We start from the raw sequence: 144,179 nt of genomic DNA, 5'->3' as shown, positions 1-144,179 counted from the left end.
TTGACGGTGTAAGTCTACAGCTCTTATCCAGCCATTTCTGCAGTACAGTGTCAGAGTTCAAGTTTTAATTGGTATCAACAATTTGATTGCCTGCATTTGACTATTTATATATATGTTAGCTTGTGTGCCTAAAGAAATGATAGCAACTTTAATTTCAGCTACAATAATAATTATAATAATAAGACATAGCTCTAAAATATTTTTGAACGTATTTAAAACCATATTTATAAAGTCACAACACGATCAAAAATTCATAAGACGGAAAGAGAGTTGACCACCGGCGCGGCGTAGGTAGGGGCATGTAACATGCCCCTCTTTTCCCACCTGACGCGAAAATGTATCCTGCTGTTCCTGTGTTCGTTTTGTTAAACATTTTAAAATCTCAATTTTAGCGTAAACCTGTCGAAACGCGGCGCATGACATAAATCTTGATTATAATAAATAATGATGATTTTATGTTCGGATAATGATTATTTATTAATGACATTATTTAGGCGATGCTGATACGCCCTGGTAATAGGTTTATGAATAAATAACACTGGTGTCCCATGTTTGGTCTATTTTTACTGTGTCTGACCCGCTAAACATTATTTTTCTATAATTTGGAATTTACTCCAGAGCCAGCAAATATAATGTATTGACATTGTAACAAACATAACAAACAACTTTTAAGAATTCTTGATAGCGGATTCAGAATTATTTCGAATATGAATATTTTAAAAAGATAAAACAGACTTAAAAATCGTACGTAATTAAAAAATCAAATTCCCTATCAAAATCAAAATCTAAAATATTTATTTCCAAATAGGTTAACAAAGTTAACTCTTTTAAAACGTCGTGTCTATATATGGCCTACCACCGGTTCGGGAACTACCCCGCCGAGAAGAACCGGCGTAAGAAACTCGCACGATATCTCAAAATCTACTGAACCTATTTTGATGAAACTTGCAGTATTCCCTAAGTTGAACAATATCTTACTTACTTACTTACTGCGGCGCAGCGACCCAAATTGAGTCTTGGCCTCTGACACAAGCAAACGCCATTTCTTTCGATCCTGTGCGAAATCTTGCCATGATTCGGCTCGTAACGCCTTCAGGTCCTTTTCTACCTCATCCCTCCAGCGGTATCTGGGACGGCCTACCGGTCGTTTGCCAGTCATTTGCCCCACATACGTTTTTTTTTTGCCGCTCGGACATCATTCATTCTTTCTACGTGACCAAGCCAGCGGATTCGGTGAGATTTGTATTCCCCGATAATATTGGGCGTTGCCACAAGTTCTTCAATCTCAAGGTTTTTCCGTGGCCTCCAACTGCCATATTCATCCCTCGTCGGTCCGAGAATCTTGCGTAGTATTTTTCTTTCAGCTACTAACAGCTTTGTTTCCTCCTTTTGAGTTAGGGTCCAAGTTTCACTGCCGTATAGGAGTATAGGTCGAATTACAGTTTTATATATTCGTATCTTCGTACCTCTACTTAGAATCTTGGACACTAAAATTCTATGGAGTGCCGCACTACACCGAAGAGCACTTTGGATTCGGATGTCGATCTCATCTACTCTAGAATTTGTGTCGGTTATAGTGCAACCTAGGTACTTAAACTTAGCTGTTCCTGTGTATGAGATGTTATCTACTACAAGATCTTCAGGTGGTCGTCGTTTATCTTTGTACCTCCGCATGTGCAAGTATTCAGTTTTGCCATGATTGATTTTAAGTCCGACTTTATTGGCTTCCTCCTCAAGGGTCCTTACCATACCCATGACGTCAGACTTTTTCTCACTCATGAGAGCCAGATCATCTGCATAGCCTATTACTTCATGTTTCCCATTAAGCTGGATGCCCCTATCAAGGTCTGTTACCTTCCTTATTATGTGTTCTAACGCTAGGGTAAATAACATTGGTGAGAGAGCATCCCCCTGTTTTAGTCCAGTCTCTATGTTAAATAAACTCGTATATGACCTGTCTACCCGTACCACCGCATTACTCTTACTCGTAGCTGTCTTGATTAAGTTAATAAGTTTCTCAGAGATTTGGAAATTCCTTAATATTGTGTATAGGGAAGCACGATCTATACTATCATATGCTTTAGCAAAGTCTACAAATAGCACATGTATGTTCTGTGCATATTCCCATTTTTTCTCCATCAACTGCTTCAGTAGAAAGATCTGATCTACTGTACTACGGTTTCGCCTAAATCCGCATTGATAGTCCCCTAACAGATTCTCAGCATATGGCTCTAATCGCTTTAGGAGCACGTACGAAAGGATCTTGCATGCTGTTGGCAATAGTGAAATTCCTCGGTAATTTGGACATTTCTTCCTCGAACCTTTCTTAAATATGAGACAGATAATGGCGGTGTTCCATTTAATAGGTAGAACTTCATTATTCCAGATTTTACTTAGTAGGTCATATATCCTTACTTGTAACATCTCACCACCACATTTCCAGATCTCAGAGGGGATGTTGTCAATACCTGGTGACTTGTTATTATTATTATTATTATTTATGAAATAAGGGGGCAAACGAGCAAACGGGTCACCTGATGGAAAGCAACTTCCGTCGCCCATGGACACTCGCAGCATTAGAAGAGCTGCAGGTGCGTTGCCAGCCTTTTAAGGGGTAACAGGGGAGGGTAGGGAAGGGAAAAGGGTAGGGGATTGGGCCTCCGGTAAACTCACTCACTCGGCGAAACACAGAGCAAGCGCTGTTTCACGCCGGTTTTCTGTGAGGACGTGGTATTTCTCCGGTCGAGCCGGCCCATTTGTGCCGAAGCATGGCTCTCCCACGTCAAGAATGTTATTTTTTAGTTTAGAGATTGCTTGCTTCACTTCATCAAATTGCAGTGCTGTATATCTGACATATTAGGGGCATCACTCTCCTGTGTATGTTGGTCCGGGACAGCACAATTTAAAAGCCGCTTGAAATAATCTATCCATGTATCTTGAATTTCATTCTCTACAGTTATTGAATTTCCACTATCATCTTCCAGTAAATTGGTTGTTGCTTGATATCCCTTTTTAACTGACTTAACTTCCTTCTAAATTTCCTAGACTCGTTGGCCTTTATTAGGTTTTCCATATTCTGTACCATATTTTCCATGTGTTGTCTTTTAGCGAACCTTATCATTATTTTTGTTTCCTTTCTTTTCTCTAAATAAATTGCTTTAAAATTTTCGTCCTGCTCAGCTAAAATTTTTAGTTTTCTTTTGTCCTCTATTATAGCTTTACATTCTTTCATTAGCCACTTAGTCCTTCCCTTATTTTTCTTTTTTCCTAATACACTTATTCCAATTTCTTTTACTGTATTTTCTATCGCATTCCACGTCTCATCTACGCTCTCTTCGTTATCTAGTTCTTTAAATCTATTATTTAATTGCAGTTGAAACTCGTATCTGATTTTCTCTACTTTGAGTGACTCTCTAAGTTGAACAATATCTAGTACAAAAAAAAAAAGAATCACCTGAATCGAACTTGTTGTTCCGAGATAGTATGTTGTTTGAGATATGCGAACACAAACATAAAACCATATTACTCTATACATTACGTATACACTTTTAAAATTGCTATAGACTGCTATAAACTGCTATAGACACGTCATATACGAAAACTGGGCAGTTCAGGAAATATTACATACGGGTAGAATTGATTACCTCTTTTTTTAAGTTGGTTAAAAAAATGACTGATTTTTATACCCACGGAACAAGGGCACAATATCCTATTTTAACCTATTGAGTCTCTTAACGAAATTTAACAATAAACACCACGACACGAATATTTCACATACTGTGTAGTATCAAAAAAAGCTTATCAGTAATATTCAAATATATAATAAACAAAATATAAAACCAAAAAAATTAAGCCACTTACAAATTCACTTATCATAATCTCTTTACAAAATTCATTTTAAAATAAAATAAAACCTTCATCTTACATTTTTGTTGACACGAATTAAAAATATCAGATGCAATTTTCATTATAACAAATAATAATCTAAAGAATAGCCCCCCAACCTCTAAAGAGTTTATTTTCATAAACAGGTATATGAATAAGATGATAGATATTTTTAAACATAAAACCTATGTGATAGTGCTTCTAGAAGTCTAGATCAAAGTTTGTGAAGGCTTTGACCAGAGGGCGGAAAACTTAGCCGCACTCACTTTGACACTATTCGTCGCTTGCCGAGATTTTGACCTGAAGTTTGACCCGTTAAGTTTTTGTGTTGACAAGGTTCTGTAGTTTACATAATACTAGAGATCGCCCAATGCTCGAAATTCTATTATTATTATTAATGCTCTAAATTTGACCTTAGTTTCAACGACTACTTTGGGATTAGGGATTAGGACTACTACCTATATTTTGTAAAAAAAATGTTAACTTTATCATATTTATCATTTTTTCAACTCTTTTGCCTCTCCCGACCGGGACGAATTAAAAAAAATGTCTCTGGGACTCAGCTGATCTCAGACTGGCCGGTAAGCATTGTAGTATCACAAGCAATAGTAGGTATCTCAGATTCAATAAAAAAAAGCTATAATCCATTTTCAATTTGTCACCTTGTTGTCAACGACTTCAACCATAAATAAAAGAGTATAATTGTTCGCCTATACATAGGCTTGTCACTCAAAAATCTGTCATTTTTCATAATGTGTGTGTTGTAGTGTGTGTAATGTTTTATTTGTTAAAAAAATGTATGATAAAAGCATAATTTCACCATATAGACTGTAACTGTGCAAAATTTAATTCACCTACGTTTCCCCATTTTTCGTCAAAAGGGCAACAAAATGTTTGGCTCACGTATTAATATATAGATATTTCTTAATACCAGATGTGAGAGTTGGAGTACGTCAAAAAAGATTAGACGACATTTTCAAAACGTTATCGAAATCGAATTGTGTTTATTTAGCTTGCTTTTCTACATTTATTTCTACACTATAAACATTGTCACCATCATATTATTATTATCACTTATAACAAGGTTTATAATATACTTTGTATGTGATTGAAAATGTTGTTGATTATCTACTCTTTTTTGACAAGAAGTTTATAACAAATATTATGTATTCAGTAATGGGTCTGCTCAGGACAAATACAGTATTTGTCTTCTAGAGCCAGTAAAAAAAATAACTGAAAATAATAATATTCTCGTTATTTACGATTCGGCTCTCTTGGAGTGAGTGAAAAATGAATCAAAAATTAACTTACAAGCAAAATGTATTTCAAAGTTTATTTTGCTGAAAGTAAATTTTTAGTCTTCTTGTCCGTCTATTACGGAAGGAATTTAAATTAAAAATAACGGCTTCTAGGGAAAATTCAAAGTTTATTTGAGTTAGTAATTATTCTAGGTACCTGGATGGAAATAATTTTTCACATCCATACTAATATTATAAATGCGAAAGTGTGTTTGTCTGTCTGTCTGTCTGTCTGTGTGTCCGTTTGTCTGTCTATCTGTCCGTCTGTCTATCTGTTACATCTTCATGCCCAAACCGCTGCACCGATTTTGGTGAAATTTGGCATGGAGATACTTTGAGTCCCGGCAGAGGACATAGGATACTTTTTGTCCTGGAAAAATGTACGGTTCCCGCGCGATAAACGAGTTTCGGCGCAACGGAGTTGCGGGTGTCATCTAGTTCAATTATATATTATTATATTATGTTAATTCGAAATAAATGTAACAAGTCTGTTACCTTTTCTTGCTCAAACCGTTGAAGCGATTTTAATGAAATTTGAAATGGAGATCACGAGGTAATGTACGTATAACAAAAATTCCGCACGGACAAATTTGTAGTTACCTGGTTTTATTATATCATAAACTAGCTAAAAGCCGATCTTTGTGAGGGCTCACGTCGTCACACCTTGACTGACTGATGATAACACTTAAACTTAAAATAGAGAAAATATACACATATTATGTATCTAGGTTATAATATTATAATGTTTCTAGGTCACTTTTAGGAGATATTTCAGATAGGAACATACTTTTAATCGAATAACTTTGAAACGGTCAACATTTTTTCTATATAAGTCTATTTTTATGAGGGCGAGCGAAGCAAGCCCTAGTATGTCCCACAATCTTTACATTTTGTGGTATACTACGGAAAAACTATTACGCCTATGGATTTGTGATTTATGATAGTAATTTTTATTTATATCAGAGACTAGACAACGGACATACGTAATATGTGTATATTTTCTCTATTTTAAGTGTTTAAGTGTTATCATCAGTCAGTCAAGGTGTGACGACGCGAGCCCTCACAAAGATCGGCTTTTAGCTAGTTTATGATATAATAAAACCAGGTGACTACAAATTTGTCCGTGCGGAATTTTTGTTATACGTACATTAATTCGTGATCTCTATTTCAAATCTATTAAAATCGCTTCAACGGTTTCAGCAAGAAAAGGTAACAGACTTGTTATATTTATTTCGAATTAACATAATATAATAATATATAATTGAACTAGATGACTAGATGATAGTTTATCGCGCGCGAACCGTACATTTTTCCGGGACAAAAAGTATCCTATGTCCTTTCCCGGGACTCAAAGTATCTCCATGCCAAATTTCACCAAAATCAGTACAGTGGTTTGGGCATGAAGATGTAACAGACAGACAGACAGACACACTTTCGCATTTATAATATTAGTATGAATGTCCGTTGTCTAGTCTCTGACATAAATAAAAATTACTATCATAAATCACAAATCAATAGGCGTCATAGATTTTCCGTAGTGTACCACAAAATGTAAAGATTGTGGGATATACTAGGGCTTGCTTCGCTCGCCCTCATAAAAATAGACTTATATAGAAAAAATGTTGACCGTTTCAAACTTATTCGATTAAAAGTATGTTCCTAACTGAAATATCTCCTAAAAGTGACCTAGAAACATTCAGTTTAACAATTTCGTTCGAAATAATAGGTTTTCAATTAAAACATTCCGAAATTGTTTTACACTTTGAACTAAAAGGGAGCATAAATATTTTGAAGAAAGATATTCCTTAATTGAAATCCAGATAAAATTAAATACTTTCTATGACAGTTCAAGATTATGCTGTCTGGTTGTTGGCAATTTTGACTTCTCTAGTTATTTATGTTCCAATCATAAAGTTAATATACCTAGCGGAATAGAGCAACAATCTCGAGCTGTCAAACGAAACCGAAATTGGTTTCATCTGTGTGTAAAAATATGTGTACGTATACACTTACACAAACATGATTGAACATGATTTCTATGAGATTAAATTGTCAACGTGCGGCACGTGCCGACTGGACATCAAAAAAAGAGTGCTGCTGTCTCTTCGTCACACGTCTCTTTTTACCACGCAGTGTTACTGATAGTGACATCTCTCTTGCTCCGGTCTTTGTTCCTCTATTACGCTAGGTATATTAACTTTATGGTTCCAATATAATATTGTTAAGTCTGTTGGTGAGAGCTATTGACTTATCAATAGGTAACTCTTACCATCGCTTATAACGAACGATATAAAATAATAAAAACCGGCCAAGTGCGAGTTGGACTCGCCCATGAAGGGTTCCGCAGCAGCAATAAGGTTTATTTTTATGAAATTAAAAGATTTTTGATTTATTTTTGTATTTCAATTGATTTAATGAAAGTTAATTTAAGGTTTACCGTTTATGACGTATAAAAAAAACTACTTGCTAGATCTCGTTCAAACCAATTTTCGTTGGTAGTTTTTATAGTAATGTACATCATATATTATTTTTAGACATATCATGCCCCTACTTTAGAAGTTAGAGGGGGGGGGGCACAAATTTTTCCACTTTGGAAGAGTCTCTCGCAAACTATTCAGGTTACAAAAACATTATATATTGGTTTAAGGTTTACCATTTATGAAGTATAAAAAAAACTACTTACTTGCTAGATCTCGTTCAAACTAATTTTCATTGGTAGTTTTTATAGTAATGTACATCATATTATATTTTGTTTAGACTTATCATGCCCCTACTTTAGAAGTTAGAGGGGGGGGGGGGGGGGTGGACATATTTTACCACTATGGAAGAGTCTCTCTCGGAAACTATTCAGGTTAGAAAAAAAATGATACTAGAAACCTCAATATGATTTTTGGAGACCTATCCATAGATACCCCACACGCATAGGTTAGATGAAAAAAATTTTTTTTTGTTTCAGTTGTACCTATAGGGACCCCTAAAATTTTTTATAATTTTTCCATGTTTGTATCAAAATCTTAAGGTGGTTCACAGATTACATCTACTTACCAAGTTTCAAAAGTATAGCTCTTATAGTTTCGGAGAAAAGTGGCTGTGACATACGGACGGACAGACAGACAGACAGACAGACAGACATGACGAATCTATAAGGGTTCCGTTTTTTGCCATTTGGCTACGGAACCCTAAAAAATCGAGATCGATCCTGGGCAAATATACCCCTCTACATGGCAATAATCGCTTTTATTTCCCATTCATTTATTATAATACTAGCTGTCCCGGTGAACTTCGTGTCACTTTAAAACCTTCCCTGGACTTTTACAAATATTTTAAGACTAAAATCAGCCCAATCCGTTCAGCCGTTTTCGAGTTTTAGCGCGACTAACACATTAGAAAATCCATTTTTATATATAAGATATATTATATACACTAGCTGTCCCGGTGAACTTCGTGTCATTTTAAAACCTTCCCTGGACTTCTACGAATATTTTAAGACTAAAATCAGCCCAATCCGTCCAGCCATTTTCGAGTTATAGCGCGACTAACACATTTCAAAATCCATTTATATATATAAGGAAGATATTATATAGATTTGTCCACTTCATCCGCGACAAAAGCCGCGTACTCATTGAGCGAGCAGCTTCGCGAGTCGCGAGGCTCGGGCCGCGGCACGCTCGGACGAGGCAACGCATACGTTGGCCCGGGCGAAGAACGTCCTGACTAACCGAGGATTTGCCTCACGAATGACGAGGCAGCCTCACGAGGCTGCTCACTCAATCAGTACGTGGCTATTGGCCAACATGGATAGGCTTTTTTATATAGAGACATTGCAAATCTCCATTTTACCTGCAAAACCAAATATACTTAATTATATTTTATTTCAAAATGTTAAACAAGAATAAATTATCCGCAAATAGGAATAGTACATTCGGAAGTCTATAAATCATTAAAAGCTTCAAAACTCAAAAGTAAAGTGAGTTTCCAACAATTTTCGGCTAAAAGCGAAGGGAATTGTTATGTTTCTATATGAAATAAAAATATTTTCCCTGGCCGCACGGTCAGCCAACATTCGGGCTTAAAAATACATTTGAATTTTTCAGCCGAAAAATGCGGGAAATTATAAGCCAAACTAGAGTTTAATGTATTTTTGTTCACGTGTTTTAGTAAATTAGATTATTAATTCCAATTCACTAAGGCATCCATTACACGATCATGCAAGCGGCAGTCAATTCCGTCAATCATGAATTATGTTTGACTGATGGACTGACGAATGGTATTAGACGGTCAATTCTTTTCAGTTTTATGTTAGTCAAAGCCAAAATTTTCAAAGGTATACGCTACGAATAATAAAAACTAAGGAAAAGTAACTCCGTCAAAAATATGCTCCACAATACTTGTCAAAAAAGTGTACCTTAGGTACACATTTCAATACATTTGCAATATTTGGGTGACCTTGAGCGGTACTAGGCTGATGTTACATGACAGATCAAAAGGAACCAAATTTAAAACGGTAATAGTATGGGAGTTACGATTCCTTAGTTTTTATTATTCGTAGGGTATAGGTTTCTAATTTTTTCCTATTTTGTCATATTATGTGACAAAAATCAAGATATCCAGATTTTCGTCAAACAACTTCATGCAACCGTCTGTCACGCTCTTACACGTTAGGTTTTCAAACAGTTACAGCCATGACTGTGGTAAAACTGACAGCAAAACCTACCGTGTAATCGATGCCTAACGCGTGACTGAATACCTTTTTAGGTTAGATTTATATGCGTCTGCCCGAGCGCGAGGTTTGACGACTACACCGCGAGACCACAAGCAATTGTATGTAATTGACAGCTCTGATAATATAATAAGGCCGCATTTCCACTGGCGCCGACCGGAGCGGAGAGGAGCTTAGCGGTGCCAAATTGACCAATAACCATGCTCGAAATCTTCGCTCCGCTTCGCTGTCATTCCGCTGAAATAGCATGATTGATGAATTCGGGCACCGCTAAGCTCCTCTTCGCTCCGCTCCGCGTCAGTGAAAACGCGGCCTAATTACTCCTACATCGGTTTCGGTGACGGATGCCGGCTTTATTGAAACCAGCCCAGTTACGCAGGAATAATTTTATAGTGCCTAAGTGTGTGCGCAGTACACAAGAGCACTTTCTAATTACTCTCATAACCCAGTGAGACGGAAGACCGACACGACTGGCGAGGGATCAGGCGCAGGATCGACTTTTTACATGCCCATCATCACGCATGTATCATCTTACTTGTCAGACAATCAGGTGATCAGCAACCATTTTTACAACGCGGGAATCGAACCCACGACCTCCGAGTCAAGAGCCATGCTCTAAACCACGGAGACGTTTCTCTGGTAGTACAATATCAGCTTTGTTGCATTGCTGTCGCAAAATCCCTTTAGATCCCCGTTACAACAAGCCTACCATAAAATGGTAGTCAAAAGTTCCATGATGTTTGTCGAACAATTTAATTAACGTGATTAAAGCAGGCGTGTGTAGTCGACGGAACGTGACCTCAGCCGGAAGATGGAGGTTGGCTATAGATTGTATTGCTGGTCAAGCGATGAGATGACGCGATATCTAGATACTCCTTTTAATTTTATTAGATTTGTTAAAAAAAGAAAAGAGCGTCCGTGTCCTAGTACTGTGTAGACCTTTGGCTTGAAATAGACTATAGATAGACCTTTAGTTCGTATTTGAGAGGGTGCAGGTTCGATCCCGAGTGAAAGCGTGTACCAAAAACATTTTTAGATCTCAAGTACTTATTACGGACGCTTGTACGGTGAAGAAAAACATCGTGAAGAAACCCGCTGATTGTTAGTTCCAGACGTATTGACCTGTTAATTCCTTTGGACTAGGCAGACTATGTTGCGAGAATGTCTAGTACTTGAGCAACCATACGGACATTTAAAAATACTTGTCCCAAGCACACTATTATGCCAATCATTCAATTTATTATTAAAAAGGTTCAAATGCGTCCCTGGAGGCCTGGATAATGATAGTGATGGAAGAGAGCGTACTTCCTCAACTACCAGTGACATGTAACGCCATCGTGGTCCAGTGGTTTAGGGCGCGGCTCTTGACTCGAAGTTCGTGGGTTCGATTCCCGCGTTGGGAACAATTATTTCCAACTTTGGTTCGGACGATGCAGGCTGATCACCTGATTGTCTGACAAGTAAGATGATCCATGTAATAAGTCGGTCCTGCGCCTGATCTCTCGCCGGTCGCGTCGGTACTCTCATAACCCAGTAGGACGGACGTAAAGGAATAGAGAGTGCCCTTGTGTACTGCGCACACACTTGAGCACTATAAAAATTACTCCTGCGTAACTGGCCTGGTGTCAATGAAACCGGCCACCGTCACCGAGACCGGTGTGGGAGTTATTATTATTATCTTCTACCAGTCTACTATGCCTCCGTCATTCGACTAGGGTACGTATTGTATTAATTTTTTAACCGCTTCTGAAAACCACAATGCTGCCGAAGAAGTTTTCACTCAAAAAATGTGAGGCATCACTAGATCTCGATATACTAGCTGGAAGCATACTCTTACTTTGGGGGTACCTTTGCCCAGCACTGGGACCAAAATAAACCCACTAGATGTCACCGGAAACCTCTCATGGCTTCGACCACCGCCGCAACCCTAACAATATCAGTATAATTGGTCTGTACGAAATTACGCTCCAATCCTTCCTGAGCGGACCTTGGGGCATTTATTTCAATTAACTCTTTTCGATCCCGTACAGTTTCCGTAAAATCTCCATTACTGTTTTAGTAATGTTTTAAACTCACATTAGAATGACGTAATGGGTTAGTTAGATTCATGCTGAAATTAAGTTGTTTATTACAATATTTACCTCACATTCATTATAGTCCGTGCAATCCACGAAGACGCGCCCCACTATTCCTCCTAATCGTTTATAGTATATTATGTGTGCCAGCTTTCGCCAATGTTTGAGTGTTATGGGTACACACTCATTACCTGTGAGTGCACGAGCACACTACATTAAATAGACCAATTATGAAAAAGCGTCACGGTCAATGGGAAAGATGCTCACCCAAAAAGTGGTACGGCGCGTCGTCGTGGATTGCACGGACTATATAATATTATGACTCTCATCACTATTTTTTCTAGACTATAAGGTAATAATATTCAAATTGTATAATATAGTATAAAGCACTTATGGATCTTGTCACGAAGAGCTTTTCTTATTTTCGGTGTTTAGCTACTTTCCCGGCTGTGGTCACAGTTTGCACATATTGTGTATTGTACACAATCGCACGCACACAAATACTGTGCCAAAGTCTGTCGAACTGAAACGACATTAGACGATGCACGGCAACGCCGCACCGCAACGGCGACGCAGTTACCTTTATTTTAGTTACGCTTGATTAACGCGCGAATAACGCGATAAAAGCTATAGTATAGGTTTAAATATATTTTTTAATTTGTTAGCCTTGCTACAACTCGATATATTTAATACACATCCTTGGCCCAGGAACTTTGAAAACTATTTATTACGTCGGCGGGATTCGAACCCGCGACCCCCGGCTCGAGCTACCATTACAGCCCACCAACTGAGCCACAGAGGTCGTCGTTTAATACTGATTGCTTTTGCCTGCAACTTATACGGTTATACCACGTCAACACTATACAATAAAATATAGTTAATATTAATAATTTTCCTCGCTTTTTGCACATTTGGCATCTCTTCGCTCCTGTTGGTTGGAGTGTACAGTTCTTGCAATCTATGTATATATGTAGCGAGCCATGTACGCGTGTATAGATATGTGACCATATCTATACACGCGTACATGGCTCGCTCGCTACTGACTGCTCCGTTAGGTACGCACACTAACGAAAATGTCTATTCGTATTTCCAACTACAAATAAAGGCTACGCGCGCTCGTAGATTGCAAGAACTATAACGCTGTATTTGCAAGCTTATTTTGAGTTTGCCAGTGCTAATTCAGGCCTGAAACATGTTTACTTTGATTTAGTGCTAATCTAGCGCAAAATTCCACTGGCGCCTGTTACTGTATCAATCTACATCTACTATGAAAGAGTAACTGAGTCAAAAAAATTGTTCCACGATTCAATTGGTGGTCAAACTCGGCCCGGTTTCAGTATATCTACGTATTTATATCACTGTAGGGGCCGCGCCACACCGGAATGGCATTTTAATCTTTTTTATCTTCATTATTGTAATACATAGTATCGCTTGAGAAATCGCGGCCGCCAGCGGTCACGAGCGGCCACGGGCGGCCGCAGACTTCTCAAGCGATACTATGTATTACAATAATGAAGATAAAGTTTAAAATCATAATAATATGATGCTGAAAGTGCTCGCCTCGCCGCCGCTGCCATTCCGGTGTAGCGCGGCCCTAGTCCGAATTGAAAAATTCTTTCAGTGTTAGATAGCCTGGATTTATCGAGGAAGCTATAAGCTATATTTTATTACTCTAAGATTAATAAACAAAAATGTGGAAAAAATGGGGGAAATATTTTGAAATTGCTTATCTTAAGAACTACTGGAGCAATTTTTATGTTAATTGGCAAACATGAAGAATAGAATACGTGAAGGGAAATAAGCTATTTTTTTGGGGAAAAATGTACGGTCTCCGTGAAATTTCTAAATTACGAGGGCGAAGCCGCGCGGAACATCTAGTGTATTAGCTTCACCCGTTCTATACTGTATTATATTTCGATGGCATTAACTTACTACTTACATGTAGAAGCTAAGTACCTTAGCCACGTGCGTAGTGCGTGTGTTTTATGTTTCATATTCCATTAGGCACGTTAATGTTCACTTGTTTAACCTTTACCTAATGGCCTGTAGGAATGTTCATTTTACTATATTTATACAGGGGTATAAATATAGTAAAATGAACAATAAAGTTATCAGGGCGAGCGAAGCGAGCTAGTATATCCTACAACCTGTATATTTGGTGGTACACTTTACGGAAAAACCATTACGCCTATTGATTTGTGCTTTGACATAGTAATTAGGATTCCGTAACCAAATGGCAAAAAACGGAACCCTTATACATTCGTCATGTCTGTCTGTCTGTCCGTCCGTATGTCACAGCCACTTTTCTCCGAAACTACAAGAGCTATACTATTCAAACTATTCAAAAATTAAGATTTTGATACAAAAATGGAAAAAAATTGAAAATTTTAGGGGTACCCATAGGTACAACTGAAACAATTTTTTTTTTCATATAACCTATGCATGTGGGGTATCTATGGATAGGTCTTCAAAAATCATATTGAGGTTTCTAATATAATTTTTTTCTAATCTGAATAGTTTGCGAGAGAGACTCTTCCAAAGTGGTAAAATTTGTGTCGCCCTCCCCCTCTAACTTCTAAAGTAGGGGCATGATAAAACTAAAAGAATATATGATGTACATTACTATAAAAACTACCAACGAAAATTGGTTTGAACGAGATCTAGCAAGTTTTTTTCCTTCCTTCATGGGCGAGTCCAACTCGTACTTGGCCGGTTTTTTAAATAGCGGCGCGGTCGCATTGTCATTTACATACAAATTGCTTGTGATCTCAAAACTAAAAACTAACGGTCTCACAACTAAACATATTCTGTTGAACAGTTATTTTGAGACCATTTTATACTGAATTTTTCTCTGATCAACTGTTTAACAGGACGTGTTTAAATCTTTTGTAGTAAGACTGTAAATAACTTGCAACAAAATATTATCCCCTGCGCCTAGAACAATAAAAAATACGTGTGGCATTCGGAGACCGCCGCGGTAAAGCTATTGCTTGACTTTTTCATATTATTATATCATTGTATTGCATAATATTTTTATCAACTAATGCAATTATTATAACTCGCATACGTCTAGTCGCACGCACACAAACACCATGCTGCAGTCTGCCGAACTGAAACGACGATAGACGATACACGGCTTTCATCGCCGCGCTGTGATGGTCGGATGGGGGGGGGGGGGGGGGGGGTTAGGTTTATTTACGTCGCCATGCTCAAAGTCCGCGATAAAAACTATGCAATGGCTAAAATATGAAACCTTTTATAAAAGCTGATATTAATTTTAGATGCGGCTTCGTTGGTTTCACAGCGGTCGAAATATTTGAATGTGACCAGTTCATTTTATTAACCGACCATTCTATTCCAATACTAGTCGTGTAAACTCTAAAACCGAAATAGGTGCGAATTGGGACACGACCATAGAGGTAGGCAATAACTTTTAGACATGGAAGAAGAAATGATGCACATGCTTAAAACTTTATGACGTGTCCAAATTTTTGTGACAAGACCGTAAATAAAATAATTACGAGTATGACGTGTCGACCTCCAACTAGGTGGGACGACGATTAGTTGCAGGCCCATGTTGGATGCGATTAGCAGGAGATCGGTCATCTTGGCGTTCATTGAGAGAGGCCTATGTCCAGCAGTGAACGACTATAGGCTGATATGATGATGATGACGTGTCAGTTAGTTGTGTACAATTCTAACGGATCTACGTAATTTGGTTGGGTTATGTCGAGTTGGCCGTGATTGGACGCAGGTTTGACATAATCCGACTGTCTTACTTAGGTCCACTATTATATGCCTATATATAAAACATTATACGGTCTTCTACCTTGACCTAATATTGAAAAATATATAGACGAATAAGTAGAAGGTTCGATGAGGGAAAGTTTGATCTATATGAACTATTAAGAGGATACAACAGGGGCTAGAGAAATGAAAAAAAAGTACGTGTAATTTCTATAGCTGTCTCCCTTACCTCAAGCCTATACCGCAGAACGCGATAGAGACAACTGCAGAAAATCAACGATTCGTTGTCCCCTGATTCCATCTCCAAAACTTAACCGATTTAGGTACTTTTTTCATTAAAGATTAAAAAAGGGTTGAGCTGTGTTTCTATGTTTTGCTTTTTTTGTATAATCTAACCAAATCTGTTTTCTGGACGTTTGAACACGGCGGAAAATCTGGCCATTTTTTTGGGTTTTTGAACGTTCATATCTTATTTAATAATTAAATTATGAAAAAAAGAAAACTTAGGGACATTGTATTAGTGGCCGTAGATATTCAGGAAAAAAAATTATAACTTTACTAGCATTATCCAGGGAGGAAACAGGAGACAACGTTTGTATGGAAAAAAGGGCAGTGTGGACTCCTCTTAATATTTCTTTTACTGCAGGGTTGCCTGGAAAATATTTCTTATAAAGCATGATAAAGCCACCCTTGCCTACATTTATGTTTTTCTTAAGTTTACTTGTAGTAACTGGTTGTACTTAATTTAATGTGAGCAATAAAGTATATCTATTTATTCTATCTAATATTTAAAACAGGAGCTATTTTTTTTCTCAGTTTTTACGTGTTTTATTTAAAGGTCACTTCTATAGCTCTTTAGCCTATGGGCGCTACACACAAGTGGCTATTTTGTTGTGCCATTCGACGGAACACTTCCCTGTGTAGTGTGTATATAGCACTGTCCAACACTACGCATTCGGGATGTCTATAACTTGGAATTTGTAAAGGCGTCCTCATCATGATGGATAACCAAGATTGTCGTCACGATTGAGAATCTCTATATGACTTGCATATTCGACGTCGATCATAGGCAATGATGTGTTGAGAGAATTTCATCAAAATAATAATAATAAACGTTTATTTGTCACCTTAATAAAACAGAAAATTCACTTAACAAAAAGAGTTTTTTATTGAGCGTTTAGGTGGTTTGATGCCAGAACTAGGAGACAATATTTCAAAAGAAATACACTTGAGAAAAATATACTTAATATAATATGCAAAATATGTAACAACTAGATGTCCCGCGCGGCTTCGCCCGCGTAAATTAGGAATTTTACAGAAACCGTACATTTTCCCATAAAAAATAGCTTATGTCTCTACTCCCTTCACTTGGTCTACTCTATACCTGTGCTTTATATTGCCATAAAAATTGCTCCAGTAGTTTGTAATTTCTAAATTTTCCCCCGTTTTTCCCACATTTTCCTGCGTTTCTTCGGTCGTATTAGTCTTAGCGTGATAATATATAGCTAATAAAGCCTATAGTCTTACTCGATAAATGAGCTATCTAACACTGAAATAAGTTTTTAAATCGGACATGTAGTTCCTGAGATTAGCTCGTTCAAGCAAACACACTCTTCAAGTTTATAATATTAGGTAGGTATAAATTTTTTTAATTATCGCTTTACAAACTCGAGTCTCGATCTAAAATACTATGAAAAGTATCAATAACAGGGTCATTATAGGCTCATAAGTCATAACCATGGGACGATGCATGGTACTGATGATGATGATGAATGTAATTTTCACAGTAGCATATGCCTTCCGTTCTTAAAACAACGCCCAAACTCCCAAACTTGTATCTATAAAGAATCATGAGTTCTCTCAGCACCTTCCGAACCACGGTATACCAGGTATACCTCGGTGCAAAATCTTACTTGTTGGTAGCGTATGCTTAGAATACTTCTCACGAAACCGAAGTCACCACATGTTTCCCTATAAATTTTGAGGAGTTCCCTCGATTACTTATGGATCATTCATCAGATCACCACTTTTGTGAATATAATACCAAATTGGCATGATACCCTATATATACCAAAAGAAAAATTTTGAAAATCGGTTAACAAACGGCGGAGTAATCGTTGAACATAAGAAAACGAACATAACACCTCCCCCATTTTGAAAGTCGGTTAAAATTGTAGCCTATGTGTTATTCTGATGTATAAGCTATGTTATTGTAAAGTTTCATTCAAATCCGTTCAGTAGTTTTTGCGTGAAAGAGTAACAAACATCCATACATCCACACATCCACACATCCATACATCCAAACAAACTTTCCCCTTTATAATATTAGTAGGATTATACTTAGAATGTAAGATGACTAACAAAATCTAAAAAAAAAATGAAAATCGTCCCAGTCGCTTGGGAACCTATTCGATACAAACAAACTTTTCCTCTTTGTAAAATTAGTATATTTGGATCGAAACGATCAATCACATAATATTATGTGTAGCCAGTAGCCTCAAGTTCGTTTATGAAATAATAATATTATAATAAATGTTTGTTTCAATTATCATTCACAAAGAAACCAAAACCAACAAACAAAGCAAGATTCAAGACTTAAAAGCAGCATCCAATTGCGCCGTCTTGGCATTTCTTTAACATCGAAAATGCAAATTACGTAGTAAATTAAACCCCCGACACTCGGAAGACAGGCAAACACATTAATCAACTTTAAGTTGTTCTTCAACCACACATTTCCATTGTCTTGCACAACTTGTGTATTGTTCAAATTGGATACAATTCAATGAGCAGGGTGTTCGTGTTTTATTTTATGCAAAATCTTAGATTTTAAATGGTTATCTATTTATTTATGATCACAAGGTTAAAGTTGAAAGTTACTTGCCAACTAGCAACAGACTAGTTATAGCCCCGATTAAACTACCTAGGTCTTAACCAAACCAGTAGCTTAGACTCTTTAGCTTTACTTATATATTTTTTTTGTAAAGTCTTTTTGGAAAGGTTAAAAAAATGTTAAAGGAGTATGTTTTTAAATGTATGGAGTCTGGTCCAAATTTCTACCACTAACGAGACCATGTAGTAAAATTGTATACTAAATACTTCATCATTATAACCAGACCGCAATAAAAAAAAACCCTGTCGGTGAAAAGTTATGGCTGAATGAAAAGTCATGTTTTTTACAATTTGTATAAAAATATTGTAGATGAAATAAAAATATATTATTGAGTTTGGTGCAAATGGCCACAACCAATAACATTTACGTAATGCCGTCTGCTAAATACAGAACCATTATAACTTTTTACTTACAGGATATTTTTGGTTACGGTCCAGTTTTTTTTTTTATGAAATAAAACAGTTTTGTTTTTTTTGTAACTTTTACCGGCACCGAAGTGTAAACTGTAAAGTTTTAAAGCTGCTACGTTCAACGCATAGGCTCGAATTATAGTGTCCGCCCGAACGCGCTACATACGCTACGCTTTTTCATGTCGGCTGTACACTCTCGCCGAGAGCTCTCGGGCGAGAGTCTCGTGTCTCGCCCCTTGCCCGAGTGCGGTCATGTACATTCTCGCTTAGTTCAATCGCAGTTATGAACTTAGAGAAGATGGATCATTATTTTTCTCTATGAGATGGACGAAAACACTTCTCTCCCAGCTGCCTCTCTGTGCTATGAGCTATTATAAATAATTAGTAATAACCAAATATTTACACAATAAAAATAAAAAAAATTATAAGCAAAAAACTTTTTGAAAAAAAGCTTTTATTTAAATAATTACTTTAAAAAGAAGAAAATAAATTTCCCCTTAAAAATTCTAACTATTAAGTTGTAACCTCAATATATTACTTATACAATTTGCATTATAATAAAAGCTTGTCGCGTGATTTGTTAATAATAAGCTACCTAGTAAGTGCCAATTTAACTGAGTAAACTGATATTATATTCTTTATTTCATTAAAGTAATTAAATATTGACAGATTGTTAAGTCTCGCGACAAGCTTTTATTATAATAAATATACAAATTGTATAAGTAATATATTGAGGTTACAACTTAATAGTCAGAATTTTTAAGGGGAAATTTATTTTCTTCTTTTTAAAGTAATAATTTAAATAAAAGCTTTTTTTCAAAAAGTTTTTTGCTTATAATTTATTTTTTGTTTTTTAGTTATATCTCTGACTAGATTTCTTAAGTCTCCTTGATTGTATTTTGTTTTGTTTCAAGAATTTGTTAAAATCTGATTGACTTAATGTAAGTCTTTAAGAAATCGTTCTTAATTTAACGACTAAAAAATTAAATATCACTTAATAAAAATGACCGGATTCAACCAGGCATTTTCTAATGCCAGACACGACACGACACGACACCAAGAGGGTCCGAGACAGGCGAGACGAGGCGAGCGCACCCATTTACACTCTCGCACTCGGGCCGCCACGCTGTGTCTCGGCGAGAGTGTACAGCCGACATTACATATAAGTGCTTGTGATCTCGCATCGAATGTAAAAGAGCACGCGATCGCACTGCTTTTTGAATAGTCGTTAAGAGGGAACGCGGGTGCAGTAAAATTTAAACAAAGAAACTATTGCAATCACGTTTCACCCTCCGCCGGCACGTGTATTGTGATAGAGACAGATACAGTAAATCGAGGTAACGTAGAGTAACTTAACTGATTCCTCCTTCAAAATAGAGCTATCTAATTATTATTATTTTTAATATATTCATGAAGAGTGAGTCTATGCCTCTACGTTTTTATTTTATCTTTAAAATCTTTCAAATTTGTTTTATGGTCGGTGGGGGCGGGCGGGCATTCATTTTTTGCAATTTTTTAAGGGTCATATTTTTTATGTATGAGTAAATTTAGAAAAAATCGAACGTAGCGTCATAGCTTTTACATATCCCAATATTGTATAAAAAATCATTTGTCTAGGCGCATTGTCCAGGGAGTAAATTGGGGAATACGTTTTTATGGAAAAACAGTGTTAGCGTTTCCTCTTAAATACAAATTGCTTATGATTTTGCGGTGTAGCGATCAAACCGCTCGTTCGTGCGGTCGCATATAAATCGAGCCTTAGGGCCGCGCTACACCAGAATGGCAGAGGCCACGAGCGGCCACGGGCGGCCGCAGATTTTTCAAGCGATACTATGTATTACAATAATGAAGATAAAGTTTAAAATCATATGACACTGAAAGTGCTCGCCTCGCCTCTGCCATTCCGGTGTAGCACGGCCCTTATGCTACAAAATCTTATATATCATACAAAACAAATTAATTCTCCTAATTGCAAATCGAGAGTCTTCTCGATGTTTCGTTTGGCCCCAATTCAAATTTTGCATAATTTAATATTGAATGATGTTTTATTAAGCGTAGGCTTTGACTCAATGGGTTTTTTTTAGTTATAAATAACTCGCAGTATTTCCGAATTAAAGTCCCATAAGATTATAACTTTGCTTGATGAATAATTATATTTTAACACGTGTAATGAAAAAGTATAAAGATTTGGTAATATAACCTCTACTGTGAACCTAGGCTTAGTACAATGGTAAGTTCATATTATAATAACGTGACTTTGTCTGTAGAAAACAAAAACATCAGTTTTTTTGGGTTGTTTTGAAAATTCATCACAATATGGTCTCATCACGTTGCGTTGCTACACATAATAATTATAATACACTTATAAAAAATCTTCTACTTAAATATTAACGAATAATTATTATTATTATCAGATAATTATCTCAATTGTTAAAAGACATTCAAAGTAACTTCAGGTTAGATACAAAATTATTATATTTTGCATCACTTCCTAAAACCCCTTTCCTTTGTAAAGACAAAAGTATGGATTCCCTGTGCCCCTTAAAAGTTATACAAACATACCTGCTGTCCCTATAGAGTAAAAGGACACATTTTCAGCGGCCTTAAAAGGGATTATTATGAAACTTCTGTACTTACTACCGTTTAATAATTAACATGTACGGACTATGAATACAGTATAAAATACATACAGTAGACAATCACACACATAAACACACCGGCAAAATTAGAGGAACATAACAAAATTTTCAATTCTTTTTTAATTGTTCACTGATTTTATATATTTATTTATTTATTTACTAATTGATTATTAAAAAATAAATTTTATATAAATTTAGGGCATAAAAACGTGAAAATAGAAAAAAATCAGCAAAAATCAAAAAATTAAGAAAATCTTTGAAATTTCAGTAGTAAGTTTTTAAGATAAATTCTCCATTTTTATTAAAGAAATGCCATGTTAATGAAAAGCGTGTAATGCCTTATATGGATCTCAAGAGGGCCTGGATACGCCATTCCATGCTTGCATTTTAATTGTCAATCATTTCCTGTGGGATATTCTCCTACTCCTCCAGTAGCGCCAACTCGAGTTCCTGGACACATTTTGGAGCTGGAGTTTTAAATCGTACCGTTCACCCATTTATGTGCCACACGTCTTCAATCGGATCCACATCCGTAGACCACGCTGGCCTCTCCACCTGGGCTACGCCAGCATCGTTTAGGTAATAATGCCCGATTTTCTTACTCTATGGACGCACATAAAATTGAAATTACTACCTAAAACTGTGTAAAAGGCACTCCATACAGTTCCAGGATGTCGGTGCTATAGCACTGTACTGTCAAAGTACCATCATCTATAATCATCAGCTCCATGCGGGCTCCAAATCATATGCAACTCCAAACCATTACGAAGCCTGCATCATAGGCCACTGTTTCCGGTAAGTTTGATGGCTTGTAGCTTTCCTTATGATTTATCCACATTCTTTATCGCCTGTCAATACAATGTACACAGAATTTGCTCCCATCACTGTACAGCACAAGATTTCACTTACTTGTCTAATTTTGATGTTCACGCGCAAATCTTAGCCTGGCTCTTCGGTGTCCTGTCTCAAGTTTTGGTGCCCTTGCTGGCACTTTTGAGTTTAATTTAACTTCTTTGAGTCTTCTTCTTACTGTACAATCACTTACACGTTCATCTTGGACCTGCCCCGACAGGTTTCGTGTCTGCATAGCAGTTTGAGGTCGATTTCTTAAGTTTTGTTTCCTTACAAAATGGTCATCCTGAACCATTGTCACCCGATATCTGCCTTGTTCTCGTCTCCGAACGTAAGATCCAGTCTCTCTGAAGCGTTGAAAGTTACGATGAACCACGGAAGCCGACACACCTAAGGCCTGACTGACCGAACGGTAGGTGTGACCTTTCTCTATCGTGGTTACAGCTCTAGCTGTCGCAGATGCTGGGAAATCACTAATTTTGTATCTAAGCAATGTGTTCTTCCAAAAACCAAACAATCAAATGAGCTGAGCATACCTTTCACCCCGCTAAAACGCCATTCTTATCAGGAACACTTACAACGTCAATAATCGAAAAACACTTATTAGGGCATAATTGCTATAAAAACCTGTCAACTTGCCAGTTTTGTTCAATATTTTATTTTTTGAATGAGCTTAGAAGCTATAAAAAAGGCTTTCAGACAGCCCGACCCACTTGAGTTCAAGTTTTGGCCCTTTTTACCTTTGTTCCGCTAATTTTGCCAGTGTGTGTATTATACGCTTGGTTTCAGATTACTTTACAGAGTAGTAAAATCTTTGACCCTAAAAGAAAACTATTTTGCAGAAGAGGGATTCACGTATATTTATTTAGTATATATATAGTATATATATAATATATTATATTTAGTATATTGTTATAGAAAAATTTTCAGCTCTGTGCGGTTTTTCCTAACTGCAACTTTTTTGTCTATGTTGCCTGGGTTATAATGTGGGCGTGCGTCCGATTAGGGCACTATAGTGAAGACAATTTACTGTTTAAATCTGCATTGTGGTGTCGACTACGGACTTCCACGTAGGCTCGTGAGAGCTACAGATTATATTTTAGTTTGCATTTCGACTTTACGAGTATGAAACAGCGTATTTTGGTAAGCAAATGAGGTAACCTGGGGGAAAATTATATGAAATGTGTCCATTTGAACTTCTCATTGAACCTATTAATTATATTCAACTAGCTTTTGCCCGCGGCTTCGCTCAAGTTAAGAATTGTTATTACTAATTAGATATCAAAGTCTCAGCCCGATCGGCTTTAAAATTGACAAGGTTTCACACAAACTTTCATCCCCTATTTTATCCTCTTGGGAGTAGAATTGATTAAATCCTCTCTTAGCGGATGCCTACGTCATAACATCTACCTGCATGCCAAATTTCAACCCTACTCGTCCAGTGGTTTGGGCTGTGCGTTGAAAGATCAACGCACAGGGGCGCTATAAACTATAATCGATATAGTGCCCAATTCGCTATAATCAACGCATTGGGCACTATATGAGTCAGTTATCTTTTAGCTATTATATTATTTTACCTGGCAAGTAGACGTTCTTAATCTTATTTGAAGCTCATGTATCTTAAGGGTGGGACTGATTGATCTGAACGTTGAAACAATTTGGGTATGCACAGTTCGGTCATAGTAAAATGAGGGGAAGAAAGTTATCTTCATACAAAGGCACCGCGCGCGGCTTGTATGTGTGCGCGATAGTATCAATACGTCGCCACGTACCGCACACAACAAAATCTCGGTACCCACGAAGCTAAACTGGCCGTGATTTTGTTGTGTGCCGTGTGGCAACGCATTGATACTATGGCGCACACATACAAGCCGCGCGCGGTGCCTTTATATGAAGATAACTTACTTCCCCTCCTTTTACTATGGTTCGGTTACGTCGGCCTGTAATCAGTCCGGATAAGTCAAATCGGATCGATTGGTCTTATTATATGGGGGCCTTAAGATTCTCAAGTTATATTTTCTTTTACGTATCTTCGACGGTCGACCCCTCTAGTTCATACTAACAAACATAATTACTTCGAACATACCCCTCGCCGACTGGGCACGTGACATCAAAGTTTCGTCGAAACTGTCACAGTAACACAAGAATAATAAGTTGGAAAAAACTTCATCTCCCTCTGAATTCATAAACTAATACTAAATCAGAACAAAAGTTTTTATTAAATATATTATCACTGACGCGACACGGACCGGAGTCTCCGAAAAGTAAATACATTTTGTAGAGTTAGAGTACTGGATGAGTCCATTTATGTGAGAATAAAAGAAAATAAAAATATATTTTTGGTAAGGTATTTGTTACATTTCAAAACTCAATTTATGTGTAAGAACGAAAGAATAAGTAAAATATTAGTTTTCATTAAAAAAACTAGCACAGTATATAAAACAAATTTTATCAAGTTTGTGACCATACAGTAAATATGCTCGCAACGCTGATTTGGTCTGTTTATTTCAAAGTGTGGCTCATTTAAAAATGCATGACAATAATTTACAATCATTACTCTCAATCTTGTCAGCTTTAAAACAATAATATCAAATCAAAATCGATCCACCCGCTTGGATGCTACGATTCTAAGGACATACAAGCAGACAGAAAGAAAATATTATCTACGTTAACTTTATAACACCCTCATTTTTATCGGGGGTTCAAAATCCTCTTTTTCCTTGGGGGTAAAAAAATATACCTGTAAATAAACGTAAACAAATCTAGCGACAGCACATCTACAGAAAAGTTCAGAACTTGAAATGAATTCGGAACTTTCTTACTTAATTTACCTTTTTTCCTTTAGTAAGGGAATCCGTGCCTCCATTTAAGGTCAACCTAAACTAATGTTTTAATGATTTTGTAAATTACATTATTTTAAGGGGCCTCTCTACGTTGGCCTATTGCCACAAGCAATGCGGGTTATATGTTCGTGGCATATGAAATTGACATAATAATTGACACGAAATATTGCTATTTATATATCTCCGCATGGTAACAGGAAAGTGTGGAAAAATTCTTAGTGACTGTTTTTGCAGAGTAAACAGAATTAACGAGTAGGTCAAATAAGAAGAGATCTTGAAAAGAGTTCGAATCTTTTTGTATGGAGCGTGGCATACCTAAAGTTATTTTCGTGTACACCTATGAAACATACGTCAATCGACAGAGAAAATAATTACAAACAACAAAATTTCCTTGACAAAATATCGTAAATGATATACTTTTTGAAATATTTCAGATTTCAAAAAGTATATCATTGATTGTATATCTAAAATATAATTTATTTTACATTTTGAAACTGAAATAACTCAGAAAATATATAATTTAATGCATTTTGTCAAGGAATATTTATTTTTTGTTAATAATATCTTCTCTTTCGATTAGCGTATGTTACAAAGGTGTACACCAAAATACGACATTTTATATGTACTTGTAAGTTTAGGCAGAGTAGACAGAATTATAGAGTATGCCGACTTAGAACTGATGTTGAAATTTTTAAATTTGACGTATTATGACGAAAATCGTCGCTAGGGTTGTTAACTTGTTACCTACGAATTTAAAACTATGACATATTCGCTGGACGTGTTCCTCTTTGGTCGTATTGTTGTTTGTGTTTTGGCACATGCGATTAAAATTGTCAGAATCCAATTTTGAAATCTTTATTTCAAATATTTAAAAATAAATTATATCAGCCAGCGCGAGGCACATTCCGTTCATAATCCTACTGAAACCCGACGAATTTGACAGATATTGAAACCCTGTCCGTCTCTTTGCAGTCGAACTACTGGTAGTTATGTCTATTGTGGTTTAGGTGTGCCAATAAGGTTCATTGTTCTTTATACGTTTGACGTAGTATGTCATATCGGCCGGCGCGCGCCGTACTAATTCGTTAGTACATTTTAAATATTATGAAACATGTTGAAAGTGACAATCGCGCCTAACTCGCGTATATTCGCCCTTTTGTTTGAAGTCGAGGACAGAACTAAGGAGTACCTTAAGTTCTGTGTACTTCGGTTTTTAAAAACGCCAGTTTACTAGGCGGCGCTTCGTGTGAGTCGGGTTTACCCCTAACGAAAAATAAAAATATAGAAAGTAATTATTTAAAACGTGTAGACGCAAATTATGTACTACTAGATGACGCCCGCAACTCCGTTGCGCCTAAACTCGTTTATCGCGCGGGAACCGTACATTTTTCCGGGATAAAAAGTATCCTATGTCCTTTCCCGGGACTCAAAGTATCTCCATGCCAAATTTCAGCAAAATCGGTTCAGCGGTTTGGGCGTGAAGAGGTAACAGACAGACAGACAGACGGACAGACAGACACACTTTCGCATTTAATAAATTAGTATGGAAGTAGATAGCGCCCGCATCTCCGCGTTGCGCCATAATTAGCTATATTTTCCCGGGATAAAAATTATCCTTTGTTCCGGGACTCAAAGTATCTCCATACCAAATTTCAGCAAAATCGGTTCAGCGGTCTGGGCGTGATTCGTGAAGAGGTGACAGTACCTAATTAGTATGGACTATGGATTTTAATTTAAAAAAGTACACTATTATAACCAGCCTACAGTACATTGTTATCTTGGCTCGTTCCTATACTGTTGATTTTGAAAAATTACTACCACATACCTCAGCCATCAATATTATAATAAACATTTTTAACTATTAACAGAGAACCAAAATAGCAATTCATATTTGCACACAAACTAAAACTGCGGAACAAAAAACGCGGAAAAAGTTATAAATCAATAAAAAAAGTACAATTTTGCTGGATTTTTTTGGGAGTCTAACAAAGGCGAAATTTGTGTACACTATTCACAATCCACTGGTTTTACATGCGAGTGTTCGGCACAGTGATGTGACTCGACAATCGACATCAACCTTTAATGGTTGGTAAATGAATTTTGAAGGGAAAACTTCTATAGCGGTGTTGCGCACTTTTTGGGAGGGGTAAGAATGTTAAACTTAAGGCACGTGACCTTATGGAAGATTCGTAAGACTGCGGGGCTAAAATGGTAATATACAGCAATTCCTCTCAATCAATTCAGCAAATGAATTGTCAAAACTGTCAAACTGACAAATGTCAAATTAGTACGAATTACTAGACATGAATTGCAAGCAGACTTACATTTTGCGTTTTAAAAAAAATGAATCATATTATGATTCATAATATGATTCTCCAAAGCGACCGTTTTAGCCCCGCTGATATAGATTATAGACAACTTAACCGTCGGCGCAGAGTAGCATAAGATGTATATAACGATATAATGATGAAAATGTACGCACTTAAGAAATATCAGAGAAGTTGATTCCTAGGCAGATGGGGGACCTACGTAGTTTGGTCGCGTTACGTCAAACCCAGCCGACAGATCACAATTAACATTGTATTGACATGATCCGACCATATGACGTTGATCTGTCAATTGCCTGGGAATCAATTTCCTCGATGGTACATACTTACCACCGTAAAGAAATTCATTTACCTATAGCCTGATAGTTGAGTCATGTTATTTGGTTGGATTGTGTCAAGCCAATTTTAATTATTGTGATTTTTAAACTGGGGACATAACGCAACCAAAACCATACAGGTCCACAATGAATCAATTTATCTGATGTCATCGCCTCTTTCAGTGCAGTCTAGTAAAATATAATTTTGACGAGTCCTCACAATTTTACCTGTTTCGAACAGAGCACATCCCTATCGTGAAAGAGCGTTTGCGAACAAAATGAAAACTGATTTGCTGGCTGCACGACCAATTATTGTAACTCGGTTTGCATGAGTTACTCGCTTTTGGCGATTAGCTCCCTTATTGGTGTACTATCGGAGAAGTTCATTCATAGGCAGATGGGGGACCTGCCCAATTTGGTCGCGTTATATCAAATCCAGCTGGCAGACCACTACTAAGGGCCGGGACACAAAAACACGATACGACGTCGTGTCGTACCACGACGCGACGTCGTTTCACGATGCGACGTCGCGTCGTGGGAATCCACGACGAGCATCGTAAAAAACTACGACGCGACATCGTGACGTGCCACAATATACGGCACGACGTCGCGTCGTAGAAATTCATGACAGTTGTTATTCAAAATTCAAAGAATACGCATCGTGAGATTATACGACGCGACGTCGTGCCGTGTACCGTGGCACGTTACGATGATGTGTCGTAGTTTTTTACGATGCTCGTCGTATATTCCCAAGACACGACGTCGCATCGTGAAATGACGCCGCGTCGTGGTACGATACGACATCGTATTGTGTTTTTGTGTCCCGGCCCTAAGGTTTGCATGAGTTACTCGCTTTTTGCGTATTAGCGGCCTTTTTGGTGCCATACTACCAGAGAAGTTGATTCGGCAGATGGTGGAAAATGTAAAACATATTCCTTAGGTCCGCCATTTGAAGACTTTTTTTATCATTACGAAATTGCCACGACTAGTTTATACAGCAACTACGTCCAATTGCCTTCATAATATCAATACAACAAACGGTGACAGGTCGATTTCAAATATAAGGAACACTATGTAAATAGTACAACGTGACGGACAGGTCAATTTGGACCGACATGTCCGGCGGGCGGGCAGTGAGTGACGGAAGTGCTCGTTACTGGTATCTCAAGTCAGCAGTGACAATTGATTGCTTCGGTGTGCGTTTGTGTCTTCAGCATTGAGCCAAGATCATGATGGTCAATCGTGATGGCCATCGTGGCGCAACGTGGATGGTATTGGTTTTTTAAAAAGGATTTGTCATCTAGTAACTATATAAAAACTAGACGCCGCCCGCATTATTCGTTTATCGCGTGGGAGCCGTCCATTTTCCGGAATAAAATGTAGCCTATATAATTTATTATACATTATGTATATAGTGTCTCGGTAAAGGACATATATGTCCTTTCCCGGGACGCAAAGTATCTCCATACCAAATAGCAAAATTGGTTCAGCGGTTCGAACGTGAAGAGGTAACAGACAGACAGACAAACAGACAGATGGACAGACACACAGACACTTTCTCATTTATAATAATATTAATATGGATCAATTACTTAATTTTTAGGCATTTTCTACGGACTCGCACTTCCCCGACTTCAGTGCCTCATTACTTTTTTACTAAGCTCAATTTAGTATCTTTAACAGAGTGCAACATAGCAAGCCTTTGTTCGAAAAATCTAATTATTTGCTGCAGTGGAATAACGAACTATAAGAATTTTAATTTCATTTTCCACAGCTCAAAGGTTTTCTTTCGCTTTGTGAAAAACAATTTTCCTAAATTAATATACACCCAAAGAAGTGCCTGGAACGGATTCGATTGTGGGCTTACTAACATTTTAATTATAAAATAATCATATGTAGGTATACGATTTGGTCAAAATATCTCGATGGAAGCACAATAATAAATCTGAATTAATAATATTTTTAAGCAGTGTTGGCATTATTTTGACTTAGATTTTTTTTACCACTTACTGATAAGTGTTGGATAGGCTATCCACAACTTGAGAGTATATTATCAGTAAGTAGCGAAACAACCCCTTTGCGTTGATTCAGACCGCAATACAGTAGATGCATTTCTAAATTTAAATGGATTTGACAGATTTGCAAGACGTCTCACGTAATTGAAATCTGTCAAATCCATACAAATTTATGCCGCACCGCGCCTCGCCTCGTCTCGTAGCATTGCGGTCTGAATTGACCCTTACTTTCATAAATAACAATGCACTCTTTATTATCATTTTTCGTGTCAGACAATACGGTGATCAGCCAGCATTGTTCTAACTTGGAAACAATATGCTCACAACCACTGGACCACAGCTACCACAGAGTCTTCATACAGCATTTTGCACGTTTTACCTACTATACCTATAATTCTTATCCATATTAAATATCCATACTTCCATATCCATACTAATATTATTATAATTGCGAAAGTGATTCTGTCTGTCTGTCTGTTACCTCTTCACACCTAAACCGATGAAGCGATTTTTCTGAAATTCGGTATGAAGATATTTTATGTCCCGGGAAAGGACATAGGATAATTTTTATCCCGGAAAAATGTACGGCTTCCGCACGATTAAGTGGAGTCCACACCGCCCTTTTTTCCATACAAACGTTGTCCCCTGTTTCCTCCCTGGATAATGCTAGTAGAGTTATAATTTTTTTCCTGAATATCTACGGCCACTAATACAATGTCCCTATGTTTTCTTTTTTTTTCATAATTTAATTATTAAATAAGATATGAACGTTCAAAATCCCAAAAAAATGGCCGGATTTTCCGTTGTACTTTAAACATCCAGAAAACAGATTTTGCTAGATTATACAAAAAAAAATAAAAGATAGGAACACAGCTCAAGCCTTTCTTTAATCTTTAATGAAAAAAGTACTTAAATCGGTTAAGTTTTGGAGAAGGAATCAGGGGACAACGAATCGTTGATTTTCTGCAGTTGTCTCTATCGCGTTCTGCGGTATAGGCTTGAGGTAAGGGAGACAGCTATAGATATTACACGTACTTTTTTTTCATTTCTCTAGCCCCTGGTGTATCCTCTTAACGAGTTTTGGCGCAACAGAGTTGCGGGCATCGTCTAGTATGCAATAACAGTTTATGAAAGTAGAAGAAAGGAGCATGGATGCTTGTTATGGTGCCTCTTCACAATGGTCCATGCTGGCCCACTACAAGCCATCGCCATTGAGTAGACGGGGTAGTGATTGATGTATGATGGCGGACGATGGTCATGTCAGTATATTCTTATGTCTACACAATGGCAGCTTTAGTGGGCCAGCATGGACCATTGTGAAGAGGCACCTTTACATACAAATACCAATTTTTATCACAACCTGTTCAAAGTAATTTTCAGTGCGGTGCAGGCTTAATCAACTCAAGATCTTTTTCACCGAAATTTTCACAATCACAGGAACTGAATATAAGATCATCTGAAGGTTTACGACGGGCCAGGCGCGTCGTTAAATAATACGGAACCCTAAAAAGGGTGTTAAAGGGACCCCGGTAATTCCCTCTCAAACAAATGAAGTGTGTCAGCGTTTGACACCTAAATAAAAAAGCCTTAATATGAACTTGGTAGAATCTACTAGGTACTTTATTATAACTTTACACTTGACAAGCATGTTGTATTACGGGGAGTGCTCTGAGGAATTGTTCGGAATTCCACCTGCAAGTTTTCGCCATCATTCCACGAGAAAAATATAGAGAGCGTATTTTCTATTAAAGATCGGCAACGCACTTGCAACTCTTCTGATGTTTAGAGCGTCCATGGGCAACGACATTCGCTTTCCATCAGGTGGACGTTTGCTCGTTTACCCAATAATTTGATTATACTTGTTACTAAATAAATCATGTTAGCATTTTATTAATGTTTATTTACTACCTGTTTGATCTTGTACATCATTCTGTTAGCTTATATCTTTCCGAATAATATTTATTTGGAGTAATATTATGTGTGGTTCCTGGAAGGGAATTTTTATTTTTTTGAAATACGAAGAAACAGGATAATATTTTTATACGTCTACTCATTCATGAAAAGGTCAAGAGTAGGATGTAATTGAATACCACCATCACCTTTGAAGGCCTTGAACATCGAGCATCCTATCCAGTAGAATAGGATTTATTAGTAAGGGTGAAGCCAAATGAGCGTCATTTTGTGAGTTGTGAGTCGCAAAATTTCGGTTGGCAGGAATTCTGCTGCATTCAGTTTCATAGCAAATTCCTACTTCATTCACACTAGCGTTTGTGAGTCATGATTTGTATGAACAATAATTTACGCGACCGAAATTCTGCGAAACCCTAAAACTATTATATAAAGAGGAAAAGTTTGTTTGTTTGTATTGAATAGGCTCAAAACTTTTACCTACGCAAAGCTACATCCTTTGTGATGAACATAAGCTATGTTTTATTTAAAAAAATTAAGAGCTCCTTCCGAAAATTGCAAAAAAGTGTCAAAAAATAAATGCGAAAGTCCGGTTGGTTTGTTACCTCTTTACACCCAAACTCTAAACCAATTTTGCTGAAATTTAGTATGGCGATACATTGAGTCCCGGGAAAGGACATAGGATGCTAAATGACGCCCGCAACTACGTTGCGCCAAAAAGTTTATCGCGCGGAAAACGTACATTTTTCGGGTATTAAATAGTAACCTAGTATGTCCTTTCCCGGAACTCGAAGTATCTGCATACTAAAATTTCAGCAAAATCGGTTTAGATGTTTGGGCGTGAAGAGGTAACATACAGACATGCTTTTGCATCCATGTTATTAGCATGGATCTATGGATATCATCACATGTATAATGTAACCGTGATAGGTTTTGGTTAACCAGTAACGATTAATCCATATTGATGTCCGCGACCGCCGGCGATCGCTCTAATCGTGCATTGTGAATTACCCTTAATTAGTGTCGGTAAAATAGCATTAGCAATAATAATCTTATATCTTTAAACGAGCAATTCTTGTATATATATAAGTATATAATTGGAATCTCGGAATCGGCTCCAACGATTTTCATGAAATTTAGTATATAGGGGGTTTCGGGGGCGATAAATCGATCTAGCTTCGAATCATTTTTAGAAAATGTCATTTTCATCGAATACCGAGCAAAGCTCGGTCAAATAGCTAGTTAATTATTAAGTGCCCATTAGCAATAATTCACTTAGTACTTGTTAAAAATACTATTGCTAATATTATCGTGCGCAGCAATAGTCTGCGATCTTGAAGAAATCCAAGTCGCTGTTACGCACCGCGGCGCTAATTGCTATTGTGCTGCTTGATATATTTCAGAGCGCTACTGACCCAAAAAATCAAACATCGTCCTTGTCTCTTCACAAGTTCACACTCACGCCCGAAATTTACTGTCTTTTCTTTAATATTTTTTAATATCTAAAAAGGCATTGATAAAACCTACATTTGCTCAAAACACTTTTTTCATAATCATTATAGTTCGTCTTTAAATAGCTAGTTAATTATTAAGTGCCCATTAGCAATAATTCACTTAGTACTTGTTAAAAATACTATTGCTAATATTATCGTGCGCAGCAATAGTCTGCGATCTTGAAGAAATCCAAGTCGCTGTTACGCACCGCGGCGCTAATTGCTATTGTGCTGCTTGATATATTTCAGAGCGCTACTGACCCAAAAAATCAAACATCGTCCTTGTCTCTTCACAAGTTCACACTCACGCTCGAAATTTACTGTCTTTTCTTTAATATTTTTTAATATCTAAAAAGGCATTGATAAAACCTACATTTGCTCAAAACACTTTTTTCATAACCATTATAGTTCGTCTTTTATTCAAGTAAAACTAACTTGGCGATGAATCCGCGTCGTCCTTTTTCACCTGACATCTTCATATGCCAGGTGAAAAAGGACGATATTAAAAAATATTAAAGAAAAGACAGTAAATTTCGAAGACCCAATCAAAAAAAAGAAACTATCGAGCGTTTTTCAGTAATCGTGTTTTTGTCTTGAGCATTTAATCTTCATAAACTGAAGTTACTTGTGTAAAAAAATCAGTTTTCTAGACCTTACAGATTTTGAGATCTAAGTTTTTTTTTACGAAATAAGGGGGCAAGCGAGCAAACGGGTCACCTGATGGAAAGCAACTTCCGTCGCCCATGGACACTCGCAGCATCAGAAGAGCTGCAGTTGCATTGCCGGCCTTTTAAGAGGGAATAGGGTAATAGGGGAGGGTAGGGATGGGAAGGGAATAGGGGAGGATAGGGTAGGGGATTGGGCCTCCGGTAAACTTACTTACTCGGCGAAACACAGCGCAAGCGCTGTTTCACGCCGAAGCATGGCTCTCCCACGTATAAAAAGTTTAAGTATGTAGTCAAGTTAGGGTCAGGTGCATTCTTCACTCGATGCAAAATAATACTCGACGCGAGCGAAACTTCACGATTCCGCGCTTGTAGCAAATAGCAAAAGAAAAGCAGTAGCATGCTATGGCATGAAAATTAGGACGTTAAAGAAATTAATAGAAAATAGCATTAATTTCCATCACTACCCTTAAATAGTGGTCATGATTCTAAATATTTAAAGTATCTACTAATTGTTTATACTACCTACACTCAGTGGCGTAGCTAGGTAGCCGAGGACACTAGAGCAAATAAAATGGGACCCCACCAGTGATGACTCAACACGTAAAACTTGGTAGTTTTCCTGTTAGGGTATCATAATATTATATTCTTTTCAGTTTTATCAATATTTTACTTTAGAAATTAGAATAGACGGTGCGACACAAATTTTGATAATTTGGAAGTCTCTCGAACAAAAAAAAAATGATAATAGAAAAACGTTATTTTTGCCATTCAAACCGGAAAAAATCTAATAAAACCATATCCGAATCAGACTTCGGAAATGTTTATCATAGCCAACACAAAGCCAGATCAATTCCGACAACAAAGGCCTCTGAATCCCAAACATGACGCTAAGTATTTTTACCGTGAAAAAGGGAAAAAATAGTCATTGCTTATTATTTTGCAATACAGATCAGATATCTGTAAGTTTTGTGGGATGAAAGGATACTTCGTTTCGTTTGTCTTTCAGGTTGGGATAATACATACAGTATACTAGTAACAAAACAAAATGATAATTTTTAAAGTATGTTTGATTCTCCTATAAAGAGTTCGCTGTGAAAGAAGCAGCGCTGAAAGAGTTACTTTTTAGGATTCCGTACCCAAAGGGTAAAAACGGGACCCTATTACTGAGACTTCGATGCCTGTCCGTCTGTCTGTCTATCTCCAGGCTGTAACTCAAAAACCGCTATAGCTAGACTTCTGAAATTTTCACAGATTATGTATTTCTGGTGCCGCTATAACAACAAATACTAAAAACAAAATAAAGTTAATATTTATGGGGGGCTCCCATAAAATAAACGTTATTTTTTTGGTCTTTTTGGCTCGTAATCCATAATGGCAACATATAGGCACTTGAAATTTTCACAAAATCCTCAATTATAATTATTATCTCTACTTGAATATTATATAGTAACATTGAAATAAAGTAAATAATTACGGGGGGCTCCCATACAAAAAACACGTTTTTTCCCTATTTGCGCTCTATAACGATACGGAAGCCGCAAACCTTCGTGCGCGAGTTTGACTCGCACTTGAACGATTATTTAACCTTTGTATGGGCGAATTAATGACGCTAGGGCGCTTGCCCTAAACAAATCACGAAAAAATGTTGCTGTTTCAGCGCTGCTACTTTCACAGTGAACTATATAAGGAACTCACTTAGTTTTTTACACCCTGTGTTTAAAACATGAAACAAAAATTTTAAACTTGGTACTACTGATATTTCATCTACTCTCTTAATATACTTGTATTTACTATAATATTTTTGTTAAAACATTATTTAGGAAAGTTTAAATCCGAGCTTAGCTGGAACAATATTTTCTTGTTTCCATAATGTAATAATGTCAGCTATAACTTGCAATACGCTTATAACTTTTAATCCGTTCATAGTCAGCATTAGCCACGATAATATGGATTAGAAATTATAAAAGATAGGTATAATTACAAACTGGAAAATCCTTGAGAACTATCATAATACCATAAAGTTAATATACCTAGCGGAATAGAGAAACAAAGGCCTGAGCAAGAGAGATGTCACAATCATTAATACTGCGTGGTAAAAAGAGACGTGTGATACATGACAGCAGCACTCTGTTTTTGACGTCCAGTCGGCACGTGCTGCACGTTGACAATTTAATCTCATAGAATTTATGTTCAATCGTGCTTGTGTAAGTGGATACGTACACATATTTTTCACACATATGAAAACCAATTTCGGTTTCGTTTGACAGCTCGAGATTGTTGCTCTATTCCGCTAGGTACATTAACTTTATGCATAACACATACTTACTTTTAATATTATAAATATGAAAGTGTGTTTAGCTGTCTGTCTCTACATTTGCTGAAATTTGGTATGATGATGATTTGAGTCCCGGGAAAGGACATAGGATACTTTTTGTCACAGAAAAATGTACGGTTCCTGCGCGATAAACGAGTTTTCTTTTTTTTAATGAAATAAAGGGGCAAACGAGCAAACGGGTCACCTGATGGAAAGCAACTTCCGTCGCCCATGGACACTCGAAGCATCAGAAGAGCTGCAGTTGCGTTGCCGGCCTTTTAAGAGGGAATAGGGTAATAGGGGAGGGTAGGGATGGGAAGGGAATAGGGGAGGGTAGCGTAGGGGATTGGGCCTCCGGTGAACTTACTCACTCGGCGAAACACAGCGCAAGCGCTGTTTCACGCCGGTTTTCTGTGAGAACGTGGTATTTCTCCGGTCGAGCCGGCCCATTCGTGCCGAAGCATGGCTCTCCCACTTAAGAAGTTTTGGTGCAATGGAGTTGAGCGCCTCAACTAGTTAATATACTTACTACTAATAAATACGAAAGTGTCTATTTATCTGTACGTATGTCATCTCGTTACGTTTAAACGTAGGACATAAGATATTTGGGTGCCGGAAAAGGACATTTTCAAAAGCTTTGTTGATTGGACTAGAAACTTTTTACCAATCAAAACCTACTATTACAAATCAGGCATCAGTAAACTAGGTATATCACGCCTAAACAGGTTAAAATAATGTTTGCTCATTTGTGTATGCCAGTTCTGGCATCTGTCCTGACCTGACTGTAAATAATGGCATTTATTGGCCAAATCACCGGCCAAAAGTTTGACAGTGCCAAATGTGCATAGATGATTAGGATAGCGTATTTAAAATGGCGTTTAATATTCTAGATATTGAATTTATAATCATGTAGGTACTTAAGAGGGCGAATAAAGAAGCGCTTACACGGGCAACAATTGCGGCAATAATTGCCCGGCGACACGAATAGACCGATCTGGAGCAATTAGTGGAGATTGCTCCACTAATTGCTCCATATTGATGGAGCAATTTCAATAAATTGCGGCAATTATTGCGGCGATATTGCTCCAGATATTTCATATCGCTCAATGTCGCCGATACGAATTGACGAATATCCAATGGGCTCGTGTATGACAGTATTGCCTAGTAACCAGTTGATGAAGTTGCACAATATCGCTCAATTATATATTGCTGCTTGTTGCTGCTTGATGAAGTCGTGACGTCATAGTCGACGAGAATTGACTGGAGTGGAGCAATTTTAGTTGCCCGTATAAGCGTACCAGCCAAATCACAAAGATCTTCCTTCTCTCTTCACACCGCCCGTGTTTCATTTGCCAAGAACGACGCGGAATAAGCGCCAAGTTAGCTATTTCTTAGTAACTCGATAAATATACTACATTTTAAAAACCCGCTAAAACATTCCCTCGGTAATAGAATTTTATATTATTTGTTAAAAGATTGACTCAGTTGAATGAACCGTTTTAAAAAGAAATGAAATATTCGTGAAATTTAAATGCATTATTCATTTTTTTTCTATCGAGAAATATATTTAATTTTTTTTTATATATAAATTGCTGTTTGGTACGAAGATTATAATACTATTATTATTTTGATCCTGGGGAAAGAACATGGGATACTTTTTATCCCGGAAAAATATATCTCGCGCGATAAACGAATTCTGGCGCAACGGAGTTGCGGGGATCATCTAGTTGTTATTTCAGTAAAATGTACGGCGGGGCTTAAATGGTCGTATAGCAATTCCTCTCAAACAATTCACAAAATGAAGTCAAAACTGTCAGTCACGAATGTCAAATTTAGACCAATTCAATTGGTCTAAATTCGTACTAATTTGACATTCGTGAGTTTGACCGATTCAATTGGTTTATATTCATGCTAATTTGACATTCGTGACTATGACAGTTTTGACAATTCATTTTGTGAATTGATTAAGAGGATTTTTTTTAATGAAATAAGGGGACAAACGAGCAAACGGGTCACCTGATGGAAAGCAACTTCCGTCGCCCATGGACACTCGCAGTCGCAGCATCAGAAGAGCTGCAGGTGCGTTGCCGGCCTTTTAAGAGGAAATAGGGTAATAGGGGAGGGTAGGGAAGGGAATAGGGTAGGGGATTGGGCCTCCGGTAAACTCACTCACTCGGCGAAACACAGCGCAAGCGCTGTGTCGCGCCGGTTTTCTGTGAGAACGTGGTATTTCTCCGGTCGAGCCGGCCCATTCGTGCCGAAGCATGGCTCTCCCACGTATATGACCATTTTAGCCCCGCGGATCTTCTCTGCGATGTCTGCGTAGTAGCAACATCTATTTTATATAAGTACCAGGATTTTATAACCGATCAAGAGGTTCAAGACAATTCACATAATAGGTCAGAGTGCTCATCGCTTCTTATTACACTCTCCGTCAAGCCCCCTTCAGGTTATTACAAAGATTTACCTATAGAATAATCCTTAGTAATTGATTTTTGAAGAGATGCTATTATAATAAAGGAGCAAATTCAGCACAAAATAGTTTAAATTAGTTTAGTTATTAGATAAAATCCATACTTATAATATTTAAAGCGAATTTATGAGCCTTTCATATTCAGACTTAAATTGTTGTTGAACTGATATTAAGTGTCCGAAAATGATATACTTATATAAAAGTTTTTATCCCAAAAAAGGTACTATTATTTAGTAGGCAAAATACAATATGTAATTGTACTATCAGAGAAGTTGATTCCTATGCAAATCGGGGACCTGAGTTTGGTCGCATTACGTCAAACCCAGCTGACAGATCACAATAATTATTAACATTGAATTGACATATTCGACCAAATAACGTTGGTCTGTCAATTGCATAGGAATCAACTTCCTCGATGGTACATTACATTTTTTGGGTTCGTTGTATGCAACAAAAACTTATCAAAGAAATTAAGGGACCAATAGTTAATAAGTAGTCATAATATCATGCCAAGTCAATCATACCAAGTCTGAACTTGAAATTAACCAACCAAATTACATAGGTCCGCCTTCTGCCTGTGACTAAATTTCTCTGATAGTCTGTTAAAGTCGCTTCATACACAAAAACAGCCGGAAAAGCCATGTTAACTAGTAACATATTAAGTTACTTCAAATTATATTTCCGTTGTCTAGTACCCGTAACACAAGTCCTTCAGGTACTTAGCACAGGGTCAGACTGACGTGGTGTGAAGCGTCCATAGAAATTATTATTATTATTAAGAATACCGTAATACGTATACGAAATTTTGCCGATTTCGCTGATTAACAGTTAAAATACAGTATTTCTATAAGTTTTAATGCACAACATGTAAGATCATTTCAATTATAATCTAATATTGGAGCTAGATTTTTGTTTTTTTTTTAGTATTTTTAAATAATCTAACTCAAACCCGCGACAGTTTTGTGATTTTTGCTGTAAAAGGTTTAGAATATCACCCGTTTATAGATTGTATTGACGTCTTAACGGTATGAAAAAAAATACAATGCACTGTTGAGAAAGTCGTCTATACAATGTTGGAATTACTTTTTACCACTTTAATATGAAATAGTTGAGTAAAAAAATATGTAACACGGCGAAATTTTAGAGAAAATGAGCAAAGAATTGCTGTTAATTTCGGCAACTTGGAACTGTAATTCATAAAAAGAAAACGACAGAAATAATCTATAGATAAAATTCTATCCAATTCGAGAAAACAGAAAAAAAAAGAAAAGCAAATTGTGCCAAAAAACACGATTCAAAACATGTGAGATTTAGGTTGTTTTGAATCGTGTTTTTTGGCAGATTTTTTTTTTTCTTTTTTCTCGAATTGGATAGAATTCTATCTATATAGATTATTTCATGTTATTTCTGTCGTTTTCTTCAAAATTTCAACAAAATTTCGTATACGGACTCTTAATATTAAAGTCACATCATAAGCACCTAGAAAAGCCATGCTAACTCGTTACATTATGTCACATTATAGTAGTTTATCAGTCATGTCAACTGTCACAGATGTCACACCGCAGCAAGTTTCATGCATGCACGTGATAAGATCACGGCGGCATTTGAAGGGTTAATACTACATAATCCCATCCATACTAATATTATGAATGCTAAAGTGTTTTTGCCTGTCTGTCTTTGTCTTTCTGTCTGTCTGTTACCTCTTCACGCCCAACCGCTTAACCGATTTTGCTAAAAAAAAATAATTAATTATAAGATATTTTAATCCCTTTGTCCTCTAAATATTTGCATCTACCTCACTATCTCTGCAACACCCTAAGGTTTGGCTGGAAGAAAAAAAAGGCATTAAGCTCGCCTTTGTACTACGACGTGCAAAAAGTTTTTAAATAAAAATAAAAAAAAAAATAATAAAAAAAGTCCTTGGCGTGATGGATTTCAATTATCCTTGGTGCGAAAAATCTAAATAATAAAATAACAAAAAAGGATATGGGCGAACAGTCCATAGACGGCCCCAATTTTATAATTTAAAAAAAAAAACGATTTTGCTGTGGTATGGACAAAGGATACTTGTTTCTCTGAAAAAAGGACGGTTCCCGTGCGATAAACGATTTTTGGCGCAACGGAGTCGCGGGCGCCATCTAGTAACCATATAAAAGGATATCTTGAGAACTATTCGGAACACCTGTCTTTTTCTGAGGTCTTAATTAATTTATTTATTTGTAAGTTAATAATCTTTTTTTTTTATTAGCCTATTGTGTCCCACTGCTGGGCAAAGGCCTCCCCCAGGATCTTCCACTGTTCTCGCTCCTGCGCCACCGATAGCCAGCCTGGCTGGTATGCCTCCAGCTCGTCACGCCACCTTTTTCTAGGCCGGCCTCGGCGGCGGCGTCCATCTTCGGGTGCCCACTCGATTGAGACCCTTGCCCAGCGGTCAGGATGCATGCGGCTAAAGTGACCCGCCCACTCTCATTTCAGCTTGGCCGCCTTGACACCTACGTCTTTGATGTCTTTGGGAACGCAGTATGGTGTTTCTTATTTTATCGAGAAGCTTTACTCCTAACATACTGCGCTCCATTGCTCTTTGGCATACCCCGAGTTAACCCCCCGAGTTACCCCGAGTTTTAAGTTAATAATCTATTTTATCAAAATCGGTCAGCGTTATCCGACCACGAACCCTTTCTGACGCAGTTAAGAAATACTCCTGAAACACGTTACATAACTTGCGATAATCTTCGGCCTCTTGACTTGTAATTTCAGAATAAAAAATAACACGAAAGCTCCCCTCGCACACATTAGCCATTTCCCGTTCATATTATTGCCTCTTATACAATGCCTATCACAATATGAAAACATACGGAGTGAAAATTTGCTTCGAAACGCGACGGTAAACTTAATGAAAATCTTTGTCAGCAAAATATATACATAACAGTGCTTTCAGAAAATATTATAAATACTATTTTATTTATTGTCTAATTTACTTAAAAATTATTTTAACTCTAGGATTCTCGTCATCGATGTATTAGTCTCTTACAATGCAGGTTGCATTGTAAGAGCTGAGACGTTAAACTTGAAAATGGTTTTTATTGAGCAAATTAGTACTTCGATCGCAGATTCCAGGAAATGCTTTTGTATTCTATTGTTGTCGCGATCACCGGTGCTCTTATGGGGTTTGAAGAATTCAAACTTATTCATGACTATTCATTGATTATTATTATTAAGCTGTTCATTTTCGGTGCAATTTCATATTCGTATTTAGTGACATTGAACTTTTTATACTTAGTTAAAACTATGACTAACGTCAAAAAATTTCATACTTATTTTGAGATAATATTATACATACTTAATATTAATAATGTTATATGTAGGACGTAGGTATATTATTAATATTTTTTTTTGTGACTGGACTTTGTTTTCACCTAAATCCGGTAATATTAAAACAGATAAATAAAAATGATACTTTTAAGAACTATTATAAAATGCATATATTATTATGCAGTAAAATGTACAGTTTCGCGTCTGTCCTACTTTCGTATACGAACAAAACGTTAATTAAGTAATACAATAATGCATTTTATTACAATCTGAAAAAACGTGCCGTTGCATTCCAATTTTTCACTCCGTGTGTTTCCATTCAACCCTCTAGAGAGGGAAATTGCTTATAAATAAACACATTAATGTAAAAGCCGGATTTGAGAGTGTTAACGAGATTTATCGTGGCGTTATTGACTCGAAAGAATATGATCGGGCATATTTTTTTTTTCTTATTCTAGTAAGTATATTATACGAATAGGAATGTCTAATGTCTACATTCTTGCAATAAATATATTTCATTTTATTTCAAATTCAGTTTTTAAATAATAAAATAGACACTATAGAAGATTTAATTGTCAACGTACCGATAAGTGCCGACTGGACGCCCAAAAAAGAGCTCTGCTGTCATGTATCACAGGTCTCTTTTTACCACGCAGTGTTACTGATAGTGACATCTCACTTGCTCAGGCCTTTGCTTCTCTATTCCGCTAGGTATATTAACTTTATGGATAGTACGCAATACTATAGCTTGTCAAAAAAGAGGCTGTACAGTGTACATAATCTTGAAATCACATAAAAATATGAAAACCTTATTAAATCGAGATAAAAATGTGCATTGTGATAATATTTCAACCCCCTTACTAATAAACGCTGTATAAGCTTTAAATAGTTATACAGTGTTTTGTCTTCTTCAATCCAATTAAAAATGTCACTTGTGTTGTGTGACAGGAACAAAACACTGTATAACTATTCAAAGCTTATACTTACGTTAACGTTTATTAGTAAGGGGGAAAGTGTATAAGCAAGGGCGTACCGAGGGAGAGGCAGGGGGGGGGGGGGGGCAGCTGCCCCCCCCTGAATCATGTTGACGTCCCTACGTCCCCCCCCCACCCTGGTCCAGAACCTAGGTACGCCCATGTGTATAAGCGTTCTCTGTGGAAATACAAAGAGAAAAAACCACCATTTGAGCGCGATTACTTTTAGACTGCGTCTACTCTTTCTTGACAGACCTATAGCCTAATCCATACTAATATTATAAATGCGAAAGTATCTCTGTCTGTCTGTCTGTCTGTCCGTCTGTCTGTCTGTCTCGCTTTCACGCCAAAACTACTAAACCGATTGCAATGAAATTTTGTACACAGTTATTCTAGAATCTGAGAAAGGACATAGGCTACATTTTGATGTGGGAAAATATCTTATTTCCATGAAAATATCGATGAAAATTAATTCGCATTGCGCGTGGCCAGCGCTCATCCCGGGGGTCCTGGGTTTGAGTCCCGCAGGCGGAACAAAAAGATTTCAATGTTCCTGAGTCTTGGATGTGTATTAAAATAATATTTCAAAAATCTTAAAATATATATTTTATGTATAATATTATAAAAAATCCAGAAATATATCGATGCAATGAACATTTTAGTTCTAATACGATTCAACAGATGGCGTTTTATTTTTTACTTCATTGTAACATAGGACTAATCAAGCTTATTAGTTATTATGTTTTTGTTTATAGTTTTTAATACGTTAGAATATTATGTTTAATAATATTATCACTTGGTATAGTAATAATCAATCTATCTTATCTTATAGAACTCCTACTGCATTTCTAATATATGTGACAAGTTGACAGCAGAAGGCGCTCTAAAATAAAATAAAGGAGTTCGAGTGTAGGTACCGTGTTGGCCTATATTCCATCCAGAAAATAAATATCAATGCAATCAACATTTTAATTTTAATATATGAAAACAGATGGCGTTTTATTTTTTACTTCATTATTGTCACAGAACTAATCATACCTACTTTATTATATATTGTTTTTATTCATAACTAGCTGTTGCCCGCGACTTCGTCCGCGTGGACTTTAGTTTATAGCGCGCGGTGTCAACAAAATTTGTGTCTAATTTAAAAACTTTTTAAAATCCTGGTAAGTGGTACCCCTCTTAGGGCCGCGCTACACCGGAATGGCAGCGCTGAAAGTGCTGCCATTCCGGTGTAGCGCCGCCCTTAATTAATCAAAATACCCAAAAACAGCTGTGCAGTGTGCACATAATCTATACTAATATTATAAATGCGAAAGTGTCTCTGTCTGTCTGTCAGTCTCGCTTTCACGCCAAACGCCAAAACTACCGAACCGATTGTAATGAAATTTTGTATACAGATAGTCTAAAGCCTCAGAAAGGACAGAGGCTACTTTTTTACTGGAAAAAAGGGTTGTAAGGGGGTGAAAATGCGTATTTTTTTTCCAAATTAAGTTAGTTCCAAAAATTCATAATAGATGGCGCCGCGCGTCTTCTACATCGCGCTGACGCTTGCTCAAAAGTCTTTCTATAAGACGTGGTATCATCTTACATTTAGGTTTCGATTTTTTTCGATTGTTATATCTATTCTACGGTATTAAATAACTCAGTACTTTATCTGTGCAGTGACGCAACCTTAAACCTATCAATGATAAATAGTTTATGGGTAAAGTTGTGTAATTGGGGGCTAAATAAGCTTTAAAATTTGGCATAAAATATAAAGTTTAATATTAAAAAAAATACTTATTGTGTGCACACTGCACAGCTGTATTGATTTAAGGGGTACCAGGGTTTTTTTTATAAAAGCTTTTGACACCAATTTTGTTGACATCGCGCGCTATAAACTGAAGTCCACGCGGACGAAGTCGCGGGCAATAGCTAGTTATGTGGAATATAGTGTTGAATTAGTATTGTACATGAAGTTTGTCAGTTTGTGAGTACATCAGCCGTATTAATCGCGTGGCAGGTCTTCAATCACTCGAGTGATGAATGAACGGTGATCGATCATTGAGTGAACGACTGAACGAGTGAGCGGCAAATGTGTTTTTATAATGTCGTTATTGTCACACTTCAAATTGTCTTTTCCTTGTATTAATATCGGGGAATTATATTCTATTATATCCATAGTAACACTAAAAGTTTATCCGAGCTTTGTGAAGACTCGTGTCGTTTTTCTGCGTGGTAATAAACTTATATAATTTAAGGTAGTTTTTTATATTTATCTTCTCAATAAAATTCTCGTGTCACAATGTTAGGCCATGTACTCCACGGAAACGGCTTTACTGATTTTAACCAAATTTTATATGCATATTCAGTGGGTCTGAGAATCGGCTACTGGGTACTTTTTATATTGATAAGTGCATTTGTTGAATAAATAATAGTAAATTATTACAACTCGAGACTGACGGCAACCATTATTTATGCGACGGGATAGCGATGGACGTTGTCACTTGTCATGGTGACATACTTATTTAGTCACTTCAATAAAATAATATGGGTGAAACACTTTATATAGCAAAACAACATTTGCCGGGACAGCTAGTAAGTATATTATATTTTAATAGTAACCAAACCTTGACTAACCGATGATAATACATTTACACATAAATAAAAGTTACTGTGTTAAAGCACAAATCTGTAGGTTTGAATTATTAACTCTGAGATCCGAAAACAAGATAAGTAACACTCGTAATTATTATGGCCTTCGATGTTCTTCTTAATTAAAATTCTCAACCCATATTTTTATTTGTTGAAATTATAGAACGTTAATTAACCGCTTGCCCGCAACAATACTGTATTAACTCAAAAACATAATTTTAAGTTTATAGTGTTTTAAAGCTAAATTTTATGTATTTTATAAAAAAAATACACCTTCTATTTTACAAAATTACAGAAAAGTTTGTACTCACTATAAACTATAAAGTGTAAACTCTGATCGCTTCTTCTAAAAAACTGTTATACAATGTGTCCCGACACCGGTTTCCGATCCTTTAATGTCATGATCTATGGCATATTTTACCGACAAATTGGCTCTAAAAAATTTTCTCTCTCTCACGGTTGTAAAATGGCAGCCATTTTAATTTTTCTCGGGCTTTCACACTAATTTGACCAGTACTTCACATGTAAATATCCTATGAACATAAAAAAAGTCTCATTTGATAGCTGAATTTGTGGACTACGCTTATATAGGCAATATGTTATAAATTTCGTGGTATCAAACATAGAAAAACCCAAGTTTAAGAAAAAAAAATGTGTATTTTTTATTAATGGCTTTTTGTGGAAAATCTAGCAGATTAAACTGGTTATTTTTTATTTTAAATAGGTAGAGGAAGTTTTCATATTCTAAAATTCTTTTACTTCAATGCTTTAAGTCAGATAGTTTAGAAGTTATAACAATTTCCTTATGATGAGGTGGTGAGATTAGTATGAAGCCAGAGAAAAATATTTTTTTTCAAAAGTTGGAGAAAAAAAAATTAACTCATGATGTATGGCTTATATTAGTGACAAATTGGCTTTCAAATCATTTTTTTCTCCAACTTTTGAAAAAAAAATTTTTTCTCTGGCTTCATACTAATCTGACCACCTCATCATAAGAAAATTTAATAGTTTGCGAGAGAGACTCGTACAAACTGGTAAAATGTGTGTCCCCCCTCTAACTTCTAAAGTAGGGGCATGATATATCTAAATCTTATATCTTTAAACGAGCAATTCTTATATATATATATATATATATATGCTGGTAAAAATATTATTTGATGTACATTACTATAAAAACTACCAACGTAGTTTTTTATACGTCATAAATGGTAAGTAATTTTTTATATATTTTATAAAGTTACTTTTTTTAACTGCCTGCTAAACCAGAAAAGTTCCTCCATTCTAATTCACAATCCAAAGTGCTGTCACAAAATTGAAAATGCTTTGTTACTTAGGACTTTAAAATAATCTAACTCAATAGCCTGAAGGAGCCCTTAATGTTTTCTTTTGTTTCATAATGGCCGCCATCGGATGAAATTCGCGGGAAATGAGATGTGTCGATTCAAAATTGCCCATTTTGTGTTGACTTTTTCACTGCTGTAAGGATAGGTCATGATTTGATTTAGAGTGTCTCCAACGTGAATGACCCATTGGGGCAACGCAACTGATGTCTTAGTAATAGGGTATCGTTCTTACCCTTTGGGTACGAAGCCCTAAAAAATTAAATGAAAAAGGTGTTTATTCAGAAAACAAATATCGCCTTTAAATTTTGTATCTGCAAAACTGTATAACAGAGGATTACAGGAAATGAAAAGTGTGTGGCTTTTTCTAGGATTTTATTTCGTATGTTCGGAGTAAAGGAAAACGTGCAACGTAAAAGTTTGTAGCAGTCCTTCCTTACTTCAAAATAAGGATTTTGTGTTTGACAATGTTCAAGACTCTTAGAACCAGATTTCGCGAAGTTAGCAAAATCATTTTTTACATTAATGATAATATTTAATGGGTACTTAAACGCTATTCACGGTTTAAGGGAGTATAAAAGGGACATAAAATGGCTCGTAATGCCCTTATAATGTTTATGTTTTACTCAGTTCTTTATACTTAATGTTTGTACGATCAGAAAAGTTGATTCATAGGCAGTTGGCGGACCTATGTAATTTGGTGACGTTATGTCAAGACAGAACTACCAGTAGTTCGACTGCAACGAGACGGACAGGTTTCAATATCTGTCAAATTTGTCGGGTTTCACTAGGATTATAAACGGAATGTGCCTCGTGCTGGCTGATATAATTTATTTTTAAATATTTAAAATAAAGATTTCAAAATTGGATTCTGACAGTTTTAATCGCATGTGCCAAAACACAAACAACAATACGACCAAAGAGGAACACGTCCAGCGAATATATCATAGTTTTAAATTCGTAAGTAACAATTAAACTTTTTAATCGGGACTTAACGCGACTTATTTAAGTAGTAATGCTACTACGAGTACATACTTTTTCTCGACGTTTCGGCCGTGTTGCAACGGCCGTGGTCACGAGGGGACTGCAGGAGCGCGACGTCTTCGTTTGCACCGGGCGGTCGGTTCTACGACTACCCTCGAATTGTCCAATATTTGTGTTCCAATACACTGAAAGTCAGTAGGTTCACTGCGACACACAACACTAACTGTATCCGGGTTTACACTTATAGACAGAGGTGACACACGCGGTTTGCACTTATTGATCACTGGATTCCAGGCGGGCGACAATTTAAATCCGTCCTCACGATTGAAATTTTTGTACTTTTTAATTTCAATTGCTTCACGTATTACTCTTGTGTGGTAATGACGATCCGTTCTGCTGCTAGCAGAACATCTGCTTGATATGGGGACTAATCACTGGATGGAGCTACACGACCCTAAAATCCTCTCTACGGATCGTCATTACCACACAAGAGTAATACGTGAAGCAATTGAAATTAAAAAGTACAAAAATTTCAATCGTGAGGACGGATTTAAATTGTCGCCCGCCTGGAATCCAGTGATCAATAAGTGCAAACCGCGTGTGTCACCTCTGTCTATAAGTGTAAACCCGGATACAGTTAGTGTTGTGTGTCGCAGTGAACCTACTGACTTTCAGTGTATTGGAACACAAATATTGGACAATTCGAGGGTAGTCGTAGAACCGACCGCCCGGTGCAAACGAAGACGTCGCGCTCCTGCAGTCCCCTCGTGACCACGGCCGTTGCAACACGGCCGAAACGTCGAGAAAAAGTATGTACTCGTAGTAGCATTACTACTTAAATAAGTCGCGTTAAGTCCCGATTAAAAAGTTTAATTATAATGCAACGCGAAAGTTTAAAATGTTATCGTAAGTAACAAGTTAACAACCCTAGCGACGATTTTCGTCATAATACGTCAAATTAAAAAATTTCAACATCAGTTCTAAGTCGGTATACTCTATCATTCTGTCTACTCTGTTACTGCTAACACTGAATTGACATAATCCGACCGAATGACGTAGGTCCGTCAAGTTCCTATGAATCAATTTATTCGATGGTACTTGTAACAAAAGACACCTAAGCGTTAAAATGTTCCAATGTCGGATTCTAGCGGTTGGATACAAGCTTAAGATTCATAACAACTACAAATCAATGCGAATAAAGTAAATGCCATATTTCAATATCGATTATCGATATTAATATTATAGCTGCGAAAATGTGTCGTTACTTCTGTCTGTAACCACAGAGGCTTAATCGTGAAGACGTAAGTCACTTACGTCTCTGAATCATTTAAATTTATATAATAATAATAGCTCGCACACCGGTTTCGGTGACAGTGGCCGGTTTCATTGAAACCAGGCCAGCTACGCAGGAGTAATTTTTATTGTGCCCAAGTGTGTGCGCAGTACACAAGAGCACTCTCTATTCCTTTACTCTCATAACCCAGTGTGACAGACGACCGACACGACCGGCGAAAGATCAGGCGCAGGACCGACCTTTTTATATGCCAATCCGACGCATGAATCATCTTACTTGTCAGACAATCAGGTGATCAGCCTGCATTGTCCTAACCAAACTTGGAAATAACTTGTTTCCCACGCGGGAATCGAACCCACGACCTCCGAGTCAAGAGCCGCGCTCTATACCAGTAGACCACGGAGGCGGTAAAGAAAGGTATGAAAATAGTTCGGGACGCGAGAAAGGACTCAGGACAGCTGTTATTCTTAAAAATGTACGGTTCCCGCACGATAAATATATACAAGGTGTAACAAAATTAAGTGGTAATACTTAAGGGTGTGTATTAGTCCTCTGTATTGAAAATAGCAGCGCTGAAAGAGTGATTTTTTTCCAAACTTTTGTATCTCAGGCGCTTGACACAAATCAATTAAAAAAAATTGCTTTTTCAGTGCTGATACTTTCACAGTGGACACATAAAAATCCCTCAAGTATTATCACTTAGTTTTGTTGCATACTTATCGGAAACATCAAGTAATAAATAAAACCGAGATTATTCAATACAAAATATAAACGTAATAAATCTTAGATTCAGAATTTTCTAGTAAATATTTGAGAGCGAGAGAATTCGTATATCGACGGCGCACCAGCTGTCGACTGATGTCTATACAAAATTGAATTTTATTAAACTACCATATGGGAGATTTTCAAAACTGACAGCCGTGTGCTACAGTATAGTACAGTAGAACAACTCCTACGTTAAAGACGGATTAGGGATCTATTTCAGCGAGATAATTACGGCGGCTCAACCAATCGCTGCTAAGTGCTAACGTACGAAACGACAGGATGCAGAAAACTTTCATGCGGACCAGATCCGTGCGCGGGCGATTACAATAAATTAAATGCATGACAGGAAAAGTGCCCTAAGAGATAGAGCGCAACCAAAGGATATTACCTATGTCCACACTATGCGCTTTCGTCTTCAAACACACAAATAAAAGACAATATTACGTGCACTTTTTCCACTATATTTATTAATTACTACAAATTTATATTTATTTTTTGTAAAATACTTTCGTCTTCAATTTTCGTCATCTTCTTTCATTCAGCTTTCGTTTTGGCGCATTCAATAATTGAATGCGTCAACGAACGCAAAGCCAATATTGTCATGTTTTGTTTTTTGGATACGGTCAGAGGGCATGCCTCACGTTCGCTGTTGACTGCGCTATAACGTATGCCCTTCACGAACAGAAAAAGGCGCAGTGTGGACAAAGCTAATGAGTAACTCACCATAGAGCTATATGGACCATATTCCAGATTTATGTACTTAGCGGTTATTTTGGCCCGGTGAAATAATAGATCTTAAACACAGAGACAGACTAACGCGCGCGTGTCATTTTGCAACTCAAATTTTATCTGAAATCATTCTAATGAATTCGGGTGATCTAGTATTAATATGTTCTACTATTTATCATTTATACTGTGCTTGTGTATAGAAATGTTTGAGTATGTGAGATAATTTTGATTTTTCCGTATCCGAAATGTAGGCTGACAGCCTCTGACAATACTTTCATTATAAGCCAAATGCGCCACAGTCAGTATGCCTACGTAATTTAGTCAGGTTGTATCAAGTTGCCTGAAAGATAGCGATTTACAAGTATCTTTGACTTGACATAACTCGATAGAAGAACATCTTATAGGTATATAAAATTCTTGTGTCACAATGTTAGATAGCTTACGCCTCCGAAACGGCTTTACTGATTTTAACCAAATTTTATATGCATATTCAATCGGCTACTGGTTGGTACTACTAATATATATTCTGTGTTACTGGGTACTTTTAATATTGATAAGTGCATTGGTTGAATAAATAATAGTAAATTATTATAACTCGAGACTGTCGGCGACCATTGTTTGTGCGACGGGATAGCGATGGACGTTGCCATGGTGATATATTTATTTAGTCACTTCAATAAAATAATACGGGCGAAATACTCTATATGGCAAAGAAACGTTTGATGGGACAGCTAGTATTATTATATATTTGGCGTAGATTACAAAAAAAATACGCATGGCACTCGGAGAATGCCGCGATAAAGCTATTGCATAGCATTTATCATTTTATGAAGTCAGTAGGCCTACTAAGAAACCGTTTTGAGACTCAAACGATCGGACGAGAATGCCGCGTCTTACTCTATCAACGTCATTTCACGTTTGTTAGATAGACGTAGCATTCTCGTACGATTGTTCGAGTCTCAAAACGGTTTCGTGGTACGGCCCCTGGTTACGGAATTTCTTGTTTCGGTCGCCAAGCTCAAAGCCCGCAATAAGAGCTATGCAACAGCTTAAGCTTGAAATGTTTATTTGATGGATAAAATAGAATACTTACATATATTTTATTTTTTTATGAAATAAGGGAGCAAACGAACAAACGGGTCACCTGATGGGAAGCAACTTCCATCGCCCATGAACACTTGCAGCATCAGAAGAGGTGCAGGTGCGGCCTTTTAAGAGGGAATAGGGTAATAGGGGAGGGTAGGGATGGGAAGGGAAGGGAATAGGCGAGGGTAGGCAAGGGAATAGAGTGGGGGATTGGGCCTCCGGTAAACTCACTCACTCGGCGAAACACAGCGCAAGCGCTGTTTCACGCCGGTTTTCTGTGAGAACGTGGTATTTCTCCGGTCGAGCAGGTCCATTCGTGCCGAAGCATGGCTCTCCCACGTATAAAGACTCCAATGACAACAATCTGTGAATAAAATATAACTTTACTCATACTAATCTGCCGTTGCGTTTTGTGCTTCATCATACACCGCGCAGGTGATAAATACGTTGACGAAGATAGGTCTGTTGTATGCGGAACCCATGAGGAGGACCACGTAGTCCGAGCGAAGGCCTCCTTTGACGATCTCAGCTGTCGGTCCCGGGCTAACTCCTAAGCGATCGGTCACTTTTATATAGCTTATCTGGAAATTAACATCAAAATGTATAATTATAATATATTTTATTTTAAACGTGGGAGAGCCATGCTTCGGCACGAATGGGCCGGCTCGACCGGATAAATACCACGTTCTCACAGAAAACCGGCGTGAAACAGCACTAGCGCTGTGTTTCGCCGAGTGAGTGAGTTTACCGGAGGCCCAATCCCCTACCCTATTCCCTTCCCTACCCTCCCCTATTCCCTCTTAAAAAGGCAGGCAACGCACCTGCAGCTCTTCTGATGCTGCGAGTGTCCATGGGCGACGGAAGTTGCTTTCCATCAGGTGACCCGTTTGCTCGTTTGCCCCCTTATTACATAAAAAAAAAATGTACTTTGTCTCCTAAGGTGACGCCGCGTTAAATTAAAAAACCGTGTTGGATATGATTTAGATTGCTTGTTTTCTATGAGCGGCCGGCCCGGCCTCTCATAGAAAACAAGCAATGGCACAGCAAAAATGGACAAAATGGTTTTTGTCGCGTAAATTAAAAACATAATTACATTTCGTATAAGCTATGGGCAAATTAAAGTGTATGCTTGAACCAATCTATGTACAATTTTTAGAAGATTAAATCACTCTCCTCTGTTTGGAATCTCTTCTTTTACTGTTAATGTTAGGCGAATTGTGGGTACCACCACAGTGGCAACTAGAATAGCCTCTTTTTTTCCAGTAACACATTGGAGTTTTGTCTTTAAAATGACTTTCTTTAACACTATCAGAGAAGTTGATTCCTAGGCAGATGGGATACCTACGTTGCGGTGGGTTGATCGTGCCCGTAACTATGCCTAAGTGGGGAGTGGAGCACCATGGGGTTTTAGTGGGTAGTTTCTCGGAGAGTCCCACATACTCCGGCCGATGTCGCCAATCCGCCGGGGATGCGTAATGCATTTCCCCATGAAAAAAAGGCAGACGGGAAACCTACGTAGTGGTCGCGTTACGTCAAACCCAGCCGACAGATCAAAATTAACATTAAAATTGTCATGATCCGACCAAATGACGTGGGTCTGTCAACTATGGGAATAGGAATCAATTTCCTCGACGGTATCTAAATTTCAGAGAAGTCCAAATAACTGTCCTTATTTCGATATTGTTGCTGTCCTAATTTTAATAAGCACTTAAAATTAGGTATCTCTGATGGTTTCTTACCGGGCATTCCACCTTCTTGTAATAGTAATCAAAAACTCTTTTGAATGGTATCCTCGGTCTATAAAACCTGTCGTTAGCCACTACCAAGTCTTTCTCTCTGAAGAAACCCGTGAAGACCTCTTTAAAATTCGATCCGTACGATGCGAATATAATACAGAATAACACGATAAGTCTTATCGAATACATTTCTGTGTCTAGCGATAATAATTTTATGTTTTACGATTGTTTTAGTACTGGAATTTATTACTTGTTTTCATTACTAAAAGATTACAATATAAGATTTTTAAGCTCCAATGTAAACAAAAGATTGTTATGAGTTTGACATATTTGTCTGATTATGTGTGTGTGTGTGTATGTGTGTTCGTAGCATCGTAGTAGCAAACATAGCATTGTAGGACATTTTTAACCGACTTCAAAAAAGGTGGACCCATATGTATGCAATATTTCCAGAACTGCCCAGTTTTCGTATATTATGTTAGTATTTATCAGAGTCTGAACAAATGTGCCAAATATTATATAATTATTATAAAAGATGTTATCTTTGTCACAGGGTAAACTATATTTTTGGTGAGATATCTTTTTTAAATACTTACTATTATTTATAACTTCATTTTAAATTATTTTATTAGTATGGAGGTACTATAATAGGAAGTATTTAGGTATGTTTACGTTTCAACAAAGGCTTAATATAGCGTGGGTTATTCGAACAAACGTACAGAACCACGCTACCGTTTAATATTTGATTACAGGCACAAATTAACTCTTTACAATTTGTCGTAATTATAATTCCCATTATTTTCAACACAAAAGCCTTTTGATTTTCAATTTTCAATGTTGTATTTATATAACTCGTCAATCAATAATAAATGATTATTTCCAAAACCCCTTATTATGCCAATGATATTATGTTATGTTAGTAAATGAGTGCCATGTTAGTAAATGAGTGAGTGTGCGTACACTCACTCATTTACTAACATGACGTTGAGGTTTATTTCGCGGAATATTGCTAAAAATAATAACATACAATTTTTTTTGTCCCTTAGGATTTTAATAAACCTTGTTACTTACGTAAATCATCAGTCTTAATATATTTGGATACTGAATATACATAAAATCTACATTTTTCTGTTTCTTTCCATGGGCCGGCTCGACCGGAGAAATACCACGTTCTCACAGAAAACCGGCGTGAAACAGCGCTTGCGCTGTGTTTCGCCGAGTGAGTGAGTTTACCGGAGGCCCAATTCCCTTCCCTATCATCCCCTATTCCCTTCCCTCCCCTATTACCCTATTCCCTCTTAAAAGGTCGGCAACGCACTTGCAGCTCTTCTGATGCTGCGAGTGTCCATGGGCGACGGAAGTTGCTTTCCATCAGGTGACCCGTTTGCTCGTTTGCCCCTTTATTTCATTAAAAAAAAAAATTTAAGCTATGGATTCCCGCAAAGTAACGCCTGATTCTATTAACTATTTAAGGGGAAAATGAGTAATAATAATATGTTATTTATCCACTTCTTTCACTTACGTCTTCAATTATGTATACTTAAAAATATATATAGGTAAAGCGGAAGAGTTTGTTTGTTTGAATGCGCTAATCTCAGGAACTACTGGTCCGATTTGAAAAATTCTTTCAGTGTTAGATAGCTCATTTATGGAGGAAGGCTGTAGGCCTTTCTAGGATTTTATTACGCTAAGGAGCGAAGAAATAGAGGAAAATGGTTTAGATCTGTCGGCGACAATTCTACCTATAGTCAAAATCATGAGACTTCGTAAACTATAAAGGTGCAGTTGGAACCGAGCGCCACGCGACAACTGCAGACGACGTGCCGCCGCGACACCACTGGTTTCTATGAAATACCCTCCGCAGCTAGCGACACGAAGCTAGCGACACTTATTCATAGAAAGTAGAAACCAGTAGTGTCGCGACGACACGTCGTCTGCAGTTGACGCGTGTCGATCGGTTCCAACTTGCACCTTAAAGTGCACCGGAACTGTCAGCGGCTGTTCTATCTATAGTCAAAATAGAAACGCCTCCGTGGTCTAGTGGTATAGAGCGTGGCTCTTGACTCGGAGGTCGTGGGTTCGATTCCCGCGTTGGAACATGTTATTTCCAAGTTTGGTTAGGACAAAGCAGGCTGATCACCTGATTGTCTGACAAGTAAGATGATCCATGCGTCGGATGGGCATGTAAAAAGTCTGTCCTGCGCCTGATCTCTTGCCAGTCGCGTCGGTCGTCCGTCCAACTGGCACAATAGACATAACTTCGACTGATAAGAGACGGGCGTGTATTAATATCTGTCATTTCTTTAGGGTTTCGCCAGGATAAGTTAAGGGCTGGCGCGCTGGCTATATAATTTATTTTTAAAATGAAGATTTTGAAATTGAATTCTGACAGTTTTCTTAGCATGTGCCAAAATATAAACAACAACTAAATTTTTAGGTAACGACCCCAGCGACGACTTTTGTCATAATACGTCAAACTTAAAAATTTTAACCTCAGTTCTAAGTCGGTATACTCTATAGTTCTGTCTACTCTACCACTGGGTTATGAGAGTAAAGGAATAGAGAGTGCTCTTGTGTACTGCGCATACACTTGGGCACTATAAAATTACTCCTGCGTAGCTGGCCAGCTGGTTTCAATGAAACAGGCCACCGTCACCGAAACTGGTGTGGGAGTATAATTATTATTATTATATAGTCAAAATCCTGAAGTTAGGCGTAAACTATGATGTTCCTTGCTCACATGTCAGTCTAGTTATTCAAGATCCAAGCAATAACATTGTCAGTCGGCGAGGCGCAATGCCGCACTTGATTTGACGCCACCTCAAGCAATGCGAATCGCTCGACCGTTTCCCTTTCGAATAACAGAATATGCTAATGATTTACGCTTTCATACCTAACATAAAATTAAATTAAAAGCTGAAAGAGTAACTTATTGACTTTCGTATGGGGAAATCCCTGACCCTGCGCGTGCCAAACGAGTCACCAAAAAAATCTTTTTTAGCGCTGCTACTTCCACAGTGAACTCTATGTAACACATACCCACCCTTAAATGCATTGCAATAATAATAATATTCTAATAATATCTATGGACGCTTCACACCACGTCAGTGAAACAGCGCTTGCGCTGTGTTTCGCCGAGTGAGTGAGTTTACCGGAGGCCCAATCCCCTGCCCTATTCCCTTCCCTACCCTCCCCTATTACCCTATTCCCTCTTAAAAGGTCGGCAACGCACCTGCAGCTCTTCTGATGCTGCGAGTGTCCATGGGCGACGGAAGTTGCTTTCCATCAGGTGACCCGTTTGCTCGTTTGCCCCCTTATTTCATAAAAAAAAAAAAAGTCTGGCCCTGCGGTAAGTACCTGAAGGACTTGTGTTACGGGTACCAGACGACGGAAATATATTTAATACTTTTATAAGTACTATACATAATAATATTATATTTAAGATTTTTATATTATGATACACATCCATGACCCAGGAACTTTGATAACTTTTTGTTCCGTCTCCGGGATTTGAACCCACGACCCCCGGTTTACCAACAGCCCACCAACTGAGTCACAGAGGTCGTCAAATGCAATGCATTTAGCGTAGCATTTAGCTTAATAATTTTAAAGTTTGTTTTCAAGTTTCTCTAAGTCTGTGTGCAGTTTGTGTTCCTAAACTAGCTACCTAACCTAACCTAGTATAAAACAATTGTTTACAAAATTCTGTGTCTGTTTTATTTCGACTGTCTAAAATTCAGTGACCGTGTCCTTATTTATTCAGGCTTCACAGAATCACTAAACAAATAAAATGGCAGACGTAAAACAAGACACAGCTGTATATTCTTACGATTCAATATTTTATAATGATGACGCTCGCGATTCCGTTGCGCCAAAATTCATTTATTGCGCGGTAACCATATTATTATATTTTCCCACGATAAAATGTAAAATAGGTTCGGTGGTTTAGGCGTGAAAAGGTAACAGACAGACAAACTCGCATATATAAGGCCGGCAACGTACTTGCATCTTAATGTACCGAGCATCCATGGGTGACGGTAGTTGCTTTCCATTCAGTTGACCCGTTTGCTCGTTTGCCCCTTATTTTATTTAAAAAGAAAGTAAGTTACTATTGGATACTTATGGATAAATATTAGTTACTACTTAATACATAGAACAGTACTTACCTAAAATAATAAGTAGGTAAGTATGTACCATTATGTGCAATCATAAAATCATTGGCATTCTGAAAAACTTTTTAAAGTAGGTATTAATTTACTAACCTGAACACTTTTTGATTTACTCATCAAAATACGGGACTGGTCCCCACTATATAATATCCCAACAAAGTGTTGGGATATTAAATACCAATTAAGAGTAGATTAGTTCCTAAAGACCTCGCTAGATGGCGCTGATAGTCGCCTACATCGCACTATCGGTAGTCATAGACTCACAGATATAGCCTACCGTAAGTACTTAATAATACATAGCTAGAATTTTGAAATTTTCAATTTTTGCGAGTCTCATTTATAGTACTTGGTACTAATTGGAGACACTATAATTAAAGTAATGCGCCGTATTTTTTCTTTTATTTAATGAAAGAAGGGGGCAAACGAGCAAACGGGTCACCTGATGGAAAGCAACTTCCGTCGCCCATGGACACTCGCAGCATCAGAAGAGCTGCAGGTGCGTTACCGGCCTTTTAAGAGGGAATAGGGTAATAGGGGAGGGTAGGGATGGGAAGGGAAGGGAATAGGGGAGGATAGGGAAGGGAATTGGGCCTCCGGTAAACTCACTCACTCGGCGAAACGTGTGTGAGAACGTGGTATTTCTCCGGTTGAGCCGGTCCATTCGTGCCGAAGCATGGCTCTCCCACGTATGTATGAAGCAAAAGCAACATAATCTATGAGTAAACTTCGTCGAAAACGACGAAATTAATTTTGAAGTTTAGTTAGGGTCGAAGCACACTAGCTACATCATAATAATATTAATACGTGAACGAAAAACTTTGTAACCCATTTTACGAAAAATGGTGAAAAGTAGGTGCATGAAATTTTGCACAGTAATAGTTTATATGGTGAAGGAGTGTATCGAACTAATATTATTTTGAAATTATGATTTTATCATACATTTAAAAAAAAAAACTTTACACACACTACAACACACACACACACATGAGAAATGACAGATTTTTTAGTGACAACCTATACATACGAATTATACTCTTTTATTTATGGTTGAAGTCTGTTAACAACGAGTTGACAAATTGAAAATGGATTAGGTATAGTTTTTTTTATTGAATCTAAGATACTATTAGACAATTCTTACACGGCCAGTCTGAGATCAGCTGAGTCCCAGAGACAAGAGTTGAAAAAAGTGATAAAGTCAATATTTTTTACAAAATATAGGTAGTCGTCCTACTGTCGTTGAAACTAAGACCATTGGGCGATATCTAGTCTTGTTTATTTTGGGCTTATGTTCTACTACTGGGTAAAGACTGTAGACTGTAGGGTAGGGTAAAGACTGTAGGGTACAAGTTGGAACCGAGCGACACACAACAATTACTGAAGACGACATGTCGTCGCAATATTATTTGTTTGTATGTATTTCTATGAAATACCCTCTGCAGCTAGCGACACGAAGCTAGCGACACTCATTCATAGAAATACCAGCGGGGCTAAAATGGTCGCTTTGGAGAATCGCACTAACCGCCGTACTCAGAGACATTAAGTTATGATTAACCTTAAATTAAATTAAGAGTTTGACAGATAATGTATGGGGCTTATGTCAAAATTTTGAATTAATTACATATAATTAAATAATGTTCCACTCTGAGTGCGGCAGTAAGAATCATAATATGATTCATTTTTTTTAATCGCAAAATTCAAGTCTGCTTGCAATTCATGTCTACAACTCGACAAGTCTTTAAGTGAACGCCCACGTTCATATTCAACCTTGTCGCACCGTAGTAATTCGTATTAATTTGACATTTGTCAGTTTGACAGTTTTGACAGTTCATTTGCTGAATTGATTGAGAGGAATTGCTTAATGTGACCATTTTAGCCCCGCAGTAGTGTCGCGACAACGCGTCTTCTGCTGCCGAACCTATAGAAGAAAAAATGATTGCCTTTCTTTAAAAATATATGGGAGAGTTTGTGTCCTTTATGATTATTCTTATCATTTTAGTTACAGTTTTATTTAAGTGTCGATCAATTCAAATATTAAAAATGTTGATTTTCTGACTAAACGTGTGAAGAATATACACAAGAATATACCTACATAATATATAAAATAATTGACGTTACCATAACCTTGTAATAATTGAAAGCGAATACTGTATTAAAATTTGTAAAAAAATACTAAAAAGTATTAAAATATAATTCTTATTATTTAATAATAAGTACCTTTTTTAGGATTGCCCTAAATTTCAACTGAAATAGGTACAGTTGAGTACTAAATCTTCATAATTTTGAAGTCAGTAGTCAGGCGTAAGTTTTATGTCAAGAATCTGAGCAAGTTTAGGAGCTAGTGCCAACTAGTCATTCTTTTTTTACTGTACTTGGTATTATTTAATTTAGGAAATACTGGAAGTTTCATCGAAAACGGTTCAGTAGATGTGGAATTTTATTTATACGCCAACCAACAGTTCTATATACTTAATATTCAATGTAAAACTTATCTTAAGTTTTTCTTATCTTTATGAAATATTCAGCACTCAGAACTTCAACTGACCACAAAGGAACTCCGTAATACTTGTCTTCATAATTTTTCTGTTTCTCATTATCTGTAGACAAAAGACAACAGCATTAAGACTAAATATAGTACGACTAACTTCGGTGAAACTTTTTCATTACTCGGAGAGTAGAGGGAAGATACTAACATTGAAAGTTTGCAACTTTCCTACTCGTATACCCTGTTCAAATACAATTTAATCTAAATGTTATGTTGTTCTGTATGCTCTCTCTATATCTATTGGAATTTATTAAAATTTTTTTTATGAAATAAGGGGGCAAACGAGCAAACGGGTCACCTGATGGAAAGCAACTTCCGTCGCCCATGGACACTCGCAGCATCAGAAGAGCTGCAGGTTCGTTGCCGGCGTTCTAAGGAGTAATAGGGAAGGGAATAGGGGAGGGTACGGAAGGGAATAGGGGTGGGTACGGAAGGGAATAGGGGAGGGTACGGAAGGAAATAGGGGAGGGTAGGGAAAGGAAAAGGGTAGGGGATTGGGTCTCCGGTAAACTCACTTACTCGGCGAAACACAGCGGAAGCGCTGTTTCACGCGGTTTTCTGTGAGGACGTGGTATCTCTCCGGTCGAGCCGGCCCATTCGTACCGAAGCATGGCTCTCCCACGTCAAAAAATTATGCAAAGGTCGGAGCAAAGGGCGCTACTAGCACTACTACTTAAGGCGCAGTGGTTGTTGCAACTACGTAGAATGGGTTTTTTAAATAATGTTTTTTGTAAAGGAAATGTCATTATTTAAGTATAAAAATGTACCATTTTAAAATTGAGAAAATTTCCTATACGCTAAGGTATATCAGTACACAATTTGAAAAATTCTGCTCGATAGAAAAAAATCACAAAGATGACTGTTATAACACTGTTTTTCATAATCAAATCATTTTATGGCTAAATTACACACTTTCTAGAAAAAACAAAAAATGTAGTATATGTGTCGTAACCTAACCTAAACGATTTGATATTTAAAGTATTTGATTTGTGTAATACTAAAAACAAAAGGTTTTTTCTCCTATTTCCTATTATCAAGGCACGCTGATATGAATGTTATTTTAATGTCCTTTACGTCAATATTCGTACTGTACGTACGACAGACATCGACCTGCTAGTTTTAGGGACTACTGGGCCAAAAACTTTGAATCCCTTTTGACGAAAAATGCGGAAACGTAGGTGAATGAAATTTTGCACAGTTATAGTTCATAATATTATGGTGAAGGAGTGCATCGAGCTAATATTATTTTGAAATTTTGCTTTTATCAACACACACACTAGGAGATTTTGATTGACAAGCCTATACACACGAATTGCACTCTTTTATTTATGGGCTTTTATAAAAGGGGTTTATTACTGTAATTTACCCATCAGAGTCGCGGGCTAAAGTCCTGTATAAAATTCATCAATTCATACTCTTTGAGTATCATCAATTCTTGCGAGAGGTATGGAGAGGGTCAAGAATCAAAAATGCTGATTTTTTCTCACTCGCCTGCCTTGTTAAAAGAGCTTGAACTTCAGGGTTGCTTCATAAAAAATATACAAATATAATTTTATTTCAGTTTGCAAAAGATCTCTAAAGAACTTAGCGTTATATCGCTAAAAATGTTTTTCACAAAAAGTTTTATATCACCGTACATTTTTCCGCAAATATAGATACTTAAAAGTACATCTTTTTCAGCGAATGAAAACCTCCATACTTATGAAAATTGTCTTAGCACGACAAGTGGTAACACACAACACTGCTCTCTAAATTCTTACATTTGTATGGATAGCGGTACCCATGTGGGTACGGGTGTGTACCCTTTTCGGGTAAAATTATTTACAAACCGCGAGGGTAGGCGATAAATTTCGGCATCACGAGCCAACGGCCCATAGCTCATCTCTGTAGATACGTAAATCATTTGACAAATGATCCACACCGCCCCACTTATGAAACAGATTGGCGTAAACTGGCGAGGTCATGATGATGATGACCTTACATCATCATCATCATCACGACTAGATGATTTTGACGCCCCCGTGGTTTAGAACGTGGGACCTGACTCGAAGATCGCGGGCTCGATTTCCGCTTTGAAAACGTGTTATTTTCAAGTTTGGTTAGATGCAGGCTGATTATCTAATTGTCAGACTCTGCACAAGTAAGAGAACGGCTGAATCAATTTGACTACTTTTAGTCTTGAAACGTTCATAGAAGTCTATATAAGGTTTATAAAAAGTGCACCGGGTCATTTAGTTTATAATAATAATCATGAGTAGTATTTATACTTCTAAATCAGATGTCGAGGGTCCGAAAATTTCATTTTCCCAAAAAAAAAAACAACAAAACACTGAAAAAATATAAGGTAAAAAACTGTATTAACGGAGCAACTAATTCGAAAATAAGCGACAGTCTGTCTGGATTAACCCAACACGAGGTGACGGGGTAAAAAAAGCCAGCATTAATTTAGCCCCGGTCGCAATATGTCTCCCAAAACTTTCCAATTTACACAAACCGATCGTAAATCTGGCGAGCTTTGTCTGAAATTTTAAAATATTACCGGCGAGGCCACGGCAGCGGTCCAAGATACCCCGGATTACAATTTAAGGGTTGATTTATACAAAGCAAGTTAAGGGTTAACACGTATCCTTGATTAGTAATAAGCTTGATATATTAATCGGTTTTTGGGTTTTAAAGTTTTGATGAATTGTTTGCGTATGGAATAACTAATTTTGCTGTTTCGGGCGCCGTTAAGTAGTAGGAACTAGGAACCCTTTTAAATATTAACTGTGTGTGTAACGTAGGAAGTTTTTCGATGTTCGTGGGATTATTATATTTTAAACGCCTCCGTGGTCTAGTGGTATAGAGCGCGGCTCTTGACTCGGAGTTCGTAGGTTCGATTCCCGCGTTGGAAACATGTTATTTCCAAGTTTGGTTAGGACAATGCAGGCTGATCACCTGATTGTCTGACAAGTAAGATGATCCATGCGTCGGATGGGCATGTAAAATGTCGGTCCTGCGCCTGATGTCTCGCCGGTCGTGTCGGTCTTCCGTCCCACTGGGTTATGAGAGTAAAGGAATAGAGAGTGCTCTCGTGTACTGCGCACACACTTGGGCGCTATAAAATTACTCCTGCGTAACTGGCCTGGTTTTAATGAAATCGGCCACCGTCACCGAAACCGGTGCGGGAGCTATTATATTTTGGTCCCATTTAAAAGTATTCATCTAAAATAGTTTTTTCGATGACGACATAATATTATAGCTACGATGTCACATGCTACGACGTAGAGCTAAGAATTACGATGTCACGTGCTACGGCGTAGAGCTACAACGTATCGTGTTTCGACGTAGAGCTACGACATCACGTGCTACGACGTGGAGCTACGATGTTACGTGCTACGGCGTAGAGCTACAATGTATCGTGTTTCAACGTAAAGTTACAATGTACCGTGTTTCGACGTAAAATTACGATGTCACGTGCTATGGCGGGCGTAGCGTTAATACGACGACGTTATGTTGAGACACTCATGCCTCTAAGAAAAAATAATTATAGTATCCTTGTGTCACAAGATCCTTATAAGATTGAATTGGTTTGTGTTAATAATTGTGGGTTTTAGTGACAATCAGTCTGTTCCAAAGAGATTCCAGGAGCCAATTTACCATTTAACCTTTTTCTGTTCGTTTTCAGTCATCAAAATCTTTTCTTTCAAATCAACTTTACCAATACCTTTTAGTGTAACGAATATTAGGCGATTGGCTCTGACCTGGACCGAACCTGATCGAGTGAACCGAATTGAGCATCTGCTGATTCCTTATCGGGTTACATTACTGGGAAGAATGGGAATTTGGAGCGATAGAAATGGATGTGGCGATTTTATTAGATTGAACGAAAATATGTGAACTGATACTTCTTGAGATACCAGTTATGACTATTCTAGTGCCCAATGAAGGAAATCACCAATCAATAGAACTTTTGCATAAATTACATTATTAGATTTGCCGTTCTGTTTCTGTCAATTAAGGCGCTACCCCTACGGAGATGCCGTAATTTACCGTTTTTTACCAATTTATTAAAATTCAAGCATACTTTCAGTTTACAAAATTACTTTCATTTGAAACACACGCCAATAGATCGACAATTTCATTGACTACATTGAATTTTTAGGTCAATTATTTTGAACTAAGATAAGTGAAAAAAATAGGATTTTGGTGCGATTTCACAACGCGGCTAATATTTATTTCTTTATTTATATTTAGTATACAGACAGGTTACAGTCATTGCATGGTTGTACAAACATAATCTTAAGTTCTAGGCTAGACGGCAACCCAAAAATAGTATACATAACATAATTATTATTAGGTTGTTACTAAAAATAAACTATTAATACAAGAAAACTGATAATATCCACTACGAAACGTTGAGTATACAATGAGTGAATAATATTTAGCTTTACTTATATTACTAAAACAAAACAAAATAAACAATACTTATTGTGTAGAGAAAAGAAATGGATCTGAAAAATGATTACTATGCGAGTTATTAACAATGTTTGTCATAGTCGGAAACAAGAGATGGCAAATACTTGGCTTTCATAATATTATTGATCGTTTTCTTATAATGTGAAAATTGACGAAAAATGTCTACGCTCCAACTACCCACTGCAAGGTCATTATAAGTACGACACATTCTAACTAGCGGATTGTAATAGGACGTATTGTTTTTGAATGCCTGGATAGCGAACATTTTCGGCTTACGCGATCTATACCGAGCATCAATAGAGGAATGGAGTATTTTATGCAGGTAAAGAAGATCGTATCTCTCACGACGAGCACTTAACGGTAACACGCTGAATTTGGACAATTGAGTGATATAGTCTTTTACCACACGACCGAGATTAAGTTTTCGTGTAAGATATCTCAAACACATTTTCTGTACCCTCTCAATGCTTTCGATGTGTGTTTTGTAAAAGGGGGACCAAACTGGACAGCAATACTCCACCACGCTTCTGACTAAGCTGAAAAATAATGCTAGAACACTATTTGGTTTCCTAAAGTCTTTTGTGGAGCGTATGACAAACCCTAACATTTTATTACTTTTTTTAGGGTTCCGTACCTCAAAAGGAAAAAACGGAACCCTTATAGGATCACTTTGTTGTCCGTCTGTCCGTCCGTCCGTCTGTCAAGACCCTTTTTCTCAGGAACGCGTGGAGGTATGAAGCTGAAATTTATATCAATTACTCAGGTTTACTGTCCCTTGAAGCTGTGAAAAAATCAAACTTCTAAGCCAACGCAATCAAAAGATACAGCCGTTTATGCCGCAAATTTTCGACACTTGCAAGGGAATCAAAACCTACAGGGTGCTTCCCGTGAACTCAGAATCTTGAAATTTGGTACGAAGCAACGTCTTATAGCATAGATAAAGGAAAAATTACGAAAACCATAAATTTTTAGTTACATCACATAATATATATTTTTTTTAATAATTTTAAACTTACTACCCATTTCCTCATAAACGCGTAGAGGTATTAAATTGAAATTCATACCAAATACTCAGGTCTATAATACCTTTAAGCTGTAACAAAATCAAACTTCTATGTCAACGCAATCAAAAGAAACAGCAATTTAAGCTGCATATTTTGAAACTCGCAAGTACTCGCAAGGGAATCAAAACCTAAAGGGTACTTCCAGTCGACCTAGAATCTTGAAATTTGGCATGAAGCAACGTTTTATAGCACACATAAAGGAAAAATTCCGAAAACCTTAAATTTTTAGTTACATTACAAAATATATATTTTTTAATAAATATAAACTTATTACTTTTTTCCTCATGAACGCGTAGAGCTATCAAGTTGAAATTCATATCAAATACTTATTGCCTTTAACCCGTGAAAAAAAAAAAAATTCTAAGTCAACGCAAAAACGCAAAACGCAAAAGTACAACCATTGATACCGCAAGTCGCGACCGACCGCCGCCGCCGCCGATAGTCTGCTGCAAGGCTAGTATAAGTGTTTCAGTTATATTATAGATAAATGATATGTGTTAATATAAAATAAAGAATTACTTAAACTATTAAGAGATCTTTGTCTTAAATTTATGCTCCTCCATCTTTCCCCATTGTAATGTTATGAATTTCATTTTGCAATAAAAATACCATAGTTATGACTCGATTGTCGTAATGAACGAACTTTGTAAACCTTGCAGGTTTGTACGGAACCCTCGGTGCGCGAGTCCGACTCGCACTTGGCCGGTTTTTTAATATATGCTCATAGTGCGGGCGAAAACATAACTGTTCATCAAAAATAACACCAAGATCTTTTACTGTCTGCTGTCTTGACAAGACTAATAGTCAAGGTCGTTTGCTCGGGGATGGCCTAACTTATTTAGTCGAAATGGATATTTCTTCAGTCAAATGATGTTATAGGTGGCTTTGAAATCAATAGCAAAATCATAAATGTGGTTACAATTTATATGGTTTTATATTATAAGGGACCGTAAGCGCCAAATCGAATTATCATCATACATTATAGTATTGTTACGTGCTAGGGTTCGAAGGATTGTATGTACCACCTAGCGCCATCTAGTTTCGAGTAGGGGATTTATGTGTAGAGTGTCCCCTTATCAGTTTCGCTGGTTTGCCGCTAGATGGCACCACATGTCCGTATACCGTGTACCGTAACAGTATCTTAGTTTGCTGAGTTTAGCTTTTCATAGCATTTTTAAGACATTATTATGTGACCTATAATAAGAAATAAGTAACCACTGACACGTTAGATTAGCTGGCGAGTGCATACAACTGGACCAAGTCAAATATTACGATTTTTTTTTCAGGTAAGAGTTTAGCTTCTTTTTCTTTTCAATTTTTCCTACTAATTTTCACTTGAAATTCCTCAGTTTCTTCTCTGCTTACCTTGTCTATCTTTTTTACCTCCATGTCTTTGCTTGTACATTGATTGTCGCAAATGGCTCGGTAAGTATATTGGGTAGTGTATTACCCTAAACCCTTGTTCTGGCAAACAGGACTACTCATTGATTTCTTATGGGATAAACATCTTACATTTTTTCCAATTTCATTGGTTGTTTGTGGCTTGTTTTGTTTTTTACCCGACTGCGGTTCAGCCAAAAAGAAAGGTAGATAGATAGATATAAAGGAAATGGTTTCAGGCAGTCTAAGTATGTATGTATATGTTCGCGTGGCGGCTAAACTACAAGACCAATTTTTGCAAATGTCATGGCTATGAAATTTGTAATCTTGCCGCAGAAACATATTTATTTATTTCTTACGTAGTTAGGTTATTGTTTTTTTGGGTTCCGTACCCAAAGGGTAAAAAAGGGGCCCTTTAGTTGAGACTTCGATGTCTCTCCGTCTGTCTGGCTGTCTACTCACGAACCACTATAGCTAGACTTCTGAAATTTTCACAGATTATGTATTTCTGTTGCCGCTATAGCAGCAAATACTAAAAACAAAAGAAAATTATCTTTTACTCCAATACAACAAACGTATTTTTTTTGCCTTTTTCGATTATAATATGGTTATAATTGGAATTGGAATAATGGTTACAGCTAGGCCCTTGAAATGTTCACAATATTCTTAGTTATATTTATACTTAAATAATTAATACAAATAACTATACTTCCGCTTACATTAAAGTTCTCCAGTTAACACAAAGGCTGTCTGGAAGAAATCGCTTTTAGCGATAAGACCGCCTTTGCCCACATATTTAAATAACTGTTTTAATTTGAGCTTGTGTTTTGTGTAATTTTTTGTATTTGTGAGCAATAAAGTGTTTTATTATTATTATTATTATAAATAATAAAATTAAAATAAAATAAATATTTAAGAGGGGCTCCCATACAAAGAACACAATTTTTGGGCCTATTTTTGCTCTATAATGGTACGGAACCCTTTGTGCGCGAATCCGACTCGCACTTGGCCGATTTTTTTTAAAGTAATGTCTTGTTTATAATGCCATAACAGAATGCCAACGAGGTAAAATATTTCCAGATGTTTAGTACTCTTTCACAACACAAATAAGTCGTCATTTGGAAAAAACTGAGTACCATTAACCATAAAACGTTATATATATAGACAAATGTTTTTTTTTTTTATGAAATTAGGGGGCAAACGAGCAAACGGGTCACCTGATGGAAAGCAACATCCGTCGCCCATGGACACTCGCAGCATTAGAAGAGCTGCAAGTGCGTTGCCGGCCTTTTAAGAGGGAATAGGGTAATAGGGGAGGGTAGGGAAGGGAAGGGAATAGGGGAAGGTAGGGAAGGGAAGAGAAGGGAATAGGGTAGGGGATTGGACCTCCGGTAAACTCACTCACTCGGCGAAACACAGCGCAAGCGCTGTTTCACGCCGGTTTTCTGTGTTTGATTTTGCGATCGTCACCCAGCGCTTTAAATCTGTAATGGCTCTGGGGGGTGAGCCAAAATCTTTTCGTTTTCGCTTCGTTATAGAATCGCCGATGAAAATGTATGGAATTGACATAAGCGTTCGTTAATATGACGTTGACATTCGACTCGTCTTATGTCAATTCCATACATTTCGATCGGCGATTCTATAACGAAGCGAAAACGAAAAAGTTTCGGCTAAATGGCCAGAATCGCCACAAATTCGATATTGCCATCAAAACAAGGTAGTAAAGAAGCGTTTAGTAACACCTGTTATTTACGGCTGACTTTAAAAAATTTGCCACCCCAGAGGTGTAACGTTTAATACCATAGATATTTTTACGCTTGTCCATAATCGTTAGGGACGTTTTTGTCGATATTTTGATAGAAAAATTACGTGGATTTTAAGATTTTTATGAAACTACGTGTGGCACTGGAAGATTGCCGCGGTAAAGTGGTAAATAAAAATTGCTATGCCGTCGACATATTGTGCTCTTCGTCTGTAAGAAGCCTAAGCCCCAATTTCACCAAAGACTGTTAAAGTTAAAGCTCGAAAAAGTATCACGTTCCCTCATTCGTTTTTCTTATAAATGAAAGAGAAGACATGACATTTTAACAAGTTGTTAACACTAACAGATATTTGTGAAATTCGGGCTATATTTTTTAAAGAAAATTATCTTAACCCGCCATAAACGCCTTCCGATATCTTAAAACGGGGTTAAAGGAATTCATATTACCTCCTTCTGGGGTAATAAGTACCCCTCAACTCTTGAAGTGAAGTTTAGAGTGGATACGTTAAGGGTTAAATATCTAATTATTGAGAATTCCGAGTTATATCCTTATCGAATTAACGCGTACTCAAAGATATTTATTAAATATATTTTGATGAAATATTCACGTTAATATTTTGCTATTAGTTTTGATCAGGAATCTTATAAAATATCAGGAAATTACAAAAAGCCATTTTATAATATGTTTATACTGAAATAATATTTAATTGTGTTTAGCTATTTGCATTTTGAGGTTCATCTTTTAAAAAAACTCTTACAGTAATAATTTTATATGAACATGCATTTAATCAAATACCTAGTATTTACTAGGTAATAAGTAAACTATTTGTTCAGTTAATTACGTATTCAGACCGAAATTGATGAAAACCGCCACTATTAAAACACCTTAATACTTTTTCAGGGATTCCATACTAATATTATAAACGTAAAAGTGTGTCTGTCTGTCTGTTATGTCTTCACGCCCAAAACACTGAACCGAGTTCGTTGAAATTCGGTATGGAGGTCAAATTTGAGTCCCGGAAAAGGACATAGGATAATTTTTATCCCAGGAAAATATACGGTTTCCGCGCGATAAACAGATTTTGGTGCAAGAGCAGGCTTTATCTAGATTCTAGTAGAAAATATTTCTACAGAAAAATCTTAAAAAATATACTATTATTTATATACTATTTTCATATTTTCAGTTACTTTTTGAGTTGTAACGCGTCAAAGTTAATTTCATTTGATATATTTCGTCCAAATCTCCCGGGGGAAGGAGAATTAATTACCTGAAATATTAATTAATTGCTTTAGCCATATCTAGCTGAGAAAATATAACGAGGAACGTAGGTAATTAAAAGAACAGGATGGAAAAATAAAATTCTAGTCTCTTAATCTCGGAGTTCAAAGACAGAAAAAAATATGTGTAACTAAAATTATTATTTTTTAACAAAAAATTAAAACCGACTTCCAAGGTAAAAACAAAAGTAATATTCTTAAACATAATCTAAAAAGAATCAAATAATTATTATTTCTTATTATAGTGCCGTCTTCAGACTTCGCCTAAATATCAACTATTTCTGTACTCAATCTTCGTACTTTTGAAGTCGCTACCAGCCCGAAAAAGTTCTGAGATCCTTGACATAGAACTTACGCTAAGCTGGTACCGACGTTACCGTACCGTACCGTTAAGTTTTATGAACATGGTACCAAATTCAAGTCAAACCCTATACAACACAAAAAGAATTTTGTAAATCGGACCACAAACGGCTGAATGATCGTTGAACATACATAAAAAAAATACATACAGCCGAACATATTACCTCCTCCTTTTTGGAAGTCGGTCAAAAATTCGTCTTAGCGACTTGTGCGTGAAGAAGTAACAGACAGGCCGACACACTCGACCGACACCCTTCTATATACGTGGGAGAGTCATGCTTCGGCACGAATGGGCCGGCTCGACCGCAGAAATACCACGTTCTCACAGAAAACCGGCGTGAAACAGCGCTTGCGCTATGCTTCGCCGAGTGAGTGAGTTTACCGGAGGCCAATCCGCTACCCTATTCCTTCCCCTATCCTCCCCTATTACCCCATTTCCTCTTAAAAGGCCGGCAACGCACCTGCAGCTCTTCTGATGCTGCGACTGTCCATGGGCGACGGAAGTTGCTTTCATTCAGGTGACCCGTTTGCTCGTTTGCCCCCTTATTTCATTAAAAAAAAAACACTTTAACATTTATACGTATACTTATTAAGTATACTTTATGGATTATAGTAAATATCTTGAAGGAATCGTTCTACGGTTACTCTTAACATTGGCGGGGCAAGACCAAAATTTGATGTGGGCAAGATATATCTTGCGAGGCCCCCTAAAATATAATTTGCGAGGCCCCCTGATGGTTGACGCGCAAAAAGACGGATTTTTGGAGAGAAAGAATTTTTTGATACTCAAACTTCTATTTATCAAACTTTTTTATGAATATTTGGATACTCAAACTTCTATTTATAAAACTTTTCAGAATATTTGAGTATCAAAACTTGTAAAAAAAAACCTCGTGGTCCAAGGGATGCGAGGCCCCTTAGACCGCAGGGCCGTGGGCGGTCGCCCACACCGCCCACGCCTTACGCCGCCCCTAACTCTTAATTATTGAGATTCCTCTAGTCTTCTATTATAGGCTTCTAAGACATCGAAGGCTACTACAGGCTACGTATGATATTTCCAGTTAGTTTCATTAGGACAATGGCTTTAAATTGCAATGGTTAGGTGTATGGACGGTGGATGGTGCAAGGGAAAAACGCTAGCGACTTAATTTAGCGTAGATTCTCTAGTCTTTAACTTATTATTAACTAGTATTTAACCTATCGAAACTTAACTTAGTATACTGGCAAGGCCAGGGACCAAACCCGTGTAACTCAACACACAAGAGGTGAATGTTGGAAATTTCACGTACCGCAGCAAACAATTTTGCAAATCCTTTTATTACTTTACTTACGATCTAAAACATACCTTAGAATAAAATAGTACCGCTACAAAACATCTAAAATTCCCCTTGAATTTGGGGGCCCCGGGCGCCGCCCCACCTTGCCCCTTAGTAGCCACTGATGCTGGGTAATGCTCATAAAATCTGATGTGCCGTAACTGTCAACACAAGTGTGACATTCCAACATGGTCATACACATGCGAAAAACTCACTAGACACTCTTAGTAACTGTAGTGCCTTCTGCTCTTTTGCGTATTATTCTTCTAAAATATACTCGAGCTTAATCCGAACATGACTTTCAACTCAAGTCTTGTTTTTCCTAGTAAGCATAATCTCTAATCTCTATCAGATTACCAATCGCTTCATCATGTGCCTCCACCACACGTTAAGATGGAAGCAACAGAGCCATAGGTAATTCCAGACTACGGAAATAAGGCGCATTACTCACTGTGTCCGCCTATAACCTGCAGTTCTAAAATGGCGACATTCGGCTATACCTCTAGCTCTATTATTATTAATTTATATCCATTCTGACGTTGTTACTGTGAAAGTGTCTGTTTGTCTATTATCTCTTCACGCCCAAACCGCTGAACCGATTTTGCTAAAATTTGTTATTTAAGGTGACGCCGCGTTAAAGTAAAAACCGTGTTGGATAAGTTTTAGATTGCTCATAGAAAACTTCTTCAATCCAATTAAAAATGTCACTTGTGTGACAGGAACAAAACACTGTATAACTATTCAAAGCTTACCGGGCGTACCGAGGGAGAGGCAGGGGGGGGGAGCTGCCCCCCCCTGAATCATGTTTACGTCCCTACGTCCCCCCCCCCCCCCCCCCCCTGGTCCAGAACCTATTCAAAGCTTATACAACGTTTATTAGTAAGGGGCAAATGTTTAGTATACCCCAAAGAATCCATATAAAGCACTGACGATTCAAAGGTTTGGTAAGCCTGTAGGTACATTTTAAAATATAAAAAAGTAAAGCTTTCTAACTAAGCTTCGCAAATATTTTATTTTGCACTAAACTAAATGATTTAGTCCTTGCTGTCTAAATTTTCTGAATATAATAAATTTTCTTTTTCAAAACTTTAAAATGGCTGCAGTTTCTGAACCCACCACTAAAATAAAAAACGCTCTTATTATTTGTTAATCAGTTTTATCTAATGTACAAAAAGTCTCCATGACGCTCGAGTGACCACAAAATTAGCACCCTCCCTTCCTCTACTATAAAGGATGTAAAAAAACAAATGATACTACCTTAAGGTGTGTAATGTGTATTTAATTATGCGTCTCACATAATAGCTGGAACTTGGAAGGTGTTAATGGATCCGTCGTATAGTCCTGACCTTGCACCTTCAGATTTCCACCTGTTTCGGTCGCTGCAGAATTCCTTATCAGTGTCAGGTTGACATCACAAGAGGACTGCCAAAACCACTTGTCGCAGTTTTTTCATCAGAAGCCCCAACATTTTTATTATACCTATCGATGGGATCGTCCCTACCAACAAGATGGCAAAAAGTTATCGAACAAAATAACACCTACCTATATACTTTAGTCAATTGTAAGTAAACTTTATAAAAAAACCTTTTGAATTTTTATATAAAATGCGAATAAACTTTTTCCCTAACCTAATATTATAGAGTTCATTGTGGAAGTAGCAAAGCTATGAAAGTGTTACTTTTGACTTCTATGTTCTATGGAAAACGCCCCATCGTTAAGAATTCGCACATAAAAAGATAAAAAATTCTATTCAAAAACCCCCCCACCACCCCCCCACGTACACTCTAAATAATTATCGCTTTTTACACCCTGTACCATCGAAAATTGATTCATAGGCAGATGAAAGACTTCGTCATTTGGTCGGGTTATGTCAATTCCATGTTAGGCGCCATCTATCGACTGGGCATGACATTTGACGACCTCTGTGGCTCAGTGGTAAGCGCGTTGGTAGCTCAAGCCGGGGGTCGCGGGTTCGAATCCCGCCGACGGAACAAAAAGTTTTAGAAGTTCCTGGGTCATGGATGTGTATTAAATATGTGTATCATATAATAAAAATCTTAAATATATTATGTATAGTATAAAAGTATTAAATATATTTCCGTTGTCTGGTACCCGTAACACAAGTCCTTCAGGCACTTAGCATGGGGCCAAACTGACGTGGTGTGAAGCGTCCATAGATATTATTATTATTATTATTATTATTATAAATAAACCAAATAACGTTGGTCCACCCTTTGTTTTAGCTTCGTGGGTCCACCAGCGGATCCACCATAGCTGCCTATGAGTTAACTTCTCTGATAGTACTAATATTATCAATGAAATTGGTGGACCTACGTATTTTGATGTGGTAACTTCAACCCGTTCGACTGATCTTCAATAACTTTTGACTTGACTTATCCCGACCAAATGACGGAGATCTTTCAACTGTTGAGTTATGACCTAATTTCTGTGAAAGTGCATATTATTATTAATATAAAATTTTCGTATCATGACCATTAAGTTAATATACCTAGCGGAATAGAGAAACAAAGGCCTGAGCAAGCGAGATGTCACTATCAGTAACACGTGGTAAAAAGTGACGTGTGATACATGACAGCAGCACTCTTTTTCGACGTCCAGTCAGCACGTGCCGCACGTTGACAATATAACCTATTGATCGCGGAAAAACGAGACACAATAGCTTATCTATTGTTATCGCGGCAGATGTGGTCGCTTGAGGCTTCATGAATTAATCTCATAGAAATCATGTTCAATCATGCTTGTGTAAGTGTAGGTATATACACATATTTTTACACTCAGATGAAACCAATTTCGGTTTCGTTTGATAGCTCGAGATTGTTGCTCTATTCCGCTAGGTATACTAACTTTATGGTCACGACTCCCGGTCGCGGTGTTTGTTGTTTGTTTTGTATTATTATCACATCTTTATTCAGCCCCATTTAGCGAACACGTCTTTAGGAACTAACAAGTTAACCAAGTACCTAAAAACTGAGTTCAACATTTAACAGGTTAAAAATTATTTTTCACAAACATCTAAATTTTAGAGGTAGGTATGTGAAAAAGAACTTTATTTCTTCGAATCATTTAAATCTAAATGCTTCAAACAAATTAATATTATGGTTAGGTACTACGTGGTACCTATTTAAATTGGTAGCTTAATAATATTATGTTATTGATTATACGGTAGTAGGTTGTTATTCATTTAAATTAATGGAATGTGTTGTATTAAATAAATATTAATAATGCTTAACATTAATAGAAAATAATCTCACTTTTATTATCAAAGTTACGTGATTCTGGCAACCCTAATATATTTTTTTTTGAATGCAATAATAATTCATTTAAATCTATTAGTAATTCATATAAGCAAATATTAAATATGCAAATAGTGCACGAACATTGTGTTTTATTGAGTCAGTACTCAGTAGTACCTTTTTTTTTGCGCAGGGGAAACCCGTCATGGGTGCCCCGGGTTGGGGATGTGCCTCAGTTAGCTGAAGCACCCCGGGGGTATGTGAGACTCTTACTCACTAAAACCACCTGCGGTTCGCCTTCAGCCGTATAAAGGAGGGATGTCCCGGATCTAACAAACACAGGACTCCCTCCACGACCGGCCGGTCTACCTCAGAAGGGACCGGACTTCCACCAAAGTTAGAGAACGCTTCGGCAAACTGAAGCGTTCCCCTCGGCGCCGGGACTGGCTAAGCCGGGGAGGTTCCCATCCTCTCCCGGAGCCCCGTCAGACGAGATTTAGGAGGTTCGCATAGCGTCGCCTCCGCACTCCCGTCCTACGCCGGCGGAGCGGCAGAGAGGTGGGATCGTCTTCTCTGTCCGGTGTCCCGCTCCGCGGCCTCTTTCTGCGACATAACAATTTCGCAGAAAGAGACCGCCGCCTGCCAGGCCTCATCGCTCTCGAGCATGCAGCACACCATGCTCGGGAGCGAGAGATCCCCTCCTAGCACTGCCACGAGATCGTGGCGCTGCACGGCCTAATGATCGCACACCGCAAGGGTATGCTGGGCCGTGTCCTCCACAGCGCCGCACTCATGGCAGGCCGGCGTTGGCTCTCTCCTGGCGACCTTACTCAGGTACTCACCGAAGCATCCGTGCCCGGTGAGTACCTGCGTAAGGCTCCAGTACTCAGTAGTACCTAGTTAATCTCGTTCAAAACCTTTCAATCATAGACTAACGAAATACTACTTTAAATCAATTAAGTATTTTAAAAAGTTGCATTTTAAAAATAATATTTATTCCCACTTTGCGAGTCCCGTGCGAGTTTCTTGCGCCGGCTCTTCATGTCGAATTAGTTACCGAACCGGTGGTAGGCACCAGTGGCAACGACGTTCTGAAAGTATTTGATCCAAACCAAATACTTTCAGAACATTGAACAATTTATTTTGTAACAACACCATATACTTAGAACATGTTCCCTAAAACAATTTTGTTTCCGTTTGCTTGATAGTAATGAAAAAAATTATTCTAGGGAACCTGTACCAATAGTTTCTTACCTAATCAACAAAAATTTTAACCAGTAATGAGTAGGTGTACTGTTTGTATTTCATTTCTATATAATATCAAACAGTTTCAAAATAATTTTGGCGCAAAAATATATTTCTACATGATTTCTACATAATATTCTTTGTTTTGAATAATTTTCTCGTTGTTTTTTTCATGCATAACACTATTAGGGAAAGCCTACTAAATATACGTCTATAAAGATAAATATAAAACTAGGTATAACATTTCCATTGTAAGAGAATAATATATACCAATGTTTTTGTTGAAGGAATTTTTTATACCCTTTAAAGACGACATTCATAGGAACATTCATCGTTCCGTTTGTATGTTAATATAAAGCCTTATATTATGTGGTGTGAAAAATAAAAACACGTTTTTATTTTCTTGTTTTTTCGTCGCATGTTAACTATATGTATAGGAAATATTTTATTTTGTGTTTTATGGACGTAGTATCCTGCCCTTAATATATTTTAGTATAATATTAAGGGCAGGATACCAGAGCCTTGGGAATCTTGGCTTTAATTTTTAATTTCGTATCGTGAGTCACGATTACTAATAAGTAGTCATCACGATTCGTGACTTGTTATTTTATTTTTAAAATCTGTTAATTTTTTTTTTTTGTAATATTAAACACTACCCAATATTACCACTGTATTAAGCGTCTATTGTTAAGTAAAGTCTATTGTTAAGTAAAGTTCTAAAAATGTATTATCTCAAGTCTCCACTAGACCCATGGCAAATGCCATTGGCGTTGTAAAAAAAAGTATTTACAGATTTATTTATCACGTTTATTGCCAATTATGTTTGGTATAATCTATAGTCTATACTAATATTATAAATTCGAAAGTATCTCTGTCTGTCTCGCTTTCACGTTTTGGCGTGACAGAGATACTTTCGAAACTACCGAACCGATTGTAATGCAATTTTGTATACAGATATGAATGTCTAAAGCCTGATAAAGGACATAGGCTACTTTTTTACTGGAAAAGAGGTTTGTAAGGGGGTGAAAATGCGTAAATTTGTTCAAATTAAGTTAGTTCCAAAAATGCATAATAGATGACGCCGTGCGTCCCTTACATCGCGCTGACGCTTGCTCAAAAGTCTTTCTGTAAGAGGTGGTATCATTTTAAATCCGAGTTTCGGTTTTTTCGATTGTTATGTCTATTTACGTCATTATATTATAACTCAGTACTTTATCTATGCACTATGCAGTGACGTAACCTTAAACCTATTAATGATAAACAGTTTATGGGTAAAGTTGTTAAAAATATTATAAAGTTTAATTTGAAAAAATTAAATATTATATGCATTGTGCACACTGCACATCTGTTTTGATTTGGGATACCAGAGTTTTTTATAAAGGCTTTTGACACCGATTTTGTTGACATCGCGCGCTATAAACTGAAGTCCACGCGGACGAAGTCGCGGGCAACAGCTAGTACACTATATTTTGTTAGACTGTTGGCTGAAGTACCAAAAAGGCTTAATCGTGAAGACGTAAGTCACTTACGTCTTCACGATAAAAGGGGGCAGATCGGATCACGACACCATGGGCTAGAGAAATGAAAAAAAAAGTACGTGTAATATCTATAACTGTCTCCCTTACCTCAAGCCTATACCGAAGAACGCGATAGAGACAACTGCAGAAAATCAACGATTCATTGTCCCCTGATTCCTTCTCCAAAACTTAACCGATTAAAGTACTTTTTTCATTAAAGATTAAAGAAAAGCTTGAGCTGTGTTCCTATTTTTTTTTTTTTTGTATAATCTAGCCAAATCTGTTTTGTGGATATTTGAACACAGCGGGAAATCTGGCCATTTTTTTGGATTTTCGAACGTTCATATCTTATTTAATAATTAAATTATGAAGAAAAAGAAAACATAAGGACATTGTGTTAGTGGTCGTAGATATTCAGGAAAAAAATTATAACTATACTAGCATTATCCCGGGAGGAAACAAGGGACAACGTTTGTATGGAAAAAAGGGCGGTGTGGACTCCTCTTAACACGTTAATGAATGACATACCGCTTAACGCGACGTCGCGTGAATGGCTACGAACGTGTTGACGTAAAAACATAAGAAATTGACAACGAACGAAAGGGTCGTCTAATTTATGGGAAATGGGTTTCGTATGTTCCATCACTCTTCTTGCACTTGTAGGCTTCACAGCATTTCGGATAAGGATGTGAAACGTCGCTGGCGGGCTCTCATCCAGGGGGTAATCGACTAATCGCATAGTGCCACATCTGAAAATTTAAAAGTTACGTCATGTCGGTTTTTGTAAGATTCCGTTGGTCAAGCCGACTTTGTTTCTCTCAAGGGAAATTTATTTTTAATAACATTACGCCTTGTACATAATAAATTATTATAAAATATATTTTTTATCTTAACATAACGTGACTCCCGCAGCCCGCTACGTATTTCAATGATAATAATAATACTTTTCATTATCATAAGTAGCGAATTTTCGCTTCATACTTTGACAGGCTTAGGGCCGTCAAAATGTAAAGCGCGTAGGTATATATATATTTTTTTTATGAAATGAGGGGCAAACGAGCAAACGGGTCACCTGACGGAAAGCAACTTCCATCGCCCATGGACACTCGCAGCATCAGAAGAGCTGCAAGTGCGTTGCCGACCTTTTAAGAGGGAATAGGGTAATAGGGGAAGGTAGGGAAGGGAAGGGAATAGTTGAGGGTATGGAATGGAATAGGGTAGGGGTTAGGGGATTGGGCCTCCGGTAAACTCACTCACTCGGCGAAACACAGCGCAAGCGCTATTTCACGCCGGTTTTCTGTGAGAACGTGGTATTTATCCGGTCGAGCCGGCCCATTCATGCCGAAGCATGGCTCTCCCACGTATAAATCAAATAATTTAGAATGAATTATTTGTTTCTCATCAAAACATATAGTATAGCACTTTAGAAATGAATAATAAATCTAAACCACATCCTTTGCATTTGGTGTATTTAAAAAATGTAATCAACTTATCTACAACTAAATAAAAATCACAACCACCCACCTTTAAGTCTTACTTACATAATTTATGTTAGTTACAGTTGTTTACTTTTAACAACACTTTCAAGCTCTGTGTAAACTTTCGCCACTCAAAATGTAGCACCTCATATCACAATAATACAATACTCACGATTATACTATTATGGCCTCAGTAATATAAAAATAGACAAAACAAATTTTTAGGATAGTCAAAAAAACTACATACGTATTGAACACCGTGGGGTAAAAACTTACCCTATAGATCTACACAGCTCAAATGGATGACTTTTCGCCTACTACGAGTCCACTGACCTTTAAAATGTGCGCAATACTGAGAATACTTAAAAGGAATTAAATGTACTTTCAATAGAAAAAATATTATTGCAGTTTTTATGCGAGTGGGGTAAAAATTTACCCCATGATATTACTTAAGGGTTAAGTCAGTATTTATTGATGATCTGATACGAATAAGAAGATTGGATTTTATGACCTATTTTTGTTCTCTATGTTATCAACGTAATAAAGTTTGTTTACGTCTAAACTAACTATAAAATATGAATTATGATATTGTACGAGTTAACTCATTATCATCGCATTTAAATTCAGTCAAATGACTATTAAAAACTGACCATTATTATCGTTTACTGCTGTTGGCATAAATCAATAATTTTAAATGAATTCTATGGCCTGCCAGCTATAAGAATCTTATAGAGCTAGGATATCGTTGTTATATGGATGCAGAAACCAAGAAACTCAACTCAATAATTGAGCCCTAGTTTTGATTTAAAAGTAGCTGTAATAAAATTATCAATTTTGTGGTAATGTCAATATTATGTCCGCGTAACGTTGGCTGTGTGTGTTTAAATTAATTATAAACTGCAACGTAAATAATATCTACGTTACGTATTTATAATAATTAATTTGTGTATTTTATAGCCCAGGTTGAATAGAGCGTATCTATTACTTGAGATTCGTATTTACGACAAATAAAAAAATATTTTTGATCAACAATCAAAAAGATATTTGTGTGTATTAACCCAACTGTGGTGATTCTAAACTAAATGCAACTATCAATAATAATAATTGATAACGACTGAATATAAATTCTGAGTTCAAGGCCTATCACTTTAGTGTTAAATCCAAATTAGTGCAGTCATGTTGTCTCTCAAGACATTTTCGTTTCTGGCGACATTGTGCGTGGCGTACGCCGCAGTCGCTATTGCACCTAGCGACAAAAAACCAGAAAAATACGGTAAGTGTTTCGAATTTAAATTATATTGTATATGAAAAGATATAAATTAAAATTTGGTATTACAATTCAATTATTATAAGATTAATAGATCGAATATAAAATGAACATTGCTTGAAGCCATAAAGTTAAAATATATAAAAGTGGTTTTATGATAAATATTATTATGATATCTGTTTTTAATGTACCTGTTTAAGATTGTTTTCTATGTTTCGGAAACTTGTATTTTTACTTGTTACTCCTAATCCCTTATATTTATTTTTAAATATTGTTTACTTAAAATTTTAAATATTGTTTACAAACCGGTATCATAATTCAGTCTTATCAATAAGTGAATATGACCTTCACCTTATGTGTTATATTATAATAATAATGTAAATTATAATATACAGCTAACTTATTATTGTACTTATAATATGCTTATTATATTATAATACTTATAATATGCTTAATATATTATTGGCCAAGTTTTTTAGCATTATTCGCATTTATAATATTAGTATGGATTAATATTATCACTATAATAAATATTATTTGGTGTGCCATAGAGACTTTAATGACATACTATGTATATTTTTTTAGCTAAATTGGAAGGTTGTTATATGGCTGATATTGACAAATTCATGGCCTTCAGAGAACAATTTACACCAACCGACGGCAGCTGCTTAAGATACAACTGTTATGACAGCGGCGACATACAAATTGCTTCGTAAGTTCCACATTTTATTCACTGTGCAACAAGGCTTTAAATGAACGTGGGTGGGGGCGCTGCTGGTAAAGGAGAACTATCAAAAATGTAGTTTTTGTATGACGGCAGCGTTAGTTCCTTTTTTCGCCACGTTCATTTAAAGCCTTGCTTGGTACTACTAATATATATTCTATGGCCTTGCCGAGCTTTACACGCGATATTACGTTTTATTCTTTTAGCTTCTAACGTAAGCCACAGTCAATATAGTATAAAAAAAACTTAATTGCTACCAGTTTAAATGCCAACTACATATTATTATCAATAAAGAAAAATAATTGTAATAGCATACTAATTCGGTTCGGTTTTACATTTAAACAAAAAATAACAGTATAAAAATATATATGTTTGGAATATCCAATGCATTATTTTCAAAGTTTGTTTAATTTTTCCATGAAGTATTTATATTATATAGAATTATATTATATTTTATATATTATTGTATGTATCGAATAACAAGAATAAAATTACTTTCACTTTTATTTAAAAAATTTGCTACTGGACTGATGAATTCAGACAAAAGTAAATTTATTATGACAATTATTTTTCTACAACTTTTAAAATTGTAGGAATACTATCAGGCTTGATTAACGAGTAACAAAACATATCATTATTAAGAAAAATCTGACGTTACTTTTTTTTAATTTTCAGATGCGGCGCCGTAGGCATACCCCCTGGATGCGAGCCCGCCAGCGGCGACTTGTCACTTCCTTATCCGAAATGCTGTGGAGGCTTCAAGTGCAAAAACAGTGACGGCACATACAAAACTCATTTCCCATAAATTAGACGACATTTCTTCATTCTTGCCATCTTTTTAATATTCTTGCTTCCACAGTCTACACGTTCGTTACCCTTCACGCGACGTCGCGTTAAGCGGCATGTAACGCGTTAACTCATGATGCATTTCACGAGCTATCTTAAGTACTTTAGTTAAAACACACTACAAAATATTGTTAAAACTATAGAGAGACCAGGCTATTTGGCAATGAACGTAATAAATAAATCTATAAATAAAATACATTTTTTAAATAATTTGTTTCCTTATGCTAAGTAAGCCAAAGTTTTCCCATTTTTTGTTGGTTCAACATAAAGAAGTTTAGGCATTAAGATGTAAGGAAACATACCCATACTACGTGACCTATTTAGGGGGAGAGAGGGCTCTTAAAAATACTACAATCGGTCACAGGAGGGGTTTTAGATTTTTGTCACGTAGCTTAGTTTCGTATTTCGACGAGAGGAACATCACGCTTTTTGACTATCTTCGAATCTGGCGCACAATGTCGGGTGCGACTAAGAAGAAGGCTCTGGTGCATGAGTCGCGACTAAGAAAAATCAGCCAAGTACTAATCGGACTCGCGCTCGACTCCGTTATATAGGAAAATTTGGGTTTTTTGGTATTACACACAAACAATGTATGTATTGAATAGGCTCAAAAAACTTTAAACTACTGAACTGATTTAAAAACTCTTTCACCCACGAATAGCTACGTCCTGTGTGATGGACATAGGCTATTTTTTATTCTGAAAAATATTAGAGATCCTTCCGAAAATTGGCCAAATCCCAAAGTGGCAAAACATTTCCATAAAATTACATTATTTTGCTTGCGCTGCGAAAAGTATTCATGATACATAAGAATAATGTTCTACATTTTTATAGTATTCATCACTATCTACAAAAAGTCCGCGACAGCGTATTATCGCTATCTGTTATGGTTAACGATCAATAACCATTTCTTTCGTTAAACATTTAATTTCAAATCATCAGCTTCTAATTGAGAGGCTTTTTAGGGTTCCGTGCCAAAAGGGTAAAAACGGGACCCTATTACTAAGATAGGAGGAGGATGTCAGCTGTCCGTCTGTCTGTCCCCAGGCTGTAACTCAAGAACGGGAATAGCTAATTAACTGACATGAACATGGAGCGTTTCGGTTTTAATTATATTGTTCTGCCTATCTTAAAATTTGTTTAAAAATCATTATTGTCAATACCACGTGAAAACTAAAGAGGGGGGGGGGGGGTCTTGGCACAATAATAATTATAATAATAAACAATTATTAATCATTACATTACCTGAAGTTGCTTGGCCACAAGCCCGCAACCTTACCCTGTAAAGGTAAATAAAAAACAAAAAAATAATAATAATAATAAGTTTATTTCAGACCATAGGACAGATAATACTGCGCGTGGTTATTAAAGGGAGGTCAAAAATCTTAAAAAATAAGTCACGTAGTATGGGTATGTTCCCTAACAGACAGACATATTATTATTTTAAAATTAAATAGAAGGATATTGTACCTATACCTAGTAGGTACTCATCGATTTATAAGACCCCATTATTCTTAAATAATTATATACCTTCATAAAAAAAATTAATATTGTGATCTATGAACCCATCGACAATACTATTTTCCTGTTCATAATGAAACCGCAAAGTCGTTGTAACCACAGACTAGATAACGCCCGCAACTCCGTTGCGCCAAAACTTGTTTATCGCGGTGGAACCGTACATTTTACCGGGACTAAAATTACCCTATTTCCTTTCCCGGGACTCAAAGTATCTCCACGCCAAATTTCAGTCAAATCAGTTCAGTGGTTTGAGCGTGAAGAGGCAACAAACAGACATCCTTTCGCATTTATAATATTTGTACAGATGGTAGTGTGGATTATATAGGAAATCGAATTGACCTTCAGTTCAGTGTTAGTTACATCCTCGTACAGACATGTCGGTTAAGTTGTTTGTTTGTCTCTCAATGTTGTATGTCGCTTACGCGGCAGTAGCATTTGTACCAATCGAAGAGAAGCCACCAAAATTCGGTATGTAAAGTAACAATTATTATAAATAAACACTTCGGACTGCCGTGCGTTTACTGGGCACTACTGGCACAGACAGCATCCGATTAAAATCCGAGATGTTGCACACGTCATATCAAAATATTGACAGACCATAAAGTTAATATACCTAGCGGAATAAAGAAACAAAGGCCTGAGCAAGAGAGATGTCACTATCAGTAACACTGCGTGGTAAAAAGAGACGTGTGATAGACAGCAGCACTCTTTATTTGACGTCTAGTCGGCACGTGCCGCACGTTGACAATTTAATTTCATGGAATTCATGTTCAATCATGCTTGTCAGCTTGTGTAAGTGTATACGTACACATATTTTTCACACAGATGAAAACCAATTTCGGTTTCGTTTGACAGTTCGAGATTGTTGCTCTATTAGGTATATTAACTTTATGTGACAGACACGTTGGCAAACGTGGAACAAAACTTTTGTTTACCGATTGTGCTGATGCTGCGTCTGCCGTGATAACATTGCAGTAATATATCCTACTTCATTTGGCTCACGTGGACATTCGACAAAACAAACCAATGTAGATAGAAAATTAAACCTATAGCGTATGGCTATGATATTCTATTATGCGTATGGTCACAAATTGGCATTTTTCTAGGTTTCCGTACCCAAAGGGTAAAAACGGGACCCCATTACTGAGACTTCAATGTCTGTCCGTCTGTCTGTCTGTCTCCAGGCTGTATCTCAAGAACCGCTATAGCTAGACTTCTGAAATTTTCACAGATTGTGTTTATCTCTTGCCGCTATAACAACAAATACTGAAAACAAAATAAAGTTCATATTTAAGGGGGGCTCCCATACAGCAAACGTGATTTTTTTGGTTTTTTTTGCTTGCACTTGAAATATTCACAAAATCCTTAATTATATTCGTACTTTAATATTTCACAATAAAATTAAAATAAAATAAATAATTAAGGGAATTTCCCATACAAAAACCACTGTTTTTCGCTCTATAGCAGTACGGAACCTTTCGTCCGGAATAAAAAGTATCCTGCGTCTTTTCCCGGGACTAAGTATCTCCATACCAAATTTCAGCAAAATCGGTTCAGCGGTTTGGCGTGAAAGGTAAGAGACAGATAGACACACTTTCGCTTTTAAAATAATACGAGCTTTTGCCCGCGGCTTCGCTCGCGTTAGGAAGTATTATTATATACAAACTTTCATCCCCTATTTTAACCCCTTGGAGGTAGAATTAATCAAAATCCTTTCTTAGCGGATGCCTACGTCATATCATCTACCTGCATGCCAAATTTCAGCCCGATCGGTAACAGTGGTTTGGGCTGTGCGTTGATAGATCACCATATCAGTCAGTCACCTTTGGTTTTTATATAATATATAGATTAGTATAGATTACATTAACATGAGCTATAATATGGGTTAAATATCTTTTCAGCCAACATCCCTGGTTGCTACCTTCGTGACTATGACATGGTGTTGGGTTTCGGTGAATCATTCTCACCGGCTGATGGCAGCTGCACCAGATACTATTGTAACGACGACGGACAGGCTCACCATGTTGGGTATGAAATTATTATATCGCTTTTAAAACAAGACAAAAAATGAAAAACTTTTAACCTGATTACGTAAAAAATGAAAAAAATATCCATTGTCACTCGTGACATCATAACTATGTAATATAGAACACCTCCTTCGTTGAAGTCGGATCATTTTTAGGCAGTAAGTAATTGTTAATTTAGCGCCTCCGTGGTCCAGTGGTTTAGAGCCTCGCTCTTGACTAGGATGTCGTGGATTCGATTCGCGCGTTGGAAACTTCATGTTAATTCCAAGTTCGGTTAGGACAATGCAGGCTGATCACCTGATTATCTGACAAGTAAGATGATCCATGCGTCGGATTGGCATGTAAAAAGTCGCCGGTCGTGTCGGTCTTCCGTCCCACTGGGTTATGAAAGTAAAAGGAATAGAGAGTGCTCTTGTGTACTGCGCACTCACTTGGGCACTACAAAATACTCCTGCGTATCTGGCCTGGTTTCAATAAAGCCAGCCACCGCCACCGAAACCAGTGTGGGAGTAATTATTATTATTTATTATGTAATATATTTGATGAATCTGTTATATAGTTTAGCCGCTTTCATACATAAACTGCCAAAATCCTCCTTCCTTTCATGTTCTAAAATGTCTCTGTCAGCCACAGCAGCATAATAATATTAATATGTTATTTTTTTACTCAAGCATACTTATAGAAAACAAGAAATGGAACAGCAACAAATGGACCATTTTGTCGCGTAATTTAAAAACCATAAATATATTTCATGTAAGCTATGGGCAAATTATAGTGTATGCTTGAACTAATCTATGTACAGATTTTGGAAGCTTAAATCACTCTCCTCTGTTAGCAAAATTAGAATTCCTGTTTTTAAAGAGGCCTTTTTGATTAATTATTCTGTGTTATAAAAGTTGATCAATCGTGTTATGTTATGGGTAATTCAAAGATAAAGACATGATGAATACTGACAATGAACTTTAATATTTTCTTACTTTAGTCATTGTTGAGAAAAATCGATATTGCTGCAGCCAAATTATCAAGGCGTCACCTTACGTAATTTTATTGATATTACAGGTGCGTACCTCTGGGAACTACCTTGGACTGCAATGAGCCTGGAACTGGAAGTCTGGCTTTCCCGGAATGCTGTAGAAAACTCGTGTGCCCTGAACAATAATAATAATTATTATTAATACTATTGGATTATAGATTATTTGGAACCATTAATTATAATCAATGGTTCTAAATAATATATATGTAATGTATTCTAAATAAAAATGAATTTAAAATTTAGTCTGTTCTTAAAAGAGTTTTTACATTATAATTTTCCGATTACGCATAAAATAATACCAACTGGTGACTGACGTTTTTGCACCGCTACAAAAAATCGCAAGAACACTTGTAAGATATACCGCTGATTAGTCGACATGTTTAAATAAAAAAATTGATACTTTGGACCCTTTTGATTGGTTGCTGAGTCAGTGAAATATTGGCATGGTAAGTATTTTATTGGATTTCAAGTAAAAAGTGGAGGTTTCTTAATTCGACCATATACTATATTGTGGTACAATGTACCTGATCCTGTTTTTTATTTGAATTGCAACATTAAATTACGTTACATTACAGGCATTGCAACCATGTACCATTGAGGAAATTGATTCCACCCTATAGGCAGCATGTACAAAATATGTTTGTATGCTAATTAATATGTCCTTTCCCGGGACTCAAATTATCTCCTTAACATCATCCTAGTCGGCCCAGTCGTCGAGATAGAAATGTACACGATTTGGCATTTGTAATAAAAGAGATACAGTCTCAATGTTCAAAGCGAACAGGAATTCTCGTTACTACGTACGAAACAACGTGGACAATCGCCATCAAAATTTACATAGACTGTATTTCACAGTAGTAGTGCAGGGGTCACCAATTAGTTTCGCTTGGGAGTTGAGGTCCATTTTTAAGGAATGCAACGACCTTCGCGGTCCACACATTTTATAAAAAAAATATAACAAAGGTAATTACGGATATTACTAAGCAAATATTAATGAGCAAAGTGACAATTTTTGTTGCTTGTTTGGAGTTAAATTGGTGCAAGCTATTGACAGACTTCCTCGAGATGTTCAGCCGTAAGTCGAGACTGAAATTTATTTTTAACGAAGTTCATCTTCGATTCGCTTGGTCCGCATACAATGGGTCGGCGGTCCGGACGCGGACCGCGGTCCGTCATTTGGTGACCCCTGATCTAGTGTATCTACGCTTGCAAAGTTGTAACGTTTAACCGTTGAAATGTATGGCAAAGAAAAGTGGAATGGAATGAAAAGTAAGGCTGCAGTTACTAGGAATAGCTTATTTATGTTTTAAAAATAAGCTTTAGGTCCAATTTCACCAACGTACGTTAGTGTTGACAGCTTGTTAAAATGTCATGTCTTCTCTTTCATTAGTATGAAAAAAAGAGAGGTGACGTGATACTAATTTCAGTCGTTGGTGAAATTGGGCCTAAAGCCGGCCATACCACATCTTGCAGACGAGACCGACTGCAAGATAAGGTTGCCGCTTGGCGATCTGCAGTTTTCATACCTCATAATATATTCAAATTCATATCCTCAATACACGGACCGCTCGACTCTAGCAGTTTTTGAGCGGCCGGAGCAGTCGGAGCTGAGGGCTAGACAAGCGGCAAGCGATTATCGTAAACGCTAACGCCACAAAATGTATGGGATTTGACATATTATTTAGTATTCGCTAGCGAAGCGATGATTTATGTCAATCCCATACATTTTGTGGCGTTAGCGTTAGAGTTTACGATAATCGCTTGCCACTTGTCTACTAGGGTCGAACAACAAAGGTAATGTATGGTTGACTGCATGATGCGATCGTGTTGCAGTCGTATACGACTTTAACGCGACCGCTCTAGAGCAGTCGGTCTCGGCTGCAACTTGCGGTCCATCTTTGGCTCGTCTTAGAGCCAGTCGCTATAATGAAAACAATATTTTTACGGTTGGAATAATTATTTTTATCACAAAATATTTAGGGGAAAATATTAACGGTTCAAAACGTTGACCTAAAATATTGCTTTTATTGTTGCAACAGGCGTTAAAGCTTATTTAATATAATTATGTATTAATTAAAGAAAATTTAAAACTATCACTAGGAACACTCCCAGTGCCGTAAATAGGGCGGTGCCACCGGTGCCCAGGCACAGGGCGTAGACTCTGGGGGGCGCAAGAATGCCCAGACCAGATAGATCCTTATTTTTCGAATTGCTCCCGATAAGTTCCCGCTGCGCCCTAGAGATGTTTCCCAATGTAGTAAAAAAACACATAACCTCCTCCTTTTTGAAAATCAGTTTAAAAACAAAGGTGTAGTTATATACTCGTAGAAGCTCGCACAGGGTGCAAAAAAAGCTATTTCCGGCACTGAACACTCCTGATCATATCAGCTTTTAAACAAAAAAAAAACTAAATAAAAATCGGTCCACCCGCTTAGATGCTACGATGCCATGAACAGATGCCATCTGTCGGCTGCACTGACCTCCATTAAACAAGTACGCTGGACTTATAATACCCTTTGAAATGACAGCTATTTTTTCACGTCCGATTTGCCCACCCACCCTCGAGTACAAAAAGCGCTATTCGCGGACGACACGGCCCTTTTCTTTGCTCATCGCCAAATAGCTTTCGCGTCCAAAAAACTCCAAGAAGCAGTTACCGAACTCGGTAAATGGTTCGCTAAATGGAGAATTGAACTAAACCCCGACAAAAGTCACGCTATATTATTTAACGGACTAAAACGTAAGAAAATGCAACCTATTAGTCTGCACGGAAAATTAATTCCCGAAGTCACGGCTGTCAAATACTTAGGAGTAGTACTAAACAAGTCGATGTCATTCACGAACCATATATCGAATACCGTACGTAAAGCGAAATTTGTATTATACAAATTATATCCTTTACTCAACGCAAGTAGCAAAATGTCCTTAAGACATAAGCTCACCTTATACAAAACATGTATAAGAACGATACTCACTTATGCGTGCGTCTCTTTCGCACACATAAGTGACAATCAGATGAACCAATTGCAACGAGTACAAAACCGTTTTTTGCGCATGGCAACAGGTGCCCCCCGTTACATGCGAAACATCGACTTGCATAGAGACTGCGAGCTTATCACTATCAAAGCCTATATCAAAGAACTCTCAGAGAGATTCTTTGAGAAAGGCAAAGTACATCCCAATCCGCTCATTCGTAAGGCTGTGGACTACGAACATGACGCATCATTCCGATACCCCTTCAGACGGCCTAAGCATATCTTAGCCGACCCTGTAGACCCCATCACAGAATACGTAACGTACTGTGTACAGTTACGTAAACACAAATCACACTCACCCGCGTGGTTAGTACTGCACCGGGGACGACGCCGGCGCCTTCCCCGAGGACTTAACACGACCCGAACGACAAACAGACAGACCGACCGAAATCCGGTGCCGAGCTCGATCCCGGGTTCAAGTTCGCATGCGGATAGTATAGGAACACACCTAAATCATGACCGCGACCGCGACATTGTCGTAGAGAGCTCTACCAATTACTTTGACATTAGAACATACACGCGTATGTCACCCCAACCGGACTCGGAAGGGGAGAGGGACGGCCCTCTTTTAAGCAATAACATTAATAACTTGAGCTCATCTACCGCGATAACTCGTACGCAGCTAGTTTGTGCTACCGCGCGCGAGCAGCCTCACTCGTCTGAGAGTGAGTAAGGGGTCGGACCCCTTAAGAGCAGGGGGGACCCGTGTCCCCACGTCAGATAAAAATAGCTTATTTTCGTAGCTCTCCCCAATATTGCCCGTCTAGAATGTCACACGTGTGACTTTAGGGGAGGGGGCCAGGCCCCCCTCATTGTTTACTTCCAAACCAACTAGCAACAGACTAGTTATAGCCACGATTAAACTACCATGGTCTTAACCAGACCAGTAGCTTAGACCCTTTCGAAAAAAAAAAAAAAAAAAAAAAAAAAGCTATTTTTTGTGCCTATTTGAAGCGGAATCAGCGCCCCCAATGCGGGCTGAAGAGAACTAAATCTGACGTAAAAATTACGTTTGAAAGTCGCCATATTGGCGCTGATAGCAGTAGTGGGAGTACTTGGAACTAATACTAGTGATGACAACTGTTGTTATTGGTTGTGGTTATGTCAAATTTAGTTCTCTTCCCCGCATTGGGGGCGCTGATTCCGCTTCAAATAGGCACAAAAAGCAGGTGGGTATCTTCAGTCCAGCGTACTTGTATAATGGAGGTCAGTGGTCGGCTGGGTTTCACGTAACGTAATCAAATAACGTAGGTTCTCAATCTAGGAATCAACTTCCTTGATAGTGCTTAGTCAAAATTCAAAAGTAAATAAATAAAAATAGTTTTGTTAATTGTTTCCACGGAGCTAATACAAATACTTTTATATTAGCTCCGTGATTGTTTCTGAATAAAGAATCAAATGTTTTTAGAACATCCTCTGTTGCCTACCACCGGTACACATGATAGATAGACAGACACGTCGAACTTATAACACCCCTCTTTTTAATCAAATGTTTTAAGTTTTAACTTATATCGAAATAAATTCAACCTTCCTCCTTCATGCTTTTACAAGTCACAGATGGCGCTTAAACATTAATGATAGTGACATCTTTTGTATAGAACTTGAGACAAAACGAACTATGGGAACTTGTAAGTTATATGTCTTGATGTCTTGGTTGTAAAATTCGAATCATATTTTCAAACGATGTCATAGATGGCGTTAGCATGCTGTTAACACATGAAATTAGCTTTATTCCAGAGTGCAGAATCAGCATAGATAGTAAACAAAAAGTTTTGGTCCATTATGGCGGTCCATATACTAGATCATTTAAAAAATAGTGGGGGTGAAAGTATTAAAACATAAAACACTACAGCAGCACTTCAAAATTTTTAACATAAGCCATCCATTGTCGGTAAAACTCTTCATTAAATTGAAGGTTAATCATAATTAAATGTCTCTGAGTACGGCGGTCAGTGATTTAATGAATACTTAACTTTAATTGAATGAAGATATCAATGACATAAATTCCGTACTTACATTTTCCGTCAAACTCTTCATTTAATAAGGGTGGGTTGAACCAACTTACTTTAACTATAACTTTAACTACAATGCAAAATGTCAAATCTTTGGTTAAAGTCAAAAATGGACGCCATATTACCACCATAGAGCTCGACAAGGCTTTAAATGCACGTGACGAAAAAAGGAACTAACGCTGTCATCATACTAAAACGCCATTTTTGGCAGTTCTTCTTTACTTCCGGGCCCCCCCCCCCACCCACGTTCATTTAAAGCCTTGTCGGACCAGCAACGTCTTCTGTCAAATTATGTGGTCAAAGTTAAGGTTAAAGTTTTTTTTTTTAATCTTTTTATTTTACAGAGGCTTATAAAAGTCAAGTGTTAATGTCAGCCTACGTTAAAGTTAAATTAGCCTTAACTATAACCATAACTTTGACCATAACTATAACTTTAACCACGCCTCTGGTGCAACCCACCCTTAAAGGGAATATTACGCAAAAGTCGGAGGTAGAGGGCGTTACTAGCACATAAAGTAAATAATCCGACGTCATATTATGTGAGTATTAACAGAAACGTTGTCAAACGTCGAACAAAACTTCTTGCTTACTGTGTGTATAGCTGGTGCTGGCTTTAGCATCAAAGCATTGTAGTAATATCCTATTGTTATGCTAAGTACTCACATACGGTTTTGCTTAGAGATGCCGAGCCGATTAGTCGGCTGCAAAGAAGCCGACTAATCGGCCGACTAGTCGGCTAAGCTTATTATGGTTTCAGAAGTTTCCGTAACGCTTTTTTACTGCTGTTTCGCGGGTAAGTCGCATACGCCGCCGCACGTGTCGAATCTTGTTATGTTTAGGTACTTCGCGTACGTTACTTTATTTTGTTTCTATGATACAGTTGATAATAATTTTCATTAAATACCTATTTCATGTACATGAAATCTCGATTTAATAATACATACTTAATTTGTTGTTAAGATTATATTTAAGTACAAAAATAATTTCTTTATTAGGTAGTAATTTTAGAAACACTTAATTTAATTTTAAAATGTGTAACACTGATCGAGTGCGACATACTTACAGCTGTGTTTAACATTATAAATAATAAACAAGGTGTTTCTTTAATGTAATTTCAATAATAGCAAAAAAAGTAAAAAGCCGATTAGTCGGCGCTTTTTGCCGACTATTCGCTGACTACAAAAGTGGCCGGATAGTCGGCTTTACCGACTAGTCGCCGACTACAAAAGTGGCCGGATAGTCGGCTAGTCAGCACATCTCTAGACTCACTTTTGCTCGATAGTTTTACTCCGAATCGAAGGAAATGACATATTTGACATAATATTTAATTCTATCGAGCCGGCTCGAAGCGAGCCTTCGAGCTGTCAGTTTTGCGGTCCACGGTTTGCGGTTATTGCTCGATTTGGAGTAAAATTATCGAGCAAAACCGTATGTGAGTACTTGGCATTAAACATCTTTCAGTACGACTGATCAATGGTTAAATAAAAAAAGAAACAAATAAAAAATAAGATTAATTTAATTAAATAAATTATTATAACAATTTGGTGGCAAGATAGCTTCTAAAGTTGAAAACTTTCAACTTACTAAAGGAACTATAAATAAATTAGAGTATAAGCTACAGTCGACATTAATACACTAAAACTAGTCAAAATTATGTATTTACAACATTTACAAAAGTGTTAGTAGCAGACATTTACAAGTTTGAGATCGAGTAACGAAAAACTGTTAAACAAAACACCAAAAAAAAAATTAAATTGAAACTTTGAGAAAACTCAGGTTATTCTTTCTCAACAAGTCGTTCTGTAATTATTTAATCCAGTCAAAATTATATAAAACAGCAAGATACGTACAGCCAAACGACAGATATTTCTAGTTTTAACCATTTAGATTTTCAGAACGCGTTTGACACGCGTTGGTTGGTTATTCCAAGACTACACTAAAACCATATTGAAAAGTTATTAGTGTAAGCGAACTTGTAATACATTAGCAAAATCGATTGGCTCTGTTCTCCCGTTTGTTAGCCAGCAATGTGACTTATACCCTTTCTAACCTAGGCTTATTAGTAGAACAATATGCTGTTTTCGATTTCACATCTGACGTCTGGACAGCAATCGGGGTACGGTCTTCTTAAGTCTCCCTTGGTGATGTAGCAGTTAGGATCTTCCGTATAGACATAGCCGCATCTGTGAAGAGAGGAGAAGAATATTAATTTTCATAAAATATAGCTAAACACATTTTAGATATTACACAAGTTGGAATAATCTATGAAACCGAAAGGTTCATGCTTATGGAACAGTTAAACAGACTTTTTTTCAAGAAATATAAAAGCTATAATAGTTAAGGTAAAATTGGTAGATACGCCCAAAGCAACACGAGATTCAAAGCTTGACATAAGGCTTCCGAGTCGGAAATAGCATAGAAACTGTATATTTTCCGGGATAATACTCGTAAATGTTCGGTATTTTCTCCGTGATTAAAGGGACTATCAAAATCGGACAGAGGCATTATTATGCTGGTTACAGATTTTTAATATTATATAGTATGAATAATTCACATTTCCATTATACCTACAATTTATCTTGCTCCGAAAATTCGATTGAACTTTGACATATTTTCTTAATTTTATGGATATTATACCATTTTATACGATTTAAAAATCCGCATTTTATTGGATTTTTTATAAAATTAATTATTTTCGTTAATTTAATTAAAACACTAAATTTGAGTGTGGCCTTCGGAAAACGTGGTATCTATTAAGTTTTTCTATGGATTTATGAGTTGTATTTATATCTTTTTAAAGTACTATGTAACATCGTATTTCCACGCTGTTTATACAGGGTGTAACAAAACTAAGTGATAATAATTTATGGTATGTACGTGTTCCTTGTAGGGAGTTCACTGAGAAAGTAGCAGCTGAAAGACCAAATTTTTTTTCACTTTTCTATGGGGAAACTCGTGACGCTCGGGCCCTTGCTCAAACAAAAGTGAAAAAAAATCGTCTTTCAGCGCTGCTACTTTCACAGTGAACTCTCTACAAGGAACACGTACACACCCTAAAGTATTATCACTTATTTTTGTTACACACTATAGAATACAATTTAATGGCAAAGTTATAAGTAAGTACCTACTGATCGGTCATCTTGGCGTTCATTGAGAGAGGTCTATGTCCAGCAGTGGACGACTATAGGCTGATATGATGATGATGACCTACTGATATTTTAAATTTCTTTTTCGTCCTATGTCGTCTATCGGGGCCCAAAATATTTCAATACTGCGTCAGACAGTTAGAATCCAGGATGTTCCCCACATCGTACGTTTGTCCAAATTAGTATAGAAAAAGTACTTACGATGCATAAGATAGGATGCCTTTATCACACTCTATCCTGTAGCATTGTCCGGGGGGGGTGATTTCTTCTCCGAAAGGCAGTACATCGTTTATTTCACTCACATAGCACCCCTCCTTGTGTGCTGTAACAATAGAGAAGTTTATATTAATTAACTAGCTGTCCCGGCAAACGTTTCTTTGCCATATAAAGTATTTCGCCCATATTATTTTATTGAAGTGACTAAATAAGTATGGCACCATGGCAACGTCCATCGGTATCCCGTCGCCCAAACAATGGTCGCCGTCAGTCTCGAGTTGTAATAATTTACTATTATTTATTCAACAAATGCACTTAGCAATATGAAAAGTACCCAGTAGCCGATTCTCAGACCCACTGAATATGAATATAAAATTTGGTTAAAATCAGTAAAGCCGTTTCGGAGGAGTACGGTGAGTGGTGACTAACATTGTGAGAACACGAGAATTTTATATATAAGATGAAGAATTGTAATCCTTACTAAAAAAATTAATGAAAAATGTATCTCCAAATGGTTAGCAACTAACTCTTTCAAAATGTCCTATTTTATACCACCAAAACTAATATTATGAATTGCGCTGTAGTTTTATACTTTTGTAGCTACCGAGGACTTATTGTTTTGTTTGAGTAAAAAAACCAATAAACGATTAAATACTAAAGTGTGTCTGTTTGTTGTCTCTTTACGCTTAAACCACTGAGCTGATTTAGATGAAAGGTATGATGATACTTTTAGAGACGAGAAAGGACATAGGAAAGATGGGGAAAATGTACGGTTTCCACGCGATAAATCGATGTAATAGAGTTGTTAGCGTCATGTAGTCAGAAATGAAAATTGTAAAGCAGACCAATTTAATTCAAAATAATTGTCGATGTAGGTATGCAAAGCAAATTCGATTCATTTCAATGTATTGCAATTTAAATCAATATTTCAGATATTACGATAAGCTAGCTTGACGCATTGTTAGCGCTTAGAAAAGATATTATATAAGAGACATAAAATAATACGTGATTCAACTTTAGAATATAAAATATATTATTAAATGAAATATGATATTATGTAGATAACTTGATTGACAAGTTCATATCGATTACAGCTTTTGTTATAACGATTTCCTGATCTAAAAATATTATAATAGAGACCAATTGTCTACGGTATAAATAAATTTGAATAATTTGTTTTATATAAGTACGGCATTGCTTCCTTATGGCTTAAAGTCGGAAATACTACTAAGCTGGTTACCATTGTGGTTTTTTCCAACACCTACAAAAAAAAAATCAGGAAAATCTGTGATTTTCCGTAGCAGAGATTATGAGTAAGATCAATATTTAAAAACATAACCCTTCCTGGCAGTCGGGTAAAACACCTTAATTACGTTGCATTAAATAATACTTTTTAGGGCTGAAATTTTGCCTATAGTTATTCAAGAAAATCTGTGATTTTACTTAGAAGATATTATGAGTAAGATCAATATTTAAAAAACCTTAGTTACGTTGCATTAAATAATACTTTTTGACGTTGAAATTTGATATACATGTATGAGTAGATTGCAAAAATCATTAAGGTTGGGTTGCACCAACTAACTTTAACTATAACTACAATGCAAAATGTCAAATCTTTGGTTAAAGTTACCAGTTACCGTAAAGTCTCCGTCCAAGAACGCCATATTTAACCTCCGCTCATACGTATATCTGAAAATTTACTATGATTTTTATTTTTTTCCTGTCGATTTTTACGGATAATTCAATTTTTTATACCCTCAATCCCGTTACCTATAGCTTCAATAAAAAAAAATAACGCAACAGACATCTGTGAATTTCTCTGGTTAAAGTTAATGTTAAAGTGAAAGCTAAAGGACGCCATATTTAACTATAACTTTAACTTTAACCACGCCTCTGGTGCAACCCAACCTTAATTACTTAGCAGTGGCCAGTGCGTTCTGTCAAATAGCATACATTTTATATACATTTTACATTAACTGATGAAGAATTAATGTAAAATGTATATGAAATGTATGAAATGTATTACTTCAAATAGCATACATTTTAAGACTTTGATGTCAAATAACCTAATTTTACTTGAATAACTGCTGCATTAAGAGACGATTGCGGCAGTGAGATAATCCTATTTAATTTATAACTTTATTTTATTGATTAATAAATTATATAACAATAATTTGTTATCTTAATTTTCAAAATCGCGGCTTCGGTACCTGCAATTATCATAAAATTATTCAAAAAACTAAAATCAACAAACATTACAATAAAAAGAAATGAATAATTTATAATAAGTAATTGTAAATAATGATATTCATGATTACTATAACTGTACAACACAACACTCAAGTTATGACCAGTTTTTTTTTTTATATTTTATATCTGTTTTAATTTATTCAGATCCGGCAAATTGGGAATATTTTAATTATTAATTATTATTATAGCTAATTTAGCAGATACTTATGTCTGAATATTAATAAAAAGCGGATTTTATGCCGGACCACAGAATATATATTAGTAGTACCAAGCCGGACGTAAAATATTTATGATAAAATATTGATGGATTATGTGATTTTCATATAGTGATAAAATACAAATTAAATAATTGAGTGTATGCTAAGTGATAAAAAAATGCTATGCAAATTATAGTGAGCTCGAAGACATTATAAACACATTCCTAACATTTATTTTTCAATTATCAAATAATAAAAAAAATTTGCTAGAAATTATTTTTTTAAATATTATCACGTCAAACTTCAAAGCAACATTTTTGTTTTTGTAATTTTTATAACAATGCGAGAGGGTTATTTTAAGTTGTCCTTAAATTTTGCTACTCACACATTTAAATAAGATACGCCTCTATTTTTGTACCAAGAGAAAGTTAACTTTGTAGTTCTGTTTTTTTTTTAGATTTAATGCAAAATAGCGTAACAGCCAGAAGAAGTTTTCGGTGGCTATTGGTGCTATTGTGTCGGCAAGATTATCTCTATAAAATTTAAAATATTATCAATAATCTGGTACCAGGATTATGAGATTTTTTTATGTACACGGGTATAGTTTTTGTAAGAAGTTTAATGCTGTATTCGTAGAAGAATTTAGAGGTAAAATATTGGAATACTTACATGATATTTTTTATATAATATAAATAAATATACAAATAAAAATGACACCGTTATCTTGAGAGGTCAATTATTTGAGGTTATCTTGAAACGAATGACTTGTTCAAAATACTATATAACGAGCTATATTTAGTCTAAATAAAACTATAGAACATTCTAGTTTACATGAAAATTAGTTTTGAAATTGAAAATTTTAAATTACTTACTTAAAAAACCTATTATAACATGGAGCGGTTTCCTAATGCAACAAAATTGTAATTCGCACTCGGCTGCAGTATAAGTATTACTCATAATTCCACCTACGTTTTTATACACGATATTAGATATTAAGATATTAATAGCTTATTAAAAATCCCTATAGAGTCGTTATTGCTTGCTTAATTCGCCATCTCCTTATGTGGACGATAATGACACATCTCGTGTCAAAATTACGTTCATACAAATACGGTGTTCGCTTGTTTGACTTTTTGTTGGGTTCAAAAAACGTTTATTGTGCGTCATGTTCTGCATAGTGTCTAAATATAGGCAGTCATCATCTCAATGTGTCATATCTTAATTAAATCAAAAGGTGCCTCTTCACAATGGTCCATGCTGGCCCATACAAGCCATCGTCATTAAGGGGGCGACTAACCCTAAAGTGTCAATTTTATAATTCATTTTTATACTTGAAAATAAGCCCCGAATCGTTTCATTTTCTAAAATTAGATACTATATTATATTTCCGAGAATTCGATCTGAGCAAAAACACGATATCTTAAAATTCTCTAGATAGAAAAAAATTACAAAGATGCATCTAATTTTCACGAATTTTTCATTTATTGCCATAACCGTGCATTGAACTAAGTTAATATTTTCACACATTGTATAAAATTCTATCATTGAAAGATCGACCTAGTGGATTTTTAAAATGTTGTATATTTATAGACTTATTGAGAACAAACTGATTTGGCGATGAATCCGTGTCGTCGTTTTTCACCTGGCATATGAAAGACGGACGTGAATGTGAAGAGAGAAGGACGATGTATGATTGTTTGGGATAGTCGTCTTAAGTAGACGGGGAGTAATGGTGTATGATGGCAGACGATGGCCAGTGGATTGCCAGGCAGGCAGCCGTGAGCAGTTGTGTTTAACACAAAGTGATCGTGGTCTACAATAATTAACGATAGCCTGTAGTGGGGCATCGTGGGCCATTGTGTACTGCGGGCTAAAGATCTGATCAAATATGGTAAACATTGGAGAGTCATATCAAAGCTCTAATATAAAGGTTAATGCCCGTTTTCAGGATTCAAAATACCGCTGAGGAGAAATCGTAACAGAGGTATTTTATATAAGCCTTGTAGCTATTTATGTAAAACATTTTCGCTTATGTGAACTTAGTATTTTAGCCTTGATGACCTAGGTGACTTGGTAAAAACTTAATAGGAAATTATAAATGGTCGCTAAAGGACATAATTTTTAAGTAAAGATATGTTTGGTGAAATTAAGAGTTGGCAAATTGTTTTGACTAAAAACTTTAAGATCTCTTCAGTATGTGAATGGTGTATGATGATGATCATGTATTCATTCTGATAATCTAAAAATATGTTAGAATCAAAATAGAAGTGAAAGTTAAGATTTTTGCATTTAAATTTCTCGATAATCTGAATTCTCGATCTACATTTTTATGAATGATTATATTATGTAGAGTTGGTCTAAACTCTACATAATATAATCTTATTTAATCCTAAGATAATCCAGCTTTAGTTAATAAGTTAGTTGAGCTGTTCAGATGAAGATAATATTTTGTATTTAAATGTGACTAACTGTCGGCTTTCTTAACCTTTTTTAAGAAATACGCAATTTGATATTCTATATCCTCGGAAACTATAATGATACCTAATACATCTCTTAAGTGTTATAACTTATAATTATAATGAATTAATAATATAATGAATTAATAATAAAATGACGTAAGTGTTACAAACCATGATAGTGATCGCGGCGTCATAGGATTTTTAGTTTCCGTTTTTACGTAAATCATAACGGCTTACCTAAACAGATGTTTTCGTTTCAAAACAGCATGAAACTTTTAGGTAACTAACTTTGATGTCTTTTGTGACGAAAATGCTAATGGGTCGTGTATTTTTATTTTTTAGTCAAGTTGTGTTTGTTTTGTGATAATAAGATAAATAGGTACTTAGATGAAGTGAAAAAAATATTTTATGTAATGATTTTATATCACTTGCAAAAATAAAAAATAAGTATTTGAGCATTACTAATATTGTTTTGATCACAAAATTAAACCTTAAATAGCAGAAAGTGCTTAAGGATTTAAGCACTTTCTGCTATTTAAGGTCCAGGGACTCAAAGTATTTCCCTACCAAATTTCAACAAAATCGGTACAACGGTTTAGGCAAGAAGAGGTAACAGACAGACAGACAGACTTTCGCATTTATAATATTAGTATGGATTAAAGCTATATGATTTAATTATTATAATAAAATATTGTTTCAATCCATGAATTAATGAATGAAAAATTAAACAATTAAACTGATATTAAACAAAAACTAAAGATTTTGATTTACTCCCATCAATCCCCAAGCGGCACCCGGCTGCCGCATAACAATTGACAATCTATTGTGTCTGCGATTCCCACGATAGAGGTATTACCAACAAAGTTTCTGAAGTTTAATTCTACTTACATAGTTCCTGAGGTTTGACCGGAGGTCTGCCGATGAAGGTGGCACCAAGAGCCATCCCGAACACCATGGTTAAGCACAAAATCCTGGACACCATTGTGTATTCTTCTCTTCTTTTCTTCTTCTCTTCTTTTGTTCAAGCAAAAATCTGCTTTGAAGTCTATCTTTACAGTATGTAAGTAGAAGTTGTATTGATATATCAAATAAACCGTAGAATTATTGTTTGTCTCGTAAGATGACTGAGTTTCCTCCGAAATATCAAACAAGACTGGCCGATGTGCTTGCGTCGTGATGTTTTTATTCAAACCAAACGGGTCCGGTCGATGTATTGATAACTTAAAGCCACATACAGAGCAACGATTTAAAGTGTAAGAATATTCTTCTTATATATAAAATTCTCGTGTCACAATGTTAGGCCGCGTACTCCTCCGAAACGGCTTTATTGATTTTAACCAAATTTTATATTCAGTGGGTCTGAGAATCGGCTACTGCCTGGGTATTTTTTATATTGATAAGTGCATTTGTTGAATAAATAATAGTAAATTATTACAACTCGAGACTGACGGCGACCATTGTTTGTGCGACGGGATAGCGATGGACGTTGCCATGGTGACATACTTATTTAGTCACTTCAATAACATAATACGGGCGAAATACTATATATGGCAAAGAAACGTTTGCCGGGACAACTAGTATTGTACATAATTATAAGTAATTATGTTACCCACAGGCTATACATTTTACACAGGCGACAGGACACAATATGCGATATGGTGGTGTGGTTAGGTTAGATTAGGCCCGTTACAATGCTCTATATTCTTATTAATATAATTTATTATGACAAATATACAGGTATTATGTTATGGAGATATAACTGAGAAGAAAGTAAAAATATAAAATTAAAGAAATGCAATGATTTTCTCGCGTGACATGAAATTTGTAACAATAAATTGAAGTTTTTCAAAAACTCATGTTATTGAATTCCAAACTTAGCAAGTAAATTTAAACCATATTGACTATAATTTAATGATAGAGTCTCTTTTTTTATTTACTCTTAAGAAATTAAGAAAAAAAACCCACAGGTTTAATAAACCTAAGTATCAATGTAAAGAGAACTAGCTGCCCGGCAAACGTTTTTTGCCACATACTTAAATTATTTATAGTTGTAATGCATTTGTATTGTAGTTCTTTATTTGTAAAATAATATTTTTTATTAAAGTGACTAAATAAGTATGGTACCATGGCAACGTCCATCACTATCCCGACGGCCGTCGCACAAGCAATGGTCGCCGTCAGTCTCGAGTTGTGATGATTTATTCAACAAACGCACTAATTAAATTAAAAAGAAGACGTTGTCCGATTCTCAACCCTAGCCGATATGCTCGCTAAGATTCACGAAAATCGGCGCCGTTTCAGAGGAGTTCAATTACGCACACCGTGACACGAGATTTTTATACATAATATATTAGATTAGACAGTCGTCCGTCTGCTCACAGCCTTACGAAGGCCGTCGCGCGACTTTGGAATGTTCATGGGAATTTCATCTGAATCACCGAATATAAACATACGTCACATATCCGTGAGCTAATGGCCTTACGCGTCGCCTTTATGGGAGATACGCCAAATTCTTCAATATTTAATACTTTCTAACATGATTTTATTGACCTCTTAAATTAGTGTATGCTCTCATTTGTTGACAGATGGAGCTACATCCTTTTCACTCTAATCTATACTCCTACAAGAACGTTTTGGCGCGTGACCTTGCGTTGAGTGGTTTGTTTTGTTTGCCTCCCTAGTAATATGTTGTTATGTTTTATGCATGGTCATTTTATCTATAAATACATACATACATACATACATACATACATACATACATACATACATACATACATACATACATACATACATACATACATACATACATACATACATACATACATACATACATACATACATACATACATACATACATACATACATACATACATACATACATAAAATAAAATTGGAGTGTCTGTTTGTAATGTTGAAAGAACCGTTTTTTACTACATGCATATGAATATACGCTACATACACCAAAACAACATTTTTTACAATTTTTGTCTGTATGTCTGTCTGTCTGTCTGTTAGTTCCGGCTAATCTCTGAAACGGCTGGAGCTATTTTGCCGGGACTTTTTTTGGTAGATAGCTGATGTAGTAAGGTGTAACTTAGGCTACTTTTTAACCGACTTCCAAGAAGGAGGAGATTATATTTTACTTTTTCATATTGGTTAGCGGACTATCCATCTTTGTTATTACTTATTATACTATGTTGACGCGGACGAAGTCGCGGGCAACAGCTAGTTATCAAATAATTATCAAGTAAAAATCTCAAAAATAAGTCTTTCGGTCGTGTGATTATGGAACAACTTTAAAAAGGCAGTTACAGTCATTTGGACTTTCCTCCTTAAAAAAAGAACAGTCTTTCGGCAGTGGGATTTTGGGCTAACCAATTTTTAATAAAGAACATTCGTTTATTCTTGGTATCTTGGCTTAACCTCTTTTTTCTCTTGCATATTGTATTTAATTATATCCAAGTACAATCGGATTATTGTTATTTATTATCCTGAGCACTCTGTACGGTACTTGTGAAAGTTGATTTTTATGTAATAAACAGTAAAAACACTTCTTACAGTTAAGGCCCAATTAAAGAAAGACACATAGCCCTTATCGAAATGTTTGCATTTTTATGGTTTGGTCCAGATAATCATTTTATATTCGTGTGACAGGGACTAAACTCATGTTACACGGCTGGGCCAATGGGCATTGTCCAAAAAAAATCACATGTAGTTTTTATGTTTTTTTTTCGTTAAAATAGGGTATTTTAAGAATATAAATTAAATAATTTTGAAATTCATTGGTCAGTTTTTTCTCAATAAATTTTTAAAGTTTCGCTCTGAAGTCATCATCGGCCGCCAATTGACCTCTGCATATGTTTTAAATTTCCTTTCAATCTTATTTATAATGGCTGGTTCGTCAAATGCAAGTTCTCATTATGTGAAAGCTGATACGAGAAGCTTACCAAAAGTTCGAAACGTAATGTTGGTCGAATTTATTGCTCATTTAACGCCATTGAAGGTCAAACAAAGGTTAAACGTATTTGTTCAAAAATATAAGTAACTAATGTGTATTTTTTTCGTTTATATACAGAAAAACGATCACTGACCTTATTCCTCGAAATGTTTTTGTAATGAGCAAAATTAAAAAAAAAATGGACAATCCCCATTTTAATTAAACTTTAAATGAATATTCAATAGGGTTAAAAAATGGTTAATATCGGACGCCTGTCCACACTTGCAAAACTAGAAGAGTCTATAGCAATGACTTCTAATTTTCCGTAAGTTTAAGACGCAAATTTGGATACAGGCTCTCTCATCGGCTTTTTTAATCACCTTCAATCCTTATTTTATGAACTGTCAATAAAACTAAACAGTAAATAAGACAATCTGAAGCAATATATTAAACATAAATCATAACAGACTTGAGCGCAGTCACCTCTTGATTAATTTAAAGTGGAATATTATAATCATACCTAATATTATAGATATCATGGCATACTAATAAATGGAAGTATGGATGTCAAAAAGTAAATTAAAAGTTATTAATTTACAATACATTATTGTTGATAATAATTTTTAATGGTTAAAACTTTAATCATCTAAAATTGTCACAGTTTTCAAGTGATGGTTTTCAAAATTCAATCAAGTGATGAAATAAAAATAAAGTCACTTATATTATGTTATATAATATTATAAGCAAGCAAAAAGTTTGGTCGCTTAAAAAGCATGTCAATTTTCAAATGATCAAACTCTTATCTACTTATTTAGATGCTATTTTGACATTTTAGGTTTGACATTGTCATGAAAGATTTTCCGTGCCTGGGCTGGGCCACATGTTGTCGAATTTTTAACGTAAACATCATCCCAACACAAATCTTCAATTATATTCAATTGTTCAATATGCATAAACAATAATATAATTGATGATGTATGGACAATGGAAGACCTTTTACATCCCACGAGATTTACACAGTTGCAAATGATATATTATGATATTATGTTTAATATATTATAGACCATAAAAGGTTAAAAGGTCAAGTAACTTAGCATCAGTTCACGTAGCACAGGTAGGTTCTGGATTACACGTCTATCTTTTTTTTTTATGAAATAAGGGGGCAAACGAGCAAACGGGTCACCTGATGGAAAGCAACATCCGTCGCCCATGGACACTCGCAGCATCAGAAGAGCTGCAAGTGCGTTGCCGGCCTTTTAAGAGGGAATAGGGTAATAGAGGAGGGAAGGGAAGGGAATAGGGGAGGACAGGGAAGGGAATAGGGTAGGGGATTGGGCCTCCGGTAAACTCACTTACTCGGCGAAACACAGCGCAAGCGCTGTTTCACGCCGGTTTTCTGTGAGAACGTGGTATTTCTCCGGTCGAGCCGGCCCATTAGTGCCGAAGCATGGCTCTCCCACGTATAGTAGAGTATCTTTACCACGGACCTAAACCTTGAAGCTACAACTAATTTTGGCGCAACGGAATTGCGGGCGTTGTTCAATGTAGTGTACTAGCTGTCCCGGTGAACTTCGTGTCACTTTAAAACCTTCCCTGGACTTCAAGGATTATATTTTTAAGACTAAAATTAGCAGAAACGGTTTAGCCGTTATCGAGTTATAGCGTTATTAACACAATTGGAAATCCATTTTTAGGGTTCCGTACCCAAAGGGTAAAAACGGGACCCTATTACTAAGACTTCGATATCTGTCCGTCTGTCCGTCCGTCCGTCCATCCGTCCATCCGTCCATCCGTCCATCCGTCCATCCGTCCATCCGTCCATCCGTCCATCCGTCTGTGTGTCTCCAAGCTGTAACTCAAGAACCGCTATAGTTAGACTTCTGAAATTTTCACAGATTGTGTATTTCGGTTGCCGCTATAACAACAAATACAGAAAACAAAATAAAATTATATTTAAGAGCGTTTACGCCGTTCACGCTCAATTTGGCTTAAAACTGTACTTTTAAAACTTGAATAAGTCGTCAACCACTTATCTTTATAAAAATGTTGATTACTTATTTTTATAGGAAATTTCACTGTCCTTACAGTAAGTAGAGAAAAAAATACGATTTTTAGAGTATTTGTACATTAAATCTCGATACCTTAACAGAGGTTTTCTTAAATTCCGTTTTAGTATCAGTTTCGAAGCTTTTAATTTACGAAACCAGCGACAGATCTAATAAGAAAAAAATAATAACCTATTGACAAGATCTTTAAGCAAACAGTTAGGAGAAAAAATTTTTTCATTTTGTTATATTACTATAAGAAATTTCAATTCAAAGAATGAGAAATATCAAGAATTTAAAACCTTATTTTTACCTATTGAGCTTACTTATTTCAATATAATAATAGCTTCATATGATAGAAGAACACTTTAATTAAAAACATACATTTTAAAAATCAACAAATATTTTGTCATTTTTTTTCTATAAATATTTTAAAACTACTATAAATCGCTGCGCGCAAAGCAATTCAAATTAGTCCGCCGCGAGGCTTGCTGAAGGAAGGACGTATCGCTCCGTGCTGCGCATGACCTTTGTTGACCCTTGTCGCGCATACCAGACTGGTGAACATTTATAGCGCGATCGAAAAATCTTGGTTCTTTGGTAAGAAAAATATTTTATTTTGTTGGTAAGTAATATATTATATTTTATGTATGTATTTTTTATGGCGGAAAATAATTTTACTATTAAAATACATTACATTACAGAACTAATGGGAAACAAAATGAAGATGTTTTTAGCAAAGAAAAGAAAACGCAAAAATGTAGAAAATTTGGAAAGTTTGGAAAAGGCAAGAGAGGCCAAAATGTTGCTATAATTATCACTGTTATCCTTACTTCAACTTATTTTTTCATTTAATTACTTACTTAGTCTTACAAATAACATGTTTTGTGTGCTTTCTGTTTGTATTTCAGGCAATATAAAAGTAAATCAACTGAAGAAACAATAACGGAAAAAGATGAATGTGAAAACCAACACGCAGAAAAGGTACCTTTCGTATTTGAATAGCAGTATTTTGACCGACTTCCGAAGTTTAGTACAGTTAATAGAATAATATGTGCTAGTTTCATGCCTAAATCATATCTATCTGCAAAGCTGAAAGCTATAAGAAAACCTGAAAGTTTGCCTGTTTGTGACCTCTACAGAGAAAAGAACGACCAACAACTATGGAGTTTTGGCCGCGATTACTTAAGGAGGTATCCAGTTCTGATGGTCTACCTGACCTTCGAGGAAGAGTAAAGCTGAATTTCATAGCTTATATTATTTACAGTAAGTGTAGCAATCACTTCTTTCAGTGTCGGACATTTTTAACCGACTTCCAAGGAGGATGTTATATGTTCGGGTGTGGATATATATATTTTTTTAATTTTTATTTGTGTATGTTCAACGATTACTCCGCCGTTTGTGAACCGATTTTTGAAATTTTTGTTTTGTTGTATGAGGTTTCACTCCAATTTGGTTCCGTTTTCACAAAAGTGGTGACCTGATGATGGAAACCATGAGTAATCAAGGGAACTCCTCGAAATGTATATGAAAACATACAGTGATTTTGGTTTTATAAGAAGCATCCTAAGCATATGCTACTAAAACGCAAGATTTTGCACCGAGGTATACTATGGTTCCGAGGATACAAAGAGAACTCCGGATCCCTTATAGATACAAGTTTGGGGGTTTAGGCGTTGTTTTAAGAACTGAAAGCATATGCTACTATGCAAATTACATTCATCATCAGCATCATCATTACTACGCTGTCGTAGTAATGATGATGCTGATGAATGCCGACTTCAAAATGAAGATTGAGTACAGAAATAGTTGATTTTTAGCCGAATCTGGAAAAAGGCACTATTAGATAGGAAAAACTATTTTATACTTTTTAGTTCATATAATATGGATGTTATTATTGTTTTTACTTTGGAAGTCGGTTTTAATTTTTTGTTAAAAATAATAATTAACAGTTGTTTCCCACTGCCAGGCACCCTTAAACCTTCTTAAAGTATTAGACTTTGAGTCATGAGGGTGTCTGGCAGTGGGAAACAACTGTCAAAGATGTCCAGCTCTGGAAGACGAGATTTCTCAACTAACTGCGAAGAATACAAACTATGATATTGAGCTTTACTCTTTCTCGAAGGTCAGGTAGACCTTCAGAACTGGATACCTCCTTAAGTAACCGCGAGTCGCGACCGAAACTCCATAGTTGCTGGTCATTCTTACCTCTGTAGTGGTCAGAAACAGGCAAACTTTCAGCTTTTATTAAATGACAAAAGTCTGGCTGTCGCTAGCTATTTATGAATGCTTCACGACACATCAGTCTGGTCCCGTAATTGAGTATTTCAGAAAAAAATAATTATTGATTTTTTTTATGTATTTTAAAACCTTGTTATTAATTATATTGATATTTAATGCAAAAAGCTTAAAAAAATGTTTACAAAAAAATGTTGTCAAAATACATCATATAAATTCAAAATAACCATATGTTCCTATTTGAATATCAAGGAGTCACCTCGATTTCTCATGGTTTCCATCACCAGACCACCACTTTTGTGAACATGGTACCTACTCGGAACAATACAATGTGCAACAAAAGAAAAAATTTGAAAATCGGATCACAAACGGCGGAGTCATCGTTGAACATACATAAAAAATATATCCACAGCCGAACGTCTAACCTCCTCGTTTTTGGAAGTCGGTTAAAGTAATTGTAAAAAAAATATTATGATATTTTATGATATGTATTTAATTTAAGAATAAAATATAATAAGTATACTATGTGTGTTGTTTACTTTCAATGTAAGGGCTGATTTACCAGATAGATTTTACCTGAGTAATAAATAAGTAACTTTATAATGTGTTATGTGTATATTATTTACCCCTATAAGAACCTCATGTCATAACATATCCGACGATTGAAAAATAATTCCAAACGAAAATGTGTATCTACTTTTCAATCGTCACCTTTTTTTGCCAATTAAAATTTATAATACCTAATTTGAAATATAAAAACTGTCAAAGTTGCATATTATTTATTTCTTATAGAAACTCAGGTAAAATAACTCGAACGGACTATACTATCGATAGCAAAATACTATACTATCGATAGTAAAATATACATCACTAGCACACGCACACATTGACAGATCGAAAATGGTCACGCATTTTCGGGTTATCAGGTGGTCTATACGACAGTATATACCTATTAAGTCTATGGTAGTAATAGTATGCTAAAATGTAATAGTAAATCATAATCAATAATAATAAATCGACTCGCATCGACATTGCATCCGCATTCCGCACGGATCAAAATCTTTTGATTTGACTATAATGAACCAACTCACGCACACAGTCGCACTTGCTTCTGTGTGAATAAAAGTGCACTGAATTACAAGAAACTTGAATTTATGCGTACGACGTAAACGCTCTTAAGGGTGGCTCCCATACAACAAACGTGATTTTTTCGGCTTTTTTTGCTCTACATCAGTAATATATAGCAACAGGTAGGCACATGATATTCTGTGGGGGCTGCCATACAAAAAACACCATTTGGCCTATTTTTGCTCTATAACGGTACGGAACCCTTCGTGTGCGAGTCCAACTCGCACTTGGTCGATTATTATATACTGGTACTACTTCACTCTAGAAGTAGCACCAGTATAGACAGTAAACAAGAAGTTTTGTTCGACATGATAAATTGTACAACATGTCGAACTTTGGTCGGACTATTTACTGTATGTTAGTTTTTATTATTCGTAGCTGTAATGTGCTAATAGCTAGTAGCAACGAAATTGCGGGCGTGATCTAGTTTAATTTCTTTAACCTACTTCAAAAAAAGGAGTTTATCAATTCGACGCGTATATAATACTAATATTCTTAGATGTGCCCAGTATTCGTGTATGTTAGCCTATATCAGTATCTGAGCAAATATGACGAATTTCAAAAGTAAATATGTTTTATGTTCGTGTTCGCATATCTCTGGAATTACAAGTCCGATTTAAGTAATTATTTTTTTGATAAACTAGATATTGTTCAACTTAAGGAATAGTGTAAAATTAATCAAAATCGGTGCAGAAGTTTTTGAGATACGGAATTATAATTCTCAATTATTTTAGTCGGTTGTATCTTTTTTAAATTAATTTATTTTTGTCTCGTGTCGTGGTTTGGACTATATATGTTTAGGGAAACATAGTGATAATAATATGATAGCACTGCATTGACCTGTACGACAATGATCCAGAGGTGACGGTCATTGATAAGACCTTGTCTTTGGTATAAGTACAGTAACACTCTATCTTTTTGTAAATACATTTTTGTCTGAAGAATTGAGTGTAAAATTAGCATATTATTTACAATTGAAATATTCACTATATATATATATATATATATATATATATATATATATATATATATATATATATATATATATATATATATATATATATATATATATATGTATATATATGTCGCCTTCAATGTAGAGTTGTAATAATTTATAGTTATTTTTATTCAACAAATGCACGTATCAATATGAATAAAATAAAAATTAGCCAGTAGCCGATTCTCAGACCTACTGAATATGCATAAAAAATTTGGTAAAAATCAGTAAAGCCGTTTCGGAGGAGTACGGTAACTTAGAACATTGTGATTTGTGACACGATAATTTTATATATAAGATTAGTATGGAATTGGTATGGACTACTGTTTACGTTGACTTTGCAATGACTCATCAGCCCTATCTATTCTCAAACTTTCATAGTAACAGGATCATCAGAATTTGTCAGAAATATATTTAACCCTTACGTCATATTATGATTTCACACGTGATACTGATTGTAATTCGAATCCTTTATGTATTAAGTATAATTAGCGAGTTACTCATGTACATTCGGTGACACAGGTGATTAAATAAACTATATTTATTGATTTCTTAAATATTTTTCAGTAGTATGATGAATCACAATTATTATTCGTCACACATTAACACTTATTATCGTACAACTTTAAATTTGTTGTCAGTGAATTATAAACATTTAGATGACGCTTTTATTTTTTATCGTGCAGGAACCGTATATGTAACCGAATGGTCCCTTTTTATTCAGGGTAAATAACCTGGATAAAAAGGGACCATCCATAAAGTACGTCACACGATTTTAAGATCCCCCTCCCCCCTTATCACAGGTAGTCACATTTGTGAGACCCCCCTAATGTGACGTCACAAATTTATAATTTTACATCTAAAAATTAAAACCAACTCAATATGATGAATGTCGCTATTCAATTTATTAAAATTAAAATGTGATGTCACAAAACTAAGGACTTTCCCCCCTCCTTGTCACACCATGTCACACTTCGTTGACCCCCTCCCCCCTCCTTTAGGTGTGACATACTATATGGACGTAAAAAGTATCTTATGTCCTTTCTCGGGATTCAAACTATGCCCACACCTTTATAGGTATGGCGATTTAGCGTGAAGAGTAACAGACAGACAGACACAATTTCGCCTACATAATTATTCATTACTATTATGTAGAAGAATAATCTATGGTATCGAGACTGAATAGAAACTATGTGCCTTACTCCCGAAACTGATATCGGTTTCGATTTCTTGATTTCAGTGGTTTTTGACACTTAGACATGCTTTAGACATCTAAAATAGGGCTATTTAGGATGTCTAAAGTGTCAAAAACCGTTGAAATCGAAAATCGAAATCGATATCAGTTTCGGGAGTAAGGCCCTATAACGAAAGCAAGATTATTTAACGAGATCGACCTATCGTGATAACTGAAAACAAAATTTGAACCGTACTAGCATATGAAGATATAATATTTGCTTTAAAATTGAGCAGTGACAATAGACAGAATATATAAATTAATAAAAATTAGACCAAAAGTATAAAATCTTTATACATTTTTATGCACAAAATTGCAAATGTCGTTGAACTCTTTTGTACTGCGCTACGAATTTGGTTCTCGTGAGACTTTAGTAAGTACAATATTATAAGTTATTAAAAAAGTAACTTTTTAATTGTAATTTTCTGTTTGATTTTTATAAATCACTACTACTCATAGCAAGGCACCGTACATAACCGCACCTTTGATCAGTATGACAGCCTTTTGGTTTATTACGATTGACGACATTTAGTTTGGGCTATGTTTGAAGTATATTAAGGTTAAACTAAAGTTAAATTAGCTGAAGTTAATTACAGTAAAAACAAATGTTATAAGATTTAAAAATTTCACAAACATAATATTTTTTATACCCATAGCATTAGACTTTGTTATTTCATGAGCACATTTTATTTAAAATAGGTATGAAGTTCTCACATATTATTTTAACTTGTTTTTTGCGTGACCCTTTAACTATATTATACATATTTTATATTAATTTTATGCCTTTACGGTACTCAATAAAAAAACTTATGACGATCAATAAAATGGGTAATTTATTTCTGTCATTAAAATCCCTTTAAATATTTTATGTTATTTAGATGTATGTACTGTCAGGAAACTGAATAATAGGCCGATGGTGGGTCTGCTATTTGGTAGCGTTATGTCAAACAAAACTGACGGATCTCGTCTAACGTTTGACTTAAAATGACGCGACCAAATGAAGTAGGTTTGTTATCCGCATATGAATTTATTTCTCTGACGGTACAAATAGTAATTCTGTCAGTTTATATTTTGGATCTTATTATCATGGTGATAGTGATCGACATGTGCTACAAATTTGTTACCATACATAGAAACAAGAAAAACAACATAATATGCGTATTTAGACTACTCACTTGTCAATCAGGTAAAAAAACTGTGTCGTATTAACTGGTTGTTTTTAATTTTGATCTTTAAACAACTATTTAAAATTTAGACTCTTATACAACATGACTGGTGAAACATGTGCAATACTTAAGGAGAGTACTTTGTACTCGATTCTCATTATAATTATGTAATAAAATAAGGTACTTAATTTTGGCCGAATTTCCCTTTAAATAAATGAATCATGGACACTACGTAAATTACGCGGCTAGGCAATTAAGCATACTATGCGGCCGCCGCGGCGGCGTGCGCCGCCAAAGAAACACCAGTGGGGCTAAAATGGTCTTATTTAGCAATTCTTCTTTTTTTATGAAATAAGGGGGCAAACGAGCAAACGGGTCACCTGATGGAAAGCAACTTCCGTCGCCCATGGACACTCGCAGCATCAGAAGAGCTGCAGGCCTTTTAAGAGGGAATAGGGTAATAGGGGAGGGTAGGGAAGAGAATAGGGTAGGGGATTGGGCCTCCGGTAAACTCACTCACTCGGCAAAACACAGCGCAAGCGCTGTTTCACGCCGGTTTTCTGTGAGAACCTGTTATTTCTCCGGTCGAGCCGGCCCATTCGTGCCGAAGCATGGCTCTCCCACGTATAAATCGTATAAGCGTACAAAAACTCATGAAAAAAAAGGTTACCATTTGATTAAAAAAAACGTACAAAAACTCAAGAAAAAAAAGGTTACCATTTGATTAAAAAAAACTCACCATTCCAAAAACTCGTATCCACTTTAAACACTTTGTTACATCATTGTACCAAGTGATGTACAGCCGACAAAAACTAGTACATGACGCTAAAGGAATCCTCAAGGTAACATACTATCGCGTACAATAGTAACAAAAAAGTATGACACATTCGTATTTGGCATATAATGAAATAGAAATAGGTAATTGTAAATACCAGGCCGTTTTGGTATAAGGTCTGAGGTATAAGGCATAGAAAAATGTCACACGATCTTTATTATACTGTTTATCTTTATATCCTGTATATTTTATTTTATATATCAGATAGGCATAAGCATGAGCTTTATGTCTATGGCATATCTTCGGTTTATATGAAATTGTGTTTGCTTATCGGATAGGCAAGGCAATCGGGAAGGCAAAGGTAATGCTTGCAGTTATCTAAGCGATGCTGCAATTTCCAAACTTCTATCTTTAAAGGTTCAGTAATTCTGTTCAGTGCCTTTGGACCAAGAGACACCACCACACCACAATTTTGTATGAAATTTCTCTTATTAGTAACACATGTATACTTAATACTTAATATAACTTACTAGAAACAAAATTTTAACCGCTATGAGTGTTTTGATAAATTTCAAGGATTTCCCTCGATTGCTCATAGATCCCATCATCAGCTCATCACTTTCGTAATTGTTATACAAAATTAAGATTTTATCCTATACAACAACACAAGGATTTTTGAAAATCGGTTCACAAACAGCGAAATAATCATCAAAAATATATTTTAACCATAAGGTTATGATGATGATGACCAATCAAATTGATGTGTTGGCTTATGCTTTTACAGTTGTTTAAACAATCGAAATTGCGTAGCCAATTTCTGTAAGGACTAGCGAGAGATCAGGCGCCTGAATTCTTATACGTTGTAAAAATCATTGTTCATCATTTTTGACTGGCAATTAACTTCCCACATTGTCCTAACCAAATATAAAATCATTACTTTTTTGTGTGACAATGCACGAGTCACCTACCTGCAATAGAAAACTCAAGAGCTTAGATCAAGATCACGGCAGCATATTGCCAGATTCAAGTTTAATAGATTCAAATAAAACGGATTCTGAATTCATAAACATAAACCAGATAAACATCTGTTCACAGATAAGACAATGCAAAAAATCAAGTATGCGAAAAGGAGACTAAAATCCAGCCAACCGGACTTTATCGAGACTTGGCGACGATGCCGCGCCAGCCACATTCCACACCAAAACGGAAGTATATCTATCATATAAACATAGAGATAAAAACAACTGTCTCACAATTTTAAGCATCTGTTGATAATGCGCGGTAAAGCTAAAGCAATATTATGTTTAAATCAAATATGTTTAGTTAATTTTTTTTCCAACTTCCAAATGAGCGGAGGTAATTGTTAGGTTGTGGATATTTTGCGTTGTAAAAAGATTGTTGCCTGTTTCGTAGAGGCCCCAAAAATTCTAAGTGGATTCAGTGAACAACATTTAACCAAATTTCAAAGCTCATTCCAAAAAATATAATCTATATATATAAAACTCAAGGGACTGACTGATTGACATAGTGATCTATCAACGCACAGTCCAAACCACTGGACGGATCGGGCTGAAATTTAGCATGCAGGTAGATGTTATGACGTAGGCATCCGCTAAGAAAGGATTTTGATAAATTCCAACCCCAAGGGGTTCAAATAGGGGATGAAAGTTCGTATATACTTCTTAACGCGAGCGAAGCCGCGGCCAAAAGCTAGTTCGTATATAAACTATGACAACCCATTACCTCCCCTTATAGGGTTATAAGGGGTTCACGCCAAAACTACTGAACCAAATTGTACACATATAGTCTAGAACCTGAGAAAGGACGTAGGCTGTGTACAATCGGTTCTGTAGTTTTAACGTAAAAGTGAGATAGACAGACAGACAGAGATTTCGCACTTTCGCATTTTTAATGTAAGTATGGATTATTCATTCTTTACTTTTCTGTTGCCGTAAAGACAGGCCACAAAACCTTTGTGGCCTGTCTTTACGGCAACATTGAATAGGAAAAACAGTCATTATATACATCCCAGTCAAAGATGTAAACAACAAAAGGGAAAAAGACGCAAGATCAAAAAGAAATACATTTCCTTCTGATCATTTCGGCTTCTTGAATTTAAAATATAAGAAATCCATACTTCCATACTAATATTATAAATGCGAAAGTGTGTCTGTCTGTGTCTGTCTGTCTGTTACCTCTTCACGCCCAAACCGCTGAACCGATTTTGCTGAAATTTGGCATGGAGATACTTTGAGTCCCGGGAAAGGACATAGGATACTTTTTGTTCCGAAAAAATGTACGGTTCCCACGCGATAAACGAGTTTTGGCGCAACGGAGTTGCGGGCATCATCTAGTATAATATATTTCGGACGTTGAAAACAATAATCGTTTATTACGCAACAAGATATATTTAATCACTTCTCAAGTAATAATGAATTTATATACTTTGCAATAACAAGTTTAATGTGTATTTTTTTATTCAGTAGCCAAACGGCAGGATAATTAATTTTATTTTTTTCTTTGTTTCTAACAAAACGTGGCACCTGTCACAATCATTAAATCACTTTATTATAAACTGATATTATGTTTATAAGGTAAAATAAATAAAGGTACGAAATAAGAAAAACACAATTTATATAATCATATCATTATCCGTACTGTATTTAAAAGCCTGGAGATTATTAAAAAAAATCTAATGTTTATCTAAAGCATAGGTTCTCAACGTGGGCGATAACGCCCCCTTGTGGGCGTTTGAGACTTTCGGGGGGGCAGTAGAAGACCCAGAGAAAATTAGGGGGCATTGAGATGGCGCAGTTGGGGCGTGGGTAGATTAAAAAATATAATAATACGGCAAAAAATACACGCTAATCACGCAGTGATGCCAGATTGGGAAGAATCCCCCCAAATTTGGGGGTTTTTAGGTGATGGGGGGAAAATTGGGGGGAACAATTTTTTGGGGGGATTGTTGGAGGAAAAAATCTGGGAACAGACGGCGAAATCTAAGTACTATGGTCCCGTTATTACCCTTAGGTTACGACTTACGGAACCATAAAAATGATCAAGGAGCTCGCGAAGATGCTGATTCTGTAAAGATTGGACGCTATTGCCGAAATAGTGTACATTCATCGTATCCATTTGTGAAATTCCCATTCATAATGAACAAAAAATTTCTTTTATAATTTGTGGGGGGATTTTTCTTGAAATCCCGAATTTTGGGGGGATTTCGGGGAACACTTGGGGAGAAACCGAGTTGGCCGTCTGGCAACACTGTTAAATCACGTACTAAAGTAAATTAAAAATTAATATCGTATAATTTTTGTTATTTTAGGTAAGTATTGTAATCATTTTTATCACGTGTGCCCGTATTATATATTATGCAAAATATTGCTCAATATAACTAAGCATGCGTTTTAATTACTCCCATTGAAACATTCTTCTTTCATTCTTCATCTTCAAGTCGGAAATAGGATAGGGGTAATATTCCTATCTTACGACCATAATATAATAGGTATCTTACGTTTAAATATAATCGTGACAATAGCTGTTTTAAATTCGCAACAGATGGTAAGTAAAATAAAGATGGGGGGCTCTAGAAAAAAACATATTCGCAAAGTGGGCGGTGAGCAAAATAAAGTTGAGAAACTATGATCTAAAGTATATAACGTAAATATGTAAGTTCATTTATATCACATCAAATCTATAAAATTGTATCATGAAACAAACAAATTGGAATTCGTTGTATGTTGTGCTAATCTAGGTTATTTCTAATTGACCAAAATATATTTTCTTCTCTTTCACAATAATTACGAAGCATTACCACCTGTAACTTTTCGCCATCGTCGCACGCAAAAAACATACCATCCGAGCTTTCCTGCCTCTAAAAATCAAACATCGTCCTTCTCTCTTCACACTCACGCCCGTCTTTCATATGCCAGGTGAAAAAGGACGGCGCAGAATCATCGCCGAGTTAGTTTTACTTGAATAAAAGACGAACTATAATGATTATGAAAAAAATGTTTTGAGCAAATTTAGGTTTTATCAATACCTTTTTAGATATTAAAAAATATTAAAGGAAAGACAGCAAACTTCGAAGATCCAAGCAAAAATGTGTCTAAAACATTTTTTTTGTAAAAAAGAAATTATCGAGCATTTTTTCAGTAGTCGCGTTTTCGTCTTGAGCATTTTCTTCATGAACTGAAGTTACTTGTGTCAAAAAATCAGTTTTCTAGACCTTACAGATTTTGAGATCTAGGTTAAAGTATGTATTCGAGTTAGGGTCGTGGCAGTCTTCCACAGTGCGTATTTGCGTAACTTTCTGCCGCGCACTGTAAAACTCTGGTACGAACTGTCACCAGCAGTATTTCCGGACCTATACGACCTGCAAACCTTCAAGAAAAGAGTGTATTCCCTCTTAAAAGGCCGGCAACGCACCTGCAGCTCTTCTGATGTTGCGAGTGTCCATGGGCGACGGCAGTTTCTTACCATCAGGTGACCCGTTTGCTCGTTTGCCCCCTTATTTAATAAAAAAAAAACACTTGTGTCTTAACGAAAGACATGACAATATTTAAACTACAATTCATTTAACATACAGTCTGAAAAAAAAACTTTTTTTACATATTGTCAACAAAGTCTTTCCTTACATGGCGGATATAAAATCCAAATCCCGGATTAAGACTCATAAACATTATTAATACTCATACTAATAAGGACGTACTATGATAAATGATGAGTTCGACCTTACTTATACAGACGTCACATAATATATTATGTTAAATAGCAGACTATTATTTTAAGATGCAAGTGGCGCCACCAACAATGTCTATTGGCAATATATTTTTTATAACGATGTGATATAAATATGTTTATTTGTTGATATTCTCGGAAATATAACATTATGCGATGTTAGCTATAACGAACTTTTTTTTTAGCTTTGAGGAAAGCATTTAACGTGCGGTAGAAGACAAACGATTTTTTTTAATTTGTTATCGACGACGATATTTTTATTTATTCACTGGAGAGGTTCATATTAGTATGAAAGGCTGAAAGCAAAACTATAGACTATCGATACGCTAGTTTACTATAACATTAAGATAAATACTTTTCTTTCGCCCAAGTCTGAATCTGAATATATCGACTACAGAAAAACTACTACGACAAAAATAGAGTGCTTAAAAAGTTTCGAACGAGTTAGTTCAAAGTTAATCGTAATTCGTAATCAATAATAAGAAAATCTATAACATGTTCTGATATGTCTAATAAAAATTAAAAGTAAAAACTAAAAATATTTCTATCAACGTAAATTACATTGTTGATAAACACTTTGGACTTTCAAATGACGTCATAATATTACTATCATGTTTATAAAAAGCTCAAACCCTTTATCCAACGGCACGATTAGTATGTTTATGTGAAAGTATGTTTACAAATAAAACCTGTCAAGTGCGAGTCGGATCACTGTCACTGCAGTAAAGGTCTACGGCGTACCTTTACATTGGCTTCGACTTTGTGAATATTTGAAGTGCCTACCAGTTGCCGTAATAAATTAAAAAAATTAAAAAAAAATCGTTTGTTGTATGGGAGCCCCCAATTAAATATTATCTATTTACGTATAATAATAGCTCCCACACCGGTTTCGGTGACGGTGGCCGGTTTCATTGAAACCAGGCCAGCTACGCAGGAGTAATTTTATAGTGCCCAAGTGTGTGCGCAGTACACAAGAGCACTCTCTATTCCTTTACTCTAATAACCCACGGGACGGAAGACCGACACGACCGGCGAGAGATCAGGCGCAGGACCGACTTTTTACATGCCCATCCGACGCATGGATCATCTTACTTGTCAGACAATCAGGTGATCAGCCTGCATTGTCCTAACCAAACTTGTAAATAACATGTTTCCAACGCGGGAATCGAACCCACGACCTCCGAGTCAAGAGCCGCGCTCTATACCACTAGACCACGGAGGCGTTATTTACGTATACGGGTATAATATCAATTTTGGTATCACAGTTCTTAATGAAATACAGTCTGGTGAGTGACGACGGACGGATAGACGGCGGAATATTTATTGGAATAAATATTTTGCCGTCTATCCGTATATAATATCTCCTTTTCTACTATTCCCTTCGAGTAAGGAATCCTAACTATGTTAACTCCCTCGATCCATCGGCTTACAGCACGTGTAGTATTTTTTGTCATTATTTTTTTTCCTTTTGTAATTATGGTCAACAGTAGATTAGGTTGTCAACCAAAAAGACATGTAAACTATTCATTTTTATCAAATGAGGCAACATCTAATTATTACCTATCAATTTTAAGCAAACCCGTTTTCAAACTAAAAACAGTAATATTCTTAAAATTACCAGTCAGAAAAAGAATTATTACTTTATTTCATCTAAATACTATATATCCTCAGATTCCTTTTTCGTCCAAAATTCAGTAATTTTGCTTATCAATCCTCATACTTTTGAAGTCTACAGCATACATAACGTGACGCCACGTGGGTTCTAATAAAATTTACTGCTAGTCGCGGTATTTAGGAACCTCCACTTTGGAGTAAAGGTGTCTTTCGTCCCATAAATGTTCGTCCCAATGTTCGAACCATTCGTCTCATTGGGACGAAACTCTGATGATGATGAGACTCAACTACTCCTTTTTTGGAAGGCAACAAAAAAATTACCAAGTTACGCGAAGCTCAAAACGATTAAACTTGTAAATAGACATTCCTCAACTAAAAATAATATCAAGGATACTAAAAGAGATTGAATAGATAAGGCGACTGGTTCCCGCCCACGAGAACACTCCGAGGAATTCGAGGACAATAAATAACAACTAAAAAACAAACATTTTATGACTTAATCCGGTTCGAGGAGGAATTTTGGCGCCGATGTGGAGATGGGATTGAAAACCCCAAACTCTGTAAGATCCTGTTGCTATGGCCTACTGTGGGGTATAATAAAATAACTCCCACGCCGGTTTCGGTGATGGCCGGTTTCATTGTAACCAGGCAGGTATATAGTGTTATTTTATAGTGCCCAAGTGTGTGCGCAGAACACCCGAGCACTCTCACTCCCTTTACTCTCATCCCAGTGGGACGGACGACCGACACGACTGGCGAGAGATCAGGCGTAGGACCGACTTTTTAGGCGCTTTGCAGACGAAGGGGCGGGGCGGGCCGGTCAGTTTCGCCGCGAACGATGGCACAAAGGGAATCCTATAATATTTCCAACGCACATGGTGGGCAAAAAGACCGCGCCGCAGGTACCCGGTGGGCACTGGCGGCGCATGTCCGCGGATGCCCGCCGTGGATCACACAAACCAGTTTACATTACGCAGACGGCGTGTGCTTTGTGTACGCGGCGCGGGCAGCCGCAGACATCGACGGGCGTACGCAGCGAAGTTGACCGGCCCGCCCCGCCCCGTCGCGTCGTCTGCACAGCGCCTTGTATGCCCATTGCCCATCCGACGCATGGATCATCTTACTTGTCAGACAATCAGGTGATCAGCCTGCATTGTCCTGACCAAACTTGGTTTCCAAGGTGGGAATCGAACCTACAACTTCTGACTCAAGAGCCAAGCTCTAAACCACTGGACCACGTAGGCGTTATTAGGAGGGGTAATACCTGAAGAAGTGCCCCGTCTAATACAACGTGTGCCGTGCGTTTTTGATCTCCTTAAAAAAACCGGCCAAGTGCGAGTTGGACTCGCCTATGAAGGGTTCCGCAGCAGCAATAAGGTTTACTGCTATGAAATTAAAAGGTTTTTGATTTATTTTTATATTTCAGTTGATTTCATGAAAGTAAAATTAAGGTTTACCATTTATGACGTATAAAAAAACTACTTGTTAGATCTCATTCAAACCAATTTTCGTTGGTAGTTTTTATAGTAATGTACATCATAAATTATTTTAACTTATCATGCCCCTATTTTAGAAGTTAGAGGGGGGGAGCGATATTTTAATAATTAAAACAAAAAAATTATAGACTAAAATATATTATATAAGGTAAGGTTTTTGATTGAAACAAAGATTATTTTTTTAATACTCTTATATTTTACTTTCCATTAAGTAATTAAAATAAACTATGTCTAAATTAATTTCTTTCAAATGTAAACCTTTATCCTAAAACTATATATCATGCGCATCATTTTAATACTTATACGTACTTAATGTCAAATTCTTCAATACTAATTTCACGTCTTTTGCGCTAGAATTCTTCTAAGTATCTTCCCTGATGGATTTTTGGGAATGGCGTCAATAAATTCTATTTGTGTAATTCTCTTGTAAGGTGCGACTCTTGTATTAACATAGTCCATTATATCTTGATCTTTCACATTTGTTCCTTCTTTCATAACTATGAAAGCTTTGGGTTTCTGTCCTGTCTTCGGATCTGGAACTCCTATGACTGCTGCATCAAATACTGCTGGATGTTCCTTTACAATACTTTCCAATTCCGCTGGTGCTACTTGATAGGCGTTTACCTGAAAATATTGTGAAATTAAAGCTAATATAACTAAATTTTTTATTACCTGTATCTCTTTTCATCGTTTCTTTAAACATATTTATTTATATTAAAAATAACTTTGATATTCGTTTTAACGTCTCTTTTTTTTAAGAAATAAAGGGGCAAACGAGCAAACGGGTCACCTGATGGAAAGCAACTTCCGTCGCCCATGGACACTCGCAGCATCAGAAGAGCTGTAAGTGCATTGCCGGCCTTTTAAGAGGGAACAGGCTAAAGGGAAGGGAATAGGGGAGAGTAGAGAAGGGAAGGGAATAGGGGAGGGTAGGGAAGGGAATATGGTAGGGGATTGGGTCTCCGGTAAACTCACTCACTCAGCGAAACACAGCGCAAGCGCTGTTTCACGCCGGTTTTTACTCGTAAATTGTTTTTATGCCTTTATTTTAAGCAATATTTTTTATACTATTACTACATCTTGATATAAACTTTAGTTATTGTAATATTACCTTTATCAATTCCTTCAATCTATCAGCAATGTATACCACTCCATCTTCGTCTATTCTGGCCATGTCTCCGCTTCTGAACCATCCATCCACGAAGACTTGCTTGTTCGCCTCTTCGTTTTGTCTATATCCTTTCATCACATTGGGACCGTGTATGAGCAATTCACCAACCTATAAAATATTGTTATTGTAATTATTATATTAATAAAAAATGAAAATCATACAACAATATCTTTATGAATTGCAAGACAGGCCTAGCCTAGTACAACCGGTACTTGATTTATTTTTGTTAACCAAAGAACACTTTGACAAATTACAAATTAAATACAATTTATGTATGAACCATCATGGAAATCACTCAGGTCCAATTGCCTATGATTCAATCCTTCTCATAATACCTATCCGTGTAAGTTCTGATATCTGATTAAAAAAAACTATTATGAAAAAAGACATATCAATGGATTCGTTTTAACGAGGTATGGCTTAAAACAAAAGATTCAAACCTCATTTGGTCCCAGGTTGTTCAAGTTATCATCAACGATCCTCAACTTTATATTCGGCAGCGGCAATCCAACTGACAGGTAGTTGTCGAACTTCGGAGGGCACATGGTGACCACTGGACTGGTTTCTGTCAAACCATACGCCTGACCAAAATGTACGTTCTTCTGTAAAAGAATTAATAACACTTTATCATTGCTTGTAATAACCAATATTAATGTTTTAAAGAGGAATTGTTTCTAATAATCTAAAAAGGCTAATCTAATGTCTTTGAATCTAATAAGGTTGTAGACTACTGGACCTATTTAGAGCATACTAGGTACTGCAAAAGACTTTAACGACATTTCAACTTTCGTACTCGCAATACTGTACAGAGTTGCTGGTAGAATAGAAAAATTAAACCACTTCATTGAAATTAACTTCTACCCATCAGTTTAAATAGAAGTCTTTGCTTCTACCCCCTAGTTTTTGCATTGCAGTATGCTCTTGTATTTTTTATTTATCTCATATATCAATTACATTAGCAATATCACTTACATTAACTTTTCTCAAGAACCTCTCAACATCTGGTTTCGGTAGTGGTGCTGCACCAACTATGACGGTCCTCACATGCTCTAGGTGTTTAGGCGTTAGTTCAGAATGGAATCCCATGAATAGCACTGAAAATAGAATTGTATTAGTAGTACCAATGTTTTTACATACATTAATAATACATAAAGATTGATGACTGTAATATTAGAAAGAATCTTAGTAAATTTACAACCAAAAGTGACAGTCACGGAAGAAACACTAGAAATAAGTACAAACTAGAAATACCGGTGATCAGACTTAGTGAAGTTAGTAAATCTTGTAAAGGTCAATGTATACGCCTCTACAATAAAATCCCAGAAAACGTTCAAAATCTTTCCATTAATAAATTTAAAAAAGTAGTCAAAGAACGTTTGTGTGCCAAAGCCTATAATAAGATCAATGATTTCATAAACGATGGCACATCTTGGGAGTAGGATAGCTGCTTGCAAGGCTGCTTCTACATTATTTTAGGACTTACAAGTATGTATGTTGATTGTTGACATTGTATAATTTTTAGTTACAGTATTGTAAACTTTATTTTAAAAGATTAATTTTTTCTCACTTTTTTGGTAAATAAAGTGGGCCCGTCACAGAATATATATTAGTAGTACCAACAGAAGTCTCACTAGCGAAACCCGTTTAAAGAAATAACGACTCATGTTACGATACTATTAAGTTCAAATTCCGACCGCGCAGTGCTAGGTGCCTACAATTATATTCACCTACATGTCCGCTCTCTGTCTATCGCATAGCTCGTACCTTTTCTGACGAAATCAAGGTTTTCGCTTTTTAGAAAACAAAATATTATTTTTTAATTATTATTGGTATGAATAGCAAACCTTTTTATAGTAATATAAAATTTTAGTAACCCAACCTATATTTTAAAGTAGTTTTATATATTCGATTATAGTGCAGGAAACTTTTACAATTTAAACATAGTAACTTGTGTTTATTTCTGTGTAGTTTGGGCGTTTCTTTGTATGAAATTGGTTTATTTGCTATGTTTGTAAATTGTATAGTTTTTATCTACTTTTCGTATTTAAATACCTTATTCAAATACATATTTCATTGGCCTTTCTTAATTGTCAATTTTTATAAGATTTATAACGATTTTGTCACAGCGGTTAAATCAGTATCATGAATAAAATTCCTCTATGATCAGTAAACAGTAGATACGCGACGAAAAATCTTGCGCGTGCGTCACCGCTCGCTTGTGATTGGCCACCCGCGGGTGGTACTTACAGTTCGATACCTATTCTCGCGAGTGGGATAGGCCTGGCCCCGTGCGAGTTTCTTACGCCAGTTCTTCTCGCCGGGCTAGTTCCCGAACCGGTGGTAGGCATCATGTAGACTTTCAGAAAATATTTGCAATAATTTATTCCGAATAAAAAAAATTGAGTTTGAGGTTTTTGAATTCTCTTTGCCTACATAATTTAAACGAATTCGTTATAACAAACCCTATAAATAGTATAAAAGTTCGGCGATTTATCAGCTCTGCTCGAATGTTGATTCACAAAAACGAATGTAATTTTAATTTAGTCATATCTATTTTATTTAATAAGGGGTTAAAATATGTGAATACTTATACTAATAATATAATAATGTATTACAATATATGAACATTTATTTTATATATTTCAGTGGTTTTTTTCTGCTTGTTTTGTGTTATTTAAGTAGTAGATCTTGAAACCTTATTTACTTACAGTGGTAAATAAGGTTTTATGATAAGAAATATTGTTGAAGCACACCAGCTTGCTTAGCACGGGGATTGAAATTTGTTTCCGATCTTCGTAGACAAAATATAACTATAGTTTTTTTGATAAAAGATCCTACGTTTAAGTAAATAAGGTCGTAGATTCATTGTCAATGTTATTTTATTTTGAAGTGCATTTTGTGAACTGTTTTTATTACCCATTGCCAGGGCCGTAGCTAGGGGGGGGCATAGTGGGGCAATGCCCTACCTTAAAATCACAATGCCCTACCTTAAAAATACCAATAATCGGCCAAGTGCGAGTCGGACCCGCGCACGAAGGGTTATACCGCGCACGTACCGTTATAGAGCAAAAATAGTATGGGTAAAGTATGGGTACCTACCTACCTAACCCTTAATTTTTTTTTTTACTTTTTTTATTAGGTATTTATTAAATTACATATATTATTAAGGCCTTTGTGAAAATTTCAAGTGCCTACCTGTTGTCATCATTGATAGTTAAGCAAAAAATGTTAGAAAAATCACGTTTGTTGTATGGGAGCCCTCCTTAAATATTTAATTTATTTTGTTTTTAGTATTTGTTGTTATAGCGGCAACAGAAATACATAATCTGTGAAAATTTCATTTCTCTAGCTATTACCGTTCTTGAGTTACAGCCTGGAAACAGACGGACAGACGGACAGACATCGAAGTCTCAGTAATAGGGTCCCGTTTTTACCCTTTGGGTACGGAACCCTAAAAAGGAAGACCTAAAGGACTTGCATTACAGGTATTAGACAACAGAAATATACTTTATTCTTATATAAACTATACATTATATAGTTAAGATTTTATTATACCTTTAAAAACTTTTTGTTCCGTTGGCAGGATTCGAACCCGCGACCCCCGGATTAAGCTGCCACACGCCCAACCATTGGGCCACAGAAGTCGTCGATAATAATTCTTTGTTCTGTGTATAGATGGCATTTGAATCACGATTACATGAAGCGATGCGTCTATTTAATTATAATAGTATCTGTGAATACCATAGATTGCAATATCGGCAATCTTTCGTACGGGGAATCCCAGTTAATAAACATTTTACATTACCGAAAGGTTGTTTATGATTGTTGGTTGTTTGGTTCAAGTCAAGTAAAGTAAAGAGTGTTTTCTTCAAAAATAAATACAGTTCTTTTTTGTATTGACATAATATTAAATTGAATATTCTTTGATTTCGCGATGGATATACGGGCTTTCTTTGGAAAAAAACGGAAGGTTGAAGAGCAAATTGACGACGAAAAACCTCATTGCTCAAAACAGGTGAAAGCGCAAAATACAATCGCTACTCGTGGATCACTACATCCAGAAGTTTAACCATATTGTTCGCTTGTTCTTCGTAATTGAGGATTTAATAATATGTAGTTCTTAGATATAGTGCTCATGCTTTGTCACAGAATTTTTTTAAGTATCTAAGAATAACTATTGAATGAATTGAATACATCATTGACCTAGAGATAAATCAAAACAACAAATACTAAAAACAAAATAAAATCAATATTTAAGGATTCGTGTTTTTTGGCCGTTTTTGCTGCATAGTGATATTAATGGCAACAGTAGGCACTGGACATTTTTGCGAAACCACTTAATTAATTAATAATACAATTAAAATAACATTTATATTTAAAGGGGGCTCAATTACAAAAAGCACAATTTTGGCCTATTTTTTATCTATAACGGTACGAAACCCTTCGTGCACGAATCCGACTCGCACTTGACCGATTTTTTTTGCTTCCGCCCTACCTGTAACCGACGCTGCCCTACCTCAAATTTGACTCTAGCTACAGCCCTGCCCATTGCTTAGCGTGGGAAAATTGATAATTCCACCCTCAAAGAATCTACATCGCCAAAGTACTAGACAAAATATGTAACATTTTATAAAATGTTTATAATTATGCGAGCTCGCAAAAGAATAGGTCGTAAAAGTTGCTCGAAAAACTTACATAAAAAATTATTTCTGTTGTCGATGAATCTACGACCTTATTTACTTTAAATCAGGAACTATTTTCCAAGAAACTATAGTTATTTCTTGTCTTTATCTATTTCTTCTAGATTGACAATCCCCGTGCTAGGATAGCTGCTACAACAATATTTCTTAGTTTATTCTACAGGCACAGCAAATTTTTGTCCTATATTGTGTTAGCAATATCTTGCAATATTGTTTAAAACGTTTGCTATAACAAATGTTTACGGCGTCATGCTACCACTTATAAATTCTTTCGATCGTATTACCATGTATTACTAATATCATAGGATTGGAAATAGTTTATACCCCTTCCAATAATGCGTCAAAAATAATAAATGTAATCTAAATAACATAAATGACCCCATAGGTCATCCATAAAAAACACATAAGTAACGACAGAAAACTAGTAAAATATTAATTTTCTTACCAGTAGGTGGAGCCACAAAGAACAAATTCAGTTTGTGTTTTTCGAAGGCCTTTACAAAAGTCTCCGGTTGGAACCTTGGCAGCGTCACCAGCTTTAAACCAAGTGACAATTTGTGAAATAACACAACACTCAATCCATATGCGTGAAACATAGGAAGGTTTGCCAATACTGTGTCTTGGTTGGATTCTGAAATACGTGATGTGAGCAAATGAATGAATTAGTTTAACAAACTTGTAATTATAGGAAATAAGCAAAGATAGCAGGGGGCGCCACTAGCACATGCAGTAAATAATCCGACCAAAATCCGACAAGTTGCATACGTCAATATTCAATCAAACAAAGCTTTTTGTTTACTATCTGTGGTGGTGCTGCCACTTAGAGTTAAAACATTGAAATAATATTATAGACTTTTTGCATTTCAATTCACGATTTTAAGTTGTGTGAATTTCTTAGTTGGAACAGTGAACTCTACTTAGCCACATAATTGAAATTTAATTTGATCATAAATTAGACCGCTATTATGCCTATTACAGAGTTTCGTGACATTGACAATAATTCAGTAATAATAGCCGTACCTGTTGTATCATTGTGCTGCTTTATTTCCGTGTTTTGTTGTTCACAGTTTGATATGATGTTCGTGCTTGTCCATTCCACACCTTTAGGTAAACCTGTTGTTCCACTAGAGTATGGCAGACAAATTATATCTTTAGCGCTTCTTTTAACGTTACTCAAAACACTCAGATCCGTATTTGACTCCATAAGTTCTTTGTAAGAAATAGCGCCGTCAGGGCATTTTGTGTCTAAATCCATAACAACTATTGGTAGATTTACTTTTGCTAGCTTCATAGCGTCCTTAACAACTGGTACTATTTCTGGTATAGTCACAATAATTTTTGCTCCTGATAAAATAATTTGTTTCTGAAGTTCATCTGGAATTGGAAATGTGTTGCTATTAGTTATGGTAGGCGTCCGTTATTACCAAAATCCTTTCCTAAAATTAAACTTCGACAGAGAATGATTAACTTTAGTGGAAAAAAGATATGATAATTGCGTTTCTTTAGTTTTTTTTTAAGGCATTCATCTGAATCTCCTAATACGTCTATCTTCTTAAACAGAAGATGCTTCCGAGTATCTCGATGCTCTCTTCAACAATATGGAAATTCATAATTAAAAGTTTAACCACTTTGTAATACTTTTGGTAGACCTTGTTATGGTTGTAAACAGTCGTTTGAGGTTTAGATTTTAACTTACAAGCAGTATAAATTGGGTTTACAGTAGTGGCAATTGCTCCAGCTGTTAATATGCCAAGAACAGTAGTGGGATACTCGGGCACATTTGGCATCATAATAGCTACGACATCATCATTTTGGATATTCAATATCTTTCTCAAGCAGGCTCCAAACGTTTGACTCTGTCTGTATACCTGCTCGTACGTATAACTTCTATCGGTCACCCCGCAAACCTGTTATAAGAAACCGAGAAATATGACAAAAAATTCAAGTTGATAATAATTAATCAAAGTTGTTTTTCTGTCTACGAATAGAAAATTAAATAGTGTATAATATGTCGCAGCCAACTGGTTTAAATAGCCATTCAATCAAACAGCTAGCCCTTTGTCGGAACAACGCCAATCAATCATACGCCTAGCTTTCTAATAGAATATTTAAGTCGCCCAAAACATTCAACACTACAGCTGATTCAAAAGCCGCCGTTTGATTGAATTAGTTCAGCGCTCACCACCGCAGCGCTAGGTGCGTTTTGTTTACAATATGGCGTCAAATAACTGGTGTTTTGTGGTTGTATTAAGATATTTTTCGTAAATGTACGTTAGAAGTAGGTATTATTAAAAAGGCAGAAATTAGGAAGGCACATACGAGTGAATATAATTTTATCTAATATTCCAGGAAAAATTACGGGATTACGAAATGCATTACCAAGTTATTTATTGCAAATATTGTGGTCAAAATGAGTTAGAATACAATTAATCTGCTTGTTATCATTACGCTTGTGTAATAATAGCACTAAACTAATTTTCACATAATTTAATTTACCATTTAACCAGTTGGCTAAGCGTCATCTAGCTGTAGTGTTGAACGTTGCAGTCAGCAACTCGGCTAAACGACGTATAGCCGTGTGTTTGAATGGCGTCGGTCAATCAAAGGGCTATCTGTTTGATTGAATGGCTTTTTTAACCAGTCGACTGCGACACATATTTTATAAACGGCAGGATGCAAGGTTCCTGTACAACAGTTGAGCTATGCATTTGATTTTGAATTCGCAGGCCGTGCAAGTGCATTTCTCAACACTTTTACTAGAACACAGATTAAAATTTAGTTACTTTGAACAGATATTTGAAAATGAAAGTAATGATTAAAATCCCAACATACACTTTTTAAACTTCTTTTAGAAAATAACAAGAAACATACCACGGCAGTTTTTTTCGACCATCTCTCCAAGTCCTTCCAAACATATTCGGTGATTGGCATGTCCGGAATATCGACATTTTTGAAAGGCGACTGTACAACTCTATCAGTAGACCAAATGTGATTAGCCCTTGAAGAAAGCCTTCTAAAAGTTTTAATATGACGCACTAAACTCGACATAGTAACAAACACTACCACACCAGTTGAACGACTCAACTATTACAAAGTTACTAGACGTAGTGACGGGGCAAGAGATATGAACGATATCGATAAAAAATTGATTTGCTGTAAAATGTTATTATAATATTTAAATTACGAATCGTATATTTATTGACATCAAGAAATGATAATATAATCGATAATGTATTATAATGTAAAGTATTTAAGATAAAACATGCAAAGTATGTTTTCTAATGATATCCATATAAAATCACAAAAAGCTAGAGAGCTACTGATGAGCCTAAAGTGCTGGCTTGTGTTTTATTTTCGTTACCAACAACAACTAGTATTGTTATAATAATAATAATTTTTATTTGCAAAAATATGGTACAGAGGGTGATACAATTCAAGCAGTGTTTCACATATTTTGTCGATTTTTCGACGTGCAAAATGTTAAATAAATGTTAGTCAAGTTATTAGAATTTACTTACAGTTAGTTCGTTAGTTTTTACATAATTATCTACCTATTTATATATCAAAATATTCATATTAACTAATTTAAGTTTACATCATTATTTGTCAAAGTTTAAGTTAGTATCATAATAACCATTCAGACCTAATGAAAGTATACTTATTACAATAATTTCCCCCTTATATTATGTCGAAATTAAATTCATCGTGATTCATTTACAATAATAATTGAAATATAGTATGTCAAAGGACTATTATTCATACTAGATAAAAAACAAAATAATAAGATGAAGAAGAAGAAAGAAAAAAGTCCAATGTCAATGGTTGTTTAGAGAGGTTATAAGAATATGGCCTAATACGTGGCATAAGGCATTGCATGGTACCTACTTATAAATATCTAACCAGAAATAGCATAAGACACTTCGTGATCATAGTATTACAAAATACAACATTCATTGGTAATTAAGTTAAGAATTCATTGGTAATTATTAGACATCGGATTATATGCATTTGCATACTTGCATATGCAAATGCATAATATAATGGCACTTTTTAGGCAATAGTGCATATTTTAGCAATTTTTCGTTGATAATGCATATCTCGGTAGTTTTATGCCTTCGTAGTCTTCAAACTAGCTATCATGACACACACCAAGACCACAAAATAGAGGTACGATAGATCAAAACACTTCAAAATATATGTGGCTCCATCCCCATTTAAATAATGCTATGGTACACGCAATAGGTATTAGGTAAATATCTTTCTAGAAACAAAATTTTTCTTTGTAGTTGGCAACATTAGTGATAAATTTGAATAAAGTGGTTAACGATTTAATGGAAAATGTTGGTAGAAAATATTATTATATGCTGTATAAGAAATGAAAAATCCTGGATTTGATGAAATTATAAAAATTGGCGCTTTTATTAACGGGACCACCGGAAAACTCTTCAAAAAATAATATTTTTTTAATATGAATTGACTTTTGATTTCGGCCATTTTTCGTGCATATTTGCATGCATATTTCGGCACTTTGATCGTGCATATAATCCGATGTCTAGTAATTATCGATAGATGAAAGCTGTTATAATACATCACTATGCTATTCAAATGTATTCTGTAGGCCTATGCGTACTGACAGATTACCATTGTTTACTTTCTTTTGTCTATTTTGTACGGTTTGTCAGCTGTCCTAAAACAACTTGTTTTTTCAAATTCTAGATATGCACTTTTTGTTCCCTGAATATGCTTTTTGAGGTGTTTCTTAGATAATAATATTTTGTTTATAATCTTACCTCATAATAATATTATCATACAGCGTTTGATAATGTTATCAAATTTTAAAACACTTATAGTTCTTAAGCTCTGATAGTAGTAGTACATCCGTTTTCCAGGACTGTCAGCGGCATTTTACTTAAACATTTTAATTTAATTGTTTCACATTCCCTTTATTCTTATTCCCTTTATTCTTTATACACTTTTACTTAAATCTTCAATATAATATTGCGAACTAAAATCAATCTAAAGAGACGGTATAAATCCCTAATCCCTTAACTTCAATAAGTCATCTCTTTGTATGACCGTTTAAAATAATATGATTCGAGAGGCGATAATGTGAACTTTGAGATTAATTTGAAATTAATAAATTTTATTACGCTAACATAGCTTTAAAAGTACTGTAGGTATTTTTATCAAAGGTAAATGTTTTTCTTGTAATCTAATGTTATACAGTATGTTTTTGAAAATATAAAGAATAACGGAGTTTAAAAATAAACAATATTTAAAAAAAAACTATTTAAGTATATAAATCAGATTTAAAACGAAATAATAGCTAAACTTTAGTTAATAACCTTGTGTTTACTACTAATTCATATACTTAGTACTATTTTAATAAATTCACAATATAGAATCTATAGAATAAAATAATATCAATGTGAGTGAGTGCATAACATCAATAACAACTGGTAATTTTACAAAACTATGCAATATAAGTTATATTGCATAGTAAATGATACCAATTACCTACCTAAACAAGACTCTACTACATAATTTCAATGCTGAGTATTGAACTCATGTTGTTGAATGTTTCATTATTATTTGAACCCTCGGTCATGGTCAATAATATCATGATCAATCGATGTCTACTTTTTTTGGTGTTTAATTTTCGAATATATTGTTTCCTTACAAAATTCAGTCACACATTCAAATAAGTAATAACTTTGTTTTAAAGTTATTAAATTAATTAAATTAAATTAAAAATGTTTTATTTCTGAGTAAGTTTGAATCAATTTTTTTCAGAATGTCTACCTGATGCCTACCACCGGTTCGGGAACTACCCCGGCGAGAACTCCCACTTTTTACCAAAAAAGTGAGAGAAAAATTGTTCTTTTTAAAATAAAGTTTACAATTTTGTAACTTAATATTAATATTATTATTTGATTTATTATAATTTTTTTATAAAATTTATAAATATTAATTTTATAAATATTTAAATTATTATAAAATTTTATTTACAGTATTCTTTTATGAGAATCCGTTTTAAGATCTTTCCAGAAGCATTCTTTGGAATTTCTTTCACGAAAGCCACTTCTTTTAAATGTTTGTATGAAGTAATCTTTTCATTGACATATTTCATAATTTCTTCTTCCTTTATATCTTTATCATTGATAACTATGAACGCTTTTGGCCTTTCACCAGTTCTAGCATCTTTGATGCCAACGACTGCTACGTCTAGAACTTTAGGTATCTCCTTAATAAGGCTTTCTAATTCAGCAGGGGCCACTTGAAATCCTTTAACCTAAAACGTGATTGCAAATATAATTAGTCTTCCTCAACCTCATCTATACTGATTTCCTAAAGCTGTTGTATACCGATCTAGATAATATCTAATCTAAATATCAAAGTATAACATATATCAATTTGTTGTAAGTTAATTTTGTTTTATCGTATACGCGAAATGTTAAAACGTAAGCATTAAAATAAGATTTTTTTAAGACGAATGTTTTACCTTTATAAGATCTCTCATTCTATCCGCAACATATACCGCTCCATCTTCATCTATGGACACAAGATCCCCAGTCCTTAGCCAATTTCCATTAACAAAGGCATTAGCATTAGCTTCTGGATTGTTCTTATATCCTTTCATTACATTAGGTCCTTTGATAAGCAGCTCCCCCAGTTTATTTGGGCCTAAATTGTTCATTGTCGAATCAACCACTCTTAACGAGACATTGGGCAGGGCGAATCCAACCGATATAATATTATTGTATGTGATTGGGCTTGAGGAAGCAACAGGGCTCGTTTCTGTCAGTCCGTAAATTTGACCCAAGTATATATTTGTCTGGAATAACGTAAAATAATAAATTAACATTGTTAAAGCTAAGATAACACAAGACCAAAACTAAAATATTTATCGACAGCACAATATTCTAATCTTACATTTGCTTTTACTAAAAGTCGCTCTATATCTGCTTTTGGTATGGGTGCAGCGCCTACACCAATATACCTTACATGCTGTAAGTGTTTTGCTGTCACTTTTGGATATTGACCCAAAAATAGAACTGAAATCAATAATTATTATTAAGGTCAAAACTTTAAAGTAGGCCGACTTAATCTTACGATGTAAGGCCTATAAATAAAGAAAAAAAAAAAAAAAAAACTTTAAAGTATAATGTTAAATTATTCGGATAAAAAAGGAAATTAGACCTGTTGGCGGCGTCATGAGACATATATTCAACTGGTGTTTCTCCAATACATCTACAAATGATTCTGGTTGGAATTTCCTTATAAGAACTAGCTTTACACCAGCAGATAATGTATGGAATAAGTTTATTCCGAAACCAGAACTATGTGATAGAGGAAAAATACCCAATGCTGTATCTTGGTGGCTATCTAAAAAAGGACAACAAAATAATGAAATTGACAACACCATAATATTTTTAAATCATCATTTTAACGTGGGAGAGCCATGCTTCGGCACGAATGGGTCGGCTCGACCGGAGAAATACCACAGGCTCACAGAAAACCGGCGTGAAACAGCGCTTGCGCTGTGATTCGCCGAGTGAGTGAGTTTACCGGAGGCCCAATCCCCTGGCCTATTCCCTTCCCTGCCCTCCCCTATTTCCTTCCCCACCCTCCCCTATTTCCTTCCCCACCCTCCCCTATTCCCTTCCCTACTCTCCTCTATTACCCTTTTTCCTCTTAAAAGGCCGGCAACGCACCTGCAGCTCTTCTGATGCTACGAGTGTCCATGGGCGACGGAAGTTGCTTTCCATCAGGTGACCCGTTTGCTCGTTTGCCCTTTTATTTCATAAAAAAAAAAAACAGGTTAAAATCCTGCTTGTATATAATTAAAGCTTTTTGCTTTATACCTGTTGTTGGTTCATATTTCATACACTCTGTGCTTTGCTGTTCAGAATTCGAAATAATGTTCATATGAGTAAGCTCCACTCCTTTTGGGAGACCAGTGGTTCCACTGGAGTATAGAAGTGCTGCTACATCTGTTGGCTCCCTTCTTACGTTTTTTAAAATACTCAAATCTATACAGCTATCATTTATAAGTTCTTTATACGATACATTTTTATTTGAAACACTTTGTTCATAGTCCACACAAATGATTGGTATTTCTTTCTTCACAAGAGCTAAAGCCTTTTGTATAACCGATGAAAATTCAGGTAATGTGATGATAACTTTGGAGTCTGAAAGTGATATCAGCGACTGCAATTCGTCTGCAACAAAACGAATAATATGTACTTGAGTAAGGCTGTAGACTCTTACTTGATGAATCAAAGCAAAAAAATATAATGGTGGTAGATGAAAACAGTAAATAACTATCATATCTTAAAATAAATTACTTACGAGGCGTATAAAGGTGATTGAATGATGTTATCACAGCACCGGCAGATAGTATTCCAAATGCTATAATTGGATATTCCGGTACATTTGGAAGCATAACTGCAACTGTATCTCCATCTCTTATGTTAAATTTCCTTCGTAAATTTGCACCTAATGTTTGTGATTGTTTGTTTATTTCTAAATAAGTATATTGCCTATTAGTAAGGCCACATATCTGACGAAAAAGTTGCATTACATATTTTAAGGTTTATATAAACAGATGTAATATATGTAATATATTAAATTATTCATATTGACTTAATTCCAAGTTTACTCACAACAGCTGCTTTCTTTTCCCATTTGCTTAGGTCCCGCCACATATATTCCCATAATGTCATGTTTGGTGTATCAACTCTCTTAAATGGAGATTCAACTATTTTCTCCCTTGTCCAAACATGTTTTCTTCTTAATAAACACAGCACTCGTTTTTCCAATACTTTCGTGCTTTTGTACATTTTTAGCTTCTCACACTTTTTACTTGAATGATTTCGATTAGTATTGCTATTATTATATTTTATTTTAATATAATAATACTTCAAACGCAACTACAATAAAACATTCTCTTTATCAGAAGTTTTACTGCCAACTAAATGTTATTTAACCCTTTGATAAGTATTAAGTAAACGACCTCTTACTAGAAAGAGAACGATTTAAATAAACAAGACGATAACATTTTATATAAATCGTAAAATTTACCTGTTATACAAAAACGATTTAATTTATAATCGGGTATTTTAATAAAGTATAATTAATTTATGTATTATTGAAATAAATTATTTAATCTTGTAGCATAATAAAATAATTTAGTTTTTTTTTTGTGTATTTTCGAAATTAATGGAACCGACACAAGTTAATTTTTACTTCATCGCACTGAAATCTGCAGACAATATTTGATTTAAATAAAATAAAACAATAAAATTAAATAACTTTTATTTGCAATACTTTTCTAGTAGATCTCGTTTCAATATCTTTCCAGTAGGATTTTTCGGGATTTCATTGACAAATATAACTTCTTTCAAATGTTTGTATGGTGCTACTTTCAGATTTACATAATTTAAGACCTCCATTTCTTTTACATTTTTATCATTTATGACTATAAACGCCTTCGGGCGTTCACCGGTTCTGGCGTCTTCAATTCCTACAACCGCTACGTCTTCAACCTTTGGTATCTCCTTGATTATACTCTCTAATTCAGCTGGTGCCACTTGAAAACCTTTGACCTGTAAATTAAGAATTACAAATGTAAATAAGATTCTTTACATTTTTTATTGTAAAATATATGCACATTTGTTTTGTTTTCACTCTATAAACAAATTGATAGGAAATCAATTTGCACATATAATTTAGAAAGTTATGAAATAAGAAAAAATACGTTTTTAACATTTGTACTGGGTGTACGAGAGTTCAAAAATGTATTTTTACATACAAATTGTTATACTTCTCACCTTAATTAAATCCCGTAATCTGTCAGCTACATACATTGCACCATCATTATCTATTGATACAAGATCACCGCTTCTTAGCCACTCATTGTCTACAAACGCCCTTGCATTAGCTTCGGGGTTATTTTTGTATCCTTTCATTACATTAGGTCCTTTTATCAATAATTCTCCTTGCTTTAAAAAAAATATAGGAGTTTAGAACGTTTAATGGGATTCCGAGTATGAGTTCCAATAATTCAGGGGTTGGTACAGTTTGATCGTTATACGCCTTACTCAGTAACGTTCAAATAACATATTAATATAACAATATTCCATAATATACATATACTTAGAGGCCTAATAAAAGTAAAATAAAGTTAGCAAGAAAGTGAGACGAGCAAAATATAAGCAGTAATAAAAGAAAAACGAACCTCATTTGGTCCTAGATTATTCATTTCTGTATCAACGACTCTTAATGAAACATTGGGTACAGCAAAACCTGCTGAGGTATATTTTTTGCTACCAATAGGATTCAATGTTACTACTGGACTTGTTTCAGTCAGTCCATATATTTGTCCAAGGTGAACATTCTGAAATTTTATGTAAGTCAGTTATTTAATTTTTTATTTCATTTCTCGTTTAATTATAATTATATTACTTTCGTCTATTCGTAATAAAATAGGTAAAATAGCTACTATACTTTTTAACAACTAAAACTTACATGTGCCTTATCAAGAAACTTTTCAATGTCACGTTTTGGTATAGGAGCCCCACCGGTTCCAGCATATCTTAAATGCTCTAAATGTTTGGCAGTTACCTTTGGATATGATCCCAAAAATTGAACTGAAATAAATTAATAAGATCGCACTTGAGTTATATAGAAAAAGTTAAAAGGGGGCTGGTTGTTAAAACTAAAAAAATGTCTTTACCTATTGGTGTAGTCAACGTGAATATGTTAAAGTGGAAATTGTCCAAAACTTTAACGAATGTATCTGGCTGGAACTTTTTAACTGTAACAAGTCTGACGCCATTTGACAGCTTGTGAAACATGTTTATACCGAGTCCAGAAACATGAGAAAAGGGCAAAATAGCCAAGGCCGTATCTTGATGTCTTTCTGAAATAAAAGAAATACGAAAATTACTACATTTTGCTGACTATTCATTAAATTATGAATATAACTTTATAAATGTTTCTGTATGTACTTGTAGTTTCCACATGCCGTCTGCATTCAGTAGATTGCTGTTCCGAATTCGCTATAATATTTCTATGAGTAAGTTCAACTGCCTTTGGCAGACCAGTTGTTCCACTAGAGTAAAGTAGGGCTGCTACATCATTTGAAGTTCTTTTAACATCTTTCAATACAGTCATATCTACTTTATCACTCATGAGCTCTTTAAATGATAATGTATTATCAGGTCTACTTTGTCCAAAATCTACTGCTATTATTGGAATATCCTTATTTGCCATTTCTATTCCTTTTCTCACCACAGGTTCGCATTCGGGAATGGTAATAATCATTTTAGGGTTTGCAAGTGGCAACAACTTTTGAATTTCGTCTGAAACATGATATATTTTTAAATGATATAAGTAATATATTTTCATAAGGGTAGTCCAGATTAAAGTTAGACGTAAGTTTATACTAAAAACTAGGGCGAAGTATACAAAAACATAAATTTTAAGTTCGCACCAGACTGGTTTTTCAAGTTCTACTGTAGTATCTCTACCAGTCAAGGTCGTTCAGTAGAAATAACATTAACGTCCAATGAGGCTCTCTAATGCTAAGTACTCACATAGGTACTAGATCTGGATCCCAAAAGGATAAGACATAACTTACTTTCAAATGGATGAAACCATAGATTCTTGGTAGTGCCTCGTGTACTTAGAATACCTGGGAATTTGTGTAGCTCTAGGTGTGACACCTGGTCAGGTACCAGGTAACAAAGTTGACTAAAAATGAGTCTTACTTTACTTGTTTTCAAATGGATAATATTTATATATAATTTGTAGAATATTGTTCTGAACTAGTATCATGTAGTGTAAGACACTTTTCAATGACCAAAACTATTATCGCACGTTTTAAAAATAACTTTGTTGCTTTTTTTTTTCAAAGGCGTTACTTTTATTTTATAAATTAATATAACACCTTAGAAAACAATACGATATTGCAAGAATTTATTTTCTACCAGCTGTTTCCCGCGACTTTGTCCGTGTCAGCATATTGCATAGTATAATAACAAAGATGGATAATTTTCCCCTGTTTCCTTACCCAAAGGGTAAAAACGGGACCCGATAACAAAGATATTTCAGCCTGTCCATCTGTCTGTCTATCCATATCCAGACTGTACCTCCCCTTTCTAACATGTAGTGAGTATTATTAAAGTATGGATACAATTGAGTATTTTTGGTCATATACCTAGTCAAGTGCCTACCTGTTAGACCCAGATCCCAGAGCGATAAGACAACTTACTATCACAATATGAATCAAACCTTAGGTTCTCAGTAGTTCCTTATGTACTTAGAATACCTTCGAATTTGTGAAGCTCTACATGGAGCTATACTCACTCTCACTCACTCACTCACTCATAATGTGTAAAAATCTCTTACTCCGAATCGAAGGAAATAACATATTTGACATATTTAAGTCCATCGAGCCGGCTCGAAGCGAGCCTTCGAGCTGTCAGTTTTGCGGTCCACACGGTGGTTATTGCTCGATTTGGAGTAAAACTATCGAGCAAAACCGTATGTGAGTACTTAGCATAATGAATTTAAATACTTACAAGGTGTGAACAAATAATTATAAGGTGTAATCACAGCGCCAGCTTCAAGTATCCCTAGAGCTATAATTCCATATTCTGGAATGTTCGGCGCCATAACAGCTATGACGTCATCGTCTTCTATTTTGAACCTCTTTCGTAGGTTTGCGCCAAATATTTTTGATCTTCTATACAGCTGCAGAAAGGTGTATTGTCTTTCACTAACACCACATATCTGTAAATTTAGCAATATTAGTTTTGTTACTTGTTGCTATTTGAAATATTCAGGCACGCTTAAAAGTAAAGTTAAGTTGGTCTTGTTTTTTTACATACCTATTACATAACATAGAGGTTAAAATTGACGCTTTTTTGCTTTGCGTTAAATTAATAGCAATATCGTGAGAATATGGATCCGGTTAAATTATTTTAAACAGTCTGGATCCGGACAATCCGAATGCAGATAGGTAGACGAGGATCAAGGATGTCTCCTCGCCACAAAATATCGTCAATTTGCCGATTGACTGGTGATATTTAGTGGTCTCGCTGACCAACAAATGCGTTGCCTATTACTTTATTGATGGCTGCTTAAAATTCACACGGCATACCATTACATAATATGTTATATCCCCAAGTTTTCGATGTGGATACAAGTATATTTTTAGGCCTAAGAAAGAAAAAAAAATCAGCTCTTAAAATCTGCAACTGTTGCGTGCTATTCCGAATTCCATTCGCCAAAGTATAAGGTGATAGCCTCGCGGGCATTTCTTATCTGATAAACCATGATAAGTGTTGTACTCGTATGTAAATATAATAAAACGATAGTAGAACAAAATGTTATACAACAAATCAGATACAAAATTTTATAAAGCAATAAGAATTCTGTTTATAATAATATCACTGACGTCAATACTTTTGATGAAGGGATTTTAGTTGTTGACAATTATACAGTATCTAACAATGGGATTTTTTAGTTTCCATCAAAAGAATATTTTAGCATTAATTTTGCGGAAAACAAACATCCATCCTAACATACTTGATACTACTATCCATACAAGTACGTAGATAATATTCTGTTTATGGAACTTTTCACTTTACTTGTAGAAATAATAATAGACAGAATTCAGAGGAGAAAAGGATTAAAATCATTTACCATAGCAGTCTTATTCGCCCATTTTCCCAAATCTTTCCACATGTATTCTGTAAGTGTAGTGTCAGGAATCTCAACATCTTTAAAAGGAGACTGGATAATCTTCTCACTAGTCCACAAATACCTTCTACTCAAACCAAAAACTCTTCTTTCTAATATCTGCACACTTTTAAACATGTTTATTATATTATGTTAAGAAAAAATACACAGTATTGTTATGCATACATACTTGTACTGAGTGCAATTTAGATAAGCAGGTTGAGTAAACTTTTTATCATCGTGCGTACTTCTGATATATATAAATAAAGTCAATGATTAACTGATTTGAAACTATAAATCATATGACTGACGTTGTTACTGACCAAGGACATACTCTAGGTACGTATATTTGTGTGGATACGTGACAAAAATTGATCATCACATAGAATATTAGTTTGACCTTCAAGTTTTCTTGTGTAAAGAAGTTGTAGTACAGCATCACTCAAATCTATTGGATATGCTAAAGAAATTAAGCAATTAGCCAAGTTATCTTGGCTTTTTTCTTCAAGAACATGTAATTTTAGATCAGTAAGGGTGGGTTGCACCAGAGGCGTTGTTATAGTTAAGGTTAAGGTTATCGTCAATTAATATGGCGTCCATTATTGACGTTTACTAGAGATTAGACAGCTCATTTGACATTTTGGTATAGTTAAAGTTATAGTAAGTTGTTGCAACCCACCCTTAATATACTGCAAAGTACATACAACTGGGCACTACATTAACGGCAAATTAAAAAACCAAAAAAAAATTGTAATAATATAAAATATAAATTTATACAATAAAAATTAAATGTACAATAGTAATTGAGTATAAAAACGTGATTTATATATACCGTATACAGTTTATTGTATAAAACAATAGAAAAATATCGGCAGTATTTTATAAACGGTAGTATTTAATCGAGTGACTGTATATTACAGTTTTAGGTGTCAAAATTACTAAATTTGGGTTATAGAATTACTATTTGAGAGACTGAGAGTGAGTGACGAGAAATTAACAGAACAGCAACTTAGAAATGATTTATTTGAGTTACTTAAAATACAAAATGAGCAGCTTTATAATTTTTGAGCGACCTAATATCTGTTTGTGTGTCAACGTTACGTCCTGCATTTTTTTCAATATTTGGCAAATGTAATTTTTATACTGAGCGGCATTTTGTCTTAAATGAAGTGTTTCGAATACCAAAAACCACTTTGAAAAATACACCAATGAGCATAGTATAATGAGCACACATTAAAACAAAAAAAAAATAATATGAAATAACTATTTGATGAAACAATTTTATTATACGTGGGAGAGCCATGCTTCGGCACGAATGGGCCGGCTCGACCGGAGAAATACCACGTTCTCACAGAAAGCAGGCGTGAAACAGCGCTTGCGCTGTGTTTCGCCGAGTGAGTGAGTTTACCGGAGGCCCAATCCCCTACCCTATTCCTTTCCCTACCCTCTCCTATTCCCTTCCCTTCCCTACCCTCCAGCTATTACCCTATTCCCTCTTAAAAGGCCGGCAACGAACTTGCAGCTCTTCTGATGCTGCGAGTGTCCATGGGCGACGGAAGTTGCTTTTCATCAGGTGACCCGTTTGCTAGTTTGCCCCCTTATTTCATTAAAAAAAAAATAAAAAAATTCAGGGACTACTAAGGACAGGGATAGAACAATTTTTTTTCATTACTGTCAAGCAAATTTTTTGTAAGTAGCTTCATTTGCATAAGAGGAACAACAATTTTATATGTGAAAAAAGTGGTAGCTAACAGAGATAGAAAGAATTTCATACTTTGATTTGATGATCCCAAAATATGTATTGTTCTATTTGTAGGAACTTAAATTATATAACGGTAAAAGTTTAGAATCATACCCAACGATTTAGGGGGGCAGGGGGGGAGGGCGGGGTAAACCCCGTTTATATATAAAAATCATTAATAAATTACACAAATTATAATCCTTAACGGAACGTCAAAGAAATAGATAAAATTTTAATGGCGACCTATACCAAAAAAAAAACAACTGGCTTCAATTTTGATTCGACGTATATTCGAGCAGGAGCCCCGCTACACGGGGCTCCTACTTCTGGGTGGTTTACAAAAAAATAACCACGATGGCTAAGGCGGCTAACCTAACCCAAAAAAGTCGTATTGGCCGCAGCCCAACTCACCTGACTGCAACGATTCGTCGCCCCGTCCCCATTCGAATCCGCACGCATTTAACAATATTATGTAGTTTTAAAACACGTATCAAAATATAAAATATAAAGCCTCAAATAGAATATCAGTAACCAATTATCATTAATAAAGCAGCTCACAAAAGTTTGCTCAAAATGAACTTTTCAGTAGCTCGTAATAAATAACCTCACTAAGAAAAATGGAATCTATATTTAATATTGAAGTTGCCCGCTATGTATTTCCAGTCGCTCACTTAGTAATACAGTCGCTCGGATAGAATTTTAATATCTGAAATAGATTAATAGCAATCCACATTTTGTAAGCTCGTTCTGGATTTTATTATTAACTAGCTGTTGCCCGCGACTTCGTCCGCGTGGACTTCAGAAATAGCGCGCGATGTCAACAAAATTGGTGTCAAAAGCTTTTATAAAAAAACCCTGGTACCCCTTAAATCAATACAGCTGTGCAGTGTGCACACAATAAGTACTTCATTTTTTATATTAAACTTTATATTTTATGCCAAATTTTAAAGCATATTTAGCCCCCCAATTACACAACTTTACCCATAAACTATTTATCATTGATAGGTTTAGCCCCAATTTCACCAACGTCTGTTAGGGTTAACAGCTTGTTAAAATGTCCTGTCTTCTCTTTCATTCATATGAAAAACGAAACAGCTAACGTGATACTAATTCGAGCATTAACTTTAACAGTCGTTGGTGAAATTTGGTCTTAAGGTT

At 35.9% G+C, this 144,179-nt stretch overlaps 6 protein-coding genes and 2 long non-coding RNA genes across 8 annotated transcripts; 4 read left to right on the top strand and 4 right to left on the bottom strand.

Annotated features, from left to right (window-relative positions):
• Positions 1-52,362: 52,362 nt before the first annotated feature.
• On the bottom strand, positions 52,363-53,959 carry LOC121734775. The gene is made up of 2 exons (XM_042125390.1): positions 53,735-53,959; positions 52,363-52,576 (listed from the first exon to the last, which is right to left on the bottom strand). Exons 1-2 carry the CDS (start codon positions 53,918-53,920, stop codon positions 52,388-52,390), a joined length of 375 nt encoding a protein of 124 aa, XP_041981324.1. The 5' UTR covers positions 53,921-53,959; the 3' UTR covers positions 52,363-52,387.
• A 12,978-nt stretch (positions 53,960-66,937) lies between these two features.
• LOC121734799 lies at positions 66,938-69,443 on the top strand. Its single transcript, XR_006036786.1, has 3 exons — positions 66,938-66,948; positions 68,370-68,373; positions 69,327-69,443. It is a non-coding gene; the product is annotated as an uncharacterized LOC121734799 (long non-coding RNA).
• An 11,156-nt stretch (positions 69,444-80,599) lies between these two features.
• LOC121734693 lies at positions 80,600-82,589 on the top strand. Its single transcript, XM_042125292.1, has 3 exons — positions 80,600-80,827; positions 81,407-81,533; positions 82,221-82,589. Exons 1-3 carry the CDS (start codon positions 80,731-80,733, stop codon positions 82,348-82,350), a joined length of 354 nt encoding a protein of 117 aa, XP_041981226.1. The 5' UTR covers positions 80,600-80,730; the 3' UTR covers positions 82,351-82,589.
• A 1,631-nt stretch (positions 82,590-84,220) lies between these two features.
• On the top strand, positions 84,221-87,214 carry LOC121734735. Its single transcript, XM_042125337.1, has 3 exons — positions 84,221-84,380; positions 85,814-85,940; positions 86,999-87,214. Exons 1-3 carry the CDS (start codon positions 84,287-84,289, stop codon positions 87,096-87,098), a joined length of 321 nt encoding a protein of 106 aa, XP_041981271.1. The 5' UTR covers positions 84,221-84,286; the 3' UTR covers positions 87,099-87,214.
• A 1,107-nt stretch (positions 87,215-88,321) lies between these two features.
• Positions 88,322-103,639, top strand: LOC121734904. The gene is made up of 3 exons (XR_006036800.1): positions 88,322-88,401; positions 98,257-98,264; positions 103,630-103,639. It is a non-coding gene; the product is annotated as an uncharacterized LOC121734904 (long non-coding RNA).
• Positions 93,518-101,430, bottom strand: LOC121734903. The gene is made up of 3 exons (XM_042125535.1): positions 101,176-101,430; positions 95,367-95,487; positions 93,518-94,202 (listed from the first exon to the last, which is right to left on the bottom strand). The coding sequence occupies exons 1-3, from the start codon at positions 101,267-101,269 to the stop codon at positions 94,079-94,081; spliced, it is 339 nt and encodes a 112-aa protein (XP_041981469.1). The 5' UTR covers positions 101,270-101,430; the 3' UTR covers positions 93,518-94,078.
• An 18,274-nt stretch (positions 103,640-121,913) lies between the features above and the next one.
• On the bottom strand, positions 121,914-136,464 carry LOC121735046. Its single transcript, XM_042125712.1, has 15 exons — positions 136,198-136,464; positions 135,884-136,094; positions 135,397-135,753; positions 134,732-134,917; positions 134,465-134,586; positions 134,034-134,366; positions 133,539-133,823; positions 130,403-130,615; positions 129,228-129,438; positions 128,552-128,905; positions 127,977-128,162; positions 123,804-123,925; positions 123,272-123,433; positions 122,772-122,939; positions 121,914-122,284 (listed from the first exon to the last, which is right to left on the bottom strand). The coding sequence occupies exons 1-15, from the start codon at positions 136,372-136,374 to the stop codon at positions 121,997-121,999; spliced, it is 3,375 nt and encodes a 1,124-aa protein (XP_041981646.1). The 5' UTR covers positions 136,375-136,464; the 3' UTR covers positions 121,914-121,996.
• Positions 136,465-136,832: 368 nt separating this feature from the next.
• On the bottom strand, positions 136,833-141,990 carry LOC121734747 (4-coumarate--CoA ligase 2-like). Its single transcript, XM_042125357.1, has 8 exons — positions 141,245-141,990; positions 140,119-140,329; positions 138,544-138,897; positions 138,270-138,455; positions 138,062-138,183; positions 137,772-137,930; positions 137,365-137,535; positions 136,833-137,139 (listed from the first exon to the last, which is right to left on the bottom strand). The coding sequence occupies exons 1-8, from the start codon at positions 141,416-141,418 to the stop codon at positions 136,849-136,851; spliced, it is 1,668 nt and encodes a 555-aa protein (XP_041981291.1). The 5' UTR covers positions 141,419-141,990; the 3' UTR covers positions 136,833-136,848.
• Between the last annotated feature and the right edge of the window lie 2,189 nt (positions 141,991-144,179).

This window comes from Aricia agestis, chromosome 16 (genome assembly GCF_905147365.1).
Source record: "Aricia agestis chromosome 16, ilAriAges1.1, whole genome shotgun sequence".
Taxonomy (NCBI): domain Eukaryota; kingdom Metazoa; phylum Arthropoda; class Insecta; order Lepidoptera; family Lycaenidae; genus Aricia; species Aricia agestis.
This window is presented reverse-complemented; position numbering and strand designations above follow the sequence as displayed.

What these genes read in the sequence shown, in the direction of transcription:
- LOC121734747 (XM_042125357.1), bottom strand. Translation starts at nt 141,418, where the DNA reads ATGTTTAAAAGTGTGCAGATATTAGAAAGAAGAGTTTTTGGTTTGAGT. An exon ending in AGTTTCTTGATAAGGCACAT is followed by an intron (nt 137,931 to 138,061) that starts GTAAGTTTTAGT and finishes ATAAAATTTCAG; the next exon opens with AATGTTCACCTTGGACAAAT. An exon ending in ATAATCTAGGACCAAATGAG is followed by an intron (nt 137,536 to 137,771) that starts GTTCGTTTTTCT and finishes TTTTTTTTAAAG; the next exon opens with CAAGGAGAATTATTGATAAA.
- LOC121734903 (XM_042125535.1), bottom strand. Translation starts at nt 101,269, where the DNA reads ATGGTGTCCAGGATTTTGTGCTTAACCATGGTGTTCGGGATGGCTCTT. An exon ending in GGTCAAACCTCAGGAACTAT is followed by an intron (nt 95,488 to 101,175) that starts GTAAGTAGAATT and finishes CTATTGTTACAG; the next exon opens with CACACAAGGAGGGGTGCTAT. An exon ending in GGCATCCTATCTTATGCATC is followed by an intron (nt 94,203 to 95,366) that starts GTAAGTACTTTT and finishes CTCTCTTCACAG; the next exon opens with ATGCGGCTATGTCTATACGG.
- LOC121734693 (XM_042125292.1), top strand. Translation starts at nt 80,731, where the DNA reads ATGTTGTCTCTCAAGACATTTTCGTTTCTGGCGACATTGTGCGTGGCG. An exon ending in CAAAAAACCAGAAAAATACG is followed by an intron (nt 80,828 to 81,406) that starts GTAAGTGTTTCG and finishes ATATTTTTTTAG; the next exon opens with CTAAATTGGAAGGTTGTTAT. An exon ending in GGCGACATACAAATTGCTTC is followed by an intron (nt 81,534 to 82,220) that starts GTAAGTTCCACA and finishes TTTAATTTTCAG; the next exon opens with ATGCGGCGCCGTAGGCATAC.
- LOC121735046 (XM_042125712.1), bottom strand. Translation starts at nt 136,374, where the DNA reads ATGTACAAAAGCACGAAAGTATTGGAAAAACGAGTGCTGTGTTTATTA. An exon ending in GGGAAAAGAAAGCAGCTGTT is followed by an intron (nt 136,095 to 136,197) that starts GTGAGTAAACTT and finishes CTTTTTCGTCAG; the next exon opens with ATATGTGGCCTTACTAATAG. An exon ending in CAATCACCTTTATACGCCTC is followed by an intron (nt 135,754 to 135,883) that starts GTAAGTAATTTA and finishes GTTTTGTTGCAG; the next exon opens with ACGAATTGCAGTCGCTGATA.
- LOC121734775 (XM_042125390.1), bottom strand. Translation starts at nt 53,920, where the DNA reads ATGTATTCGATAAGACTTATCGTGTTATTCTGTATTATATTCGCATCG. An exon ending in ACAAGAAGGTGGAATGCCCG is followed by an intron (nt 52,577 to 53,734) that starts GTAAGAAACCAT and finishes GTTAATTTCCAG; the next exon opens with ATAAGCTATATAAAAGTGAC.
- LOC121734735 (XM_042125337.1), top strand. Translation starts at nt 84,287, where the DNA reads ATGTCGGTTAAGTTGTTTGTTTGTCTCTCAATGTTGTATGTCGCTTAC. An exon ending in AGAGAAGCCACCAAAATTCG is followed by an intron (nt 84,381 to 85,813) that starts GTATGTAAAGTA and finishes ATATCTTTTCAG; the next exon opens with CCAACATCCCTGGTTGCTAC. An exon ending in GGACAGGCTCACCATGTTGG is followed by an intron (nt 85,941 to 86,998) that starts GTATGAAATTAT and finishes TTGATATTACAG; the next exon opens with GTGCGTACCTCTGGGAACTA.